The 144,179-nt window shown below is 34.2% G+C and overlaps 2 protein-coding genes across 18 annotated transcripts; both read right to left on the minus strand.

Moving 5' to 3' along the window:
- Window positions 1-8,786: 8,786 nt before the first annotated feature.
- LOC119079366 (potassium voltage-gated channel subfamily KQT member 4) lies at window positions 8,787-106,974 on the minus strand. Of its 17 annotated transcripts, XR_005088158.1 has the most exons (19): window positions 106,784-106,974; window positions 79,527-79,661; window positions 74,531-74,613; window positions 73,584-73,753; window positions 66,213-66,338; window positions 66,025-66,135; window positions 63,919-64,106; window positions 63,350-63,394; window positions 42,168-42,382; window positions 39,040-39,372; window positions 32,476-32,546; window positions 31,950-32,077; window positions 21,420-21,516; window positions 21,140-21,340; window positions 20,915-21,060; window positions 20,631-20,833; window positions 17,393-17,671; window positions 12,056-12,261; window positions 8,787-10,877 (listed from the first exon to the last, which is right to left on the minus strand). XR_005088158.1 is itself a non-coding variant. In XM_037187223.1 (18 exons), the coding sequence occupies exons 1-18, from the start codon at window positions 106,918-106,920 to the stop codon at window positions 10,752-10,754; spliced, it is 2,667 nt and encodes an 888-aa protein (XP_037043118.1). In that variant the 5' UTR covers window positions 106,921-106,974; the 3' UTR covers window positions 8,787-10,751. The 17 variants fall into 17 exon arrangements, 16 of the variants coding, with proteins under 16 accessions (XP_037043118.1, XP_037043116.1, XP_037043128.1 ...); XM_037187223.1 differs by lacking the exons at window positions 17,393-17,671; window positions 63,350-63,394 and adding an exon at window positions 47,293-47,340 and having other exon boundaries at window positions 42,168-42,325; XM_037187221.1 differs by lacking the exons at window positions 17,393-17,671; window positions 63,350-63,394 and adding an exon at window positions 47,293-47,340 and having other exon boundaries at window positions 42,168-42,340.
- Window positions 106,975-111,994: 5,020 nt separating this feature from the next.
- Window positions 111,995-112,765, minus strand: LOC119079688 (cytosolic non-specific dipeptidase-like). Its single transcript, XM_037187746.1, has one exon. It carries the CDS (start codon window positions 112,763-112,765, stop codon window positions 111,995-111,997), a length of 771 nt encoding a protein of 256 aa, XP_037043641.1.
- Window positions 112,766-144,179: the final 31,414 nt, after the last annotated feature.

Here is a 144,179-nt window from a genome sequence, read left to right on the forward strand (position 1 = left end):
TTTGCATTTTAATAATTTGTCCGAGACTAATTTCCTTTCTTTACAATTCTACATTTTATCTGAAAAATAATTGGTAAATTTTGTGGTTTTCTTTTTAAATTTCTTGCTAAAAGTGAAATGGTGTGAAAGGTCCATCATTCGTGTCTACTAATCGTACATCTATATGTCTAAAGAAGTTTTGGTCCTTCGAGTAGTATTTCTTTTATTATTATATCATTTTGAGGTAAAAGCTGTAGTTTAAACTTTAATTTCATTAAACGTTGCTACAGAAGCACATTAGTTGTTTGGTCTTTTATTTCTATTTTAATAAACGGATTTTTACTGATTCAGTTGTTCATTTATGAAATGAAGATTATTCAGAAATAGAATTTGTTTTTCAATATTGTGTGCATTTAGGAGTTGGTTACTTTTCATATGATCCATGGACAGAACAGAATTTTCACAGAAATGTACGAAATTAAATCTGAAATGAAAAATGTTGGTTCACGGATGGAACACGAACCCACAACCTTCAACCGGATGGGTCTGTGTTCCATCCGTGAGCCAAAATTTATCATTTCTGATTTAATTTCATAATGAAATTTTCATTCCTATACGATTTACGATTCCAATAATTAATGTACCAGTTCTAGTACTTTAACTAGCCATTCGTCTAAAAATGTCGAAATTTGATTAATAGGTACAAATAGAGGAACTCACAGAGAGCGTTATAATCAGTGTTCAGTAAAATCGTACTAGAAGCTTCCTCATCATATTTGTTTCGTAAAATTTCACAGCCCCAGGGACCTCTTCCATATGTTACTTCTACATGTATAACAAGTTGAAATGTTCTGCTAAATCTTCTCAATTCCACTTTATTATTAAGTTTAACAAACAGTAGTTATTTTGTAGATTGATGAGCAGTAGAAATAAATTTGAATAAATATCGGATTTGCTCAGTGTTTAGTTTATTTGCCAAATATTTCTCCCTTAAATCAAGGGCATCTTCAGTGGCTACAACAAACAATATTACTAAAATTAATAACGATTACACAACTAAATACAGTCGTACAATCCTACCTCAACAGAATTGTATTTTCACATCAAAGAATCTGACTAGAATATAGTCTTCGTCAATTCCATTTGGCCGTCTAAAATTACATTAAGAAATAATTAAAAAGATTCAGGCCAAAGAGACGGAGCAAATTAATTCAATTACATTTTTATAACATCGCCCAAAAATAGGATGAAAAAACAAAAATAAAAATATAAACCAAAAGCTCAGAGCTATTTACACTACAACGACTCAGAGTTACAATTGAAATGTCTTATCACAGGTACGACGTTATCAACGAAAAGTTCAATTAACGATTGTGTACGCGCGAACATTCAAAAAACGTTATTGTACGTCGTAGCTAAATAAATTGATTCTTTTTGTGTGTTTACACAATTCGCAGTCTTTTTTATATGAATAGTCTCTAACACTTCCCTTCTGTTCGTCACTTTTTCTTTCTGTAGAATTTTCACATCATCCCACAACGGTTTATGATTGGTTCGAAGAACATGTTGCACTAGCGAACTATACGCTTCATCTTTCTTTTTAATTCCACACTTGTGTTGTTTCAAACGACTCTGAAGCAACTGTAAGGTTTCACCGATGTACTTAACACCACATTCACAAGTCACTTGATATACCAAATTCGACTGTTGCAAAATCGGTGTCTTGTCTTTGATTCTGCTAAAAATCGATTTCTTGACGCAATTATCTGATTTTCCAACCAAAATAATTTCTTTCTTGCAGGCTGACTTTAGTTTCTCGAACAGTCCTTTTGTGTATGGTATCGCAACCATCGGTCTGACTTCAGTAGAAGGTGTCACTGGATTAACTGTTCCAAACTTCGCTTTCGCCTTTCCAATGATATCATCCACTAACTTTTTTGGATACAAATTTCGGTGGAGTGTCGTCTTCAACAGGTCAAAATTTTTATCGTGAAATTCGGGTTCGGATAACGATAATATTTTTCCAGTTAGTAATGACACTGTGTTTCGTTTGTATGTGATCGGCAGATTCGACAAAAAATTGAGATATCTCCCGGACCACGTTCCTTTATGATACCAATCGGTCTTAATTGACATTCCAACTCTAATGCACATTACTTCCAAGAAAGAAATACGGTGATTACTATCTTCTTCTTCTACAGTGAATTGAATATTTCTGTTGTATTTGTTGAAGGCCTGTACGGTCGATTGTATTTTGTCTACTGGAACTGCAGTCAAAATATCGTCAACAAAACGATAGAAGAACGGAAGTTTGTAGCCGAGCTTTCGAATGACTTCATCTTCCAAAATTTCCAGAATGAGATCTGCAAAAACTGGTGAAGCCGGTGAACCCATTGGTGATCCGAAGATTTGTTTGTAAAAAACGTCGTTGAATTGGAAACAACATTCTTCCAAAACAAGTTGGAGTCCAGCAATGAACTCTTGTTTCGGTAACGTCGTGAAGTTCTTTATCTTGAGCCACTTTTTATTTACAGCTGAGATCACTAATTCACTCGGGATGTTAGTGAAAAGGGACACTACGTCGAGCGAGATCAGTCTGTAGTTTTCCGGACGTCTCAATTTCTTCACTAACTCGGTCGAATTAAGAATCGTTCGGTTCGTCTTTCCAGTAACGTTTTTTAAAATGTTCGAGTACATTTTTGAAAGATTGTACGTAGCTGAATCAACACTCGCAACTATCGGTCTCATCGGGAATCCTTGTTTGTGGATTTTAACTAATCCGTACAATTTGGAACAAACGGCATTGTAACGTCTCAGAAACCAAGCTTGTCCATCACTAAAATCGTTGGTTTTGGCAGACGAATTGAAATCCAAGGTCACACCCAGCTGTTTTGATGATTTCAAAAACAACGTGAAGACAGCATACGAAGGAACATTCAACAAATTGTCCACTGATCAGTTCACTAGATTGGACAAAATTCTGCAACCACACATAGCTAAGCTCAACATTGACTGTGAAAATTGGATCAAGAATTTAAGTGACGTTACCATACCGACCAACGTGAAATACATTCTGGCTTTAGGTGATAAGTTCAATTTGCCTACTGTTAGTAAGTACGTCAACACGAATCAAATTATCGCCAATTTGGAGCCAACCATAAAGCAGTTTGGTGATTCTTCGAAATTTGAATTGAGGAACAAGATTTGTAACATCATCACAAATTTTAAGAAGTCCCCGTCGCGCTTTTCGACGATTGACGCATTGATCAACGCTTTTCACTATGCAACGCAAAAGTTTTTGAAAGACCATCCGAATCTGTTAGTGATTAATGCAGATAAAAGCAAGGTCACAGTACTGATGGAAAAACGTGATTACGTGTCGAAAATGAACGATTTGTTAAGAGATGAAAAGACGTATAAAGTACTGAATCGAGATCCGACTCTGTCCATACAAAGGAAATGCAACGCCATCATTTCACGTTGGCAAAATTGCCAATATATTAGTGATGGACAAGCTTGGTTTCTGAGACGTTACAATGCCGTTTGTTCCAAATTGTACGGATTAGTTAAAATCCACAAACAAGGATTCCCGATGAGACCGATAGTTGCGAGTGTTGATTCAGCTACGTACAATCTTTCAAAAATGTACTCGAACATTTTAAAAAACGTTACTGGAAAGACGAACCGAACGATTCTTAATTCGACCGAGTTAGTGAAGAAATTGAGACGTCCGGAAAACTACAGACTGATCTCGCTCGACGTAGTGTCCCTTTTCACTAACATCCCGAGTGAATTAGTGATCTCAGCTGTAAATAAAAAGTGGCTCAAGATAAAGAACTTCACGACGTTACCGAAACAAGAGTTCATTGCTGGACTCCAACTTGTTTTGGAAGAATGTTGTTTCCAATTCAACGACGTTTTTTACAAACAAATCTTCGGATCACCAATGGGTTCACCGGCTTCACCAGTTTTTGCAGATCTCATTCTGGAAATTTTGGAAGATGAAGTCATTCGAAAGCTCGGCTACAAACTTCCGTTCTTCTATCGTTTTGTTGACGATATTTTGACTGCAGTTCCAGTAGACAAAATACAATCGACCGTACAGGCCTTCAACAAATACAACAGAAATATTCAATTCACTGTAGAAGAAGAAGATAGTAATCACCGTATTTCTTTCTTGGAAGTAATGTGCATTAGAGTTGGAATGTCAATTAAGACCGATTGGTATCATAAAGGAACGTGGTCCGGGAGATATCTCAATTTTTTGTCGAATCTGCCGATCACATACAAACGAAACACAGTGTCATTACTAACTGGAAAAATATTATCGTTATCCGAACCCGAATTTCACGATAAAAATTTTGACCTGTTGAAGACGACACTCCACCGAAATTTGTATCCAAAAAAGTTAGTGGATGATATCATTGGAAAGGCGAAAGCGAAGTTTGGAACAGTTAATCCAGTGACACCTTCTACTGAAGTCAGACCGATGGTTGCGATACCATACACAAAAGGACTGTTCGAGAAACTAAAGTCAGCCTGCAAGAAAGAAATTATTTTGGTTGGAAAATCAGATAATTGCGTCAAGAAATCGATTTTTAGCAGAATCAAAGACAAGACACCGATTTTGCAACAGTCGAATTTGGTATATCAAGTGACTTGTGAATGTGGTGTTAAGTACATCGGTGAAACCTTACAGTTGCTTCAGAGTCGTTTGAAACAACACAAGTGTGGAATTAAAAAGAAAGATGAAGCGTATAGTTCGCTAGTGCAACATGTTCTTCGAACCAATCATAAACCGTTGTGGGATGATGTGAAAATTCTACAGAAAGAAAAAGTGACGAACAGAAGGGAAGTGTTAGAGACTATTCATATAAAAAAGACTGCGAATTGTGTAAACACACAAAAAGAATCAATTTATTTAGCTACGACGTACAATAACGTTTTTTGAATGTTCGCGCGTACACAATCGTTAATTGAACTTTTCGTTGATAACGTCGTACCTGTGATAAGACATTTCAATTGTAACTCTGAGTCGTTGTAGTGTAAATAGCTCTGAGCTTTTGGTTTATATTTTTATTTTTGTTTTTTCATCCTATTTTTGGGCGATGTTATAAAAATGTAATTGAATTAATTTGCTCCGTCTCTTTGGCCTGAATCTTTTTAATTATTTCTTAATGTAATTTTAGACGGCCAAATGGAATTGACGAAGACTATATTCTAGTCAGATTCTTTGATGTGAAAATACAATTCTGTTGAGGTAGGATTGTACGACTGTATTTAGTTGTGTAATCGTTATTAATTTTAGTAATATTGTTTGTTGTAGCCACTGAAGATGCCCTTGATTTAAGGGAGAAATATTTGGCAAATAAACTAAACACTGAGCAAATCCGATATTTATTCAAAAACAGTAGTTATAGTTCATTTTGCCTAAATATTTTTTTTGGCCATAACACTCTCTAGCATCACCATCAAATATGGTAATGTCAAATTTAAATCATCAAATCTCTTACTTCATTTGTGCAAAATATCTGGTGTGTCTTTTATGAAGCATCTCTCACTTCAATATTTTTACAACACAAAGGTTACAGGGCACCACTGTTGGCGTGTAGAGGCGCCTATGTTTTTTCAAACTTCATTCTTTACGCTTTATTTTCTGCTGATAAGACTTTACTCTGGTACATAATATCGATGAAGTGTCATAGGAGTGAAGTTGGTTTCTATAGGAGTCTTCAGCACTGGTGTGCTGAAGGCAGCACAATCTTTTTTAAATTATTTGAAGTTATTTACAGTTATTTAAATAACAAGAGATGAAAAGTTTTCGTGTGAATTTTTATCGATCCGAGGCGAACCCGAGGTCAATTAACACAGTAAAACGATTTTACATGCTTCTGAAACCTAAACCAATTTTCTTGTTTTCCCTAAGCCACTTTCGACCCCAGTAAACAAAATCTTGTAATGGAACTTATCAGGACGTAAGGTCAGGCTTACATTGCGATTTTCTGAAAGCATCTACCATGATTTAACTGAATACTGATTGCAACTCACAATTTGGTTACATTTCCGTAAAATTTTCTTTTCTGTTCTAGGAACCTGTGTTTTGTTTGTCGGTAATTTCTATTTCTCGGTAAAATCTTAATTGAAAACTTTAGAAATATTTTTTTTTATCTTTTCCAATATAATTTTAAAATACAATTTTATACTTCGCTTTCTTAGCTTTTTTTTCTTTATTTTTTAAATTTATTTTCTTCTGTAAAGCTCTTGTACCATTTTTATGATCCCATTGCGGTTATCTATATTCACTTAATCTTATTCTGAAATTTGTACAAAATACTGCCGTTTCTTTAAATACTTCGACCAAAATGATGTTCTATGTTTCATGTGAAGTTTTTCTTTAAATTGGTAGTTCGTTCTCGCATTATGATTTGAAATTTTTGGCATAGCCAGATTCTCTGGAAATATAAATGCATGTGCGGGTAGAGAAATCATAAACATTTGGACTTAACGTCGCCAAAGTGTCGTTTCTCTTAAAGCTAATAGACATCTACAAATTGTTTAAACTCGTGTAGTTGTTTCGAAGACGAGATGTCAAAATCTATATAAAGCTGCTCTAGGTGTAGGCGTCTGAAATAGGGCCGATCTATGGGTTACTTGTTAAAAAGAAATGTCTAACTGTAAATTATCTCTAACGCAGGAGCAATGAACAAGAAACTTTATTCTGATTGGGTCATCAAGATGCGTTTCATTTACTTTCAACGAGCAGACTGAGTATTAATATTACTCTAACAGCATCATTTACTACTGAGTTTCCTTTAAAAATTGTAATAAAATCAAAACGTATGATAACCGTAAAGATTTATGTTATGTTAACGTTAATTTTAATAATTTAATTCTACCTTTTTAGTGACACGATTCGACTACAATTAAAAAAAAAATGGATTTCAAACCAAGTTTAAATCATTGTTCTTGAATCACTTATTTGGGAGTGTTACTATAAAAGGTAAACCGAATCCATAAACCCTGGATTACAGCGAGCGAGTTTCTTAACACTGCAAGCACAAACATTCACTTCTTGTATGATAAACAATCAACGTACATACACTGTTCGTGTCAGTTTGAAATTATTTCCAATTGCAGAATAATCGTGTCGCAGAATAATCTTTGGCTTCTATTGTTCAAAGTACATATGTTTGAAACAAAATCATGTACTTCTCTGTTTAAACACTCATTTTACTATATAAGAACATATATTAACCGTAGATGGTTGCTTATTTATTTCGTAACTGTCGATAACAGATGATTACCTGTTTCAACGGAAAATTTGAATTTTTTTAGTGTGGCTTCTTAGCGATTGCATAGTGCATTTTGTGACAAATTTCTGAAAATTTGACCATCGGTAAACATGGACTTTCAAAGTCTCATGCGATGTGGAGCCCAAAATTTTAGCCCTTCCCCTTTTCCTCACACCTCTTTAAAGTTTATGAATTATTGTGAAGTCGCAATGATTCCATAGCTATGTATAGCTCAAAGTTTTTTATGACACAATTTGGTTTTCCGGATTTTCATGAGACTTTTCCGAGTTTTTCCGAAATGTCAGAGAAAAAGTTGAGTTTCAAAATGAGATAACTCGTGAAAATCAATTTTTACAAGAAAAAGATGTTCAGAAGATTTGTTCGCCATGACATTCTCTACAGAAGATGGTCAAATATTCAGACCTTTGTCAGAAAATACACTATGCAATTGTGTTTTGTATGAAGTGGAACCTCTACTGTTCATTTTTCGACTGTTTTTTAAACCTTCTGGTCCTTCACCCCTTCTACTCATATCGCTGCAACCGTTAAAAAGAGTCAAAAAAAGCTCCATAATTGTGCAAGGGTGTCTATTCACTTCAATGTCTATGTTTATTAGATAAAATCAAAAGCAATGATTGAGAGACGAAATCCACGCGTTTAGTGGTATGGTTTGTAGCGCTGCATAAAAAAGCGGTCGAATCCGATATTTTGAATTTTTGTATGAGAATTTACATTCAAACAATGATATCTCCGCTGTTTTTAAAGAATAAAAGCCAGATTTTGCTAGGTCTGGAGTCTGGAGTTTTATCGATTGGCATACTCATTTGTGTAAAATGTTAAATAAAAATTTTCTTCTAATTATTTTACACAAATGAGTATTCCAATCGATAAATCTCCATAAAAGATGCAAACCTAGCAAAATCTGGCTCTTGTTCTTTAAAAACAACGGAGATATCAACGTATCCCATACAAAAATTCAAAATATCGGATTCGACCGCTTTTTTATGCAGCGCCACAAACCATACCACTAAACGCGTGGATACTATACTTTGTGCTTATAGTTCTGATGTTCCGTTAAGTCCGGTCATGTTTTCCATTACTGATATGTAAATCTAAATTGTGCGCCATCTTGTGTGTGTTTGATGACGTTTAGTTAGGAAGGAGATCTCATTCAAATTTTTGAGCTACAACGTCCAAAACTCCGTTTCGTCGTCGTAAGATTGTACTATTGTGTGTACAGTGTACTACTCTACATTCTCTGCAAATCGATGATGAATAAATGATAGTAGTTGTCTGTGTGAGTGTGGTTGTGTGGGTGTGAATGTAACAAATAAAACGAAAATGGATTTTAAGAAATGATAAAATTTGTTTTTAATAAAATAAAAATGAAAAGAATTTTTTTAACAAACCTATCTAATTAATTGTCCTATTTAGCATTTATTTAGACATAATTTAACAAAAATAAGTTTACGATTAATAATACAATTTTTCGTCTAATTTTTTCCACTTTTTTTAAAATAATTTTTCTCCTTTAAATTTTTGTATCAACTTAATGTAAGATTATTGTCATAGAGCCCGAAACTATCCATTAACAATAAAAAAAATCACATAATTTCCTTTCGAAGTTTTATTTCGTTAAATTTAAAATTTCTTCTTTTGTTTCTTTTAATTAATTGAACAACAAAGAGTTTCTCCCCTCTCTTTTAACAACAAAAAATAATCGAAGAAAATAAATTCCAACAAATTAAACATAAATCTGAACCACATTGTTGTGCATAAAAAAATATTTATAAACGGAATCGAATTCATTCAACCACTTTGATCTAAGTTACTAGTTTATAGATTGAACTTTTGCTTGAGGTTTTAACTTTCCAGAGACTGCGAACATACCATCAGCGTAGTTATCCTAGTCTTTTACTTCTTTTCCTCGATGTCATTCTTAATCTACTATTTCAATACATTTAACAAAGATTTTTTTTTGTCATGTATGGCCGAATAGGGCGTCTCTCATTTTTTGTCATTGCTATCGATAACAGATGATATAGCCGTCTCGGAAAAGTAACTTTTATATTTTATAACATTGAGTTCGTGAATTATATACCTGAAAAATAATTCAAAATTCAGCACACAAGTTGAAAAATCCACAAAGATTATATGTTCCACGACAAAAAAAAATTGTATCGCAACGAAAGGTTGATCCATAAAACATTTATTTGAACGTTTGCGAAGTGAAGAAAATTAAATTTAGCCACAGTATTATAGAGGACACTCTATAAGTTAGTAGTTTCTATCTGTACGACTAAGAGCAGACCTTTCGTCATTCCGCTCATTTGGGCGTTAGGGCAATCTCAAAAACAAGTTCAGTTTGAATGAACGACTTTACGTGACTTCCGAACCAATTCTCGAACTATGCAAATGCTCCCTGAGGAGAGTTAGACAAATAGCTGATATTTCGCCTAAATGTAGGCTATACACGAATTCATCTTAGTTTGGTTACGTATAATACGAGTCTTTCAGTGTTTTAATGCCATCAAACAAGAATTGAGTGAGTTTTAGAATTTTGAAAAAAATGGACTTTCGTCTGACATAGACATCAAAACCCGGTCCTTTTCGGTGAAGGGTCATCCCGTAACATCTGAGCCATTAGGTGTGTATGTAATGTTTCGTTTCAAAAAGTAAAAGAAAAATATTTCTTTTTAAGTGGTTTAAGTGATGAGTCAATTTTTGAAACCCGATCTGAGTTTGGCCAAACACAAATCCTTTGAACTCGAACCGATGGTGTCTGCTTATCCATGTTTTCGAGTGGTAAGTACGTTCGACTTATGAGTTCAATAATTATCTATAAAATTCAGATAACGTACATCAACAGTACGATTTCAGTGGTATTTTTGTGGACCGATGGATTTCGAGCATTTTCAGGTATTATCACGAAATGTGTACTAGCCTTAAAATATGTTTTGTCGTGTTGTCGCTGTGTTTAGTATAATTAAAATTTACCATTTGCAGACTAGGTCGAAGTTAAAATGGTAAATATTGTAGGCAAGATAAAATTCTAAATATTTTCAGTTGTGTAATGTATGTGTCGGTTGTTTTATTACGTGAAACCTCAATCGAAGCGGAAAATTCTAAAAGTTTGTTCCAATAACAACTATAATGCATATAATAGCTTTTCATTTTTTAAATTAATTTTATTTTAATATCAGTCTGTATCTTAATGTGTGGTTTCTCTTTTTATATTTAAATCTTCTTTTTTTTACATTTTAAATATAATTTGTCGAGTTGAGAATTCTAATTTTGTTTAAATTTGTTGCTCTAATTTATGTCGATTTTTCTTTAGTTTCTTTTGTTTCTTTACTTCTTTCAATTCGCTTAAAAAGATTTCTAAGTTTTTATTTTCCGATAAGATTACTTTAATAATACGATTGGTTGAGTAATTGAAATATCGTCAAATATACATGGAATTGAATTATAAACCCAATCTCATATTCCTTCAGGCGTCATTTCAGGTGTTAGTAAATCCATCGATTTTTTGTTACCGTTGTTAGTGTTATTATTGCCACTTTTACCATCGCTATCCAATCGGGTTAGGTTCACCGATGAATTAACCTAAACGAATTCAAAATCAAAAATTTCAAAACCACTTGATTGGTGTTGATATTAAAAAACAAACAAACAAAAAATTGAACAACAAAAATTGGTTTCTGAATAAGCAGGAAAGCTTTTTGATTGACAATAACAGGTGCGCAGTGTGTAGGGAATTTCAATCTCACAGCTTGAAGTTTTTCAAAATTATTTTTCTCGGCTCCCTGTGGAATTTTTTGAGATAACGTTGTATGCAACTCAGTGATAAATGCTCAAATATTGGAGAACTAATTCCCATAATTTCCAAAACTTCCTCAAATCCCCAAAGCTCCCTGAAATTCCCAAAATGATTTCCTAATCTATGTTGTTTCCACCCACTCACAGAAGCACTTCTTGTATTAACAGAAGATCGAGAGAGTTTAGGGCTGCAGCCTTATGTAGGACAACGTTTGTGCCAATAAGGCTTCAAAAAAGGCATTTTTAGAAAAGGATTCCATTACTATGGGTAGTGGTATGTCTCGTTTTATAACAGATTTTTTAACATCTTCCTTCTTTTTGTCAATGAAAGTGTAAAAGAGGTATGGTCTATTGTCCGCCCGGAGGACATAAGAATTTGATTTTCGTCCTTAAACGCTCTCACTTTCATATTATTTTGACATAAAATGTGAGTGCGTTTAAGACGAATTCGCCGGTCGACCATACCTGTTCTAGACTTTCATTGCTTTTTGTATGGCCCATGGTTCGTACTATTTGTGAATATTATCAACTATGTTCTGGTTGGATTCCAGCTTCCCATTTATTTCGAGCCAAGTGTGGTTGAATTTCATTAAAATTAACTGTCGTCGAGATATCCTTTTAGAAACGGTACGTATCGCGATTTATTTCTCAAATCTATTACTCCATCCGTTTAAAACATCCTGTTGCGTTAGATAGGAAGTCTTTTACTTCATTTGTTAATACATAATTTTACTTATATAAGAGAACGTTATTCGGAGCTCATCACTTATTGTGGTCATCTTAGTTGATAACAGTTGTACACCCGTTTCTGAAAGGTTACTTGCATTGGATTTTTTGGATTAAAACTAAATGTCCTTAATCTCCAAGAAAACAATGTTTTTATACCTCTTATCTATAGCATATCCCCCACCAAACCCAAAATTATGACACAAAATCGAAACATTTGAATTTTATCATTAATTTACCGGACTCATCGGTGTAATGACGATTTCCGTTTTGGCAGCTGATGCTCGAAGTAATGCTGTATCTTCAGTCGTATCATCGATATCGCCATCCTCAATATCCTCATCACCGTAATCGTCCCATGGCGGCGATTCTGGATCCATTTCACCCTCACAATCCAAATCTTCTTCTTCAATATCTTCTTCCACTTCCTCATCCATTATTACAACTGAAAATTTAATGAAAACCAAATATTCAATTCATTTTGTTCCATCGAATTCGTTTCAATGTTAAACCAAATTTCGAATATGTCCGGTGATTAGTTGGGTGGTGGTAGCATTAATAAAGCATTAAAACAATGTGAGTCATATCGATATTAAAAGGTAGGATTATTCGAAATTTGTTTGCGGTTTTCATATTGAATTTTCACACAACACAGTTAAAACACAACAGATCGTTCGGTTAGGTAATATTTAATTATTGAAAATGCAAATATATATCCAGCACAATAATTGAGGTGTGTGAGACAAACATAAAATGAAATCTAAAAAAAAAATATTTTGCTCGGTTGTCCGTTTTATGAATGAAACACTTACACATCCCAAACCAAAATTAAAGTTAACAAAAAGACACAACGTTCAAAATAAATGAAAGAATAAGAAAACGGTGCCGTTGCGACGTTAGGAATCAATTTCACAATTTGATCTTTATTTTAAGCGGTGTTGTCAGTATAACATTTGAATCTGTTACTTCTGTTGTTCAAAATTACGCTTTGTGTCCGATACAAAATCTTGTAATTCAATAGATTCATCCTACATTTTACGATAAAAGATGATGTTTTAACCGAATGTCATTGTTTAATTTTTTCGTTACGGTCGATAACAGATGATGAGATGTTTCTGAAAGGTTTTAGGTACATCGACGGCTTCCCATTTTAGACAAATTCTGTCTTCGGTTTCCACTTTTCCGCTTACATCAATCTAAAACATTTGAATTCTCTAATGAGGCGGCAAGCAATGAATGTACAAACCAGGTATGGTCTGTTCATACAAACCGGAGGACAAAGCGATCTCATGAGAGGTGAGTTTGTTTATATGAAATCGCGATGTCCTCCGCTCCATACAAAGTTTGACATTCGACTATACCTTGTGTTGACGTTCATTGGCGGCAAGCCCTTATTGTCTCTATTACTTCTTTGATTTTGGTGTTTCAAACAGTGAGATTGAAAATATTTTACTGCAACTGTTCCCTTTCATTTGTCTCATTTGTTTCAGCTGCATGCGCAAGGTCAAGGACAAGTTCGCCGACTGTAAAGTCATATTGATTTTTTTTGGTTGAAGTCGAGGACAGTAGTGTATCAGATTGCGTCCAAGTTACTTGTGGCACTTGAAGCTTGTCTACGGATTGTCATTTCATCAATCCATTTGCATATCCCCTGCAGAGATGGATTATCTAGGTTGAACGTTAAACTAATATGTTGCGCCATTCATAAATATGTCGTCGGTAGCATCATTGTATAACATAGGTTCTGATTTACTCATATCTTTTTCGCACCTGCACATAACGATCCATAATTTATTCAAAAATCTCTACAATTAATAAACTAATTGCACTATCAACTGATTAACATTCTCTAGATCTGCCACATCGTCGACCCAATTACAATTGAATGGTTTATTTAATGATAATAATCAGTAAACCGCATTATAAACGTATACGACCCACAGTTACCATCACAGAAACAAGTACACCAAAAAAAATGAAATTACATTTAACTTCTATGTTATTGACATCGATAAAATACAATATTTGTTTCGAAATAATAAATAGAAAAACAACAACCAAAATTGAAATCACAAAAGGAAAACACAACAATGAATATTTTATGGTGTTTTAGTTAGACAGGGGTTCCGACGAGAGGGGTATCTTAGGAGCAAAAATGGTGCTGAACAGAATCGTATAACCATGCAAAAAACAAAGTGAGTTTCAGTTCAAGTATTAATTTCTTTATGGTTTAAGTTCTGAACGTGTGACGTGTAACGAAAAACACAAACAAAATATTTGAGATTAAAATGTTAGGTCAGGGTGGGATTACTTCCGCTATGTTTGCGGAGGCTAGGGATTAAAGAATGTATTTTAATCCCACAGACATTCGTAACAACGGTTCGAAATAAACTCCGAAAATTAGAACGCAACAACGGCAACAACTCAGTGACTGACTTGATATTTCCGAAGTCTTTTAATCAAAACATTCAAAAATCTTCGAAGTGTCCGGTCATTTCGATACACAATATTCGTCCGTTTTGTTAAACATTTGACGTCATGGTGGATTTCACAGTTGGCAACGGCGGTGACATAAACGAATCATTTCAAGTCGATCAGGATCAATATTAGTTACAAAAACTCGTAAATTTCATCTAACTTCTTTATATTTAATTGTAATAATTTACTTATCTCAGACCGTAAATCAAATCATCGTGTGGCTGGTCATCAGGGTACGACTTCGCCACCTCCTTCACGATCGTATACGAATCGCAGTCCCGCTTAAGCTGTCACAGACGGCAAGCAGCTTAAGCAGCTTTACTATCTGATCTATTACTTCATTTGATCGAAGATTTTCAGAGATTGATTTCAGAAATCTTCTACTTCATTTGTTTTGAACATGCTTTTTGCTGTATAAGACTTCCCTAGTCAGAGCTTGTCCTTTATTCTTGCTGTCGTTGTCGATAACAGATGACAGCCGTAGGACTATTTGATTGTTTAAGCTTGCCAAAATATTTCCACACACTGAAGGTCTTGTTTGAGTAGCTGACATCGACCGGCTGCACGATACTATATTTGGTAAACAATTCATCGCGTTCAAATATTTCGGTTGAGTAGAGAATGTTTAACTTTGTTGGATTGTGATCCTGGTCGACTTGCAATGTTTCTTTTCCGTGTTCAAATCTCGTCGTCTCATCTAAAAATATTTATTTTTACCAGTTCGAAACGTACTGTACTGTATCCTAAAGATTTAACTTTAGATCCATATATCTGGCTGTACAGATCCTTATGAACAAAGTATAGAAACACTGAGTATGACCTCATCTTAGCGAGTTAGACTACAGAGCTAAAGTTTGAAGACATCTTTACATTACCGCAATTTCAATTCAGTATTCTAAATTTGTTTGAAAAAAGGACACTATATGCGTCGCATCCATCGCTACAAATCGACAATTAGAAATTAGCTAAAGGAAAATGTATATGTGGCCGTTGCGACTATTATTAATAGAAAAATGAGAATTTTATAAATATTGCCAAGAATATTGCGAAAGTATTTCCAGTGCAGTGGAGAAATTGCGAAAATGCCAATGCACCTCGAACTTGGGTTCCACCAGACGCACCTCTTGTCTGAATTTTACTTTAACATTCATGCATCTTATCCCTTGTGAGTGGGTGATATCGGAATCTGGGAATTACCCATTTGATTGCCTATTCCGATTCCAGCTCAATTTCTTGTCGCATTGAAGCCATATAGTTATTTCAGTCGTCCGGAAATGGTACACAAATAAACGTCTTATATTATGTATGATAGGTATGTACTTCACCTCCATAACCACATGTATGTGTAGTATATATAATGGTCTGGATATCAATTTCTCAATATTTTCAGCCGAAACAAACAACACATTTAGAATTAATCGCCGAAAATATAACCAGTTCCTATCATAATCGATAGAAAGCAGACAAAATCTGAGAGATTTCCCAGTATAATGTTGTTCGTTAAACTAGCAGTATGACGCCACATTAATAAAAAAGAGTGACGTCATTCGAGTTCTTTCATTTTTTTCTCGTTGTTTATATGGACTTCATTCCATGCTGGTAATAATACGTGCATGAAATTTTTAATTTAACATTTTACTGCACATATGTGAGTACTTAAGGAGAAGAGTTTAATCGACGTGATTACAGAGCTGGGGCTAGAAAAATAGCAATTGAATGACGTCATTATTTCGGATATGAACGCTGTCTTTCCGAGTGTCTTCCTTATATGCTGTTATAATCAAATTAGTAAAGGATTGTAATTTTGCTCAGATTCCAAAAATTTACAAGACAACATGAGTGTTTCACAAATCATTTTCAAATCATTTTTCTTGATTGGAGAATTGTCAAAATGTAGACATGAAATTGTGGCTAGGGTTGTTGCCCAGATTCTTTCTTTTTCACATTGATTGAAGCTAAGTGTTCATCAACTTTGACTTCTAATGAAATTTTAAAAAAATTAACAAAATGTAAGCGTTGTTTGCCCCTTGGTGTCTGCTACTCTGACTTCCAATAAAACCACAAACAGAGGAAATGAAATTTAATAAATTTTAGATTCATGGTGGTCCACAGATGAGATGGGGGGATATCCAAAATGTAGAGTTAGGCCCTTGATCTTTAAACAATTGATCATTCCAGGTCTTGTTAACGCTCTCTTGACATCCTTTTGCTTCAATTTGAACCTTTTAGAAACAGAAACCTTATCACAACAAAATCATTAAATCTATTACTTCATTATAAAGTATCATTTGATACCAAAAGCTATCACTTCAATATTTCAGCGATACTTTTCGATATAAAAGAGTATTCCTGTCATAGCTCGTCGCATATTCGTATTGTCGATAGCAGATGGTTAACAAAACAATGATCCAGTTTTCCTTTTTTTTTATTTGAGTTTTGTTTTGTTTTGTTTGAGTTTTGTTGACTAAAGATTTTCAAACATCTACAAGTAGGTGTCATAGAATTACGAAATGATGTATTTGGGTCATGATGTAGTTACACGATTTTTTCTAATCTATTGATGCAGACAACAGTAAATTTACCTTGCATTTTAGCCTTTCACAGACAGCAGCATATCATCAGGGCAGTCATTGAATTTGTGACTTGATTTGATCGAAGTTTATTCGAAAGATTTAACACTTCATTTTATTTAACATGCATTTTGCTATAGAAGACGGTAGTTTCGAGTAGTTGTCGATAACAGATGATACAGCCGTCCGTAAAAGGCTAGTCATTCAGTTTATTGTTTCATTTTTAAAGTGAGATACCCCATGGTTTTATTAACAGCCAACATTCGATTTAATTAACCTTTCAAAGACGGTAAGCCTGTCTCCCAATATAATTATGTCGAGTCAGTTACTTCTTTCGATCCGAATTACTATTGTGATCAATGTCGATTAGAGAAGGCATAGCTGTCCGTGAAAGGATAACAATTAAAATAATTAAATGCAGACAGACACAAACACACACACCACATTTTTTTGATTGAAATTTAATCAAAATTAAAAAAGTAAAAAAAAATTGGAAAAAAGAAAATCCAACGTAAACAATGAACTCACTATGGAGGACGAATATTAGTGTGGTGTAAAAACATCAATGAGGCCATCAAAAAACTCAATTTGGGAACAAAGGATTTATCTCGATAACCTTTTTGCTGTTGCCTGTATTGTACGCATCTACGAACATTTATCTAAATCAAATCACCGCCGAAATGTACCGATTATTGTAAAAAGTAAACAGATTCTCATCGTCCCAAATTAAATTATTTGTTTGACTGCATTGATTATCTCTTTGATGTTATAGCGACGTTGAAGATGAGTAGCCATCATATGATGCTGCTGCAATATTACATTAGCATTGTGTTAAAAATAAATATTACGTGACACAATATTAATTCACATTAAATGGAGGGATTGGTTGGTTGGTTTTCACTAAATTTCGGATTTTACCACTATGTTGGGTGTACTGGGGGGTAGATATTGTTTTTCCGTTATGATGACTTTTATTTTCCATTTTTTTAATTATTTATTTTTGGATGCTTTTTTAATTAACCTTTCAATTTTAATCGAATATATTCAGAGGATTTGTGATTTTTGTTTAAATTAAATTGCGTTTCAATTAGTGTGATTACTAATTTTGTCGCTCGGAACCAATAAATCAGAGGTGGATTATACCAATGTCATATTGCTTACATAAGAAACTGTAGCAGAACGGATACAACTCTACATAATTAACGAAGAGGTTGGCGTCGTTGATGACTTCGCTGCATAATTAATTGTGTTTCAATGTCCTTTCCATCACATAAACTGGGTGAACCAAAGACGGTGAACATAGCCACAGTACAGTACCATTATTCTTTAGAGGGATTCTTTTGAAAAACAGCCTACCGAAATCGGACGCATTTTCTATTGGAATTTTTTATATGTGCCTAGAAAGGACTTCGACCCTACAAGCCAAAACCACTTTCAAAAAAATTCTTCGAAGTTTGTGTGGCTGGTCAAAGGTGAGCAAAAACCGAAAAATTGCAATTTTCTTACAAAAATTGCTCCAGTTACACGAGCCGTACAGGGTCGTGTGGGGTGTCATTAGAAAGGTAATCACATGTACTATTGAGCCGAATAGGGTCTTGTTGGGTTTAAAATTCATCCACACTGAAATATGTGCAGATAAAGTTTTTAACCGAAGACGTACACTGTTCTTACTGAAATTACTCGAGGTACACAAAATGTACATGGTCGTGTGGGGTATCATTTAAAAGGTAATTTTATGTGCTTTTGAGCCAAATAGAGACTGATGTGGTTTGGATGCATCTATGATGAAATATGGACACTTAAACATTTCAACTTCTTTTTCATCGCATATGTATCCAAACCACATAAAACTCTATTTGGCTCAAAAGCTCATAAAATTACCTTTCAAATGATACCCCACACGACCATGTACATTTTGTGTACCTCGAGAAATTTCAGTAAGAACAGTGTACGTCTTCGGTTAAAAACTTTATCTGCACATATTTCAGTGTGGATGAATTTTAAACCCAACAAGACCCTATTCGGCTCAATAGTACATGTGATTACCTTTCTAATGACACCCCACACGACCCTGTACGGCTCGTGTAACTGGAGCAATTTTTGTAAGAAAATTGCAACTTTTCGGTTTTTGCTCACCTTTGACCAGCCACACAAACTTCGAAGAATTTTTTTGAAAGTGGTTTTGGCTTCTAGGGTCGAAGTCCTTTCTAGGCACATATAAAAAATTCCAATAAAAAATGCGTCCGATTTCGGCAGGCTGTTTTTTAAAAGAATCCCTCTTAACAAGCAAGAGACTGCTGCGAAATCTTGTACTTCATTTGTTTTAACATGTATTTTACGATATAAGGGTCCATGCTTATCGTTTATTTTTGTCGAACGTTGTTGGTAACAGATGAATAGGAAATTCAGTAGATTTTGATCTTTTAGTGAACTCTAGTGCACAAAGGCTAAGCAGAAGGAATGAAGTAGAATAAAAATGGTTTAAGCATTGAGATTTTGCAAATATGTAAGAGGGCTCGTGAAAGTGATCAACACTACGAAAATCATCCACGCAACAATGGTTGCACAATTTATCTTGCTAATTAACTCTTTGTTGCTTGGAGTAAAGTAAATCAGTCAGTTTATGATTGAGCTGGATTAACAAATTATAACCTTTAGTCGATATGTCGCAAGGCCCCGATGGAGTTTTTTGTGGTTTTTGTTTTAAGACACCAAAAAAGGTCACCACAGTCAAAAGAAATCCTAACTTGAAGTCACATAACGTATGTGCAACAACTCCCAGTATTTAAAACTCGTTCAAGCGTACCAAACAAATATTTGCCAGCTTTAACAGCTATGGGTCTATACAATAATACATTACATAGAGGACTGATAGTAAGCATAATATTATCGCAACTCGACAATGACTCGAGTCATTCAATGTTTTTATTACGTCTCCATTGTAAGCAATAAGTACAAACGTATACCGTATCTGATTTACCCGTTCGAAAATTCCTTGAAGCCATGTAACATTGAGAATAGAATACTTTCGGAAAATCAAAAGTTCAACAAGCTTTGTAAGAAAAGCTTTAGCAGGATGATGATGATGGTGGCGGGAAAGGGGGGTGGGCCTGTGTAGATTTTATTTATTTGTATTCCGTTGTCGGCGAAGTTGTAAACTTAAATTGCTTATTGTACTGTCGAAAAGGGGTTTTCTCGTGCAAATGTTTTAGTTCATTTTGTTTTATGAATGGAATGGAATTTCGCTTTGCACAGAAATGTCAGCATTTAAAAAGAGATTTATGGTTTATATAGGTCTACCATTAATATGTGAAGCAAACCAGCAACAGAGGGTTGTGATAATGATTACGAAAGAAAAAGGAATACCGAAAATTGTAGCAAATTTAAAATAATTTGATTTTCGACTTTGATGTTGTGCGCCGGAAAATTACATCTCTTTGGCGCGCGCGTTTATATATAGAGAAATTGGTTGGGGTGTGCTTTAATCGCACAAGACAATGTTTGGTGTTTGATTCAATTAAGCCTTATGACAAACTTCCTCTTCTGTGGTGGAAATATGTTTTCATGGAAATAAAGGATTAAAGCGACGGATTGAGAGGAATTTATGTGTGTTGAATGAATGAGACTATTGAGGAGAAGCACAATTTTGATTAATGATTAAATGAAAACGGCACTTTTTGTTCACTCGGTGTAACCATTCTTGATGGAATTAGTGTGGAAATTTTCTAAGATTTTGTTTTTCTAAGGACCAAAATGTTGAACTTACTTGAACTTTCCGTCATAGTTTTCGGACTGGTTGGTTCAATATCGGCTTCCGTTTCGATGCATATTGAGTGCTCTGGCAAACTACTAACAATGATTTCTTCCATGTTCTGCGAACCGTCGATGGCTGGCACAACAATCACAACATCACCACTGCCATCGTGATGATACGTTTGATTGGAACCCACATATTGTGGTGGGATGGAGCTGTGAAACAATGGTTATTATTAGCAACTTACAGAATTTTGACTTGTACAAGTGATGTATAGCATGACCAGCCGTAATTACCTTAAAGTAACGCGTTTCTTTATCCTATTGCCTAAATCTGAAAATCCACGATGCATCGGTGGACGTCTTTGTACAGTTTGATCAAATGTTTTCGTGATCGGTGAATTGGGTTCCGAAAATTGTTTATCTACTAAAATTGGTTTCGGCTGCTCGATGGATGGGTTTGGATGATAGTGGAAAATGTAAATCAAATAATTATCGGTCGACTATTATTGACGAACAAACCTTTAACGTTCCACTGCCGGTTGTAAGTGAGGAAGTTAAAATGCCGCCGGTACCACTAGCACCACCTGGAGGTGGATTTGGCGGATTCTTAGGAGTTATGGAATGTTGGGTATCAGGAACTTGTGGAAGTGCTAGAAATCGCTCACGATCTTGCATATAAGCTTTAATTAAAATATCTAATTTTTCCTCTATATCAGCTACCTGAAGTTGAAAATAAAAGTTCCAAGAAATGTTAGTCTAACATTCGAACATAATCATCGTCATCTTCGTTAACACTTACAGAACGTTCAACTTTCACAACTCGCGATGCTAAACTAATTTTTGATGCGTACACGTCTTTTGCTTTCGAACCTTGTTTACCAAGAATCTGATCTAACCTGTAAGTGATTTCGTTTCGTTGAATTTTTAGGTTTCATTTTTCTTCTCTTTAATAAGTTGAAAAATGTAGAGCTATTATTGACATTCAAGACTGACGTGCTATTCATCAAATTCATTTCGCTATTGTAATTGTGTCAACATTTGTCGGTTTACATTTTCTGTACAGAAAGAGAGAGAGAGAATTAACAGAACCGTCAGTTTCAATCAGTTCAATTTTCCGGTATTCTCTTGATTTTTTTAACATCTACTTGAATTTCCCGACATTTACGTGGATTTTCCCATTTTTACCTTAATTTTCCATGAAAATATTTTTAAGAAAATTCTGTAAAACGATTTCCCAAAAGTAGTCACTGGTTTCCAATCTAATTCACTACGAACGTAATGTTAATAATACGTGTCGTACAAATATTATTCTCATTACACAACGTATGTGGATAGAATGGAATTATTTAGATTGAAGTTATTTGGTCTTCTAATTCTTTATAAGTTTAATTAACCCACAATTATTATCCACACTGGTCCTCAGACCAAAAATGTAATTTTACAAATATGCAAATTTTTTGAAGTTAGCCAGTAAACCAGTGCTGTGTTCATTGAAAAATTCAAACAAAAGGCACATACCACTTGGTAAATAATGAGATTTTGTAGAGCTGGTATTCGATTGGGAACCACTCAAGGTCATACCACTGGTATTCCAAAAAGTATGACAAAATCTAGTACTTCAATGTCTCATGAACATATGTGAAAGTGTGTGGAATTTGTTAAAAATGAAAAAGTTTCAAACGTAGTTTTGTCAGCTCTAATTTAAAATTTTCCAATAGATGTTGCCACAAGAAAAATAGCTGATGCTGTCACTATCCGCCATAGAAAAGCGGTAGCCTTTATTCTTTGCAATGTCGCTTAAATAACACACCAGCCTTGGTGACATGCATGCATTAAAAGTACTTTGTATTTATTTTGTATAAATATTCTCTCATGCTACTAATGGTACATTATTGTAATATCTGTGTAGAACTGAGCATAAATTGCAAAAGCTTGCAAAAGTTTTTAAATCTTTTTAATCCTTAAATCTATAAGCCTCATAAAAATTATTTATATTTAACTTGAAACTTGAATGGGGATGCTTTTATTTCTGCGTTTTTTTATGTTTGTATGCAAAACTTTATTGTTATTTATACATTTTTGGTTTTTTATTACACAAACAACAATTAATTAGTGAATAAGTAAACTTAATTTATGAAACCGTATACAAGCTGTGCAGCAATTATAAATATATACATACACACAGCGCCAACATAACTTAGAGAGTAACAAAACGAAAGCGAAAAAATACACCGGAAAAAAGAAACATAAAAGTTATACAGAAAAAGCCTTAATTCATTAATGTGAAAAACTATAAATTTCTTACATTTCTTAATTAAGAAAGCGGGGTACTGTAAAGCATTTTAATAACATTACATTGATATTAAGATCTAAGTTTTCTACGATAAGGAAATGGAGTGAACTTAAGAATAGAAAGTGCTCGGTGTGGAACAGAAAAACAAACGAATAATAGACCTGCTGCTGCTTGGAAAATACATTATGACAGAAAGAAAAGCGACACATTTTTGAACTACTGGTATAAGTGCGGTTTAAAACTTTCAATTATTTTTATTGCATTTCTTTTTCTATTACTGAAAGAGAAGGAAGAAAGAAAATTGCAGGAAAACAAATAAAGTTTCGATGAGTGGTGCTGGTGAATCCATGCCGCTGATGAAGATAGTTTCTTGCATTGTTGCGTATATTTCAATAAGAAGCAACTACGGTGATGAATCAAGTCATATTAAGTACATTTTTGCTGTGCATGATAAACGCGAGACAGTATACCTTGATCGATTGTAATTAAATTGATTGGAAGTTTGCAGACTTTGCTTGTTTTCCTTAGAGTTAATACACAAACTTTGTCACGAAGTCTTTTATATAGTCAGTCATTAATATGTTTTCAGCGTCTTCAACGTTTAGTTTGCTGGAGAAGAAGTTTGGAATGTTTCTATACGCTTTACTTAAATAAAGAAGAGAATTTAACGCTCTCGTTGAATGGAATTTAGAAGTCGTCATAGTCGTATGTTTAAGTCAAGTCTAACGTTCGTTCAAATGGTTTTCGAATTAATGGTAAATTAGCGGCTAAGCAGTCGACAATGACAGATCAATGAATATGACATGAATCAAGCCTAAGTCGAGTCACATATATTGGTGGATTTTAATTCTTCGCGTCTTCGTTCGGGCTTTGCACCATTTACGTTTGCATATTAATTGTCTTACGCCAGGCTCACGTAAAACTTAATGTTGCGAAAATACGTTGAGATTTAAACAAAACCGTTCTTTTTGCGTATTTTTGTGGGATAAGTGATTCGTTGATTCTGAATATGAAAAGTACCAGTTGATCTCGTACCGAATTTCGTCAACTAGAGAACAGGTTGTTTTTGATGCATTTATGAAAGCTGAGTACTGAGTATATCGAGATCTTGTGCTGAAAACATACACGAGGCTTTACAGACCATGTTTCGATCAATGTAACATTTTTTAGAACAACTGGTGCTGTCGAATCAATTTAGTAAAATTTGTACAGCGAAGCTCGATTGGTCAAGTATGCACACACGGCCGACCTTTCGGTTAGTTAACGAAAGATACTCCCAATAAACAAAACGTTTATGATTTTCCGATATTAACCTTTCACCCAAAGCCAATCGTCATTAACCTTTTTTGGTCAACTTGTCGCGACAACAACAGATTTTTCATGTATAGTATGTTTAGAATTGGGAAATTACCGTCCTAAATGGACCAATTGACATTAAAAAAAAATTCGACTGTGGTCTGGGAATATTTAGGCACTCAAACCAATCCATGTACACAAAAAAAGCTCGAAGAGAAAATACGTCCGACGTTGCTAATCTTAAAAAGAAAATCCTTGCGTAAAAGCAAAAAGATGCATGAAAAACGAAAGTTTTGTAATGAGCAAAGGTTAAATGTTGTAACAGAGAAAGGAACCTTGGTGATTAATACAAACGATCAGATAACAAAAGGATGGAATTTATGGCTTCCAATAAAAATTAATCTTAGAAAATGGAGTCTGAAGCATTGTCACAAGTAAAACAGATTTTCCATGACCTTGATTTGATTTGAATATCTAAATGTAGAAAGTAGACGTTTCCGATTAACGAATTATAGGAAAAAGCCATCGTCAACCTTCTGGGTATGAATTTAAATCCATGAAATTTCATTTTTCTTATGATTCGCTAGTTCTTTACGTCCCCTGTCAGCATTTAGATGAACAGTTAACGATCCGCTTTCAAATATTTTCAATAAAAGCAGACGAATATCGACTAACTAGGAACATTTGAAATAATTGTTGTGTTTGTGACTATATCTATGGCCGTCGTAATTGCTGACTAATCTTTGTGCCTAGCTCAATAAAGCCATTTTGATTGATATATAGTTAAAATATTAAAATCTATTAAGCGAAAAATGAATTCGCGTAAAGTATAATCTAGAATTATACCACAGCTGATTATGTGTTATCATTAATATTGAACAAAAATGAAGTGAATTGAAAGTAGAAGGAGCTCTAAAAAAAGACTCGATTGAATATTGTTTCGATTTATGAAATGAAAAATAAAATTAAAAAATTAGGTTGTCCAAAGTACATATCCAACGGATCACAAATTTAGTTTAAGTAAAATCGTTAGCGGTTTTTGTTTTCGTATGAAATTTTTTTCTTCTTCCTTTTTTTTTATCATATAAATATAAAATCGTAATCGGATACAAACAACAACATGTGGATGGACTTAAATCACAGTTTACACATTTACACAACAGTCAATATAAACACCAAAACATTTAATTTGCCATTAAAATAATACCATAGGACAACTCAATTAATATATTTATTGCGAAGGTATAATAGGAAAATTGAATTTAAAAATAACAAAAACAAAAACAAAATTTGATTAACGTAAAAAAGGAGTTTTTAGCCTTATGTAAATATCTATTAAACGAACGAACGAACGAACGAACAAAAAAACAAAAATAAATCAAATAATTGAATGAAGCAGCTGTTTTTATTTTAATATTTCCCCCGACCCATACAAAAAAAACTCGACACCAAATGGAAGTTAATTTTGTTTTTATAAAAAAAAGAAAGAAAATATTGAACTAAAACTAAAAACAAATTATAAAAAAAATTAAGTTAACTTCTCACCTAAACTGTAGGTTCCTGACGCGATTAAGAAGATCGGCATGACCGGAAGAATATTGTTCTATAACATCTTTAACATCGTACGGTTTGAGAGCTTCACGAAACTTTTTTCGTGCCAAAAAGTATTTGAGCTAATAATCAGACGTGAGAAAATGAGTCGAATATAAAAATGATTTTTGGTTTTTTTTGTAATTTTTTTTTTTTGATTCATGTGCAACTTGGTGATATTGTCAGTATTACTAAAATCTAACAAAATGATTTAATGATTCCATTTCAGACAAGGGTGACACTTTGTAAAATTGTTGTCGTATTGGTATCGATAGGTGTCACAATTTAGAGAAAAAGTCAGAAGGGCACAAGGAACCGTTCATAAATCAAGACGTAAAACTTTTTTTTATGTCATTTATGGACAATTCTATATTCTTTTTGAAACGAACGAGTACAACAATCAATACTTCCCGATGTTTCAAAACTGGCGCCTTTAATTTTACGTTCGTGAAGGGAACATTTTCACATATTTTTCCATGTCTGTGAAGTATCTCTGAAAAACCTCCGAATTTCAAATCTTCGAAAAAAGTTTCCTTGTACAAGCCTTCCTTTTACATTTTGTAAAAGTAAAATCTTCTTTTTTGAAAATACAACAACACGAAGACGAAGACATGAGAGTTTTTGTCATTTTTACAAAATGCAACGGAAGAACTTCTGTACAAGGAAACTTTTCTCGGAGGTTTGATATTCGTAGATTTCTTTCGGAGACACTTCACAGACATCAGTTTCCCTAATAATCCCAAAAATTATTTTTTTTAAACTTTGTTAGGATGTGGGAGAGTCTAGGAAAATTGGGGAAAGTTTGAGAAGCAGTTCCTGCGTTTATATACTTGACTCGAATCACACTGTTGAAGATCTTTGTTCATATATTAACAAAATAAAATCAACTAGCAAGTATTTCAGCTCTGTCTCATAAAGAACACAGTTTGTAACTTTTTACAACTGCCAGTATACTCCGGCCTTCAACGTTTTACTGTGAAATGAAGAGAGTTTATAGTCATTTCACCTTTCCTGTTTCACACAGTACAACTGCTATTTGATTGGTATGTGTACGGGTCGCTTACACAGCTTAAAACTGAGTAAATGAACGTTGGAGTATGATTCATTAACTCCCTATTAAATGGACCTCTAATATAATAATCGTCGTTAATAACCACCATTAAGAAATCAGATTTTTAATCCATTGACCTCAAAAATGATTTATGACATTTATATACGTGTCAGCATCTTCTTCCAGCAAAAACGCGTCATCACAATGATCGTTCAATGATTGAACACACAACGATGAAACGACGATAAATCAACATTTTATCCGAAATAATATTCCAAACAATGCAAACTTTTCCGTTCATCTTCTTATATTCGTCTATACTGAAAGAACATTATCACCGACTTCATTCAACAGTTTTTCATTTTTCGGATTTTTTTTTTATTGCCGGTGTGCAAAGCAATTTTTTATTTTTGCCGTGGAATCCCATAGTCAGAATGAAAATATAAATTTATGTAATCTGTCATTGTCGATATTAGTGCCAGGATTTACGGTTAAAAGGTAAATTGTTTATGCTGTGTAATATGTAATGCTGTGTTCGGTGTGTTCGCTTAATATTGCTAATAGTAGCATGATGGCTATCAATATTATCGAAAATTGAATTGTTTGTTTTAAGAATCTCGCTCGGTAGTAAATCATTATTGTAATGATTTGTGTGTCTCCTGCTATATTTAAGCAACTGTTGTGTGTATATTTTGGTTTGGAGATTTTGTTCGGTTGTTTTGTGAAGTTATTGATTGTGTAATGAACATGGTTAATAAAGTTGTACTACAAATTGTTCCGGGGGGTGATTTATGGATATTGAGAATTTTTGTTTTTTGGGTGATTTCGAACGAGTTAACACGGTCAAAGAAAGTTGTTTATTTACTTTAATGTGTTTATTTCATGCTAAACGCATATGGATTGTGTGCCATAAGTTATTTAGTCTGGAACATTTAAAAGAAAATTGAGTTGCGATTGTACCCACGCAATTATTTCGAAAGTGATACTGCTATATGAATCACATGCTGAATTGGAGCATTACCATTTTTTAGCAATTTGATTTCAGTAAGATTTACTATACACCACCGACTTATCGGTCATTGTGCCAATTGTAACTGGGCCTCATTAACCTCCTTCTCTTCTAACCGAATGATTTAAATCAACAATAAAATAAATTTCCTTTAAAAGAGAAGGATATGGAAACGCTACCATAAATAGAAATGAAGGTTGAAGGAACGGCAATTTTAAAACGGATTCTAGGTGTAGTTCATCCAAAAGTTCATTAGGATAAAGTTTGGAGATGTGAAAACGTTGGCAGTCGACTGTAGCAAAGAATTCTGTCAAATACGAATGAACACCAATTGAGATAGCAACGGCTAGTAATCTGTTGTCGAGATCGATCACCTCGGGCAAGTGGTCTAGTTTACAATTAAAAGAATGTTAAAACAAATGAAGTAAAAGATTTTTTTTATCAAACACTAGCCAAAAGAAGTAACAGATCTGATGACTATGTCGCGACACTTTTGTCGTTTGTAACAGGTTAATCAATCAGCTTTTCGAAATCCTAGTAATCTTTCGTAGTGTCTGGTGATGATCCATCAAAGACACTTCATTAATGAAAACTGTTATCGGGCAAAGTAACAAGTGCTTTTACATCTAAGGGATTTCACATATATCAATCGAGTTGAAAAGGTGTACGTGTCCCGTCCTCCGCAAAGAAGAATAGCTATGACTATCCTACTTTGAATATTGCATGAAAAAACCATGGAATTCCTTGCAGTAATAACGTTTCCATGAAAGAACAACGTCAAGTTATCAATCAGATCTAAATTGAAATTGATTAGCCAGACATGATTCGACCCGACTGAAAATCAAGTTAAAATCAAGTTCTACAATGGTTGAATTAATGATACTTCAAGAATCATCCCACTGTTCAAAACTGTTATGCTGATTGGGTTGATGTTAAAATGATTTTTTTTAGCAAGTGATGTGTTCTAAATAATTTGGTATAGTGTGCAGATATAAACAAACAACTCGCCTATAACGTCTGTTTAGTGTCAATTGAAAACAATTTTTTTTTTCTCTCTTGTCGGTAGGTTGAAGGTATACCAATAAAAATAATGTGCTTACCATACTAAAATAACATCATTACATTCAAAGAGGACATACGAAACAACATACTTGAGTAATGAAATCGAAGAATGGGAAATAGAGTAAATCACACACTCGCACACAAATTGTTGTGTTTTTTCGGTCAGTAGTTGGATGATATAGAAAATTGTGTGAAGTAACAATTCATAGAGGGCAAACAACTTTCATATTCGTTTGTTTAAAATGTTTCATAAAATTTATACTAAATTTAGAATTTCAAAGTTGACATCACAAAACAAATCTAATTTCAAGGTCCAACACAAGAGAAATTCTAACAAACCAAAAAAAAAATTATTCAAATGTGGCACACTAATCGTATTGTTGTCGCAAAACAAAGAGTTACATTTGGCTCAAAAGGAATAGGAAGATTTTGTTCTGAGCTCCACACATTTTACATTTGGAACTAATTTCCTAATTTTTCCAAAAAAAATTGAAAGACAACGTTGGCTTCAAGTATAAATCGAAGTTTTGTTTGTTACCATCTGTTTTTGTAACCCGCATGTTTAATGCGCCATCGGCTTACGTCAAAGTATATTGAATTTCATGACGTAATTCATGTTTTGTTAAGTAAAACTGATGCTCAGTAGCATATTCATAACATCAAGAAATTCGCTATAGTTTGACTTAAGCCGATGCCGCACTAATCGCGTGTATTCCTCAAAATTTTAGATACAAATTTTGCATGCTTAAAAACAGAGAGCTACCAGCTATTTTCATCTAAGTGTAAAAATAGCGGCAGCCGTGTGGAACGGAAAATCGGCAAGTCTTCCTATTCATTCTGAGGAGTATAAATAAAGAAAAACTAAAAAAATCTCATTCACTGTCAAATAAAACCTAGAACCAACAATGAAAGAACGCAACGAAAAAAAAATGTTTCTTTTTCGAAAACAAACAAAAACCAATCACCATGAAACAACAAGACTATTATTAAAACCAACAAAATCAAAACAAATAGAGATCTGGTTGTGGAATTAATGCAAAAAAAAAAACGAGAAAATTCCGACAAATTTACCAAATCGAATGAAATGAATTTTGATTTCAGAATATTCTTGTGACGCTCTTTCAACCAGGATAAATTCAAATCAACTCAATTCTAAACGGCAACAGGATTAACCCTTTCCCAGTCATTTTTGTTAGTATAGGCCGGCGGAGATTACATCACGTAGCGTCAAGTGATTGCGACGCTCTTTATACGATTTGAAATGGAAACAGCTTTTTTGAACGGATTTGCGATAGGATTTTTAGATAGAACTTAATAAGAAGCTAATGCACAGTTGTGTGAAAATCGAGATATTGTCCACTGTTGCCGTTATTGCTTTAAAATTCTCTCTACTGTTTCCAATATAATTTTCTTAAATTGAAACGGTTACAGCTTGTACGTTTGATATGTTTCCAATAATGGTAACAATTCCATTTACTGTTCATCCGAGCAATGCTGCAATACATTACATAAATATCAAAGAAAAGTTGTAATTATTTTCGAAATAACATCCGTAATTGTCTTTTAGAAGCGAAAAGCATTTCTGAATTTGTTCAGCGAAACTCTCTAGATATAGTCGTAGCGATTGCACAAAGAAACTGCGAAAATAAATTTTGAACTTTTGTATCAAGTTAACTCTTATCGTCAATTGAAGATACAATATAGTGCTGTGTAAAGTTTTGACATTATGTCTGTTCGTCGTGGATTAATGAAATTTATTTAGCACATAACGTATCCAACTATTGTCTATCTCTAGCAGTTCCCTATAAATGGAGACTTTTTTCAGTGAGATTTCAACTGTTTTCATAATTGTTATAGAGGTTAGCAGAGTGAAGTTTATTTCAAACACCGGCCCGACAAGTTTTTTGAACCAGAAAATTAAAAGTCTGTGAGGCAATCATTTAGGTAGCCCAAGGACTTTTTTGGGAACTATTTTTTCTGTATTTTCCCTAAAAAGATTTTTTGTGAAAATTATGAAAAATATGGAAAATTTAAAAGCGTGATGGTGAAGAAAGCCTGATCATCGTAGCTATTTTTTACATATACTGACAGGGCTTAGGTTGGGATGGAGATTGTTTTAGGATTTTGAGAATTGTGAATCCAGACAATGCATAGCCTTAGTCCTGCCATTAAGAAATTCACAAATGATTGTCGACAGCGACTAAAGCTCGAAACAGGTGACCACGGTCGACCGCTGTCAAATTTAGCCTGACCTTGAAATTCAGAATTTCAGGTTCAGGTCAGGTTTAATGTAGCCTGATCAGGCTCCAGGTCAGGTTTGACGTAACGACTGAATTAAGATTTCAGGTCAAGCCAAAGCTTGTTACATCAGATTAAGGTCAAATCAGATTCAGGTTTTTTCAGGTAATTTCATGTTGATCTAATCTCTTCCGAACTTTAACAACGACGACAAAAAAAATCGTGAACGGTCTCTTATCTGGTCGCGGTCTTGTATACCAAAATTTATGTTAAAACTAACGAAGTAAAAGATTTTGTATCAAATACTATCGATTACTTTAAACAAAAGAAGTAGCAGATTTAATCGTAATTTGGAGATAATCAAACCTAAAATTCGTCGGGTCGATTTGAAATCGGGTCGGAACTGCACTTCTCTATGAAATGGTGAAACTGGAAAACTTTCGAAATTCCTGGTGTCAGAAGCAATCACAAAAAATATTTCTGATGTTGAAAGCAAGCTTTACATTGTTCCACACGATAAAACTTAAAACGAAAAATCTTATCTTACAAAATTATTTCAAACTAAAAGAAAACAAAAAAATTAATTGTTGTGTTAAAAACTCAGTCTTGATTTTAGTCGCACACATCAAAAGGTTTAAATAAAACAAAAACAAAAAAAAAATTCAATCAAAAAGAGTATAAAACTAAAAAAACATTTTTGTTTTTAGAAATTATTATGCTTGTTATAAATAATAAATGGTTTCTTTTAATACTTGTTTGTCTTGTATAACACATTCAATAGATCGAGTACCTAGTTTGAACATTTTTAACTCGGCCCAGTAGGTCAACGTGACCAGCCGCATATTGTTCCATCACATCTTTAACATCGTAGGGTTTTAAGGCCTCCTTAAATTTACGCCTTGCTACAAAATACTTCATCTGTTTGATAACACACAAAGAAAAAGAAATAAAATAAAATTGAGAAATAAAATAAATTTTGCAAATTTCATCGTTCAATTTTAAATTTAAGAGCACAAACAATGTTGTTTTTATATAATTAGTATCAGTATATAAAATATACAAAGGATAACAACACACGATGGGCGTTTTGAAAATTAATGATCGCTAGAATCGTCGGATGTTTTTAGTCAAAATGGATTTTTTTTTCTTCTTCGTCTTCGGATAAAATATGTATGAGTGTAATGAAAGTATAAATATTTTGGTTTGTATAAATTTTGAATCAAAACAAATGGTTGGTTTTGTTTGGTTTTCCAGGTTTTTTTTTTCTTCTTCTGTATCGAAAAACAAAGTGGGTACACAGTACATAAATGAATTACCTTTCTAATGAAACGAATGGCTGTTTTATGTTGATTGGTTAATTGAACACATCGTGGCTCGTCGTCTTCATCTAAAGCGAGATTATGGGTCAAAAAGAGAGAAAGAAAAAAATATTTATTTTAGAATTATATTTTGCACAATTAAATTTAAATATTTAAACTAAAAACTAGTTTTAAAAATAAAAAAAATTAAAAAAAAGATCAACTAAAATGCGGCTTAGGTGACTAAAATTAACATTAACATAATAACAAGCAAACGACTTCCACAAACGACATTCATTTTTAACTTCAACGTTTTGCAAAATTACAATTAACAATTTTACGACTTGGTAAAACGGACAATGAATTCACAATGCACTTGTCGCATTGTTTCCTCTTTTCTTTTTTTTGTGTTAAAACAAAAAGGATTAATTTCAGTTAAGCTCTCAGCTATTTACAATAGCAACAGCTGCAATTCAAAATTTTGCTTTCTACCATTTTAAGTTTACATAATTAGCAGAGAACCTAGTCAGCGATGTGTCATGGAATCTAAAGAGTTGCTAGAGTTGGGTTAATTGAAGTAACATTCAGGGCCAGTGAATTCTGGTAAAATTTGGTTGCAAACGATTGTCTCTCTCAGACATCCAAATCCTTATTATTCTTAAATAATCGACTCAAGAAAACATGTTCCTCAGGCAGTCATGACTGACAATGGAACCACAACTGACGTCAGTGAAATTTAAACTGGAAGTAGTATCAGCTGATTTTCAGCTGGTCCACTCAACCAAACACGTACACGCTGGTCCACACGTATAAACAGTTTTGTTCGTATGTGTGGATCAGCTGAAAACCAGATGGAGCAAATTCCTATCCAAATTTTGCTGACGCCCACTGTAGAGTAAAATTTGAAGATTTGACTGTTTCACGTTCAAGCTTTTCGGCTCAAAATTTTAATAGGAAAAAACTGAAGATCTGAGTAACAACTTTGCATTCGGATGTTGCAGTCAACTACGCGACCAACCCATTTCTCTTCCGAACCCAACTATATTTGTAAATTTCCCCGGTACTCTAGTCTCTTAACTATTTGTTAATCTACTTACGAATTGCGTTACTCAATTGAAAAACTAGCTGCAGCTCTGTGGCATTAAATTTTCTATGAAAATTTATTTGAATGTTAAATTTGAAATGATGAAAGAGTTGCCTAATTGACCGTGTGAAGTGCATCTACAAAGTGTACATTGAACGTATAACTGCAGTTGGTTGACTTTAGTATATTAAACCAAAGCTTGGAGTTCAGGCGGTGATGGCGGAAGGATAGATTCAAACATTTTTCATGTTCTCCAACAATTTGTTTGGTTGACGGAAATGTGGTGTGTTGTGTGTTGGATAACTCAAATTTATTTTCGTCATAATATTAAGCATTTTGAATGGGAGAACCATTTTTTATTTATTTATCTGACATCACTCAGCGTACCAGCAATAAAAATAGCGGCAATTGACATGTTAACGTTCTTACATTAACTTTATCTAACGGTCCCTTTAATTCATTTCCCTATAATCAACTCATCGCGTGGATTCGCACAGTAATTTAAATGGAGAGACCACACAAACATTATCCATTAAAACCTCATAAATTCGACATAATCGTAAATGATTTCTGACAAATTTTATCCAATTATACACTCGAGATTAGTGAAAGACAAACTATTTAATTATACCGTTCGCACAGCGTTATTATAACATCAAAATGGACAGTGAAGTGTCCAGATATAACTCGACAGACATTTGACACATGAATAAACATAGACAGATGGATGTTCCACATTGTGTATTCTGTATGCGATTTTGATGGCGTTTTGGTTTTTGGGAGATCAACTACTCGGTTATTATGGATGTGTATTGTATAGAGATATGTATCTCCGACCGAGATATAAATGTTAGGTTTCAGAGAGACAGAGAGAAGGAACATTTTTTTATGTTTATTCAGACAAATGAAAATTATTTGGCAATGTTTCAAGTCGTTCGCAATTATGAGTCGGTTAATAGTGTCTAAAGTGTTTACACATGTAATTGATTTGGTTTGTAGTTTATTTATTTATTCTTTTCGTTCGTTCGTTCGTTCGTTCTTTCCTTTTCTTTTATTATGTTCATGATTAGTGTTGTGGGAAGTGATTTGACAAAAAAATATTTCAATGTTAGATTTCATTAAGACTTTATCATAAATTTATTTTAGGATTTTTTTCGTCGTTCATTGTACGGAATATTGGTGGACACACAATAAGACACATAAAACCTTTATACTCTTAGCATATAGAAACAAGAGAAAATTTTCTTTCTACAGTGAGCATTTAGATCTGGCATGTGGTTGGAAACATTGCGAATTAGAAACTTGGAAAATGAGAGCTCATGATATGATCATGATATGATAGGATTCACCTCACTCAAATCTGTAATGGGAAGGGAGTACTATTGAGAAGAATTTATCAGTTAGAACTGGAAAAGCCTCGTTAGAACTCGCGTTAGAAACTTTTCTCCTTTCTTTTCAGACTCCATAAGTTCCACTCACATTAATTTTTTTAGTTCCTAAACTTATGACACCAGATTTACTTGGTAACGCGTAAATTGTACACAATATTCATCTGAATCTAGTACTTCGAGACATGAACAATTTATAGTAAAACATTTTCGGAAATTTTCTTACATTTTCCCGAATTTTCCGACATTAATCGATATTCTACCAAAAGGAAAATGTTTTCTCACCAGATCTAACTTCGAGGTCAAATCATCATAACTAGATTATATTTATGGGTAAAAGAGACACTCCTGAAAAGCCTTTACACTCTTTTCTGAAAATATGGCAGGGTAAGGAGTGGTGTTTCAAACGGAACATTGAGACACAGAAGATCAAAATTATTGTTTGAAAAATGATTTGAACTTAAAACTAGTGAAATAATAGTACATAACGCATCTGTTGGAAAATTTGGTTATCTACGAGTGGAAAGCTTGTTTATCGAGCAGAAATCGATTAAGATTAATATGTCGTTTGAAGAGTCATAGAGCAATTTCGATTCATAAAAGGAATGTTCGCAGCGCCATCTACGATACAGAAAAGCTACTTGGTAAACTTAGCACACAAATGGAAAGATTTCCAATTTTACGATCCACAATATGACTAAATTGATTTGAAGGATTTTTTTTTATCTAACTCAGTCCTGGTAAATCAAAATGACATGGTAAAAATTGAGAGATTTTGAAATTTCTTTGAAATTTCTTTGAAATTTCCATAGAAACCTCTGAGACCTTTAAACAAGTTCACGCCGTAACATAACATCGTTAGAGTTTCGCGTAGCCGGATTGGTGATATTTTTCTTGAATTCTGAATGGGTTAATATACATAAAATGTATGATACAATTATGTAAAATACGTTTTTCTTTGCGCATATCTGTCATAATATTGAGTACTTTATTTTCACATATAACACCAACCGAACGAGTTTGTGTTGTGTTACATTTTGCTGTGTAATTTTCATAATTCCTACAGGAGATAAATTACCATGAACAAAATTATTTATGCGGATGTCTACCATAAATATGTAAAATCAACATACAGAACCTACCCCCGAAAAAAAAAACGAACAAATGGTTGGGTGCGGAAATGTTTTTATATATAAATACAGAGAAGAATTACAATAAAAAAGTGGTCTAGCGCACTTGATTGTTGATGAATTGAATAGATACTACAGTGTGTGTGCATGAGTAATGGATTAATTACAAACAATTTTTTTGTTTTGTTCTGTTACCCCGAGCATACCGCATACACAAAACATATTGGTGAGTCATATAAATTAATTCAATTGAATCGGATTCGAATGTTTTATAATTCAGTCGGTGGTGTATGAGAACAAAGCTCATACCTATATGGATGGGTAAAATATTAAGTGCTTTTGAGTGGTGTGGTTGTTACAATATTCAACAATTTGACATTTATATGGAACGATTACATTACGAAACAGAACACAAATTTATCAAAACAAATTTTTTACATTTAACATTTATACCACATAAAAATCAATATAACAAAAAATATGAACAAATGAAAAGAGTTACAATTACATGAGATGGGCATCGGATACAATATATAATGGAGAGGACCACAAAATTTAATTCAAATTCAAATAAAACACCACAGTTTTATAAAACAAAAGAAAAAAATTAAATTGAAAAATTATGAAGCGATTGAAGTCCATCGATTACAGGTGTCTATTTCGAGTCGTACATCTGTATTTATATGGGGTGGGGTTGATTTCCAAAATGACACCAATCAAATTGACTATTAATTGAATGAACTTAATTGAATGAAACGAAATTTTTATTTACATTTTCCGGTAATAATTAACGTATGAGCGACATTCAATTGATTTTTAATTGGAAGGGAAAAAAGGATGGATAATTATGGAAATTTGATTAGTGAATTTAATGGGACAATGGTAATTCATTGAAAAGCCATTCTCGGTAATCGTTTCGCATGAAGATTTTCGGTCATTTCTTTTATCCTGCTACGACGCATGGGTTCAAGTAATTAAATAAAATCGTTAATTGACTGTACTATTCCTGAATGAAAAAAATCATTCCAGGAAAAGTACACAAAGGGCTTATTGAGCTAAAGAATCGTCGACAAATTTCTTTAAAGAAAAGTGAAAGTCGCGATTTTTATCGAATAGCTACTAAACATTTGGATTCTTTCACAGAAAAAAGTTTATTTCAAAAAAAATGTTAAATTGTTATCGAGATTGTGATAATGAATTGCTTTCGACGTGGTAGTTTCGTTTATTTTTCCATCAAAGGCGGTTTAAGAATGAGTGTTTCTCAAAGAGAGTGATCGAAAAGTTCTACATATTCAACAAAAAGCGCAACAGCTGTAAGCCTTTGCAGTATAATAAAATGTTGCCTTTAGTCCAGTGTTCGTTTCAATATTTCTTCTGACTCTAACTAATTATCAATTTTAGAATTTTAGAACGGTCAACTCTACTATTATCTCATTACAAGGGTCTAATCACCAGCTGGGAATCCTCTGCCTTCAAAAAACATTGGCAAAAAATCAATCACGCGCACCACGCAAAAAGCTGTATCAATCTCAATAAAAGAAATACAAAATATATCCTATCACTCAGTCGGAAGAATATCAGTAGAATCACGCTGCTCTCACAGGGCACTGCTTTTTAAATAAACACATGGTCACTCTGGGTCTTGCAAACGATCCTCACTGTCAGCAGTGTGGAGATATAGAATCAATGGAACATTTTCTATGTAAATGTCCAGCTTACGTCTCGGCCAGAGCAAAAACACTCGGCGCATATATTCTGCCGCATAATATTATCTGGAGCATACCGCCCCGTAGCATCCTGGACTTCCTCAATCGCACTTCTAGATTGTAGATAGTCCGTTGTGAGTAAGCACAACAGGCCCGCCAGAGGCTTAGGTGCAAGGATTTGCAATCCGACTCACTGAAACTAACTAACTAACTACTATTATCGGATCGGCTAGTCATCTGCTATCGACAACGACGAGAATAATAACAGACGAGCTTCATCAAGTGTCTTCTTATATGACAAAATATTGAAAAAATATTGAAGTAATAGATTTCGATATCGACACCAGAAGATAATTTGTCAAAAAAGTAACAGATTTACTGTTTCTGTTCCGATCGTTTGCTACAAGAAACTAAAAGAACTAAACTAAACTCAATTACGAGATAAATGAGAGGTCATCCCATATTCATTAATTATCACTGATGAACATATTGTCACTGAGTGTGTCCTGTGGCAAGTTGTCGGTTTTTGTTTTTCTTTTGAAATTCGATAAATTATCGAATCGCATCAGTTGTAATTCCTTCTATACTGTTTCTCAGAGAACAATGTCTCTATTGTAACCATGTTTCTTATCATTTCACTTCCTCACTTCCCATGTTCCGTAATTATCCAATAAATTCATTAATCAAAGCCCGAACGATGATAAAATTACGCAATTAGGTTGACGGTTGATTTCTTCTGAGACTGGAGTGAGTCACTTCAAATGACTAATTAAACATCAATTTATGGTGGCAGTCTCCGTGGCAGCTGCTTTTTTCTTGGTTGAAATTTATTCTGTGGAAAAGCCAGACAACAATTCCTTAAAAGGTAATAGTGGGATGTGGGGGGAGCATAGAGAAGCCAGACAGCATTTACAGCATTTTCTTTAAAGATAATAATTATTAGGGACGTGAAGGTGGACGTGTTGCCTACGCATCGACTAAATTTCTAAATTTAAAGCCTACGGTACACTTACTATAATATCGCGTTCGCTAATTTACAAAAGCCCATATTGCAGACTACAACTCTGTCATAAACACCTTCCAACTAGACATATACAATCAATTTTCATAAAAATTTCGGAAATAAAAATGGAAATCAAATTAAACGGTGGAATATTTTGATTAAAACTACAAGACAAAAACTTGATTGTAAAAACAAAAAACCAAATGAAACAGAAAAAAATTAACTTTTTTTTTGTATTTTTATAAAAATGAAAAGATAATTTTGTACGCACTGCAGAAACTATTTCGATGATTTTTAAAATAATCAGAATTATTTTGCGACAGTGCCATGTATTCTTTCTGCTGATTGATTTGTGTTTGCTGATAGAATAGTTCTTTTTGCAGCAGGCCACATAACATAACGGGCAATGCGGTAGCTTCCCCAATTTTAATTAAAGCTAAATTGTTATGTGCACTTCCGGATTGCGGTTGTGGCTGTTGAAGTTGTTTATTTGACTGATTTTCTGATGCTTCACTGCCATAGATGTGATTGTTGAGATCGGTTGCTGCCGACGCATAATTGTTCGGTATATCATTTACACTTTGTGTACTAAATTCGAAGCCATCTAATTGTAGGTTGTTAAGTATTTGGTCAGTAAAATTTTGGTTTTTTTTTGGTTTTCTTAAGATTTTTTTGGTTTAAATGGAAAGTGGGGATATATTGTCTAAGATCTAGATAATCTAATAAATTGTTTGTCATTAAAATGCTACTGTCTAGAGCTAAATATACATTTTTCATCTGTCTAAATTAAAGTCGTTTGTTCTTATCGCCGAGAGAAAGACACTAACAATGAAAATAGAAAATGAAAATAGTCGAAAAGAATAAAAAAATGAATTGAATTGGATCATGCAAGTTTCACGTAACGAATATATATATATATATATAGTTTGAACAAAAAAACCAGCTCCAAAAATATCGATAAAAAATTTGTCATGCGTTCATTTAAGTTAACGACATTTCGGTTTTAAAATCCAGACATTAATAATAAAACGATGAAAATGCGGACAATAAACAGAGTTATTTTAACTGCCACTCTATCAATGAGAATTTTTTTAATTTTTATTTTTCAATTTCAATTTGTTTTTAAATATTTAGTAAACAAAAAATTAGGTTGCGAACAATAAAATGCGGTTTATAGGAGGAGGAGACACCATAGTTTATTTTTATACTCATTTTATAGTCATGCATTTTGAAATAAATTAGGTTTTTCATCAAATCGAACGTTTATGGCTGTTTATTGCCATCGTGTGTGCATTCACGCGATTTTTTTCCGGTAAAAATAAAAAGCTGAAGTTTCGGTCAGAATTTCTTCAACGATCTGTTCAGATTGAAATAAATTTGTCAATTCTGCTTCTAATCACCTGCTATCGACAGAAACGACAAAAATAAGCAATGATTAAAATGCGATCTCATATAGCAAAATGAATGTTTAAACGATTGAAGTAATAGATTTTTAAGATATTTTTGAAATACTAGAATCGAATTGGAGTTGAAATATAAATCTGTGTAGATCCACGGGTGAGATAGACTTTCAGGGCGGATGCTCTACCATTGAGCTGCCGACATGGCTTATTTTTAGGAATTTTAATTCTGAAAAAATCCAAAAAGTTCCGGAAAATTAAAAAAAAATCAGAATTTTTTCCGAATTTTTCAAAAATAAAATTCCCAAAAATAAGCCATGGCTACTTCCAGTCAATTTTCAGCTGTTTTTCAGCTGATCCACACATACAATCAAAACGGTTTATACTTGTTTTTACGGTTGAAGCTGCTACACGCAAGGGCATGATAGTGGTAAAACCGTATAAAGACGTATAAACGGTGCTGATTGTTTGTATGGATCAGCTGAAAAACAGCTGAAGCTAATTTATGCTGAAAATTGACTGCCTTCGACTGTAAACACTTTCATTTTAAATTCAGAATTCTTCGCGAAATATGGTGTTTCTACTTATAGATTTTTCGTCAGAGATCAAGTAATACTTTAAACATACGAAGTAATAGATTTAATGAGTATATTGCGTTACGCGTCTACTGGAGTAAGGTGTGACAGTTTGACTTTCTATAGAAGAACACCAAGTTGCTGGGCCTGCACTTTATCGCAGAATGAGGTATCGTTTTTCGTCATAGATTTGTTTGAGCAATTCTGACAATTTGTCACGGTCAAACAGCATTCAGACATATCAATACGACTGTTTATGATGTAAAATAAGTACTAGTTATTGGCCACATACTGTCTGCATAGAATATCGTAATTCCATATATCACAGCTCAGTGTAAACCATTTGTAAAATGCACATGAAGTACGAGACAGAGTTAACATTGTGCTGACTAAAGTGTCTCTGATCGCCCATTATATTAGCACTTTATCGAAAGCTCAATGTTAATGTTACAGTCTCATTTTATCCAGTCCTATTCGATGTTACGGTCAGTTGTAAAAAGTAATTGTTTAATCGTATAGTCATTGAAGATACTTGTTTTCATGAAATGGTTTACCATTCACAGAGTGGATATTGCATGAAGTGACGGTAGGGCTATGTCGTCTACAGCTTTTTAATACACCAAAAACAGTGTTCATCGTTACAGCGTACATATAACGGTCCAACATGTTCGTTGAATTTCATTTAAATGTTTTATGTTGACTGCGAAATTGAATTTCCATTCAACATTTTGAATATTGAAAAACCGAATTTATTTCAAAGAACACTTTTAAATTTCTATTAAACAGAAAGGAAAATAAAATTTAAAAAAAAAACGAAAAAAAGAAACTGAAATTGCGTTTATGTAATACAATTTTGAACAGAAAACGTTTCCATACCGTCAGAATTTTTTTTAGAGAGCGCTGTTTCTGCTACAGAATCCTCACTTAAACTAGCATTCATTGGTCTTCCGTTATTTGCTACTTCTGAAATTTCATTTTTTTTATATTCTTTTAATGTGAAAAACGTTTTCCTCATATTTTTCATCGAATCGTAATGTTTTATAAAGATAAAATAATAGTGAAGTGTAGTACAGCACGGAAATAAATTGCATGACATGATCTGTTTGATCAGTGAGAAAGGAAAAAGAAACATTTTTTAGTGGTATTACTATCCGAATGTGTAGCAGATAAACAACACAATGTTTTGGGAATAGCAGTTTGGAGTATGAAATGAAAATTAAATTTCCCCGATCTATTTAGTAATTGAACAAAAGTATCTGCAACCTTGAAGACAATTTCGCAATTATCGAAGAAAGGTATCAAAATTTCACCAGAAAAACAAAATTTTAGAAGAGTCTGGAAAAGTCAGAAGCTATCCGAGATAGTTACGAAAAGAAATTTGAAAAAAAATAGAAGAAAAAATAAACGAAAACGAAAAGACTCACCCAAATTCTCTGCCGATGTGTTCATGTCATTTATTCGATGCACTCGTCCTCGAGCCGATCCAGCCGGTGGTTTCGGATTGCCGGGCGAATGCAGTGATTGGCTCTTGTGCCGTCGTATTGTTGGTAATCGGGCCACGAACGATGCGTTGTGTTTGAAACTAGAAGATGCCCGCCTGGTGAGTGATTTTATGACATGGTTTGAGTAGTTAATGATTCTTTTGTTTTTATTCGATTTTGGATTATTGAAATGATTTAATTTTGTGTTTGATATTGTTTTTTATGGATACAATAAAGAGGTAAACAAAAAGAAAGATAAAAATGAATTAATAAATCAAATTAAACATCAAAAAAAAACGACAGAAATAAAAAAGAAAATACAATGCGTGGATGGGTGGGCAATATATTTAAACAATAAATTGTTAAATCAGGTCAATATCTGCGATGGATGGGGGTTACGAATATGAAAGAAAAGTCGGAAAAACAAAACATAAAAAATTATATGGTTAAATCACAATAACAACTGAAAGAACTGAAACATGACGACAAAAGGGAATAGTAATTCGTATAACGAGTTTAATATGAAGGTACTTTATCACACAAGATTGCATTTCAGAGGCGAAGAATACTCATTGTGCGATGAAATACCATCATATTAAACGTTTTGCATGTGAGTATTATGCAATTCAAGGAAGAAAAAGAATCTTCACTGTGCGTGCACCTTTTCGTTGTCGTATGAGGGTGAAGTAACGTAAGTCGATTATGTTTCTTACAGTTAATCTCATCCGAATTTGAATTAAAGTTTGCCTCAACTGTTTCACCAGCTGGTCCACTGTCCTCGCACACTGCTTATGCATGCTTACACAATGTTACCTCTTTCACATCGCGTTAGTGTGACGATAAAAGCGATATAAAGCTGTATACGCAATATTTTTGGATTGGACCAGCTGGTACAAAAATTTTATTCCTAAAATGGACAATGGGTTAATCAGCTGTGATCGCAATGCATGTCTTACCGACATTAGTATTTAGATTGGAATTTAGGGAGGTTATCCAAAATGTGAAAGTAGAAACCTAGCTCCTTATACCCCCAAAACCTTCACTCCTCCTTCTGTCACTGGATTTTTCCAGTTGTTAAGGCGCCTTCCATCCTGGGATGGTAAATCCTCATCATGGAGGTGCAAAACCCAAGGTCGGTGCTAAAACTCATTAAAGAAGAGTGGAAGTGGCAAATTTCTTTCTTTTCCAAAAAAAACTCCTAGTAGCCATCTTGGATGCTATATGTTACTTTTCGCAATTCCGGTCCATAATCATCACCTTTCCATGCATCAGGGCCTACTTTTTGGAAACTAATTTCTTGAATTTCTCGAAATTTCTCGAATTTTCTGGAATTTCTTAAAATTTCTCGAATTTGAGAAATTCGAGAAACTTCAAGAAACTCGAGAAATTAGTTTCTTGAATTTTCTTGAATTTCTCGAAGTTTCTCGAACTTCTTGAATTTTCTGGAATTTCTTGAAATTTCTCTAATTCGAGAAAATCAAGAAACTTTGAGAAATTCAAGATATTCAAGATATAAGTTTCTTGAATTTCTCAAAGTTTCTTGATTTTCTCGATTTTCTCTAAAAGATTCTAAAAAGTAGGCCCTGCCATGCATCCATTTAATGTCGTTTTGAAGGTATTTATTTCACTGTATTCACGGCATCGCCTCGGGTCGACAATCGACATCTAGTGCGAAAAAATACCTTCTTACCTACCTTGGTAGATAAATAACTAGAACTTGAGTTCGACTTGAAAGAAAGTGTGTGAGAAAGAGACTCTATATTCTTTAGCAGCGGTGGTATCTTATAGATCGAATACTTGTATTTAATGATTACACAGCTCATGACCAACATCACAACAATGTTAGTGTGATTCCAGTGGACCGGAATACAGGATTAATTAGTAAGAAAATATTGACTGAATAAATATGTTCAGTTCAATCGATAAACTGGACTCTAGTCATGGAAACGTTATTTCTGCAATCACCAATTCCTCTTTATACGACATCGAAAGGAAGATAACAAATGGAGAACTTTCTCTTGTCGTTGAATTGCATAAAAGAGCTTATCATCGAGCTCCACCGATTCTGGGACAAATAAAAAAAAAAAAATATTTCTGTTTGTTCATGTAAATTTTTGGAATAAAATAATTTTTTGTTGTTAAAAGTAAGGTGTTCGCTATAATAACAATACTGTCGACAGCAACTAAAATTCTCTACAAAAATACAGCATCTCTAGTTATCTAGTCATACAAAATTGGCATAAACAATATTTCACGTAATTGACTAATTTAAAGCGCTTTCTACAAACTAGAAATTAAAATTTGCTAATAAAATTTCTTGCTATTTTAAATATTTAAAATAGAATGTAACAATGAGTGTCTTGTGATGGTATGTAGTTAAAAAAAAGTAATTATGTTCGTAAAGAGAGTGTAGGTCTAATTAATTACAAATCTTTGAAAAGTATGCACAATCGACGTGTTCACACGAACGCAACGGTTAAGATACTTAAACGATTTTATCGTACACGCTAGTATTTTTCGTACATCAAACGGAAACTTTTTTTCAGGATAATAAAAATGGAACGTTAATTCTCTCACCATTATTAAGGCGTTGATGAGGCAAGTTATTAAAGGCAAGGGCTTATAAGAACCATTTTCGTGTACACGATATAAAGTAGTGAGCCTTGTCGAGTGTAGACACGAATTAATGTTTGTCTTACTATCCGCGAGCATTAATCTACTATTAGACGAACAGATCTGAGTCAAACGAATAAATATAGCCAAGAAATGTCCATCGAGGGTAATCCCAACATTTTTTTTTTACTTCTTCTTTTCATCTCACCCAAATCACTGCTTCACCGTGAAAACTTTATAATGAAGTTTAGAGAAAATTACTAAAACAAAAACATTTGTTGCGAACCATAAAGAATTGATGTGCTTTTCTGTATAATAAAATCGGGTCCATAAATTAAAACAATTTCCAACGTAATCATCGTTGTTGTTATTTCAAAGAGTAAAATACTTTGTCTGTTCGAGTAGTCGGCTTCGAAATTCCTCGAATTTTTTTTTGGAAAACATAAAAACACACGAAAAAAAAATCTAATATTCTCGTCTCTGAACTGAAAAATAAAATTGTTTCAAAAATCGTAAAATAACTTTTTCTCTCAATTCTCGATACTAAGTGAAAAAAAGTACTTAAATGTCTCGTATGGAAGTAGGTGTATGAATGCATAAAGTTTCAGCGTTCACATATTTGAATCGGTACAACCAATATACTGATGTTATTATGCAGGTAAAGTTGTGTAAAATCGTCATACTTTACTGGAAAATAGATTCTTGAGACACTGCTTAAGTATAATGGTGGAATAATAATTTTTTTCTTTCGTTGAAAAGGTATTTCGATTCGACGTTCGGATAAAAAAGGGTTTTGAACCGACAATCTACTTGAATAGGAAATTATAATAATTTTCCAATTTGTCGGTATAACAACGTTGAGAAGGCTTTTCACAACTTGAAAAGTAAACAGACGTAGGGAGTTCCTGAAATGCAGCCAAGAGAATGAGTAATGTTCCCAACATTGGTCGGTTTGAAAGTGAAAATATTGTTTAGATTGCCTTAGCAATGCTGAAACGGGAGATGTAGACTGGTGAAAACCAATTGCAACGACATGTCGAAAATTACTGAAGAACAAAATGAAATCAGATAACTTGGTGTGAAAAGGAGACCCATACGATACATTTTCGCATGTTACCTTGAGATTTGTTTTAAAAGTTCTCTAGCATTTCTTATGACGGTAAAAGATCATTTGGTAAACTCCGCTCAACCTACAAGCTTATGATCAACACATGTGTTCATCCAGAAAAATTAGAAGCCTTTTGCTATTTTACAACTTCAACCCGAATTCACTTATGTTCTTTAGACTTTAAAGTACTAGATTTGTCATTAGTGTTGTGTACGATTTTCATTGAAATCTAGTACTTCTAGACAAATAATTTTTACCGATATGTGCAACCATTTTCCAGCTATTCAACTACTTAACCGGTTCTTTTCATCTTTGAACTAAAAGTAACGGATAAAGATTTGAAAATATTCGGATTTGACATTTTAGGCATTAATATACGAATTCCTGATGTCTATCAAGAGTTAAAGAAAGGAAAAACTAATGAGACCACTACCCCGCGCCCGTCTAAGAATTCAAGACGACGACCCCATCATCACGTACATCAAAAACATTCCGTTTAATAGGCAACAAATATGCTTAGCACGACTTAAAGCTAAAACATAATCTCATGGAAGTTAGCAAAATTATCCCTCTCACTCTCTCAACAGTCAATTAAAACAACAAGTTATGAAAGCTAATCATCGCTAAATTGATGAAATCTTTCATAAATAAAAACTTATCGAAAACAAAATCAATTTCCGATGTTATAATATTGTGCCACACAGATCCCACAGATACGGTTTTCTATTACACTCATTTCGTTATTTTCCCTGACGATCAGTTACGCAGTGTTGAATTATTGATTCGATGTTATGATTAAATTGCTATTTATTGTTTATAGATCCGCTATAGATACGATTAATTAATGCTATTATCATCGTCGGATATCTAATCTATATATTTAGAAAACAGAAAAATTAAGATGTTACAACAGCATCCGACGTCACGACGACAAATAAAATGAAAATGTGATGAATTTATGAACTAATGAACTGAAAATGTGTTCATTGTAAACAGGCGAAATAAATTTTTGTTGAAATTCTAACAGTGCGTTGCCAAACTTTTCGGTTTTTTTTTATTATTTAGCGCTAACTTAGTGCATAAAATCGATTATTTTTCAATATAACCTGAAAAGCTTGGATGAGAATCACTATTGATAAACAAACGCATCCTACAAAAAACTAAAATTTGCCGCTAAAATTCGATAATTTGTCTAAATTTCACTACATCAAAATGATTAATCCAAAAAAGCTTTGCATTAAGCTCAATCTAAAGAGTAACTTCAACAGATGTTAAATTCGTTAAACAAATTAAATTTTCTTTCTATTCGATGATGGTAAATTGCGTTTAACTTGGGGAGACACTTACATTGCACTTGAAGTTGATGGCATTTCTTTTGGTGTTTCCAATTTTGAGCTGTGGCGTTAGCATTCAATCATAACACGTGCGTAATAAGAATTTATTTTTCAAATAATTTCGTTTTTGGATAATTATGGTTCATTAGCAAAGTTTACAGTAAAATAAATCAAATTGGCCAAAAAAATTGATTTGATTTTCAAAATGAACGAAAAAAAATTGATTATACGAAAATCATTCCAATTTATGTCTACTTAAAGATGCTTTTGCAAGTGGAAAAACATTATCCGGAATTTGTATTGGTGATATTTGATTATAATAAAAAAGGTCATTAAAAAGAAACGTTCTTGTGCTAATTAAGTTTATTTAGTTTTATCTCTATATCCAAAACAGCATTCGCTTCCAAATTGATCTAAATAAATTGCTCTACGAAACTACTAATTTTTGTCGACTCATTCATACATTCAATGGTTTACAGAAAATACAATCAATTATAATGGGCATATGATGGGGCATCAGCAGTGATCGCATTCTTTATTATAGAGTACATATTTTTTAGATAAAAGGAAGTCCAGGTCCAGTATTATGTTTGTTTTTATTTTTATGAAAAGCTCACTATGATAGAGAAGTACATCTAAAATAATCACCATGTCCGTAGAAGTATTATGTTTCAGACAATGTTTGATTTTCCGTTGCGTGATATTATTGTGTTGTATGTTGTGTCTTTGTCATTTAATTTATTTCCTAATCAGTGAATTACTCCGCAATTTGAATGAAATAGTAAACTTTCAGTTGAGTCATTGAAATGAGAGAACAAAATCGATTTGGTTACTCAATCGGTGGAACAAGACGAACAAGACTACAGTAGGAAAACTTAATTAGCCACCTTTACAGTCTTTAATAAACCCAGACAAGCCTTTGATCAAGTTTTTTATGTTTCTATTTGTTACAGACAAGGTTCTAGTTATTACACATCCGAGGTAGTGCGAGCTGATATGTTTCGATTTTTGTTTTTAATTTGAATAAGTTTTATATTAAGGCGACCAGAATTATCGCCCAGGGAATTATCGCCCAGACAGATTTTTTCAAAAATTAATTGGTATTATCACCCGGGGAATTATCACCCAGGAATTATCACCCAGCTCGATGGGAATTATCACCCGGGGGATTTTCGCCCAGGAATTATCACCCAGACTAACTGGGAATTATCACCCAGGGAATTATCGCCCAGGAATTATCACCCAGACTAACTGTGAACTTTCACCCAGGGAATTATCGCCCAGGAATTATCACCCAGCTATCTGGTAATTATTCCCCAGCTGAGGAATTACAGCCCAGTAAATTAAGAATTATCACCCAGCTTTTTGAAATTGAGGAATTATCGCCCAGTGAATTTGGAATTATCACCCAGCTATTTGAAATTGGAGAATTATCATCCAGTGAACTTGGAATTATCACCCAGCTAACTGAAATTGAGGAATTATCGCCCAGTGACCTTGGAATTATCACACAGCTAACTGAAATTGAGGAATTATCGCCCAGAGAACTTGAAATTATTACCAAGCTTCCTGAAATTGACGAATTATCGCCCAGAGAACTTGGAATTATCACCCAGCTAATTGAAATTGAGGAATTATCGCCCAAAGAACTTGGAATTATCACCCAGCTAACTGAAATTGAGGAATTATCGCCCAGAGAACTTGGAATTATCACCCAGCTAACTGAAATTGAGAAATTATCGCCCAGAGAACTTGGAATTATCACCCAGCTAACTGAAATTGACGAATTATCGCCCAGTGAACTTGGAATTATCACCCAGCTAACTGAAATTGAGGAATTATCGCCCAGTGAACTTGGAATTATCACCCAGCTAACTGAAATTGGCATCCACAATTTATCTAGCAAATTGTGCATCATCGTAAATGAATGCACATTTAGTCAAACTTATTGTGCATCAACTGAGAGGCATTTACAATTAGTCTAGCAAATTGTACATCATCTTAAATGGATGCACATTTAGTCTGGCTAATTGTGCATCAACTTAGAGGCATCTACAATTTGTCTAACCAATTGTGCATCATCTCAAGTGGATGCACATTTAGTCTAACTAATTGTGCATCAACTGATAGGCATCTACAAATAGTCTAGCAAATTGTGCATCATCTCAAGTGGATGCACATTTAGTCTAACTATGATTTGCTAGACTACTTATAGATGCCTCTAAGTTGATGCACAATTAGTTTGACTAAAAGTGCATCGATTTAAGATCGATTAGGTCCAATGAGATTAACATAAGACGGTCCACAATTGATTGGATCAAACGTAAATTCGCAATAAAGTTTACACACTGAGCAAATTAATAGGAGTAATAGGAGTAAAAGATGTGTATATCGAAAATGTGATCAATCTTTTAACATAATTGAAAAGTTACTGCTGACTCAGTAATACTTTAAACACAAATTTCTGGGCGATAATTCCTCAATTTCAGTTAGCTGGGTGATAATTCCAAGTTCTCTGGGCGATAATTCCTCAATTTCAGTTAGCTGGGTGATAATTCCAAGTTCTCTGGGCGATAATTCCTCAATTTTAAATAGCTGGGTGATAATTCCAAATTTACTCGGCGATAATTCCTCAATTTCAAAAAGCTGGGTGATAATTCTAAATTTACTGGGCTGTAATTCCTCAGCTTTGAATAGCTGGGGAATAATTACCATATAGCTGGGTGATAATTCCTGGGCGATAATTCCCTGGGTGAAAGTTCCCAGTTAGTCTGGGTGATAATTCCTGGGTGATAATTCCCTGGGTGATAATTCCCATCGAGCTGGGTGATAATACCTGGGCGAAAATTCCCCGGGTGATAATTACCATCGAGCTGGGTGATAATTCCTGGGTGATAATTCCCCGGGTGATAATACCAATTAATTTTTGAAAAAATCTGTCTGGGCGATAATTCCCTGGGCGATAATTCCCTGGGCGATAATACCCGTCACCGTCACGCTCCTTACGAAATTGATATCACAAGTTCAAATGCGATACTCACTCGGAGACATTCTAGCTACATAATACGGGCCCTGATTTGTTCACCAAATCGTCAATGTGTCGGTCACAACACAGAAACTGTCAAGTACGTGTTGGTTTATTTCAGATAGAGATAAAACTTTGCAGCTTTGAATAAAATAAATTTTCCAAACTTAAATTATTTATTTCAATGGCATGCACATTGTAACATCCAGCAGGTGTTGAGAAAATTCACTGGAATATTTCTCACAAATTTTCGGAACGAATGACAATCTGAAATTATCTTTGTACCACATTTTGAACAGTTTGTCTTGCCAGAACAGTACGAATACTACGAACGAATTGTACGTACCGTTTGCAACGAATATTTTATTACATTGAGCAATAAATTTCATTTTTGTTTTTCGTCGATTTCGACGTGCAGACATTATTTTTTAGCAGTCAACAAACTGTTTGACCACTTTCTTTAAATTATGTACCAACAACATTTTTATGGCTGGTATGTGTAGTATATATCGTGCATGTGTATACACAGATATCAAGACTCAACAAGGACAAAGAGTATAAAGTGATTCTCGTAAGACAGTCTCAAAAATAAGATGGTAAAACAGTATAGTCAAGTTAAAACAACAAATCGAACTAAATGGCTCCCTTCGTTGTGGAGTGTTTTCACTTTCGTTACACACAATAAATTTGGCGATGAAAATCTTTTTTATATTTTCACAAGAGAATTTCCATTGGATATTTTATGGTCATGATTTTCGTTTAAGATAATTTTAATTTATTGGCAATAAATTAATTTCTACTCGAAGCACACCACAGATCGAAAGTGAAAGCTTGTCCACACTTTCACTCGATGGTCTTTGGTTCAAAAGTTGCGTTTCAATCTGTTGACTCGTCTAAGATTTGTGGTTGCAGTAATTGAAGTCCGAGTCGTTATTGGTTCTCCAATCAAGAATCTGTATCTAAAACATTCGTTGATTGGGAATAGATACGTAATTCTATCGATCTAACGCCAAAAGAGATAAAACTTCAACAAAACGATGACATCTCGAACTTCTGATTAGCACGATAATTCTTTTGGGGTGGCAGCGTTACATACAAAATTAAATTGGCGCCGCACCACTCTACTCATTCCCATTGAATCAATATCAAAATTTGAAATAAAATGGAACTTTCGTTGTTTTCGTCTTCATCGGTTTTTTTTGCTATTCGTTTTTCAACAATTTTACTTAAGAACAAACAAACCGATAGCTGTCTCTATACCCTATTCCAGTTATGTGGCTACTGGCTACCCGTCATACAGTTTTCAATTCTTATACATTTTGTCACATGTTGTGCTCCAAACCACTTTCGAACAAAAACGGAAATGTATTGTAAAACTTTATAATCTCCATCTAACCTATTCCCATTCGCCAGTTTTAGTTTTCTGGAGTTGTTTTCCATTCCGTTCTTGTAACTTGGTTTCATTTCTCTCTTTTTGCGGTGCGGACTTTTCATTATTATAACTGGTTGGACTGTAATTTATTCACTTGTTATTTACAATGTCATTTACATGATAGCTGTGTGTACAGCGGCTACTAAAGTAAATTAGATATTCTATGTTATGGCTACGTTCTATCGTTTGCCGTTTTTACAATGCGCAAAAAAAAACTGAGGTATATCTGGGACTGATGTTTAAGGTAAATACAGCAAAGCAATTCAATTCTCCTTCGAAAATTGGTACAAATAGATTCGAACGTTTCTGATCTGATAATTTTTTAACGAAAGCTCGTCAGAAAATGGTACCTTGAACCAGTACTTACTCGGTTTAAAAAAAACTATAAAAATCTATTACTTCATATATTTTCCACGCAATCTTTTACTTCATTTAATTAAACTTGTGTTTGCTATAAGACCCCAAGTCAGAAATCATCGCATATTTTGGTCTTTATTGTCCCTAACAGATGAGTTACTATTTATGCAAAATATTGGTAATCATTCGCTTCCATCGCTATAAGAAAATCTAATAAATTTTATCAATAAGCTTGAAAATCCGACTATAATTCCGAACAGTTTCCAACCCTTCACCGTCTTTCAAACCACCTTAATGTACATTGTTCTATGCGCGTCAGACATTTAGATTCACTTTCGTAAAGTACGCCAGCACACACATAATTTACCTATCATCCCAAAATTAGATTCGCCGCTAAAAAGTCTATAATGTGTGCAGTATTAAACGTGAATTTATTATCCTGGTAACCTCATTCGAAATTTTCTTAACGCAAACTGTTCGAGTTACCTTTAAATACGAGTGGTAATAAAAGGCATTAAGATACCCATCTAATACCAATTTATACCCAGCGAAATTATGCTTATTGCTGAAGAACATGACATTTAAGGCCAATTAGGCCTGATTAAGTCAAACCTTTTTCTTCTACATAGAGCCCACAACTCGTATTAATGTATCAAATACACATAAATTCTTGACAAACTCTACAGCCAAATTAATTCGATTCGATGTCCATCAGCTCAAAATTTACACTAACTGACTATCTCACCGTCAATCTCTGGTGCGTACAGCCTATAGTTAGCCCGTGATGAAATTTTTGTTGGATATGTACAATAAAATGTGATGAATGAATAATGGAGCTAAAATTACTGTTACCGTTTAACACGACAAATATAATCGTGATTTTATTTAAAGGAAAACAAAAATGTAATTATTCATTGAATGAATACCCTATATAACCGAATCATGTTCTTGGTGTTCGGTTAACCATACAAAATGGTTTTTATTTTTTTGTAATAGCCCTACTACTAAATGGGACGTTCATACCATTATGAACGATTGTGTTTTGTTGAAATAGTGTAATACGATGGACGAAAGGCCGGTAATTTCGGTTGCGTGCCTGTACACTTATAAATATAACGATCATGTTCCCTCTGATTTTGATGGGCAGCGTTTATGGTCAAAGTTTAAGATGGACTGTTAATAATAATCGCGCGTATTGAAAAGCGTGTTCCGTTCTTGTACGTATGTAATAAACGAGAGTATAATAAATTGGATGAATTTGTTACAACTGATGATTGGACTGATTAACTTCTAAATTTTATTGTTTTTATTTTCTGTTGTTTTTTTACGATGGAATAAATTAAAGTGAAATTACTGTAATAAAATCCATTTTATGGTTCGACATTAATTCCACCAAAACACCAAAATTTATCGATTTTAGTATTAATAATAACATAAACATCGAGTGTGCAATAAACGTATGAGGCGATTCAATTATGCAAATTGAAATGTCGGCGTAATTAAATGCAATTTAATTAAAAAGACATTTAAGATATACACACTCTCATTCCGAAAATCGATTATCATGTGTAACGATTCGACTTCAATTAACTGTAATGGCATTGCATTTAGCAACGGGATACCTAAAAAATATTATTACGAAAATAAATGCACACACCGATTCCTTGGTGGTACGTTACGTGCTTTAATGTTTGGATAATAGTTGTTTAAGTTCATTCCATAAGTTGTGGAAAGCAATGGAAGTGGTTTCAAAATTGCAATGTCCCAGCGGTTATATCATAAATAGGAAATAAGAGATTTATTGCATGTCCCCTGCGAAAGTTGACCATTACATGACAGTGAGAATATGATCCATTACATTTGCGGTTCATTTAATTCCTGATTGATAATAAACTTTCGCATGGGACAGGCAGTAAACCAGAATATATTGGATGCTGCTAACAGTTTCTACTTTTGGAAAATTGATTTGCCTTTGCTAAGATTTTCCAAAATTTGCAGAAGTCACTATAAAATTCAGAAATGGCTAATCATCTGTTGTCGACAGCAACGACAAAAATAAACGATGATCTTCTGCTAGCGTGCTCTTATATAGCAAAACCTAAACAAAAGAAGTACAAGATTTGGTATCAAACACTAGGTCTTTAAACAAAAGAAGTAACAGATTTAATCATGAAATGGCGTTTCTAAAAGGTTAATAAACTTTTTTCACTAGGTGTAATTTTGGATTTTTGAACATTGGATCTATGGTTGAAAGGGCATCCAGAGATGCTACGTTCAAAATTCCCTGCTGTTCCTATTTTTCGGAAATTATATTTTTCGCATAAGGATTTCCTATTAGGAGTTTCTACCTGGTCTTTGGAAATATGATTTTTAGTGAATCCAAGGGGCAGACCTTTGTAAATTTAGTTTACAGAGGATTTTCCAAAAGAAAATCCTCTGAGGATTTACAAGAATTTTCTGCGGATTCTTGAATGATTTTCAAATGATTTTCTGAAATTTTAAATGATTTTCTCAGTTTGTAACTTTCTAAATTGATTTTCTTCAGGATTTCCTTGATTTTGAGGATTTTCAATTTCGAGGGAATGTCTAAGGATTTTCTATAAATATCCTCCCCTCTAGTGAATCGCGCCTGATCGATTTATTTCCACAAAAAAGGTTTGAGTCAAAATTGTGTACGCCAATATTAACATTTTAAAGAGTTATTTCTAAACCTCGCAGATAAAGACAGAAATGGTCAAAATGAAATAAAAATCGTACCATCGTACAATACTTTTGATTAAATCCGATATCCCTTTTCATTTTTAATAATTCAAAATGATAAAGGCTTCAACGAGTGAAAATAATAGGCTCGCTGTTGATTACTTCATTTCGTTGAATAAAAACTGAAAAGTGAGTAATGGGACATAGAGAACCATATACCGAAAACAAATCCTCCCTTATTTTGTTTGTTATACCAGCCGTGTTGTACACAACACCCATATCTTTTCGTTATTTTATAAATAATTCAGTTGAGAATTTTCTTCGATTTTTCCGTTAAATATTTGATTAACTTTGCTTGTAATTTAATTGATTGAGTGTAACAAATTACTGAAACATTTATTGCCCTTCAGTTTGTGTAATGTGTTTATAGATATTTGGGAAAATCGGAACATTCGTTACTGAGGGTGACGAGGGTGATAGATTTATAATGCTTTGAATATTGCAAACAAGAAAATAAACCAAACGTCGAAACTACAAAGGAAATCGTTTATTCACACCATGAATTGTTTATGCAATTGTTCTGTGATTGGGTATTGCCAACATTCGAAGAAATAAATGAAGAAGAAAAAAACGAAATAAATAAAACAAACACGAAAATAACGAAAATTAACTTTTTATCCGTTCAGTGTTCGATGTTGCATGATTCTGTAAGTATACATTCAACATTGGGGATATAAATGTTCAAATAGTGTTACTACCTCACACTACTATAGTGGACAATTTTCGTTTAGACATAGCGAAACACCAACCAAACAATTATATTTTAAGAATAAAACACTAAAATTCAAAACGAATTTGCAAATCGAAATGCAAGTCCTCAGTGATAAATTAAATAGAATTTTTACAGTGAGTTGTGTATCATTGTTAATGTTTTAAAATGTCTTAGGATTTTGTTTGCTTTTTTCTTTTCTTTTTTTTAAACAAAAATAGTGTACGATCATGCGACAGGTTATCAATCAATTTAGAATTTTTTAATATTTAAAGTTAAATTTAATCAAAAAATACTTTCCTTCGAACTGAAAAAATCAAATCAAACTACATGTACGATATACGATCAAAATGAATTTAAACCCAAAAAAAAGGAAGAAATTATTTCAATAAAATTAAAGTTGATTTCATATCGGTTTTTATACTCATTGACAGACAAATTGATTTTTTTTTAAATACAATTCAATTTGGATTTTGACTAACCTCTCGCTACTTCCTTTCGGATAACGTCTGGCCAATAAATATATCTTTTGCCCGTGAAAGCTTATTGAATAATTAAACATAATACTTGTGATAATCACTGTTCTTGACACATTGGATTTTTTGGTTAAAATACAATCGTTACGTTTACAAATTACAGTATTAAAGTGACGGAGTAAATTTGTCATTGGGTATGTTACACGTTATCCAGTTGCAATTCCTCGAAAAATTGCGACATGCAACAATTAATAGTTATTTACATGCTACACGCGTCGAAAATCGTACTTTTAATGTTTCAAGCACTACATTCGACGCCCTCAGCATGTAAAATTCATGACATAACTCGGTATAAAAATTAAAAGTCTCATTTTCTGTGTTTATTGACCTCGCCCACGCAACCTCAACAAAATTCACTTTTCAACTTTTTATCCCTCGTTATGTAATAAAAGTAGAAAAATAGTTTTCGTGAGAACTTTGTTGATCCGAGGCGTAGTCGAGTTATGTAATGCATCTTACATGCTGAGGAAGCCGAAAGTAGTGCTTCAAAAATTAAAAGTACGATTTTCGACGCATGTAGCATGTAAAAAATATTTCCTTTTCAAAGTGGGGGCAGTAAGGAAAATAGAATATTTTAACTCTCTTAATCTGCTTCATATTAATTTATCAGAACATTTTAAATTTTGTTTGTACAAATTTAAGCCTTTGAACTGATTCAGCATATCTGCCCTGATCTGCTCTGAATTTATCTAATTAAGGTACAGGTAGAATTGCGTCAGATCGATCAGATTTTATATTTATGGTGAGCACCGGTCTTACAAAGTGCCCAGTTGGAACGCATTATGTACCAAGCACTTGAGGGTTTATTGATTGGTTTTACTGAAAATCTACTGGATTTACGTTAGGGGCAATTCACGAATTGCGCCCGTCAAAATTTATGGATAAAATTTCGAACATGTGTGAAGCGCACGCTTTTGTCCTACCCCCTTCCTCCCAAAGAGTGGCCTCTTAATTTACAGTATCTTTACTGACAAAGCTTTGCCCAATAATAGGTCCTGAAGTGGTTGGTACTGGTTCTTAGGGCCGTAAGCAGATGAATTTTTTTTATTTATTTTCCTATTTAGGGAAGGCTGGTTATGGAGCTGCTCCTTCTTCGGCACTAAAAATCAAGACTAGCTCTTTGTTTTTTTAGTTTCCTAAGTTTCCAGTCAGGAAAAAGCCTGGAGTTAAGGTGCAAAATATTGTATTGAAGAATGTCCTCTTACGCCCACTTTGTCATGAAAACGTTTTTGACGACGGGCTCGCTTCTGCATTAGAGTAATATACCCAAATAACATCAAATTGTTAAGTTTGAAAATTTTAAATCAAACAATTTTCTAATGAAAGTTACCTATATAAGTGAAAGTGTAACAAAATTATTTAACTAATAAACGTCTCAGTTCTCAGTCATATACAATTTCACAACTCTCAGTTCCTTTGTCTCGTTTATAGTTATACCAAAATAAAAATAAAATTGTATCGAGAAACCCGAGAAATCCGAGAAACCGAAATTTTTCATTTCGAATGAACGAACGGATTAGTGGACTCTCTGTCTAGCCTATATTCACTACGTTGTCTTTAAAGCACATAAATTTATTATTTATCATTAATAATACCAGCTCTTCAGTGTATGGGCCTGATGGTTTGTTTGATAGAATGAAATTTATTTTTATTCCATATGTCACATGCCGCGATATTCATTTATTCCGTCGATTTATTTTTTATGTGCCCCATCTTAAGTGCCAAGAAAATTACATGTAAAATTGGTCTGTCGAATACGGTATGTGCGGTGAATATTGTATATTTACGATCTTTTCATGGATCATTTTCATTTTCACCCGAAATAAAACCCAAAATTTTGTTAGAATTTTACAGTTTATGTTTACATACGCACACAAAAAGTACCGTAAAGCGAACATTTTATTTGAAAGTACTGTGGCGAAGATATGTGGAAAAATTGAAAGTTTGATTGCGCCGAAAATTGAAAATTCTCAGAATATATTCAAACGAACCATTGAAACGAATTAAGCAAATTTGCTCTCAATTGCTTTAAAAATTGTCGAAAATCTATACAAAAAGTTTGCTACGATGGAACTGCGAAATGAACTTTTCCATCACTCTCCATACATTCACGTGTCTCGCTATAGTATTAACCCAATGTTATACCTTTATTTACTAATCCAGCCTACACTTGAGTGTAATTTCGTTCAACGAAAAATGAAAATATTTCTAAAAAAAATTCAAGTTCAAAATATTCAAGTCATTAACCTCGAGGGGTGACGCACCTTTGGGAAACATTTGATGACATGAAATAAACGCAAGATATATGTATTCACGTACAGTCACTCCTCGCATTGCCTATTAACAGGCTAATAGTCAGGAATTAATTTAGCTAAATTCTCACGTTCTATTTGCTGAGTTTAGGGGATTTAAAAAAAACTTAGTGGGCAAGACTGTCCCACAACTAATCAAAAACTTAGTTCAAAACAGATGCACGATTTTATAAAAGTCTTTCATCTCTAATGAACTAAGTTTTTTATTAGTTGTAGGGCAGAAGAAAGGACTGGGGGCCAGAAAAAAATGTTTAAAAAGAATTTAAGGTCTGACGTTTCTTTGCCGTTTCGTAGCACCGACGTGTCTGTGCTCATGGAATACAATGCTATTTAGATAAACAGTTAACCGCAGAAACGGATCATGTCACACTATCGAATCATAAGATAAATAAAACTTAATTAACGTAGCTCAGTTTCGAATAGGCTTACGATGTTTAGTTTCAAACTATCAGTCTATTCGAATAGAAGCTAAACCAATAAAATTTGATTTTTCTTATAATTCACTAACCCGACACGTGATTTAACTGTTCATATATCTATAGGTTTGTTCCAAATAACTGTAAACGCGAACTTCGACAACCTGAACCACGACGATTTCATCCATAGACGGCATAACCTTTGCTTTTTGCTGAAATTTTGAGGTGCCGTAAACTTATAGTGACACCTTTCAAAAAAATTTACGTATTGAAGCTGCTTCGCGCTAATTTCGGCAGCTCGTTTTTCATGAGCAATTGTTTAGGTTATGTTGCCAATGTATGAAATTTGACAATTCGTATGGCCTTGGAACAGACCTATATGTCCCTTATGTTGCCTGTAGGTGTTCAATTTGAATATAAAATTTGTCTAGCACGGCCGCCCTTTCAATAAATTTTTTATTTTTTTTACATTTCATTCGTCATTTACAATTTTGACGATGACTGATACGATACATACACTCGTCGGGGTCATCCTAGGCTTTAAACCGTGGCCTTATGAGGCATTTTACACACACAGACTCTAAGTCTACTACTTAACTTGTTCAGAAACTGTCCAGATAAATCATAAAAAATGTATGAGCCACTAATATTGTCACCAACGTTTCAATCCTACCTTCAAATGATACTCAGAAAATACTTGACAAAATATACTTTTAGATGAATACATAAAGTTTACAGTGTGCTGTATAAATATATAGTTCGGAAAACAGAAAGCTTTTTCGATTAATTTTACAAAAGCAAAAGTTTGTTTTTTGAGTCAGAACAAAATGTCCAAAAAAATCTAAAGTTAATGTTAGTGATTTTAAAATGGTACTCAACTCACAATTTTACATATAAAAAAGAGTGTTCGGGTAGAATACATTTTGGTCATTCAATAAATCAAATTAAAAAGAAAAGAAAAGAAAAATCCGTTCCAATAAATACAATAGAGCGTTTCAACTCAGTACAAAAGTTATACAGTCAAATGTAGTTCACGAAATGATAGAAGTTTTTTTAATCGTAATGTGATCAATCTGATTGAGGTATATATACATCGAATGAATTCGCAAGTTTTCTTTACAGTTAAACAAAATTGCACCCAATTATTGTAAATGAGCTAACGTTCGAAATTAATGTCCACAGTCAATAATCATTACATCCTCATCAACGAACGTAATCATTCTAATTCGCATGAAAAAGAGTCGGGGTTTCACAATCATAATCCAAATACAGTGATTATCATTAGGCGACCTATTTATACAACATTATTATGCGTATTGAATTACAAAGACTTTCACCGACATAATGATTCGTCGAACAATGAAGATTTCTTCGGCTGTTAAATGAGTCAAACGAATCGTAATTGATTGTTTGAAAGAACATGGGGTAAAAACCGAGCAAAGGAAAGTGAAATTTTATGGAGAGAAGAAGAAAAACATTTTTTTTCTCGTGTTTTTTATTGTTGTCGAAATTGTTATTGTGATTTTGTTACACACCAAAATCGTAAAAAAATAGCAGAGGCTAACGGCTTTTCATGATGGGCGACTTGTGTCTAGTTGCTATACGGTGCGGTATGTACACGACTTATGATTCAGATGATTTTATTGATTTTTGTTATTGGCCATAATAACAATAAAGGACGTGATGAGAACTGTCGCAATTGCAGAGGAATGTTTTGTTAAGGAACATGTAAGAAATATGACGGACGATGGTAGTTGAAGATTTGATGACCATGAATTTGAATATTTTGCATCATTAGGGTGCATTCGAGAATGAAACAAGGTCAATTTCTCGAGAGGGAATATGGCATCAGTTCTCTACGATTCACTATTTCAATGAAAGATGTCACTGCAACAAAGCCAATGTCAACAGAAAAATAATTAATTTTTTATTCGACCAATACTCTCCCTAGCAAAAACAAACTCTCTTGAGAAACTCTGCTTCTTCAAAGGACTTAAAGTGAACCGAATCACGAATCGTAAGCAAGTAGCAGAGTTTCACAAACGTCTTTACGTACTCGTCCCATGGAATGAAATGAAACTTCGATCACATTCAGTGCGAACATTTTACCTTCAAAAATGTTTTCTTATTGTCACAGAGACTTCTTTGGTTGAAAGCTAAATTTAGAAAGTGCCTAAAACCATTTAGAAACTACTAACCATCTGCAATCGACAGCAACGACAAAACAAGCGATGACCTCCGGTTAATGTGGACTTATATAATGAAAAAGATGTTAAGAGTGATATCGCCAAATCTTCAGGTGATTGGGAAACAAGCGGTCTCCGATTTTAATGACTGATAGCTCGTTGGATTCGTCTTTCAATTCTAGGAAACACGTGTCTTTCACTTTTTCTTAAAAAAATTTGTTTTCTGTGAATAGCGCTCAAAAGTGAAGACATGCCAGAGGGTACCGAAAACAGTTTTTCGGCAATAACTCAAGAAAAAAATATTTTAAATGGTTGTAATGTTGTACGATTGTCGGCCTTGAAAAGACCTACAGGTAGAGTATACGCACCGCTTGGTGCTAGTTGATCCACTAGAGTTATGACTAGAAATATAGTGAATGTTCGGAGAGTCCGCCTTCTCTGCAGCTTCGATGTACCACGGAACTGAGTATGGGGTGTTTTAGCTGGCCTCACCCACTATCGTTGCACATATAAATGAACCCAGTACTTTTGGGCTGCAAGCCTACAGAAGTCTTGAAAAAAAAGTTGGTGCCAAAATGTAGATTTTTTTCTTCTTTCTGAGGGCCCAACTGCCAGAAGAGCATCTGGAACGGTACTACGGCAATCATTTTTTATTGTCTACTATTCTTTCACCTTATCAATAGAAAAACGCTTCGCTATGTCGCGAATATATCAGATCCACTATTAGTAATATCAAGAGAAAAATCATTAAAGTTTTCTCCGAGGATTTTAGTCAAATAAAGTGTTAGCGTATAGCAAATGGCCTCAGGACTACGGAACAGTAATTAGTTTTTCAATTAGACCAATATTTGCTACGTGACAGGAGTTTGCAAAACCGTTTGCTCCCACTTGATCGTATCGTTTTTCCAAACTCCTGTCGCGTAGCAAATATTGGTCCAATTGAAAAACTAATTACTGTTCCGGACTCCTGAGGTCATTTGCTATACGCTAACACTTTATTTGACTAAAATCCTCCGAGAAAAATTTAATAATTTTTCACAAGAATTACTAACACTGGATATGTTGTAACGACCTATATTCGAGTCAAAGTGAAGCGTATACGGTAAGGGAATAGTAGACGATACAAAATTACTCACGTAGAACCGTTCCAGATGCTGTTCTGGCAGTTGGGCCCTCAGACAGAAGGAAAAAATCTACTTTTTGGCACCAACTTTTTTTTCAAGACTTCTGTAGGCTTGCAGCTTAAAAGTACTGGATTCATTTATATGTGCAACGATAGTGGGTGAGGCCAGCTACAACACCCCATACTCAGTTCCGTGGTACATCGAAGCTGCAGAAAAGGCGGACTCTCCGAACATTCACTATATTTCTAGTCATAACTCTAGTGGATCAACTAGCACCAAGCGGTGCGTATACTCCACCTGTAGGTCTTTTAAAGGCCGACAATCGTACAACATTACAACAATTTAAAATAATTTTGTCTTGAGTTATTGCCGAAAAACTGTTTTCGGTACCCTCTGACATGTGATCACTTTTGAACACTTTTCACAGAAAACAAATTTTTTTTAGAAAAAGTGAAAGATACGTGTTTGCTAGAATTGAAAGACGAATCCAACGAGCTATCACTCATTAAAATCGGAGACCGCTTGTTTCCAAAGTTAAAAAAATCACCTGAAGATTTGGCGATATCACTCTTAAAGTGAACGAAGTAAAAGATTTTTTTAATCAAATATTTGGGTATTTCGAAAAGAAGTAATAGATTTCATGATTATTGTATGGCGATATATTTTGCTGTTTCTTTAGTGATTGTTGTGTATAACACATGACCTAATATTCAGATTTAACTAAATTTCACCAAATTTCACTAAAAAATCACTTTTGGTGAGTTCTTTGGTGTAATTTGGTGAAATTTAAATGAAATATTTCTCAATATTAGTCCCTGGCTATGACATGTAGATTTCATCATCTGAAAGAGTTCCGGTTTCTTACTGTCGATCTAGGACTTCGTAATAAACATGACATTGGGAGTGCTAAACAAACCTGATGCTCATTCACAATAATATTAGAATAATTCAAAGATCTGTACAAGACAAAATTTCACACACGATTCATAGCATTTGATTGGTTGCAATTAGTCATCTCAATAAAAATGATCAGTGAAGAGCTTCGGAATAAGCTCGGTGGATAGATATATAGCACGTTCAAAGTATCACCATATAGTTTGCAAGTATATTTTAATTGGTGATCGATTTTGCTGGTAAATTAAGTACAAAATACAAAAAAAAAGTTTGGAAAAATAAAACTGAAATCTCATTCACTAAATTTACCCACAATTACCTATATTCACATAAATTCTTAACCAATCTATCCCAGTACTCTGAACTATAAAAAGACACAAACACCAAATATAAATGAAAAAGAAATAAAAAAAATTCGTTTTTTGATCAAAAAAAAAAATTAAAATTTTTTTGGGTTTTTCTTTCGGTTTTTTTTCGTTTAGCAAAAAATTATAAATTTTTGAAGCGCTTTCCTTCTTCATATCTTTTATTTTAGACTTTGTGAATAAAATAAAAAATATTTTAACTTGCGCCACCCCACGGAAATGATTCATTACCTGCTGACATTTACGGTAAGTTTCATTTCCGGCGAGCTTCGCGAGTGAAATAACTTACGTAATTGTTTGGACATTGATAATATTGACTAATGGGATGTAGAAAGCTCTTGGGCTACACACCTCACACTGATCAAATTAAAAATATTGTCCGAACAACGACGTAATCTACTATTTCTTCAACATTTTTTTTCCTCGTCATTGGATTCAAAACGCAAGTCGATTTCGATTTATGTGTAAGATAAAATTTCTCAATAAAGAAAAAAAAAGAGAAAATCATGAAATTACTACTTACGATGGCGGTGGACTGGGTAACGGAACTTGATGTATTTTCCACGTAGCTACCGACACCGAATGCTCGTCGGCTGCATAGCATCTCCACAGGGACTGAATTAATGTTGCAGCTGGCTGTCTTCTTCGTATCATATGCTTTTGGCGTTGTTGTTGTTGTACTTTCAAGGCAAAACCACTGCCTAGTATTCCCTAAATGTATAAACAACAAAATTAATGGTTGGCTTAACATGCCGTACGATTTTCGTATAAATGTTTTGGTTGAATGTGATTTATTAGATTTTGTGCTGTTCGAATGACTGAAATTTGATTGAAATCTGCATTTTCCAGTGATATGTTGTGTGCGGGGTTAAATATGTTCCATTTCATATGTTATATATGAGACGAGAGCGAACTGTACGGCGGGATGTAGTCAGGATTTTATCATTTGTTTGCGATGGAATATAACATCAAAATGAACTGAGATACGTTGACGAATCGCTTCTATGCCTTCTACTTGTGTGTATGATTCCGCAGAAAGATTTACATGGGAAACATGTTGATGGCAAGAAAATTTATAGGAACCACAACCAAGTAACTGTTCGGTTCAACAGTGTTTCATTTGTTACCTATATTTTATTACGAACAGTTTTGCAGCTGTGAAATTAAATTGTGTATGATATGAGAAAGCGCTTTAATATTAATTACAACGTTGTTGTCTCGGTTTAAAACAACTATCGTCGACTGCATAATCGCTTTTGTTACTTAATATTTTATGCGCTATAACAATTTGCAATGTATGAGAGGCTTGTTTCCGGGTAACATTGTTTCGAATAACGCAATCGTCTAGCAGAAAATTCCAATTAAAAGCCACAAATTGCTCATTTTTCTTTTGAAGTCTGAAGTCAAAGCTGGATTTAATCATCTTATTTTTACATGAGAGCATTAATTGTACAACATCATGCACTGGAAGTGGGTTTTTCCAAGCTTTGTGTAGAAAATCCTCTTAAATTTTATAGAACATTGTTCGCAGAATAACGTCTTCGGAGTGTTCAATATCACGGACATGAACTTTACGTACGTATTCGTTTCTTTCTGTAAAGGCAATTGAACCACGAATGACAAATACCTTTGTGCCTAGATCTTTCTTTTGAGTGTGGGAGATTGTTTCTTCGTATTTGTATTAGTTGTCTGATTTTAGTTCGGATGGTTGATGTACCATTACAGATTACAACAGGGAATACCGTAAGACGCTCTTTTTATTAAGAAGATGTTTGTCTTGTGGCAGATTCAAACTTACGGATCTCCCGACTTTGAACCTGCTTTCTTATCCGTGTTGTTATTCTGTCGTATAAGTACAGAAGGGCTACTTTTGGGGGAACGTGTCTTGGAAAAGAGCTACAGCAGTTGAACCCAAAGAAAAAGTTAGCTAATTAGTGCTCGGATTATACGTAACGAACTTAAATTATCGGTGTAGTCGGCTCAGCAGACTCTGCTGTGACAAGCAATGCAAACATAGAGACAATCAGTGTGCTGAATTTATAGCTGAATTTCAATGTGGTCTTACAGTGTAAAACTATTGTTAAAACAATTGAAGTAACAGATTTTCGGTAAATTTCAAAGATTCGATAACCACATTGGTGATATAGTTCCTGTGTGTGAACGGTTAAAGCTCATTAGAAATCGTCTTTCGTTGTTTTACGTTAAGAGAATCGTAGCCTGACCCAAGTGTACAATAATGAATAGGCCACAACAATAACTCACTGTCACCAGAATCAAATATTGAAGCAACGTTAAATTACAGCCTCCGGGTTATCATGACTAAATTAGTTTGTGTTCTGTTTATCTGGAATAGAATAACTGCGACCGGAAAAAAAACAGATGCATTTTATGATAGTTGACGCGTTTGTTACTAATTAATGACTTTATTCATGTTTCATGGTATTGTTCAATTTATCAGTGCGATTGTTCAACATTGAATGTGTGTATTGTTCAAACTGTGAACTACATTGTCAATATAATGTTCAATTGCTGAACAATTCATTCGACAATTTCATAATTAAAATCAACAAATAATAGCCGACGGAAATGCAGCCTCAAGCATATCGGTTGCTCGCAATTATAAACTTACCGCTGGCAGCGCAAAAAACGATATTCCTAATAAAGCACAAAATGATGCTATAATTTTTCCTTGCCACGTTTCAGGCACCATATCGCCGTAACCCACTGTGCATAATGTAATCTGTAAAGACATTAATATGGATTTTAGCTGGTGTGCTGGTTGGCGGAGAAAATGTCAATTAAATAAGTTTCACTTACCACACCCCACCATAAGGCTTGAGCAAAATTATTAAACTTCTTGTTTACATCTTTCTCCATTAGATAAACTAGAAAAGACGCAAATATAAGGCCAAGGAATCCAATGTACAGTGTTGTTATTAATTCCTGTAAGATAAACGAAATGAAATCGTTAACAAAATTATGCATTTGGTGCAGATGAGAAGATTTAGCTTTAGTTCCGTCTTTTTATAAATAGTAACAGTTGTTTATTGCTTCAAAATCATCAAATCTGTTACTTCTTTCTAAGTTTCGTCTAGTGTTTAATACCAAATCTAGTACTTCGTCAGATGTATTATACATTTTGGTTAAATAAGAAGCCGCTATACTGAGCTCATCCGTCTATGGTTTTCATCATTATCGATAGCAGATGACCTGCCACTTGTAAAATGTATCTCATCTTACTATTTGCTATTTCCTATTTCCTTACTATTTCCTATTACTGTATGTACAAGCGAGCAGCTTGGGAAAATTTTCTTGTTCTTATCAATTCTGTAGTTAGATTTATAGTTAAAGGTTTGGGAAACAAAAGTTCAAGCCGCAGAAGGATAGAGTTTTTTCTCTTCCTTTTATCTAAATGTTTCTAAATGCCGAGGCTTTCGCTTCAAAAAACGAAGGAGGAAAAACCAGATCTCCATGCTCACACGAAAACTTTTCACTCAAATTAGTGGACCACAGAACAAAATACTTTTTTAATACAAAAAGCGAAATAGGTCCAGGTCCACAGCCTTTTAAAACTTTCATTGACCTTATATCTTATATCTATTGTATTTTTTGCGTATTTACAATTGCTAAAAGTTTCTTATGTGCAGAATGAGAACCAGCTGAATATCACCAGCTGGTGTACAAACAAAACACTTTGTATTGTATACAATTCACAGACACAGTGCATTTATACGTTAACGTCATCTGCGTGCACATTACACGTATGAATGAAGTAAACACATTGTTAAGAATGTGTTTTGATTTTGTTTATCATACAATAAGTGTGTGTTAGTAGATCCAGCTGGTGATATTCAGCTGGTGCTCATTCTGCATATATGAAACTTTTAACAATTGTATCTATAAATAATCAAATTGCTGATTAAAGAAAGTCACAGGACCCTGAGACCACTCCAATTATTGAACTAGAACTTGATGACATAACTTTATAATTGTACTGACTTTCGGCAACAAAAGTGCTATGGACTGGACATGGACAATTAAGGGGATTGATTTTACCAACTCAAAAATCCACACCCAAGATTGTAGGGAGAGTTATATTCCGTTTGGGTGCGTTCATAATAACCCCAAATTTCGAACTAATAGCTAAGCGCTGTGTGGTACTCAAAGATAGTCGGATCGAAAAAGTAGTGATGCAGCTAGATTAGTCTCGACAAGCTGTGAATGGGGCTGGCTGTAGATTTGCACATTGGTCGAATTCATTTTGATTCCTTTGAAATGTATAAATTCGGCATTGACTCATTCTGCACAATAATTAAGTACTGTATGGTCCCCTATATGTGCCCAGTCTCTCAACAGTTCTGCTGAGTTGTATTGTTCTGTGATTCAAAAGTTCTCAGCGGTAAAATTTTTGGGCCGTCAGTGTTTAGTTATCAATAAAGCAGCTGCCTCATAGCGACACCTAGCAACTAACCAAATTAAACCCTCTAACTTTTTCACACCTGCTAAGCAGAAGGATCACATCAATATGAGCTCCAAAAGTTTTTAATTTCGGCTGGACATTGTGGTTGACATGCAACGAATTTGTAAGGCATCTAGAAGCACACAACGTTTTATTCCTTTGGCTTCATGGTCCATATTTCCGAATAAAGCATGACCCAAAAAGTATGTTTTTCAAAACCATAAAAGTTGAGTTGCACATTCGGTATAGGTATCGTGAATGGCCAGTCCAAGTTAATACTCTCTATTAACGATTGGCAATATAAAACATTTTTTCACCATACCACACCACATGTTTCTATACATATCCATAACACCATTGCTAAAGCACATTTTCATCCCCCATATTAAAAATGTTGAAACAGAAAAAGAGAACTGCCGTTACATTTATGACAAAGGCATGTTGGTTGGAGAAAAAAAAACCACATGACCGATAAAAATAATAACGACAGCGAAGTTACTTTAACTCTCTGTGTGCACTGCGGACGTTTTATACTCCGAAAGCCTTTGATTTTGTTTTTTTGTTGTTATTTTTCATCCAATAATTTATGACTCATAATACTTCTGTCCCGGATGGATGTCCGAATATGACATCCATGTAGTTTTGATTGTAAGGTAAATGACTGTAATTTGCAGTACGGTGATTTTTCTTGGTCTTATCCGTCTTTCTTAGAACCTTTTGATATCAAAGAGCAATGGTCATCTTTATTGCGAAGATTGAACGTTTTGCTTCGTAATGAATCAATAATTAATTGATGAGTTTTTGCATTTAAATTTAATATTTTAATTAGAACGAGGGAGTATTCGAGACGTCATATCAGAAATCACGATATAACACAAGCAAATCACGATCAATCACCTGAATAAAAAAATAAGTTGAACATCAAACAAATTTTCGGGGCCAAAAGAATGCACTATTAAACTACGTAAAAGGTGAACTCGCACACACAAGTTTATTGCTGCAAATGCTTTTTAGCCATGTCATCGACTTGATGACTACTTTTACAAAATTTTGGTATCGAAAAATCGTGTGCGAGTTCACCTTTTACGTAGTCAAATTACCCTACGCCTTAGAAACTGCAAAACTGTAAGTTAATTTGAACGATTCCAATGGCTTCAATCCAAACATTTTAAACAATCAAATGTTTGAAAAGTGCATATAGACAAATCCAAATTTGAATGTATCCATTCGATCAACACCATTAATGGTATTTCCTCACACGTATGCCTACGTAAACACTTTGTCTTTGTTCAGCTAATATTGGCAATGGTAATGGTTTAAAGTTTCTGCCGAATCATCACGCAAAAACTTTCAATTAACTTTGTAACTTAAATTAGTAGGTGTAGGAGAATGGAAACAGCAAATAAACACTTTCAAGACATTCGTTGTAGCGCAGCACGGCATCAGAGTAAAGTAACCCAGGCAAGAGCAGTCGACTTTGACAAGGGACCTAAACCATGCCTGGCTTACTTTAATCTTCAAGTTGACATTTCAAACAATCTGCAACGAGTTTGTTCAACAAAATGTGTCTATTTGTCGAAATGTGTGTGTCACCCAAGGCTGTAAACTTTGGGAAGGTCACGCAGAGCCATTTTATTAGATACGCGGGAACACACCACTTCTGAAGATTTTACATGTAAAAAAATTCACCACATCGCATCGTCACGGCCACGAGAATCGTCACAGAAGGTGAATTTTTGTATAAAATCCGCCATTTTATCTTCAACTGTGGTGTGTCACCCGCGTATCTGTATCTGCGTGACCTCACCAAAGTTTACAGCCTTGAGTGTCACCCGCCTTCGTGGGTGTTTTAACCTGTTCTTTCAGAACCTTGTAGAATTGTTCTCCAACCGAATTGTCATCAGACAAAACATCAACAAAATGGCATTTTGTCGAGGCATTCTGAGTGGAGAAAACAAGGTTAATCACACATGAAAAATAACATGAACTGGTTAAGTTACACAAAATCTTCTACTTCATTTGTTTTGTGCTATATAAGAAAGTCATATCCAAAGGTCGTTGCTTAATAGCAGATGAGATCCAGTGATCAATATTTTTCTGTTATTTGGTAAGTCTGTTGAATTTTTCCTTACACAAAGCTCGTACAATTGATAATCCATTTGCGGAAGTAATAGTTCCATTGGCAATTCAATTGATTTGCCTCAACGCCATGATTTTCTTAAGTAAAATGGATGGAATATTTTTGAATCTAACGAGTAAGCGCCTCCCAACATTGATCTATGCTGTCAACTCATTCCCACCGAAGTTCAAAGCCTTCAAAAGTTACGCATCAATAAGCACAATTTATAGAGCTCAGATACAATTTTCCACAATTTCCGTCTGTGTGGTTTCGGTACTTAAATTATCATACAATTTCTGTGTAACATAAATCGTTCACTGTGTAAGTAATTTGAGAAATTAGAAAACATTGACGCTTTTCATAATCATTTTCTGTTTTATTATCATGTGAGCGTGTGTGAGTGGATGGGTAACCTGGTAACAATGTTTCACATAGTTAAATTCACATTAACGATGAAAAAAGGGGGTGTGCACGGCCGACCGAATGGGTATGAGAGATCTTTAGCTATGTTTATTTATGGTATCCACCTAATACCATAAACATTAAGTCGAGAGTATACGATAGAATGAACGATAAAGATAATAATATTCCAGTTATAATGACATTGGTGACACACACGTTTAAAGAGTGTGATGATGGGTGATGTGATGATGATATAGCATCCGCACGAGATAAAACGGCTAGACTTTGTATGAGTGAAAATTGTTGTAATTATGCTAGTGATATGTTTATACGATTTTATACGATCTGATGGCACATCAAGCAATATGTTGTGCTGTGCTATGAACTATTTATTAGTAATTTATTTCGGTATAAAGTCAAGAGGGTTACAAACTCAAATAAATATTACGTTCCAAGTTGACACCACTTTACATTGTTGTGGAAGAAGTTATGCGAACATAAATTAAGTTTTCTGTTTACATAACATAATTTTATTAAGCTTGTTTAGGTTCTTACTGGAGTAATATCGTCAACAGCATACACATACACGAACATATTATATCCAGTGAATGGTGGTGTTGTGTTAAGTGAATGTGTTGCCTGAACAAATAGATTTTATAAAACGCAGTGCTTTCATTATCTCTCTCTGTAATGTTTTAGTTGCATTGTGGGTCGTTGACAAATTTCCAATCTTAGGGATATGATATCCCAGTATACAGAATGTATTACGAAGGGATTCTGTGGGTTATCTGTTTTTATTTATGCAAGTTATAGTTTGTGGAAGTGCTTTGGTAAGCTGAAATAGTTAAATTTGCTTCATCAACGTTACACATTATACGAGTTTCAGTTCATTGACGGGATGGATATTTACGTTATTTACGACAGACATAACGGTGAAAAACTACAACCAAAAGAATCGATGGGCTAGAGTGTTGTTCTTTAAGGCTCAGTAAACGTAAGACAACTGATAAAAAGTTAGAAAAGCAACAGATTTGTTTATGTGAGCTTGTCGTTTGTAAATATGTTAAAAACTCGTTTATTGTTGGTGAAAAGAATCTCGGGCCATAACCTGAATTAACGAACAAAGAACGTCCAAATGTGTTACGCGAATTTTCATGTACAATTGGAGAAACATACAAAACAAGTAGAAAATAAAGTACGGAAGGAATGTCATCATATGTTTCGTGTTTTTTTACATCTTATGATAACGGAGAGATGATTCTCAACTGCCATATCACTTCACTGACCGTCCCGAACAGCTTTAGTGATACGAATATTGAAATGTTAAGATAAATCAAGACTTAAGAGCGCTCACCCCTTTGCAAATTTGTAGCGTACATTTGTGCGCAAGAATATTCGTTTTTTGATGATTTCTCTGAACCAAAATCTTTTTTTGAGAAATGAAAAACCATTAAAGCATGCGAAAATGTGTTACCTTTAAAGGAAAAACTGGTTTGTAAGTCATAATCAAAGGTTTCTCCAAGTGGGATAAGTTATCAACCACAAACCAATTTTTCCTTTAACACATTTTTGCGTGCTTTAATGGTTTTACTTTCTCAAAAAAAGATTTTGGTTCAGAGAAATTATCAAAAAACAAATATTTTTGCGCACAAATGTAGGCTACAAATTTGCCAAGTGATGAGCGCTCTTAAAATTATCGAAGCAATTTGTTGTGATTTTTCTTTTAGAAACGGCAATCATGTCGCTTCAAAGATTATAAATCTGTTACTTCATTTGTGAGAAGTATCTCCTAGTTACCAGTATCTTTGATACAGAAACTATTATCACGTCAATATTTTCATCACGCAATACGCTATATAAGAGTATCCGGCGCACATAGCTATTTGTGTTGTCGTTGTCGATAGCGAATGAGTCTGACTATGAATAGCCGTAGGCTGGAATGTTGAAAATACCCCAGAAGTATTTTAAAAAAATATGAAACGGCATAATCTACCTTTTTTAGCCAGCTTGATTCTTTGTTTTACATTTTCCATTTAACAAATGTTAAATGCAGAAAGCGGACGTATAATGTTAGCGAATTATAAGGATAATGAAATTTCATTTCAGCTTTCCAAAATAGAAGCTTTCCGATAGTTTAGAAGAAGAAACAATGTCGGCCTGTTCTGAACGAAGCCAAAATAAATGAAATTTTATTTTCTTTATAATTCACTAATGTAACATTCCTTTCTTACATTTAACTATTCATATACTATGCAAAACACTGCTCTACCAACGTACCAACACTCATCTCTCACTCACTTGGGTAGAATGACTGTGTGTCATGAAAACCTAAAGTTCATTAGGCGATTAACAATTTTTTTTTAAATCTTTGTGACAATTCATTGCTTAGAATAACAGCATTACAAACTTGAATAGGCTCATTTAAAACATGTGTGGCTTTTTACCGCAAATATTTTGGTAAAAGCTCTTCATCACAGACAACTGGGTCATTTGAAAATTAAATTGTACAATGAAAATCATCCCAAAAACTCTGCCTCACACGATCGGTAAAGTAAGTGCTTATACATCTGTTATGCCGTAAACATTTAAAAAGCACTTTGTAAGTATGTCATAAGGATTAAATATTATCAAAATAAAATCCCTTCAGAACATACGCTCAAACTGAAAAATATTTCCAGCTTTGCCATGTAGCAGTAGCATCACACACAGAACCACCGCAATGCCAGGTAAAACATACAGAACATAACCGCAATTTAAATCATAAAAACCTGGGAAAATAAATTGTTACACACATTCATGATAAGGAATAAATAAGGTTGAAATTTCCACTTGATAGAGCAATTGTATTTTCCACAAGAAAACATTGCCAAAATCTGGAAAATCTACCTTTTTACGAGACACATATCAGTTCTCGCAAGAATTTAATTGCAGGTTTCTGGTACCGCAATTAAATTAATTCAATTAATAAAGGATGGGAACGTATACATGTTCCGTTCCTGTGACACTTCATGTAATTTTGAATTATACGCATCATGTTGTCTTTTTGGCTTAATCTCCTCTTTCGAATAAATATAATTTTGCAAAAACTCTGTTTACACAACATGTGAAGCGTTCGTAAGTGTGCGGTGAAGCAGCAATTAAACGGATTGGAAGAGTTTTCGGTGCAAATTTAATTTAAAATTTGATTGGGTTGCTGGGTAACGCTTACCTGTCTGTGAGCGTAGACGACACTCCCTAACAGTTTCCAGGTGCCGCCTCGTCGATCCATTCGTACCATACGTAAAATTTGGAAAAATCGAAGACCACGTAGTGCTGTAAAAACTTGACCGGATGTTCCCATAGCTATTACTATTAACGAAGCTGCGATTGTTATGACGTCTGAGGGGAGGAAAATTTATTTAATTAATTTTTATTTCCAATTTTCGAAGATCGGAGTAATAAGGAACGGATAAAGGCTTAAAGCTGGCGCCAGATATACAGAAAAATTGCGAGCAAACGATAGATGAATTAAGTCGCATCATTTTAAGTTTTCAAAGTATTGCACCGGACACATTTGACGAAAGTATTTGAAGCGGGTGCTAGAAAGTTTGAAATAGTAGAGTGAATGGAAGAAACGTACACAAAAAATTGTGTAAGCGATAGGGTGAGAGCGGGCTTTTTAACAAAGAGCTTTTGGCTATGACCCGCTAATTATGTATCAGGGAACATTCACAAATTAAGTACGCTCTTCACACCGTCAACAGATTTTTGGCGTAAATCTTGATTTCCACTTACGAATAAACCACTCCGCGTGAGAGACAAAATTGAGTTTTTTCCATTTTTGCTTCGTTTACTTGACAGCTCGCTCTCTCACGGCTCTCACACTGTGGTACAAAAACCATCGGTACATCGGTACAAAACCCAAGACCTAATAACAGATTCAATCAGATGTCATTATTATGGACAACAACCTGGTAAAACGAATTATTTGTGTTGTGGTCGAGTTTCGAACCCACAACTGGTCATCCAATAATTCAATATGAAGTCTCGACTTCATGGTTTTCTCTATACACTTCAGAGTACGCAGATGGGAAGGGGAAATTAGTATTTTTTGCGTATGTATTTTGTGAATGGTCCCTATCCAATTGAACTTTATCATCCAAAAATTATACGTACCTATAATACAGAAAGGCCGCCTTAGGAATTTTAATCTTCCTACACCTCCTTGGTATCGGGATCGACATCCTGATGACCATAATCTGTAAATGAACGTTCAATCATTAGGAACAAAATGTTAATCAATTGATTTTTGTTTGCTTAAAATTCTAAATTTAAAAGAGCAAAAAAAATGGTTTCTTCATTGAATTTACCGTTGGTCAAATAAGTCATCCCATCTCATCATCTCATTATAACTTTTTTTCTTCTTCTAATTAATACGCAAAACAGTAAAACCAAAAGGGGGACATTTGAATTTGTTATAACGAAACTTTTAATTTTTTATCGTTAGATCTACCTTCAAAGAAATTCATTACCAACGGGTAAGTTCCGACCCTCCAAAACAATTACCAACCAAAACTCTAGGGTACCGATTTACTCTGTTTTTAAACTTTTCCGAATGTCTAAATCTATATGGAAATTCACCGCAAAATTGGAACTTTAACGGCGAAAGTTTTCACAATTTTATGTAAGAAAATTTGACCCTCATTTCTTATCGACTGGCAAAGTCCAACTAAAACCAAAACAATGTTCACATAATGTTCGGCAGCGGGTAAAATTGCCACAATCCCAAGTATACTAAATGAAAACATTGAAAGAATAATAATTACGATTGTAATCTCAGGGGACACTGATTGGTGTGCTGTTTTGTGTGGCATTATCACATAACGTGTGTGCGGTTTGATACTGATAAAATGCAAAATGTAATATCTGTAATTACGGAGAATAAAAAGAACCGAAGTTTTGTTGGTGAACTATAAAATACACATTTAATTGACATGCCATGTACAGTTCTTTTTTGAGCATTTTTTTTAGACACATTAGACGGATTTGTGTTTAAAAACATTAAATAAACTAATTTGCACGCAACTTGTTTTGAAATGTATATAATAAACATCATAGAAATGTGATTAATTTCTCAAAAACGAATTTATATCTAAGTAGGTCAGGGCAGTCATGGAATGTCCTTGACTAGAAGATTTGAAGTTTTTGGTTATTTGAATTGTAAAATTGGATTTGTCGCTTGATCAGTGCCACCAACAATTCTAGTTCCGCTATTTTTGCATCATCGTATCAGCTACTTCAAAGATAGCGAGAACCGCGAGAATTGGTAGTCCAAAAAAAATCGAACTTGCCTCGACGAGACGAAAAATGACGAATTATGACCCTCCGGGACAAAAAACGTATATTTTGCACTAAGTGATAAAAGAATATCTTAGGACTAATCGTAATCGTGTCCTAACGAGGCGACGCTGAAAAAATAATTTTATATTAAAAATTAGGTTGTACAAATGACTTGCTCCCCATGCCTAAACTATTTTTTAAAATTCTAAAAAAAGATATGGGTCCAATATTTAAGCCTTCTAGACCAGAAAAACACCTCATTAGCCCAATATCCCACACTCTCCGGAGTCAGAGCAGCCCTAAGAGGGCCAAGTTATTTGTAAATTTCGTTGACAAACGATTTTCAAAAAGAAAATCCTCTGAGTATTTTTGATGATCTTCAAGGATTTTTCTGTTGTTTCCCAAGGAGAAGATTTTTCCTGATTCAAAGGATTTTTTTAATTTTCAAGAATTTTCTTGCTTTTATTTGATTTCATTGATCCTTTCAAATGATTTTTGTAAAGTTTTGAAGGATTTTCTTTCGGCTGACAAAGGATTTCCTTTTGACTGACAAATGATTTTCTATGAATTTTTGCCCATCGTGTGAAGCAAGCAAGCAACTTATCTAAGAAGGAAACACGCTTCGTTTGTTCAAATAAAGATTTTTTTTGTCAAGCATTCTATCACTCTATCTTTCTCTTTGGACATTTAAAATGGAATCCCCTTAGGAAAAATCTATTTATCGATAACAACTGTGGACAATATGGAGATTGCGATTTTCATTTACAATAATAACTTGACTGAAACCCCTAATTTGGGGTGAATAGAAACTAATATACAAATTTCAAACTGTTTCTACTTGCCCGCTAGTTCTGTTCAACCCAAATTACTTGACAAAATTATATAAGTATCTTCGCAAGACAAAGTATATGAAGAGTCAAGTATTACCTAAACTTATAAATGAAAGTCTCCCTATTTGAGGGGAGGGGTAAAAATTACAGACCACTTGAGAAGAATCAAGTTTATTCCAATGTAATGAGTAAATCTGCTACTTCTTTTCATTAGAGTAAAAAATCTTTCCTATCAAATCTTTTACTTCGTTAGTTACAATAAACAATTTGCTACTTAAACAGACGCAAACTAAAGCTATTCGATTATTTTCTGTCATTCTTGTCGAGAACAGATGCCTAACAATTCTAAAACGCATACACTTGACTGACTGACTAATTTTCTCAAGAAGATTTTTGTAATCCGAGCAAAAAAAATCACTCTAAAAGTTATATAAAAGTACAAGGGTATGCGTCCAGTAGCAAAGTTTAGCTTAGAGATTCTTATTCCCTTTACTTAAATACCACAGATTCTCAATCCACATAAAAAACTTCGTTCATATCACGTACTTCAAAATGGCTCATACGTATTTTCAGTACTTAAGAGGCATCGATGCTTTGCTGAAAAGTATACTTGGGTGATTTTAAAATACTGTCTTTTGATGATATCTTTCCACCAGAATCATTTTTCAAGTATGTACGACTGCAATAACGACCACGAATTGTTAGCTTTCAACATAAAACAGATTAGGTTGTAGCAATACTCTCTCTAGCAACCAAACTCTCAATTCACACCTTATTTCTTTGTATTTTACAAACACTATTCTACATTTTGACTAACTACGCTGTAATTTACATGTAAAGGTTACTTGATTCTTTTACCACCTTAATAAAAGTAGTTTGTTTGCTAGAGAGGGTATTGGTTGTAGCAGTTTGACCAACCATGAGAAAACTAAGCGTTTATGAAAATTTCGTTACACTGCTCACTTTTTTTAGAGCTGGTAAAGTTTTTTTTTTATAAAAACATGGAAGAATGAGACCATGTTTTGACACCTTTTATTGGTATGCTATAGTACAATGGTAACTTATATGTTAATTTATTACTATTGATGACAATTTTTCCAACTGTCTCTCTGTGAGAGACACCCAGCCGAACGTGTGCGAGTTTTTCCATTATATTGATTAATACTACAATTTTAGCTAACCACCGATGCCTCTTAAGTTTTATTGTCTGCTGCCAGACCCGGGAAAGGGGCGAATTTCTCGCTTCGCTCTGGCCGTAAAGTTCACACTCGTCCAAACTTTAATTTTTTTCTTATCATCGATACCAAGATATTACACAAAAAATTTTTTGGAATAAATCTTAGAATATTATTCCAGTATATTCGAACTTAACCCAAAAATTTCTTTTTTTGTATTTATACAGTTTGTTCATGTCATTTTTACACAGTTTTAGATATGTCAGAGTTTTAAATGTACCCAGTCAATTAAGTTCTTCCCAAATTATGATGAAATGAACAAACTGTAATTTTCTTTTGTGGAAAACATTAAGAATTACTCAACTTAAACACGATAATATCACGTTACGATACAAAAATTCTTTTGGGAATATCTCTCAGATCCCCCGACCGTTATGTTATAGCCCATCTTTGAACTTATCCTCGGGAATGGAATTCCCCGTCTAATAAAAAAAGTTTTTAAAATCCGTTAAGGATTACGTGAAGTTATCGTGTTATCTAGGAACGAGACAAAAATTCTTTTGTGAATATCTCTAAGATCACCCGTCCGTGACGATCTATCTTCGAACTAAACCTCAGCAATTATATTCGCTGTCGATTAAAAAAAAACATTTTGGAAATCCATCGAAAACTACTCGAGTTATCGTGGAATCAAGCAACAAGACAAAAATTCCTTTGGGAATATCTCTAAGATCATCCATCCGTTACGACCCATCTTCGAACTTAACCTGAGGAATTTAATTCTTCGTGAAATAAAAAAAAGTTTTTGGAAATCCGTTGAAAACTACTCGAGTTATCGTGTTATCAAGGGACGAGACAAGAATTCTTTTGGGAATATCTCTAAGATCACCCGACCGTCATAGCCCATCTTCGAACTTAACCTCAGGAATTCAATTCCACGTCGATAAAAAAAAAGATTTTGGAAATCCGTTGAGAATTAGTCAAGTTATCGTGTTATCAAGGAATGAACAAAGTGTGACAAACATTTTCTATATTTAAGGTTTTTGGTCATACATTCATGCATTTTCAATCATAGTAGTAAACATTGTGTGACAAACATTTTAGGGTGTTTATCATCCATAAGACCCATGACTTTCAGTCAAGGGAATAAACAGAGTAAGTAGCGCGGATCAGACGACGCACAGTTTCTGTGGTGAAATTCATACCTTTTTGCAATTTTTCGCTGTGGCCCAGACATTCTTTATATCGATTTTTCAGCATGAAGCCATGATGGCTCATTTATGATGACCAAATGACGAAAAATGTAGATCTGGTTGTGGTCTGCATTTTTCTCCATTTGACCAAAAGTGAGCCATCATGGCTTCATGGTGAAAAATCGATTTATATAGAATGTCTTGGCCAGAAATATGTCAGTAAGTTTTATGATTAAAGATTTCTCCAAGTGGGTTAAGTTATCACCCACAAACCAATTTTTTCTTTGAAAGTAACACATTTTTTGGGTGTTTTAATGGTTTTACTTTTTCAAAAAAAGATTTTGATTCCGATAAATCATCAGAAAACGAATATTGTAAATCAGAATTAATATTTTCCGCCTAAATGTAGGCTATAAATTTTCAAATGGTCCATTACTCTTAAAGTAAAGCTCTTTAGAGTTGAAGAGTTGACTTATATGGACTATCGCTTTTATTTGTAGAATCTTCTCGAAAGCGTTTTGCGTTGTTCTTGACGAAAGTTTTTGAAAATTCGCACAAACGTTTTCACGATTACAGGTTCTGTTAAATATCAACTTTTCGTCTCTCACTTTCAGCTTAAAATAATTCCACTCACCTTAATGCGAATTCTATAGTAAACCAAATTACGACTAAAATCTCCATTCTGATTAATATTATTATCGCTTCTTTTTCATATCCTTCTATTGTGGAAAATACACTTAAGGCCAAGCATGTGAACACCATGAAAAATCTGGAAAAACAAGAAAAGAAATTCAAATTACAGGATGGAAGTATAATATAGGCGATCACTATAACATGGTGTTAAGAAGTCGATAGAAAATTAACTTTCTCGCATACAAAAAAAGTGTCCATGGTTCCGTTCGAACTTTGCCCTTATCAATGATTAATTTTCCCGCCACCAAAATAGATATACTTATCCCCCAAATGTAAAACATAAATTATGTTCCAAATCTAATTTATTTATCTTTGTCACCACACACACCATATATACCATTCCATATCGACGAACTAGCACTTAAACTAACTTAATATTATCGAACAACAATAAAAGTGAACCATCGAAGTCCATTAATCAATATTATTGTAGAAACTCTCCCATGTTCGTGGTAGAAAGAAGAAAAAAAAAGAAGGGAAAAAAATATTCAAAATAACTTCCTATATTATGGCCACAATGAACATCCGATTCTTAAGCTAATCTGTAAACATGAAAACCTGCAATGCGAACGGAAATTGACCCGGAAAAAAGTTTACCCACTCGAAAATATGCAATGTCATAGCTAGAGTTTATATGCTATACTCGAAATAGACAGCAAACTTTTATTTCATTTTATATTTTTCTTTTTTTCGGTGTTATACTACTTGTACTTCTCTTGGATGTAGCATATGTAGCACATGTCGTTCAGTATGCATTATGGCTGTGTGAAAGAATCGTGTTTAAGAAATGGTGTGAAGGAAGTTTTTTTTTGTTGTTACACAGAGCTTGTCTCGCCGTGATTCATGAGCGTACACATGTAATACGGTAAGGTGTACATCATAATATTCAATCACAGTGAAATATTTCCACTCTGAAAATATTTTCTCTTTACAAAGTTTTTGCGAATTGAATTTAGAACAATTTTTCCTTGTCTTCTTTTGGTGTAAAAATAGGAAGTTGAATATTCCGCCAGAAATATCTTTAAGCGAAATGAACGCTTCGACTCAATGGAGAAAATGTTTTTGTTTGATCTTTATCCGAAAGAGAACACTGGTTCAGTGTACAATAAATATTTCCTATTTATGCACAAGTGATGTGCATGAAGCTCTTCTTATTTATCATCCAACCATTTGTGTCATACCGTGTGTGTGTGCACATATAATACAGGAGACTACTATACCTGGGAACGTTAAGCGAATAGGAAAAGTTTTTCATCTTTTTCATTCGTTTTATAGCCGGTAAAAGTCATAAAACTTTCCTCATATATGCATTGTGACATAAAAGTAAACTTTGCCCTTTAAACTTTTGTCAAAGTCGAAACAACCATAGCAGGAAAAAAAACAAACAAACATTCCAACCACTTTTTTCTTCCGCCGTGCAAAATATATGTATCCTCTGCCTTCTTCACCATATAACCAGGTTTTATATTTTTTAAACATTTATGTCAGTAATATCAAGTGGAATAATGAGTAAACCTAACCGATTCGGAAGGTTTTTATTGGGAAATGTGATTATTTTGTTGAAGGGCAGTACGGATTTTTGTGTAAACTGTTTGTGTATACTCTCATTAGACATTCATTTTATAGCAGTCGGACGAGAATTTTGAATTTCACATTCATCCATTCGTCCTAATTGGGATCGCTATAATTGGGAATGGTCGTTCAGCAACGGTTGGTTCAGGTTAAATGAGTCACTGTCGTGATATCAGTATATAGTAGTTGCACCTGTTCTATGTTGTTTCACACGCCTGATGAAGTGAATACACTCGGCGCTGTCGATTTTCCTTTTTATATGAAACGAATGGAATATTATATGATAATATTTGACACTACGGTTGAGAAGTGACCGGAGCGATACATCTAAGTAATAAAATTGTATCGCTCACTTCTTTTCAAGACTAATAAGCACAGCCATTTTCCATGTAATTCAATTTTTCTGAAAAAATTTACATCCACAAATGGAACATCTCGAGAATATAAAACTGTGAACTGACTTCTTAAAAAGAAACTACAGTCTGGAGTCAATCATTATCCATTTTAATTGGTATACCAACTCTTCCTATGATCTTCTTCCACTCAAGAAGAAGAAAAACTCTGAAAACAGTTTAAGTGGTTTGTATGTTTAATAGGTGCAGTATGCTTATGAAGCGGTTTTCATTTTTCCAGTAGAGAGTAGCGAGAATGTTATGTGCAGTTCTTCATTGGCAGAAACATTTTTTTTTGGTGCATTCAATCGAACGAAAAATATAATGAGACACGAATGAAGGACTACAGACTTTTCACCACGACATATAAATATAATTGTCCACGGGATGCGTCTTACGTTTTGTAAAGCATCGTGGTGAAATAGCCACACATTGACGTCGCTGATGAGTTCCCCCAATGTGTCTGTTTTCATTCTATAATTCGCGGGAATTATAGAAATGAACTGTGACGTTCTTGAAGCTAGCGGGACGAAACGGTGTCTCTAGGTACTCTAGGGATAGACGAGACTCTGACGACTTTTTGTTTTTGTTTAATTCGCTCTTACATTTTTGCGCGGATTAAACTTTATTACAGTATTTGTTACTCTGTTTAGCTCGGCTGAAGTCTTGAATGTGATGAAAATATGATGAATTTTTGAGTTGAAGCTTTAAGCGAAATGAAACTGACGCTGAGACTCTGAGTGAACGGTTGGTCGATGGACAAAATTTCATTTATTACACAGATAATCCGTAGACCCTCTAAGCCCCTGTGCGTCTTTCATAAGATGACAGGTAAAAAAGTCCATTCTCATGAGAGATGCGAGATGTATCAGAGATTGTTTTAACTGTATTTCTATATACAGATACGGTATTGGGTACATGAGTGAATGTGTAAAGAGGTAGAAAAGACGATTGCTTTGTGGATTGGTAGAAAAGACGATTGCTTCATGGATCGGTGAATTATGATTTACTTCAGGTTATACTCTTCAATGAGTATATAGAAGAGAAACGGGCAAGGCTAGTCCCAAATACAGCGAGATAACATATTAAGATATGTTACGTACCGGAAAATGTGCTTGCTAACGAGGGGGAAGTGAGTAAATAAATGTTTCCGCAGGTATGTATTACACATATTCAAACACTTGAGGTAAAGTTAACTTTACTGCACGAATCTAAAACTTTACCTCAAATTTTTGAATAAAATACCTTTCTTATCAATGTGGCAAATGATGGAAATGGTACTTCATGTGTGAAATTTATCATTCGAGGCGTAGCCGACTTGCACCATTATTCCATTCTATTTAAAAACGTAGTGACTATTCGCAGGCGCCTGCCAATAGCCAAATTATTACTAAAGATGCTATTGGCAGGGGCCTGCCAATAGTATCTCCGTTATACAAAATGCTATTGACAGGCGAACTTGCCTGCGAATAGTGTTTTCCATTTTACGGAGGCTATTGGCAAGCGCCTGCCAATAGCATTTTCTCCTTTACACACGCTATTGGCAGGCGTTTTTCCTTTTACAAAGACTATTTGCAGGTGAAATGGCCTGCCAATAGCATCTACGATTTAAAAACTTGGATTATTCATGGAGCCAAAACTTTAGTTCAAGTTTTTGAATAAATGTGTTTTACCGCGCGCTGGCATGTACACAATTTTAGAATCTACGTGGCAAATGACATGTGCCGCATTTTTGACTTGATTTCTTTCTTTTTTAACTTGCCATCGGCGTTCCTAAATGGTCGGGAATAAATTAATTCCGTTTTTCCTGTCGTTCATTTCCACACATTACCCAATTTACGAAATCAATTTCCAGCAAACGGCAGAAAAAAAGGCTGCGAAAAATTTTAATATTCCATTTGCAAATCCGAAATACTTATGCCGCATAATAATATTGATAGGCTCAAACGTATCACAGCCGCATGTTGATTATTATAATGGGGTACATGAGAATTGTGTAAGCTTGAAGCTAGACATGAGCCGTGAAAACATTGCCAAAGATAAATTGATATACTGGAGCAATTTGCATTACAAAACCAAACTTATTCAATTCATCACAATGGTTTGAATGTAAAGTGAAAATCAGTTTACATAATATTATGCTATATATGTACTCTATCCCCGTTCGGTGTTCGGTGTTCCGTTGATACGGTATCAATGTTTATCTGCCAGCAGTTATATCTATATACATACGTAAGAGACACATTATGTGTATAGTAATGTTGCCCGGTATCATGGAAATTTGTATGGAGAATTGGTTTTTGAAAGGGATATGCCATGCGGATATGGGGATATGTTTGACAAAATACGGCACAGAAAACCGGATGTTTTGCATAAAAAGTGAAAAGTTTGGAATTTTGCTACAGGACATTTTCGACCGAAAATGGAATTATCTCCCTCTTTTCGGACGAAATTAAAATGTGGCTGATTTTTCGTTCGGAAACACTGACTGTGGGGTAAAAGTGTCGAACATTAAATGGAATAAGTGCTGGAGAAGTATTATCGGTGAGATGAAATCATTTTGAAAGCATTATATTGCGCGATGTGAATGCTATACACAGACAGAATTTTAAATTAGGATCTATTATTATAAAAGGGAAAATTCCATTTCCTTTTAAATCCGAACCACTCTTAGAACACGGCTAGGATTAAGCGGATTTAACGTAGAGTCTCACAAAAGGACAGTTTGAAAACGAAAACTAAATATCGAAGATTTACTTCCACAGAAAAAAAGAGAAATGAAACAGACAATAGAACTCTCATGCTTCGCTCGTTTCGTGTATTATAGCTGCTCAATTCAATAGAAACTTCTACTATTTCTTCTAATTAGTGAGAGTTTTCTTCAATTGGAATTCCGTTCTATCCGATTTTATATCCGTGATTTTAGTATTTTTTTAATATCATTTGGAATTCACAATGTAAGGTGATTGCTTGTTCCATACGACACACGTTCCACATCATTTGTACCAAAGTTTTTTTTTGGTAAAATATTTTCCCATATTTTCTTGAATTTCCCACATTTTCCCACATTTCTGCCAGAAATATTTCCCTACGCGGCTGATAGCACATATTATTAACACTTGATAAGTTCTAAAAAAAACACATTTGCACAGCCCTGCTCCTAGCATGAACACTGAATTGACAAGTGTCAAATCTGTAGGCCTTAGTGGTACGAGCTACCGCTAAGGATTGCTTGTGTTGTATATCTGTATATTTTGACAATAAGTCATCTTTCTTTACAAAAGAAATACAGTGCAGGGCAGTGTGGTTTCATCAGCCTCCGAATATTTTCTATGTTTGTGCTAGGAGCAGTGCTGTGACATTTGACATTTTTTTGTAATTTTAAAAGTTATGAAAGTCATTGATGTTCCCTGTTAATTAAGTATTTCCAATCAGTGATATTTTGGCGTAAAATTTGAATACGCCTTACGCCTTAGCGAATTCAAATTTTCCGCCAAAATGTCCTACAGTGGGAAGCTTTTAATAGATTGTGGATTTGAGCACTATTTGACAGGACTCTCAATGATTGACGCTGTCGGCAAGTCGGTCACTTCTGTCACTTCACCGAAGAATGTTTTCATGGACAATATGATCGAAAATTTAATTTCCTAACAAATCATTTTGATTTTTAAATTTCGTATCTCAAAAGACCGACTTGAAGGCAGTGCCATCGCCGATTTTTGCGGTAGTGACGATAACAATTTACACAATCTACTGGAAATTTTTTAAAGTGTGATTAATCTAAAATTGTGTTCACTTCTTCATAACGCTTCAAATTTACATGGTTGTTGGTATACAAAAAAATAATTTCATTTTTTGAGCAGGATCCACACCTGTGTATTGACGGGGTCAATTGAATGAGACAGGTTTTTTTTAGCTCTAGTCTCTATTATTCTAAAATTAAAATTTTCCTTTCAATTTACGGCCCTTGTGGCACTTAAACACTACTCCGGAAAGTAATAATTTTTTTAATTTCTAGAATTAAACGACTCCATTATACGTGTCTTTCCTATGTTACATGCTTAATGTTTGAAAACGACAAGATAAACCAATTCTCGCAAGGTTCTTATGTTTATAGTGCACTACCGCAGTACTTAATACGTGCAGTTATTCGATTATGAACTGAAACATTAGATGCTGTTTTTATGGACTTTTTAACTGAAATGCTGAAAGCTCTGTAAAAATAGCAGGTATGTCAGTGCTGCAACGTGCATTACAATTACATTGTTTTGAATCAAATAAAATCAACTTCCGTGATATCGCATTATTCGGTACTATTTATAGACTACTCGAACATAAAACATTGACGAATCTCAAGTGCCACACCGCCATAAGTTATAAGATATTAAGAGATCGGTTGAAGAATGCTAATTTTATCACTTCAAAACCAATATACCAAAATAATGTATTTCTGGTGTAGAAATATCGAAAGACATTTCATTATTCATAAATGAGCTGGTCGTAGCGAAAGAGACCTCCTTTCCCCCAATCACCGTCCGTTGTTACCTATAAAACTATACCAATTCCGATAAAATGGTGTATTTTCCATCAATAGCAAATCGAAAATGGACTCGACAGAATGGGTTTCGTTCTTAAATGGAATTGTATGCAAAATGGTTTACCGTACGCAATATTTTATGGCTCTGTTGGCTCGTTATGCAAAATATGAGGTTAAATTTACATTAGCCTTTAGCCTCTATCCATTTTTGCCCCACATTTATACATATTTATAAAACATAAAACGTTACCACTTTAACTGGGCTTTATAGCACACACAGAGAATGAAGTATACTGGAAATATAACCACATGTTGCAAAATATGGTTTAGGATGTAAAGTTTGTTTAGTAATCGTTAGCAGTGTTCCCCTATTCACAAAACTTACATTACGTTTATATAATGGATGGTCGAAATAAGTGGTCGACGCTGTTATTAGTTATAACAACTAGTAGTTACACATAACGATTGTAGATAGATAAATGGATAAAGTGCTTGCTTGACGCCCACTGTACCGCTGTGAATTCAATTAAATATTTTGAAATATCGTAACCGAGCAACATTGCATGCATCCGAACTTATAACTTTGATTTTTGCTTTGGAAATAAGCTCAGATGGGTAGTGAGACCCGTACGTAGTTCATTCATCTGCTTAGTCCTACACGTCTATGTCGTAATTTTTTACGTTGAGGTTGAGAGTCGGTCGATCGCGGGTAAAAAATGAATCAACCTGAAAATTCAGGTCAGGTCAGGTAATTTCACATAGACAAAACTGATCTGAACACGTTTCATAAAAATTTTCAGTAATACCTGAAATCTGTCAGAATGTACATTATCTTCAGATTTAAGGTTCAGATCGAAGTTGATTACACCAGGTTCAGGTAAAAATAGGTTTCAGGTAACTGAGGTCACGTTCAGGTTAAACCTGACCTGTTTCTAGCGTTACTTTAAATTATTTTCCAGAAAAGTTGAACTATTCTAAAACACCAGCGGTTCTGTTGCATTTTTTGTGCATGGCCATTCGGAACTTCTGAGAAAACAGTCACAAACTACGCACTCAATGGAGTGATGGAGCTCTCGTAAAGCGAACGTTTCATATATTTTTTGCGTACACAGAGATAATGATGTTGTGTTATTTAGGGGTTGGAGCAAGGGTTGGAGGAACAAGAAAAAACCATTTCGTTAGCTGATCAAGACTCGACGTTGATTACGTTGTTTTATCATATTGATTTTGCCAATGTTACACGCTGGAGCTGGATGGAAAATTGATCCCACTAGTACTTATTATAAGGTAAAAAGTTTAGTTGCATGCCCGGGTGAGATGCGAGTCCCATATCGATTTTTGTTTTATTCATCCGCATCCGAAAAGACAAAAATGCGTCTAAGCCGAGGAGGGACCCAACTGTCCTTTTTTTATCATTATACAGACAGACTCGAAAATCTGTCACATCGTAAAAATCATGAAGCTTGAATTGAACATTGCTCTGTGAAAGCATCACTCAAACCATGCAACAAGTAGATGGAACCTGCAACTTTTTGTGAAATATTTTTGTGACAATATTGTTGAAGGATAACCATTAAAATATTAAAATCGCAAGACCGTTCGCCATGTAACAGAAATTCGCTCAGAATAATTTCCATTGAAGGAACATTTATTGAACCATTAAGTGGTTTGCAAATATCATATTCGAAATGGATCAGAGGATACTAAATTCCGAATACGGACATAAAATTGTCGGAAGTCAGTAAAATATTTGCTCTACTACAAGTTTAAATATCCATGACAACCTACTGCCCGTGTGTAGGGAATACTTGAAATATAAGAACGAATTAAACGAAATTGAATACACAAAGTCGATCGGTGTGTAATCCCATCACAATATAATACACCGAACCAATACCATCGCATTTGATTGATTTCGATATTAAGGGCATCTTTGGAATGTTATACCGGTCCCCAATACAACATAACACGCCGATTATTCTCTGGCTGTTTCAATATGGATACGAATGTTTTGTGCCACCAGGAATGTAACCCTCGTTCCGATGAATATTTGTTCCGGCATTCGGAAAGAATTTACGTTTACATTGGAAGTTATTTTACGCAAATATTGAAATTTATAGCTGAAGACGTGCCCTTTAAAGCTGAAGACGAGTGTAAGGATTTAGAATTAATGTAAAAGTTTTATAAGCAGGGCTGGACTGACAACTCCAATTAATTCGTAGAACGAACTTCCTTCACAAAAAAAAATTAAAAAGCCGTTCGGGCATCCCCTGGCTACAGGACCAAAGACCATCTGCAATTGACAACAACACAAATCAACATTGCGACCTGGTCCATTGTCTTCTTATATGCCCAATCATTTGTTAAACGTGTGAAGTAAAAGATTTTGTATAATAAACAAAGGAAGTACCAGACTTAATAATATCGATTGCAATTTCTAAAATGTTAAACTCCAAGAAGTGTGGCTCCTCCCTCATATATCTTGATCCTTCCTTATCAATTTACAGCTTCATTTGCCCATTTTTAAGCATGTCGAGTAAGGCTTACGCTTGCAAACTTGCAAAATAGTCCACTTTTAAAGTCTAATTTTCAGAACACAGCTTGTTTCCAATCGCTACCGCTGCAGGCGCGATGACGTTACTCGTTTGAAAAATACTACACAAATCACGTTATTTCTCATGAATTGCATGAATGAATAAATCGAATAACCATGTAACACCAATTTCGATTTCATTTTTGATGTAAATCTATTGGGAGTATAGCATGCGTGCCAGAGTATCCCACCAAACATCATGAATTGTGGATTATGTTGTTATAAGCCACAAAATGTAATTTCCAACGATAACATTGTGGTGTAGCACAATATATAATCTCAATCTCTGTTTACGGTGCGGAGTAAATACAAATATTTACGACAAGAATCCACTGGACATCACAAATTAATACGACAAGAAGCACACAGATTAGATTAGATATATAAATAGATGAGGCAAACAACAAACCAAGACATTTATTGCATTTCCTTTCCTTAAAACGTGTGGATAACGAATACACTTTAACCGAATCAATCTGAAGTACACAACAGGTGCATGTCATAATTCCCCCTTGTTCTTCTCTTTTTTTTGCTAAGGATTATCTGACTCTACTTGAAAAAAAAACGAATGCCACCGCATTTATTGGCATTAAACATTCCATGCAGCACATTCCATGAGAAGAGGCACATAAAAACTTAATTAGTTTTTCATGGATTAAATTCTGTCACGTCAGGCATGGAAGAGATCGCCATAAGTACCTTTAGATGGTGCAATTTGCTTACATAGCTACGCTCTAGCAGCATGTAAATACAATTTGTTTGCTGTTTGCTTGCACTACTACTAGATGTGGGTATTGTGTAAATGACGACAGACCAGTTTCGAACGAGGATTTTGTTGCATAAACAACTTGCTAAATAAATTAATTATATTAGTAGGTACATACAGTACCAGTCGCATATTTTATAGCGTTGTGGGTCTCGTTTGACATTACAATGAAAGCCATGTCATCAGTCCATTTGAAGCTCAACAGAAAAAATGGAATTTTTTCTACGAAAAATTTCTAGATTTGTTTAATGGTACTGAAATCTAGGTTAGATTTGCATAATTTATTTTTAAGCAGGTTAATTTGTTGAAACGAGGGAGAAAATTTTGTAAATATTTGAAGAGGTGAAATATTACGAGGAGCAAGACAAAAAAAGAACTGCTGACTGCTGAAAGAGAATTCTTTTTTCTATTTTTCAATGAAATGATGAAGGGAAAAAACCCCGTAAAGAAAAACAAGTGAACTAAAGGTGAACTTTCTTTACAATCTTTTTTCGTGTACAACAGCCGTTCGAATTAAGCTGACTTTGTACATATTACATACTAATAATGTCTGTCAGTCTTGGACAAAAGTAGGTACGTTGGACTTGTATTCCATTCAACAAACTTTACCCCTCGTTTAAATATAAAAAAAAGTTTTTTTTCCCTCGTAAAAGATTAGGTCGACGTAAAGAAGAGAAATCGTTATGTTCAAAATGTTACGGAAAAACCAATCTTGCGTGTAGAATGCTAATTAATTTGTCTCCTTACGACAGTACAATTTAATCAGCAAGTACTAATCGCCTGTCAGCTGCAATTCTTGTCGAATTAAAAATGCGAAATTCATTCGAGTTCGATCATTTCTGTGGCATTTCTCAAAAGCTAATCGACCCATTACTTTGAAGTATTCCATTCAAGAGGCGATAAGATGAAATCTGCGACAAGCTTTACTGTTTCACTTCCATTTCTACTACATCATCTTAAGTGCAATCAGTTACAAATTTTTAAGTGGTTTTACGACCTAAAATAAAACCGAATCGGCTGTTCCAGTTAGTAGCAGAAGGATTGTTATTATTTTAGAAACAGATAATCATATGTTATCGACACCAATAACAACATTAAGAGATGACCTATGGTTAATATGCAGTCTTATATAGTGAACTAAACGGTGTGATAAGACGAATGAAGTAAAAGATTTTGCATGAAACGCTTGGTGATTACGTTAAACAAATGAAGTAGCAGATTCAGTCGTTATTATGGCGATACGATCTTCTAGGAGTTTTAGTTAAGACCGTATAGACGAGATCCCTGTCACATACGGCTATTCATACGTTATCGATAATGACGACAAAAGTAATGACAAGCTGTGAGTAATATGATCATTTAAGGGGCGAATCTGGCACCGTCATGACTTTTCGTTACATGTAGTAAAAGGACGCATACTTTGATCGCGTTTCCCAGATTCCCTGATGCCGATTTGAAATCAACAGGTTAAAAATACTTTGATCGATAGAAGTAATAGACCTGATAATAATACTGGTCATATGCTTGCCATGTCATCCTTATATTACAGTTTAAAGAAAGCAAAATTCTGAAGTTTTAACCTGTTACATACGGCAAGCATTTGACCAGTATTATTATCAATGAAAGTGTAAAACAGGTATGGTCTATTGTCCGCCCGGAGGACATAAAAATTTGATTTTCGTACTTAAACGCATTCATTTTCATATTATTTTGACATAAATTGTGAGTGTGTTTAAGACGAATTCGCCAATCGACCATACCTGTTCTAGACTTTCATTGATTATTATCTGGTCTACTACTTCTATCGATCAAAGTATCTTTAACGAGGGAAAAACCACTCTTTTTTATTGATGTGATTATGATTGACATGAATAACCAATGATTAACATGATGACGAATTGGTGAATAACCAGCATTTGACCGTGGGAATCGTCGCAAAACTACATATAAACGTGAAATATAGCGGTTAATCAATGTTAATCACCGATTAACCGTTTGGATTCACAAAACTTATGCTTCTGATTAACAGATTAACTGATTAGCAACAAAATAGTGGTTTACCCCTCGATTTTTAATTGGTTGATTTCAAATCTTGTACTTCAATTTTTTAAACATGCATTTTACAATATAAAGAACAACATTACCCAGAGCTTGTCATTATCTTCGTCGTCGTTATCGATAACAGATACTTTAAGTAAAAAAATTGTTTTGAAATATGACAGAACTTCTGTCACAGAAGGCTATGCAAGTGTTGGAGAATGTATAGACAAAAGTGAGTCGACATCGAAACCGAATCAATTTTTTAGGGCAATCGGATTTTAGAAAATTTAGTGTTGTCTGATCCTGAGATAGAGCCAGTTGTGGGTTTGATTTTTTTTTTAAGAAAATGAACCGTATAAATCAATGGATTAATTATTAGCCTATTGAAGATGGTGGAAAACGCTTTTTGCTGCGACCTGATCTTGAATCGTGTTCCGAATTCGGTGGATTTTTAGAAAATTTAATTTGATCAAATTTGCAGTATTTTGAGACAACCTCTGTGACATGGAGCGAATAAAATCATTTATTTTGCTGATGCTACCCCATTCCCCCATGCGCCATGAGTATACAAATTGGAATCATGCCAAATTGTATAGACTAACAATGACGCGAAAAAGATTTATTTTAATCTTCGTGTGCAAATCTGTAGGTGCTTCGTAAATGGAACATTATTTCGATTTATTTTCTCCGAAATCCCTTACAGGTTAGTATAAAATTGTAACACATACGGGGGGAGCAGTTAATAGAAGCATATTCCAACAATTGAGGACACCCAAACATAGCTTGAATAATTTTAAATACATTTATGTTCGTAGATGAATGTGTGTGTGGTGTATATGTTGTGTGAATTTATTTGCCAGTAAAATTAAGCTCCCGAACAAAACGATGGGGAGTAATATGTGAAATTTTATTCGATTCCCTGTGCACGCAAAACCAATAAATTTCACTTTTACTAGTTACATTCGGAAGTTTCACAGGGAACATGTTTTTGTTATTATTTGGGTTAACATTTACATATCAATGGCATCAGTATATATTGTTACAATACAATTGGAATGAACCTGCTGTTGATTCAGATTATATACTTTTAAATACCCAGGATCATAATAGACCGTTTTCACTGTTGATTTTTTTCTCTCTCTTTAACATTGAATTTTAACAGAAATTAGATGAAATTTAAATAAAATCGATGGAAAATAAACAAAACGTTGGTAGGTAGCAGAGGTAATTTATGCACCAGGAATTAAATATATATATTTTGTCGTCACGAAACGAGGGCTCTCTTTCATTTCAAAAGACACCTTACTTCCATTTTAAATGTGTAATATAAAAAGCATCACGGTATATCATTTTATTTCAGCCATTTGTTTAATGGTAAAAATAAATTGAAATATTTTTTATTGAGTAATAACACGAAAATTGCTATACTTCAGCGAATGATAAAAGTTTTGGGCTTTAATTTCTGTTATTGTTATTGTGGAATTAATTCGATATTTTGTGGGCGGCTGAATCTTGTTTTTTTTTTTTAGTTTGGACTGGACGGCAGTCATCTGTAATGGATAAATACCTTCTTAACGACGATTCACCTGTTATCGACAAAGACGACAAATAAAAATGATGAGATCTGGCTGGTGTTCTCTTATATAGCAAAGATTTTGTTAAAAACAAATGAAGTAAAAGATTTTGTTGCAACCACTACAAGCGTTACTAAATACAAAAGAAATTATAGATTTATAGCAGTATATTTGCTGTTTCTTAAACTTCTGAAAGATTCAGATCGGGCGTTTTTCCATGTTTTAGATTCGAAAGAACAATCCATCATATTAACTGAATCTATAATTGAATGATACAACTGAACTTGGTTTTTGAGTATTCTTAACTAGACTTCCTCTATGTGACGGTGATCTGCAGCTACCGTTGATTAGATGTCAATATAACATCACAATGTTACTATTTCCGAAACATTACGTATAAGTGTTCTGCGAGGTGTTCTGCTGATATGTGATTTTACATTTTGTTCTTTTTAATTATTTTAATAATTTTTTAAATTTGATTCAGCTGTAGAGGCTTTTATAGTAAATTAAAGTGGGGTCTTTATGGCCCGACCCGAAGGGAAGGGCGTTATTCCCACACGTCAAAATAAAAATTACGTACGTACAGTGCTTCACGTGAGGTCGGTAAATGCCAAAAATGTACTCACAAAATTGTATTTAAAAGAACATTCACGTACTCTAAGTAGAGCGAATCACTGGAGTCGTTTACAGATTACAGATTAAAAATAAAATGGCAACAAATCAGCGAATTGAGCAATGAAAACAGTTTATCGAACAATATATTCGCACAGCTTAACCGTATCCGAACAATAGAACGAATTCAAACTTTTGCTAATAAATCGATGTAATTAGACATTTTGTACAATCAACGTGTTCGACTTGTTGCAATCTTGGAAAGGCGCCCAGTGAAAGTGTAAAGTTTGGCAATTCGATTCTAACATATGGACCGACGAATCCCCAGTATACAACATTTTCGGTGTGTTTATCTAATTGTATATGGGAGCAACAGTAAAAGTAAATTGCTATGAGAATAGTAGGTTACAGTGCATGCTGCGAAAATGATTCATTACATGCGGGAACAATTTTGAGATACGAGCAACTCACAAGTGTGTGTTTAAGCGCCAAGGTTTGAAAACTGTTATTTTGACAAGGGTAGAGTTTGCATATCCGAGCCGAAGGCGAGGTATGTAACTACCCGCGTCAAAATAACAGTTTTCAAACCGAGGCGCTTAAACACACACGCGTGAGTTGCGAGTTTAAAAATTGTTTCCCCAAGTAACGAATCATGGCAGCAGCTTGCACTGTATTCTATTTTATTGCTTGTCCAAGCGAAAATTGATTCTTACATATCAATTCCTTAACGCAGTAACAACGAATCTAGTATACCGCCGAACCCTCCGAAATTGGCTCACACGTCTACGAAGAAAAAAATCCCGAAAACAACACTAATGTTATGTTGGTATTGTTACAGCAGTAATCTCAATACACGTCACAACGGTCACAACAGTCGGCTTGTCACTGAATTGTTTTTCCGTTTCAGGATAATGCATTAATTTTGTTGTTTTCGTTATTTAGAATAAAAATTTTGCAGTGAAGTGAAGTGAATAATGTCTAACATAAGCAAAGTGTTTAGTGTTCTCGAATATAAGTGAAAAATACGCAACTAAAAGTGTTTGCCATGTGTTCATTATGATTTTCTTTTCGAAATAATTCAAATGCTTTTGCGACATTCAACTCACGCCACTGGAAAATTTGTGTTCAAAAACACAAAACATCAATAATTATTTTCTTTTTTTCTGTTGGAAGGCATTAAATATTTCAGATGATGCATTCTCCTTCATCTGGCTGCACCCCGCGAAAACTCGTTTTACGTGAATGACTGTGCACCCCGCGAAAATAGAGATTCCTTGACGATAGTGTCCCACAAATATCCCTCATGTAATCGACCATTTTCGCAGGGGCCAAATTGATATGTAAGAATCAATTTTCGCTTGGGGCAAGCAATAAAAATATAAAAAATATTTCGATTTCCGAGGTCCGAGCTTTGTTCATGCTAAGAATTGTTTTCATATTTCCATGTGATGTAAAATAAAAGTAATTTAAGAGCCACCGATTCTTCAATGAAACCGTTTCTGTTTTATATTTTACGATAGATTTTTGTAAAAATATATCATCAAAAATACAATGAAAAATGCACAAAGCATGTAACTGTAGGCTCCTAAATGAAGGTTACTAAATGTAAGCTACTAAATGTAGGCCACTAAATGTAGACTACTGCATGTGGGCCACTAAATGCAGGCTACTAAATGTAGGGTAGTACAAAGGGTCCGTACGTGACCTGTGTGCATTGATCAGAAATGATCAGCCCAAAGCCCAAACTGACGAAATCTATATAAATGTAGGCCACTAAATGTAGGCTACTAAATGTAGGCTACTAAGGATGGTGTGAGTTCGAAAGAGGCTATGCTTCTAAATATAGTTGACTGTACATAGCTCTGTAACAAAAAAGACTTTATCTCCTGTAATGTCATAATATTCACAATTTGAGTGTCACTTTTAGAATCAAAATGGGCCAGATTTAAACACGTCATTCACAGGACGTTACGTTTATTAACTGAAAATTTCGACAATTGGTCATTTGCGCACCGCTATCTTCGATATTTTCTCATTTATTCACGGCGAACTTCGATAATTTCACATTTATTCACTGAAAATTGACAAATTCTTGACAGTGTACTAGATGTGTGTTTTATTTGTGGGGAATATGAATGAGTGACGGTGTCATGGCGTGTTGATGTTTCAGTTTGATTTTTTTAAATTGGTTTTTATGGTGATTATGACATTACAGGAGATAAAACCTTGTTCCTAACACGGTAGTAAATGGGGGTTTTGCACACACGATGTGTTGCCGAACTCGCTTCGCTCGTATCGACAATCTCACATCTAGTGCGCAAAACAATCCCATTTACTACCTTATTATGAAAATAGCTATTGTACAATACTAGTATAAAGATAGAAAAGTCAAATAGTTAAGTTACGACTTGAGTCACTTGATGTTATTGTAAAATCATTTTCTTTAAATCTCGTTATTTCTTTATCGAAAAAAAGCTTCCACTTTCAAGGAACTGTAGTTTCAAGCGATATAGTTTTTACTTTTTGACGTTGCTATGTCTCCACCATGCCAGGGAAAAATTGAATAATTCAAATCATATTTTGCCTCAATGATTCTTGAATAGAATGCCGTTTGAATTATTTCGCATTCAAAAATGTATGTATTTGACGATAACGAGTAATAAAAACTATTCCTTACTGTAAAGACAAAATTTGCGACTCTTTTTACCGAATCAGCATTTGAAACCAACCAACGCAAGTCTTCCGAATATTTTTATTTGTATTTTGTTTTAGAAACGTGTATCCGAAGGTTGATTGTATTAAACTTTTTTTTCCTTATTTACATTTTCTCAAAAGTAAAATGGAAAAAGAACTTTCTTAAGTACCTTTCTTCGGAGTGGAATGTATTTATTTTCATTTGGGCTAACTCAAGTGTAATTGAAGAATATTGCTCCACTTTTCTTGTTAATAATAATGCGGAAATGGAAAATGCAAATAAGAATTTTCAGAAAGCTTTGATTAAATCCAACAAACAAATTAGTTCTGTACTTTGTAAATATCTCGTCTCTGTGATGTAAAGCCACCACATCTCTCTCGTGGTACATCGAGAAAAAAAATATCACATTTGCCAATCCCATGCTATAAGCAGGCAAAATCGGTACATACATACGTCTCTATACAGACACGTTTTGGTTTTAAGTTTGGCCTGGGAAAAGCGAAAAACGAAAATGTCAAATGAAAATTTGATTTTGATCAAACAAAAACGTAAAACATAAAGACATTGGGTGGAAATCGTTTGTTTTTTCTGTTTTTCTCTTATTCTGTCAGTCAAAGAGAAAAGCACTTGTAGCCATACAAGTTTCCTTTTCTTATGCAGACTTTGTGTGTACGCTTTAGCTTTGTTTTTTTATTATGTTCCGTCGATATCTGTTTGTGTTCGCAGAATTTTTTCTTCACATTTTTATTGTGTGCCGAATTTTGTTGTTATTCTTTATGGAAATTGATGAGTGCGTAGCACATACAACACATTAGAAGGTATAACCAAAAAAAACGATTTTTTTTTGTGTTATTGACGAATGAATACGAAAACATAATAATATTTATTCAATTTATTGATGGAAAATGTTTATACGAATTCGAATAACAAATTCATTACTTTTAATGATTTATTGTGTTATTCTTCGTCGTGTTAGCATCAGTCTATACGATACGAAATATATTTATTCGCAAAATGAATAACAACAACTTTGCCATTTTATTAGCTTTACGTGAAATGATGAAAAGAATTTAGATGCAAAATAGCTTATACCGAGATGAGACGAATTACCGTGGATTGTGAATACCTTCTATTTGTACATAACTAAAAAACAATGAGTTAACGTATCTACCGTTCGAAACTTTAACAAAAAAGAAGTATCTAGCGCCTACGGTAACAAACAGTAGTATCTACTTTACTATTCCATGCTATGCGTCGACGATGTTACATCGCATAGGAAACTGAAAAATTCGAACGGCCTTTATTGTCTTAACATTTGATATTCTAGATTTCAATTCTAACAAATTTCCGTCATATTTTGCGAACAAATCTAGTATGGGCCACAATGTATAGAATACTTTTGTGACTAATAGAAAGTGAGCTCTATTTCATAAAATCTATATTTTTACATATCATTAAATTAGATAGTTCTGTTCCTGACGGCATCTCATGTTTTTATCAATAAAAATAAACCAAAATAAATTAAAATCATGCGCTTCATCGAAAGAAGTAGTAGATTCTATCAAAATGTTGCTGGTATGTTTGTTGTCTCTAAAAGTTTAACTAACTTTTTCGTAATGACTGAGGTAATAAAATTATTCAACGGAAATTTTCCTCGAAAAAATCTCAAAAACTATTGAAGCGCATTGTGATAAAGGATTGGGTATTAAAAAACTAAGGAAGTCATTTTGGACTACTCATATCATATACAGTTCTGTGATTGATTGGTCTGAAGCACCTGATATTTATATAGGGTGTGAGCTTGAACTAGATAGAATACAATGGTCCCGCAAAAGAAAATATTATTAGGAAGCTGTCACACACATTATGTTAGCAGCGTCTGTAGTTTATCACTCAAACTGTTAGATACTTGCGTAATAATACATTAGTGAAGCATTATATGAATGCATGAATACTATGGACGGACATTACGATATAATTATAACGGAAATATTCTAATTTGTCGTATAGTAAAAGATGAAATTCGGTCCAAATTTAAAGTTAGAGACAGGGATGAATTAGTTACAGGGACCGTTCTTGCCGAAAATGATGTCGATGGATCGCAAATTTATGTTGTATGGTATCAAACTCCCTCCCACGTCTATTGGCGTCTATTGACGTACTATTTCCTTCTTTTGGCATACAATTTCCTTATATTTGCTTGCTAATGCGTTACCAAATAGCACCTGTCCCATTATTTGCTAGCGTAGTTTCCCTCCTCGGACTTCCACTTGCTTTACTCGCTTAACCTTTTCTTCTCATTCATTGTCTTCGTTTAGAAGTTTATGTTCCATTCGCAACATATTTAATTTCGGGAAATGTTGTTGTTGTTGTACGAACGGCAGGATAGAATTTCATTGCTCGTATGGTATACCATACAATCTGTAGATGATGGGAGTCCCCTGTTTTTGATCAAAGATAAGTTGGAAAACGAACCAAAGACAAATGAAGTAGTTCCATCAAATGCTATGGTTGACGGCAGAAACGAACATAATATGGCCACATTGATGTTCGTAACAGATGCCTGTTGATTCCGTATGGGGGCGTCAAGATTGTAATAAAGTAATACCATGTTCTTGTGAAGTAGACCTAGAGTAGAGGCCTATATTTCCAAATGTATTTCCTTTGATTAAAGTACAATTAACCAAACTTCTATTAATGAAATCGGAGATACTTGTCTTTAGTTTAACAAAATATTTGCCTAAGCTTGGAAGAAATCACGGCAGAGTAAAGTTAACCAGGCAGGAGTGGACGTTTGACAAGAGACCTGAACAATCTAGTAGCCCTATATTTTTTGCGAACAAAATTTTTCAATTTATGTCAGTGTTCATTTGAGTTCATTTTCATCCAGTGTATTAGGTCCCTTATTTGACGTTTCGAAAATGAACCGCTCCTTCCTGGTTTATTTTACTCTGCCGTGAAGAAATTCAAGTGAGTTCTAATGACTGTCGAAAGCAAGGCAAAAATTAAAAAAAAACTTTTATTCAAGTAACTTTTTAGAAACGTATAGGCATCTGTTACGGACAATAATGATAAAATAAGAGATGAATTCCCGATAATGTTGTCTTATATGAATGAAAATGGACGTTCAAACCAATGAAGTAATAGATTTTGTGTCAAGCACAAGGCATTCTTCAAACACCAAACAATATCGGAGGTTTTAATCTCATTCATACGTACTCAGAATAATAATAATATCCACGAGTCCGTATCTTCTAATTTAGTCAAGATATTCAAGACATACAACGATAAAGAATTGCAACCTCAAGTAGATTTTACTTGAGGTTGCAATTCTTTATCGTTGTATGTACGTACACAAGATTATTCAGTCTTTGGCTGTATAATGTCTCATATGTAGGCAGACAGCAAAAAATAATAATTTTTTGTCTAAGAGGAGATCTTGAAATGTGCGCAACTCTATACTAACAAGGTTTTCCAACTTTGAGAGATTGCATTATGAATTGAATTTGAATTTTCCTTTTTTAACAGAAAAAATATTTATTTACATTGCCAGACTGCATTATTCTAGTCATGTAAATCAATATGTTTTTGTGTAAGGTACACTCTTTCTTACAATTTAATCAAATTTTATTCGAGTCTCCGTTGCACGGTTCTATGCTGGGCCTATTATTGGGAAATTGGTTTGGTCAATTTCTTGTAAATTGTGAGAAAATGTTTTGTAAAATTTGAGTAAACTTTTGGAAATTTTGAGCAAATTCTTTGGAAAATTTTAGCAAATTTTGGAAAATCTTATAGTCAGAGACAGTGAAATCTCAGCTGTTTCAACTGTTTTTTCAGCTGATCCACACATACAATCAAAACTGTTTAGCACATTTAGTATATCAATTTTCCAAAAGTAGGCCCTGCTGCTATGTCGTTTACATTATGTAAAATTGTTGCTATACTTGACTGTAGCTTTCAAAAATGCTCCCAATCTTGAACAGTAAATCCAAATATTTAACGAACAACATAATCGCTGCACAGTTTCGTTGGAACATTAATCATTACAATTTGACCGGCTATTTCATAAGCGAGCATAACATCCCCTGTATAACAATTTCGGTTATGTTCATCTGACACGTGTGTGGTCAATCATTTTGATCCGGCACTAGGAATCTTTTTGTTACAAAAATTATGTTAATAATTCAACGCGTGCAGAGCAAACAACACAGTCATTTTACTACAAGCCATAATAATGGGAAGCAGATACCATATTCACCGGATTAATTCAGTCTATTAGATGGATTGTTTGAGTTCTTCGAATGATATTAACCGAGGATGGAACAACATTACATTCAATGGATATCGGGCTTTCATCATAGCTCTAATTTTCCTACCGAAACAACAGGGCACGTTTTGTAGAGAATTCCTATAATGGAATTATTGGGGAACGTTGCGTAACACTCGAAAAGATAACAATTTGTGGATAAAATCGATACGTATAACAATGCAACTCAATTGGGCAATGATTTGCGTTCTCGATATCATATGGTATGCGCCATAAATTGTTACATCCGACTGTACAGCAATGATGTACTACAACATGATAATTATAATGACCGAATCGATTTGTTGGTAAAATATACACATCATCCACTCTGATAGCAGTGGAAAGTTAATAGCGGATGGATTACCCAATTTATTGTTTGATTTTCGATATTTCAATAATGTACGAGGCCATCAATTTCTTGCCTTCAAAAAACAATGTTTCGGGTATGCGTTCATTGGAATACTTTTCATCCATTCGATTATCGCCCAACGGCATAACAACAATGCTTTTCCGAACAATCTGTGAAAGTTTCGAAATGATTGGAATGTTTGACGAATGTTTGATTAAGTTCATTGGATATTTGAAAACGTTCTTTGTTGCCCGTTTGGCTGCTAAGAAGTGTGCACTGTCCGTATCTTCTTGCCAGGTTTGATTTTGCACTAGGCTTTTGATGATGATTGTTGCGACAGGCGACTTTTTATCGCTTATCGAGCATTTTAGAGACTTCGAAGTTACTTTACAGTCAACTGCGAAGCGTCGGTCCGCAAACATACTCTGAACAACGACCGGTATGAAATCAAAAAAATCCGAAGTGCAACGTTCGTGTGTTTGCCCGTGGACAATTTTAAAGGTCAATTTCTTGCTAATTCCATTCGGTGAATCTCCTGATTTGCCACAAGTACAGCTAACGTCGGTGAAATCGTCGTCAACTTTCAACGACGGAAATTGCCAGAGGTGCAGGAGAATTTTTTGTTTGTTCCAACCGTGCATGTACTGCGGTATTTTCGCTTTGATTAAATTTAAATCCAATTCAACCGAGTCAATGACCTGCTCGATTTCTGGAGTGATTCTCAAAACATCGTCATCGAATTTCGGAATCGAAATGTTGCCTTTGTCATCCGAAATTGACTTGATAACTGAATCGATCATGACAAAGGGATCAATATCCTTCCTAGTCTCCGTACAAATAAGCTCAAACTGACTAATGCCACAACAACCGAATCCAATGCAGGGATTTGTGCTATTCAACCATTCCATATCGTTAACGCATATAAAATCGATGTCTCTAAAGAAACGAGTCCGCTCCGTCCACAACAAGTCCTCCAAACCGATTGAATTCATTTGGGACATGCCTTCGATTAGAAATTTGAAATTGACTGGTAGTACAAGGTCTTGCTTCCGAAACGCCTCCAAAATGTGCAACCAACTGATAAATTGAGTTTTCCCTTTGTACACGCCACGACCCACCAGGTCTCGATTACTTTTAACAAGAGACCATGGGTCTGTCGTCCAACCACTGAGATCACTGTCTTTCACATCAACTCCACAATGGATCAGAACGGTCGTTTTCTTCGGATCATTGCCGAAAGTAGCGAAAATTACGTACGGCAACTTGAATGTTCTTCCATTGAATGTATGACTTCCGATATCAAACCGTTCACAGTAGCTAGGTTTTAGTGACTTGAGACGAGCCTCTGTCCATCGAATCATTTCTTGCATTTCATTTTGGTGTTCGTATGAACCGGATATTGATTTGAATGAAATTATTTTCCGAAGATCATCCAGCATATGCTCCTGATATTTGTCAATGTATTTGAAGATCTTAATTAAATTTGAATCCATTTTCCCCAAATTGGCTGGTATAATTCTGGTAGATGTGTAGAGAACAAAACTAAAATTAAATAGAACGTACGCACACCACCCGCCTTCTATTCAATTTTGAACGTCACGTGTCTAACGAATACAGCGAGCGATTTTCACAGCCACATAAATTTACATTGGATTCCCTTATGTACAAATTATCCCATAAACCATGTATACCATTGACTTATTGTCTGTACGTTCAGTACATCATTAATATGTTATGTCTTGCAAATTATCTGTAATTTATGTAATATAATAATCAGCAAAAATGAAATGACGATAATTCGATTATGTCTATTGCGTTGCGTGTGCCATAAAGTGGGATGTTTCATGGCATTTTTTTTTCGTTCTTTTGTTGTCCTTGGCCTATTGAAGATTTATTACTCGCCGTTGCGTATCAAGTCAGATTATTTTAGGGGAACGATATAATCATCGAAATTTGAGTTGGTTTCAATTGATTAGTCAAACAAATGATCCGTAAAATGAAGTAAAAGATTGTGTAACTCTAAACAGAAGAAGTACTAGATTTAGAAGCAGTGAAAACTCTTTTCGAGAATGTATGCAACGATTTCAAGGACTCTGTTATTGGTTCTGTACGTCAGGTCACAGTTTTTGCAGTGATAGGACAAGATGAGACGGTTTATGAAAGTTGCATATATCGTAGAAAATCCAAATTGCGATCTCAAAATGATGTTACTGGTCCCAAATGACGAAAAAAAATTTGAAAATTAAATTTTTGTTGAAAGTCTATCATGCCAGACAACGCCAATTTTTCAAATTAGCGACATCATCTAGGATTTTCTACGATGTATGACGGCCGGGATATACACTAGGACCTCTTTAGGGCTTAAACATAAAAGTCGTAGAACAAGTGCAATGTAACCTATTGACATAGCAAACACGCAACCTTATGAGGGACTGATATACATATAAGCTCTCGTTCTGTAACGAGAGTTACTCGAACGGACATTTCAATTCAATTCTCTCTATTCATGACACGTGTATTACCAATATCGCGGCATATGAATAACATGGATAGGGAAATGAAAAGAATAACATAAAGCGAAGGGATGCGCCTTTCATTTCTTTCCCAAGTTAAGTAATATTTGACGAGTCGGAAATGTGTTATAGGTCATCGAGACGTAAGTGTTTTTACTCGTAATCCTCAGTGGAAATGAAAATACCAGAAAATGTTATCAATTGAAAAGTTGGTGTGGGTGATTTTTCACATGCTGATCAACGAAACGATTTTTTCCCCTGAAGCATGTACTGTACACTCAACTCTCATATAACTTTTCCATGTTCTTTCGCTGAGCAAATATGTTTTATAGGTCGCAAAAAATACGATCCACTTTTGAGGCAGTTCATCAAGCAATATCAGTCAATTTTGGCCAACATCTCTCTATACCATACGCTTAATACAAAATGTAACCAGTCGGTATTCATAAAATCCCATAGTGAATTATGTGAATTTCTTGCTTTATATTTCTTTTCAAAACTTTGGAAACAAGGTCAACGTACATCGGTTTACAATTTGAAAAGAATTATTCCGAGTGCTTTTAGGCATAATAAATCCGGTTGTGACGGGAAGTGTAATGATCATAAAAATACATTTTTTTTTCTTCCTCGTAGCAGTTAAAGTTCACCATAGAAGTAACTTCTGATTAAAAAACTTTCTTCTCTTTTTACCGTATACAGATTTATGTTCCTTTTTATGCTTGAAAGTTGGTTACGTGTTGTTATTTGTACATTAAATGGAGCGATTGTTTTGGGTACAAGAAAGGACACTCAAATATTAGAGGTGAACGTAACAATGTGACGCAGAAAATCAAATCAAAACAAGTCGACAACCCGATAATTGTTTACGTAACATTTAGCACTAAGTGAAAACTCTTTTAATTCCATTCACTTACGTTATTCCGGAGTGCTCTTCATTTTGCCAAACCATTTTCTTCACAAAAAAAATCTCTCTTCGTCGGTTCATTTTTAATTTAAGTTCAAAAGCACCCTTCTGACGCGCCCATATATACTTACACAGCACCCGATCACTTAAATGTGCCGTAGCCCGTATATATATACTATGTACGCGAATGTACTGCAGTCTTACAAACCTAACATTAAAGCAATTGTTCTGCCTGTTAAATTCAAGTGTATAATTACATGAAAAAGGATATGATATAAAGGTGTCAACGATAAAAGACTGATACGCGCTTGGCGAGAATGTGTTGAGTGAACAATTTTTAATGTAAAATGAAATGGAAATAATTCTGTCTGAGATGCGATATCGTATTTATAAGAAAATATATTTTCGAGTGAATGGAAAACTGTGTCAATATTAAATTCGAATTTTTTTGTTTTCAAAAATTGAGTTCACGTTCGGTATGAAATTCGAAACGAGACTGTGTGTTTAAATAAAATTCACCGTGCTGCCTGTTGCTAAACGTTTCAATTGAAACGGTTTGCACGTTTATTTTTGGGAATGGTTTCAAACGTAATTCGGGTTGGTTTTCGTGTGAGGGCTGGGTAAGCAGTGCGTAACTATATTGGTTGTTTCGAGATGTTTTCTCCCTACGGATATTTAATTTAAAGAAATAATTATTTAACAGGCCATCAGTAACAACTGCTACAATGGGGAAACGGATGTTTGTTTTTTTAAATAATATTTTCTTTGATGTTTTCCCCAAAATATTGTAAGATTTATAACTTCGTTCAAATATTCCAGGATTTCCACAAAACCTTACAAAAATACATACTGAAGTTGTACGAAAGTTTTGAGCATACCAAGGTATGCCTTGAAAGTGTTGTCCTATTTGGAATTCCTTAATTACGTTTATTTTAGCAAAATTCATTGAAATATTCTGGGAACAAAATAAAAGTTTTTACAGAAATCAATGAAAGAGGAAAGGATTAAATTCAGAAACAGTTTTTATTAGACCCGAACTAAATTTCGGCTTCAGTGCGTGTATTGTTAAATCATTTTGAATTGGGATCCGGTACCATTGATGGATTCAGTTGAACTGAATCGGTTCAATAATCAAAATGTGTTAAATTTGATTATAAACTAGATTATGTACGTGGGATGGCACCGAGGGAAATTTTTGCATCGATTTGTATGAAAATTTTGAATTGAGCCGATGAACAAAAATTGACTGGCGGAGGTTTTTTCGAGCAAACAATTGAAGTTGGGGTCGATATCACATCGATCTTTTTGAACCTGATTTGTTTGTTTGTTTGTTTGTTTAGATACCTAGAGAGGCCTTTAATGGCCAATAACAAGTGCAGTCTGGACTGCTGATTTAATGTGAATTCCGAGCCACGCCCCAAAGTATGCAAATATTGTCTGAGGAAAGTTAGGTGCTAATTTTCACCTAAATGTAGGCTAGACATATGAACACAAATTCATTGGTTTACGACATACGACTAAACACACTGCAACTACCCAAATCCCAGATTATGACGTTTGAGTGAACTTTAGGACCAATGCGATATAATCGCTAGAAAAATTCCAGGTGGAATTGTTAGACTCGGGAATCGAACCAGGATTTGGTGGACGGCAAAAGAATTATTTTTTTTGCGTTGCGTCTCTTCTAGCGCCGCACTTGAAAAGTGGAAAATTTGTTGTGTTGTATAGTGGGTGAATTCATCGCCTTCGACTCGAACTACAACCTTCACACATGTCAAAACTACAAAAAATGAAACGAAGACAGTAATGCACTTTTTCCACCGATTCAACGAATTCCATGGACAAGTAGAAGTAGAATACCGGTACCTCCCGTCAATATGTTCTGCTAAACCGTAATGAAAGCAAATCTTTAATTGAGTTCAATCGATTCACTTAAATATTTGCGATTGAGTATTGAACCTACGAGGTGGCAAGTCTACGAGGTGGCAAGTCATCTTTCAGCGGGAAGTAGACAATTAGCTATTGAGTTTCACATAGTTGAATTTCTAAAACAATTTAAGAATCAAAACTTCAAGAGCAGTGGGAGGTCTGCATCTAGAAAAATAAAATCGCAGTTTTCTCGTAATAGTATTCCTTTGAGTCGTATATAACCGTTGTCCTGTTAGCTGTTTATTAATTGACCTAATGGCAGTGAAAAGTTAAAAAAACAACATTTGAATACCACGAAAAAAACAATTTCCAATATTTTCTTTCTCCACACAATAAAATGTGTGACCGTGTGATGATGGGCATACGAAAAAAAAATAATTAAATATTTAATTAAAATGGTAAACCGTACTTACACTATAACGTGATATAAAATGGCCGGAATTCCTCTGGGACGTTCCAAAAAATTATATATGCGACTCTGTAGCCTCCTATAACGGGCATCACGTCGTGCGCCACGATTATAGTTCAGTGGTTTACCCAATAGAGACATTCGTGGTCGTGAAAGCCTGTCGGCCCAGTTCTGGTCGGAAAGCTTGCACGCACTGAAATTAGAAATGATAAACAAAAATAAATTTATTTGAAATTTGTAATGTTGTTTCGACCAGTAAATGAATGAAAATATTTTTCGGAACCGAGTTGATTTCATTTGGACAGATGCCTTCGATTAGAAATGGAAATTTGACTGGTAGTGAACAAGGTCTTGCTTCCGAAAACGCCTCCAAAATGTCAACAACTGATAAATTGAGTTTCCCTTTGTACATCGCCACGACCCCACCCGGTCTCGATACTTTTAAACAAGAGACCATGGTCTGTCGTCAACCAACTTGAGATCACTGTCTTTCACATCAACTCCACAATGGATCAGAACGTCCGTGTTTCTTACGGATCAATTGCCGAAAGTAGCGAAAATTACGTACGCAAACTTGAATGTTCTCCATTGAATGATATGACTTCCGATATCCAAACGTTCACAGATCAGAGGTTGGTAGAGTAGCTAGGTTTTTAGGAAGCATTTGACGACGGAGCCTCTTCCATCTGAATGTCAATTTCTTGCATTTCATTTTGGTGTTCGTAACTGACCGGAATATTGATTTGAATGAAATTATGTTCCGAAGATACAGCATATTGGCTCCCTGATATTTTGTCAAATGTATTGAAGAATCTTAAGTAAATTTGAAATCCATTTTCCCCAAATTGTTGGTTAATTGGTATTCTGGGTAGATGTGTAGAGAACAACAACTAAAATTAAATAGAACGTACGCACAGGCCACCCCGCCTTCTATGTCATTTTGAACGTCACGTGTCTAACTACATAAAGCGAGCGATGTTCAGCAGCCAACAATAAATTTTACTATTGATTCCCATAATGTACAAATTATACCGCATAAACCATGTATATAACCATGACTTATTGTCTGTACGTATCAGTACATCAATTAATATTATGTTCTTTCGCAAATTATCTAGTAATTTATGTAATATAATAATCAGCAAAAATGAAATGACGATAAAGTCGATTTATGTAACTATTGCGTTGGCGTTGCCATAAAGTGGGATGTTCATGGCATTTTTTTTCGTTCTTTTGTTGTCCTTGGCTATTGAAAGATTTATTACTCGCGTTGCGTATCAAGTCAGATTATTTACGGGAACGGATATAAGTCATCGAAATTTGAGTTGGTTTCAATTGGATTAGTCACAAATGATGCCGTAAAATAAAGTAAAGATGTGTGTACTCTAACAGAAGAAGTACTAGATTAGAAGCAGTGAAAACTCTTTTCGAGAATGATGCAACGATTTCAAGGAGAGCTCTGTTATTGGTTCTGGACGTCAGTCACAGTTTTGGCAGTGATAGGACAAGATTAGGACGGCTTTATGAAAGTCATATACGTACAAAAATACCAAATGCGATCTCAAAAGATGTTACTAGGGCGCCAAATGAGCGAGAAAAAATTAAATTAAGATTTTTGGTTGAAAGGTCTATCAATGGCCAGACAAGCCAATGCTTTCAAATTAGCGGCACATCATCTAGGATTAATTCTTACGATGTATGACGGAGCCGGGGATATACATGCAGGACCCTTTTAGGGCTTAAACATAATAAGTCGTAAGAACAAAGTGCAATGTAACCTCATTACATAGCAAACCGCAACCTTATGAGGACTGATATACATAGTACAGCTCTCGTTCTGTATACGAGAGTTTACTCGAACGGAACATTTCAATTCATTCTCTCTACTCAATGACACGTGTTTACCCAATATCGCGGCATATGAAATAAAATGGATAGGGAAATGCAAAAGATAACATAAAGCGAAGTGCGCCTTTCATTTCTTCCCAATTTAAGTAATATTTTGACGAGTGGATAATGGTTATAGTCATCGAGACGTAAGTGTTTTACTCGTAATCCTCAGTGGAATGAAAATACCCAAGAACAATGTACCAATTGAAAAGTTGGTGTGGGTGATTTTTCACATGCTGATCAACGATAAACGAGTTTTTCTCGAGGGCCTGAAGCATGTACTGTACACTTCAAACTCATCCTAATAACTTTTCCATGTTCTTTCGCGAGCACAAAGTATGTTTATAGTCGCAAAAAATAACGATTACTTTTGAGGCAGTTCATCAAGCAATATCAGTTCAATTTTGCCACATCTCTCTATACCATACGCTTAATAAAAAGTACACCAGTCGGTATTCATAAAATCCCATAAGTGAATTATTGAATTTCTTGCTTTAGATTTCTTTTCAAATACTTTGAAACAAGGCAGACGTTACATCGGTTGTAACAATATTGATAAAGGATTTATTGGCCGAGTTGCCCTTTTAGCATAAATAAACCGGTTGTGACGAATTATTGATCATAAGAATACATTTTTTATCTTCCTCTAGCAGTTAAAGTTCACATGTAGAAAGTAAACGTTCTGATTAAAAAAAGACTTCTTCTCTTTTTACCAGTATACAGATTTATGTTCCCTTTTTACTTGAAAGTTGTTAAACTGTGTTGTTATTTGTACATTAAATGGAGGCGACTTAGTTTTGGGTACAAGAAAGACACTCAAATATTAAGAGGGTGATATCGTAAAACAATTTGAGACTGCAGAAAAAATCAAATCAAACAAAGTCGACGATAGAGCGCCGATAATTGGTGTTTACTGTAAACATTTAAGCACATCAAGGTGAAACTCTTTTAATTTCATCACGATTCGTTATGTCCCGGCAGTGCTTTCTATTTTGCGAATACCATTTTCTTCACAAAAAAATGTCTCTCTTCGTCGTTACATTTTAATTTAACGCTTCAAAAGCACCGCTTCTGACGCGCCCAATATATTAGATTTGTGTCAAGCACAAGGCATTCTTCAAACACCAAACAATATCGGAGGTTTTAATCTCATTCATACGTACTCAGAATAATAATAATATCACGAGTCCGTATCTTCTAATTTAGTCAAGATATTCAAGACATACAACGATAAAGAATTGCAACCTCAAGTAGATTTTACTTGAGGTTGCAATTCTTTATCGTTGTATGTACGTACACAAGATTATTCAGTCTTTGGCTGTATAATGTCTCATATGTAGGCAGACAGCAAAAAATAATAATTTTTTGTCTAAGAGGAGATCTTGAAATGTGCGCAACTCTATACTAACAAGGTTTTCCAACTTTGAGAGATTGCATTATGAATTGAATTTGAATTTTCCTTTTTTAACAGAAAAAATATTTATTTACATTGCCAGACTGCATTATTCTAGTCATGTAAATCAATATGTTTTTGTGTAAGGTACACTCTTTCTTACAATTTAATCAAATTTTATTCGAGTCTCCGTTGCACGGTTCTATGCTGGGCCTATTATTGGGAAATTGGTTTGGTCAATTTCTTGTAAATTGTGAGAAAATGTTTTGTAAAATTTGAGTAAACTTTTGGAAATTTTGAGCAAATTCTTTGGAAAATTTTAGCAAATTTTGGAAAATCTTATAGTCAGAGACAGTGAAATCTCAGCTGTTTCAACTGTTTTTTCAGCTGATCCACACATACAATCAAAACTGTTTAGCACATTTAGTATATCAATTTTCCAAAAGTAGGCCCTGCTGCTATGTCGTTTACATTATGTAAAATTGTTGCTATACTTGACTGTAGCTTTCAAAAATGCTCCCAATCTTGAACAGTAAATCCAAATATTTAACGAACAACATAATCGCTGCACAGTTTCGTTGGAACATTAATCATTACAATTTGACCGGCTATTTCATAAGCGAGCATAACATCCTCCTGTATAACAATTTCGGTTATGTTCATCTGACACGTGTGTGGTCAATCATTTTGATCCGGCACTAGGAATCTTTTGTTACAAAAATTATGTTAATAATTCAACGCGTGCAGAGCAAACAACACAGTCATTTTACTACAAGCCATAATAATGGGAAGCAGATACCATATTCACCGGATTAATTCAGTCTATTAGATGGATTGTTTGAGTTCTTCGAATGATATTAACCGAGGATGGAACAACATTACATTCAATGGATATCGGGCTTTCATCATAGCTCTAATTTTCCTACCGAAACAACAGGGCACGTTTTGTAGAGAATTCCTATAATGGAATTATTGGGGAACGTTGCGTAACACTCGAAAAGATAACAATTTGTGGATAAAATCGATACGTATAACAATGCAACTCAATTGGGCAATGATTTGCGTTCTCGATATCATATGGTATGCGCCATAAATTGTTACATCCGACTGTACAGCAATGATGTACTACAACATGATAATTATAATGACCGAATCGATTTGTTGGTAAAATATACACATCATCCACTCTGATAGCAGTGGAAAGTTAATAGCGGATGGATTACCCAATTTATTGTTTGATTTTCGATATTTCAATAATGTACGAGGCCATCAATTTCTTGCCTTCAAAAAACAATGTTTCGGGTATGCGTTCATTGGAATACTTTTTCATCCATTCGATTATCGCCCAACGGCATAACAACAATGCTTTTCCCGAACAATCTGTGAAAGTTTCGAAATGATTGGAATGTTTGACGAATGTTTGATTAAGTTCATTGGATATTTGAAAACGTTCTTTGTTGCCCGTTTGGCTGCTAAGAAGTGTGCACTGTCCGTATCTTCTTGCCAGGTTTGATTTTGCACTAGGCTTTTGATGATGATTGTTGCGACAGGCGACTTTTTATCGCTTATCGAGCATTTTAGAGACTTCGAAGTTACTTTACAGTCAACTGCGAAGCGTCGGTCCGCAAACATACTCTGAACAACGACCGGTATGAATCAAAAAAAATCCGAAGTGCAACGTTCGTGTGTTTGCCCGTGGACAATTTTAAAGGTCAATTTCTTGCTAATTCCATTCGGTGAATCTCCTGATTTGCCACAAGTACAGCTAAACGTCGGTGAAATCGTCGTCAACTTTCAACGACGGAAATTGCCAGAGGTGCAGGAGAATTTTTTGTTTGTTCCAACCGTGCATGTACTGCGGTATTTTCGCTTTGATTAAATTTAAATCCAATTCAACCGAGTCAATGACCTGCTCGATTTCTGGAGTGATTCTCAAACATCGTCATCGAATTTCGGAATCGAAATGTTGCCTTTGTCATCCGAAATTGACTTGATAACTGAATCGATCATGACAAAGGGATCAATATCCTTCCTAGTCTCCGTACAAATAAGCTCAAACTGACTAATGCCACAACAACCGAATCCAATGCAGGGATTTGTGCTATTCAACCATTCCATATCGTTAACGCATATAAAATCGATGTCTCTAAAGAAACGAGTCCGCTCCGTCCACAACAAGTCCTCCAAACCGATTGAATTCATTTGGGACATGCCTTCGATTAGAAATTTGAAATTGACTGGTAGTACAAGGTCTTGCTTCCGAAACGCCTCCAAAATGTGCAACCAACTGATAAATTGAGTTTTCCCTTTGTACACGCCACGACCCACCAGGTCTCGATTACTTTTAACAAGAGACCATGGGTCTGTCGTCCAACCACTGAGATCACTGTCTTTCACATCAACTCCACAATGGATCAGAACGGTCGTTTTCTTCGGATCATTGCCGAAAGTAGCGAAAATTACGTACGGCAACTTGAATGTTCTTCCATTGAATGTATGACTTCCGATATCAAACCGTTCACAGTAGCTAGGTTTTAGTGACTTGAGACGAGCCTCTGTCCATCGAATCATTTCTTGCATTTCATTTTGGTGTTCGTATGAACCGGATATTGATTTGAATGAAATTATTTTCCGAAGATCATCCAGCATATGCTCCTGATATTTGTCAATGTATTTGAAGATCTTAATTAAATTTGAATCCATTTTCCCCAAATTGGCTGGTATAATTCTGGTAGATGTGTAGAGAACAAAACTAAAATTAAATAGAACGTACGCACACCACCCGCCTTCTATTCAATTTTGAACGTCACGTGTCTAACGAATACAGCGAGCGATTTTCACAGCCACATAAATTTACATTGGATTCCCTTATGTACAAATTATCCCATAAACCATGTATACCATTGACTTATTGTCTGTACGTTCAGTACATCATTAATATGTTATGTCTTGCAAATTATCTGTAATTTATGTAATATAATAATCAGCAAAAATGAAATGACGATAATTCGATTATGTCTATTGCGTTGCGTGTGCCATAAAGTGGGATGTTTCATGGCATTTTTTTTTCGTTCTTTTGTTGTCCTTGGCCTATTGAAGATTTATTACTCGCCGTTGCGTATCAAGTCAGATTATTTTAGGGGAACGATATAATCATCGAAATTTGAGTTGGTTTCAATTGATTAGTCAAACAAATGATCCGTAAAATGAAGTAAAAGATTGTGTAACTCTAAACAGAAGAAGTACTAGATTTAGAAGCAGTGAAAACTCTTTTCGAGAATGTATGCAACGATTTCAAGGACTCTGTTATTGGTTCTGTACGTCAGGTCACAGTTTTTGCAGTGATAGGACAAGATGAGACGGTTTATGAAAGTTGCATATATCGTAGAAAATCCAAATTGCGATCTCAAAATGATGTTACTGGTCCCAAATGACGAAAAAAATTTGAAAATTAAATTTTTGTTGAAAGTCTATCATGCCAGACAACGCCAATTTTCAAATTAGCGACATCATCTAGGATTTTCTACGATGTATGACGGCCGGGATATACACTAGGACCTCTTTAGGGCTTAAACATAAAAGTCGTAGAACAAGTGCAATGTAACCTATTGACATAGCAAACCGCAACCTTATGAGGGACTGATATACATATAAGCTCTCGTTCTGTAACGAGAGTTACTCGAACGGACATTTCAATTCAATTCTCTCTATTCATGACACGTGTATTACCAATATCGCGGCATATGAATAACATGGATAGGGAAATGAAAAGAATAACATAAAGCGAAGGGATGCGCCTTTCATTTCTTTCCCAAGTTAAGTAATATTTTGACGAGTCGGAAATGTGTTATAGTCATCGAGACGTAAGTGTTTTTACTCGTAATCCTCAGTGGAAATGAAAATACCAGAAAATGTTATCAATTGAAAAGTTGGTGTGGGTGATTTTTCACATGCTGATCAACGAAACGATTTTTTCCCCTGAAGCATGTACTGTACACTCAACTCTCATATAACTTTTCCATGTTCTTTCGCTGAGCAAATATGTTTATAGGTCGCAAAAAATACGATCCACTTTTGAGGCAGTTCATCAAGCAATATCAGTCAATTTTGGCCAACATCTCTCTATACCATACGCTTAATACAAAATGTAACCAGTCGGTATTCATAAAATCCCATAGTGAATTATGTGAATTTCTTGCTTTATATTTCTTTTCAAAACTTTGGAAACAAGGTCAACGTACATCGGTTTACAATTTGAAAAGAATTATTCCGAGTGCTTTTAGGCATAATAAATCCGGTTGTGACGGGAAGTGTATGATCATAAAATACATTTTTTTTTCTTCCTCGTAGCAGTTAAAGTTCACCATAGAAGTAACTTCTGATTAAAAAACTTTCTTCTCTTTTTACCGTATACAGATTTATGTTCCTTTTTATGCTTGAAAGTTGGTTACGTGTTGTTATTTGTACATTAAATGGAGCGATTGTTTTGGGTACAAGAAAGGACACTCAAATATTAGAGGTGAACGTAACAATGTGACGCAGAAAATCAAATCAAACAAGTCGACAACCCGATAATTGTTTACGTAACATTTAGCACTAAGTGAAAACTCTTTTAATTCCATTCACTTACGTTATTCCGGAGTGCTCTTCATTTTGCCAAACCATTTTCTTCACAAAAAAAATCTCTCTTCGTCGGTTCATTTTAATTTAAGTTCAAAAGCACCCTTCTGACGCGCCCATATATACTTACACAGCACCCGATCACTTAAATGTGCCGTAGCCGTATATATATACTATGTACGCGAATGTACTGCAGTCTTACAAACCTAACATTAAAGCAATTGTTCTGCCTGTTAAATTCAAGTGTATAATTACATGAAAAAGGATATGATATAAAGGTGTCAACGATAAAAGACTGATACGCGCTTGGCGAGAATGTGTTGAGTGAACAATTTTTAATGTAAAATGGAAATGGAAATTCTGTCTGAGATGCGATATCGTATTTATAAGAAAATATATTTTCGGTGAATGGAAAACTGTGTCAATATTAAATTCGAATTTTTTTGTTTTCAAAAATTGAGTTCACGTTCGGTATGAAATTCGAAACGAGACTGTGTGTTTAAATAAAAATTCACGTGCTGCCTGTTGCTAAACGTTTCAATTGAAACGGTTTGCACGTTTATTTTTGGGAATGGTTTCAAACGTAATTCGGTTGGTTTTCGTGTGAGGGCTGGGTAAGCAGTGCGTAACTATATTGGTTGTTCGAGATGTTTTCTCCCTACGGATATTTAATTTAAAGAAATAATTATTTAACAGGCCATCAGTAACAACTGCTACAATGGGGAAACGGATGTTTGTTTTTTTAAATAATTTTCTTTGATGTTTTCCCAAAATATTGTAAGATTTATAACTTCGTTCAAATATTCAGGATTTCCACAAAACCTTACAAAAATACATACTGAAGTTGTACGAAAGTTTTGAGCATACCAAGGTATGCCTTGAAAGTGTTGTCCTATTTGGAATTCCTTAATTACGTTTATTTTAGCAAAATTCATTGAAATATTCTGGGAACAAAATAAAAGTTTTTACAGAAATCAATGAAAGAGGAAAGGATTAAATTCAGAAACAGTTTTTATTAGACCCGAACTAAATTTCGGCTTCAGTGCGTGTATTGTTAAATCATTTTGAATTGGGATCCGGTACCATTGATGGATTCAGTTGAACTGAATCGGTTCAATAATCAAAATGTGTTAAATTTGATTATAAACTAGATTATGTACGTGGGATGGCACCGAGGGAAATTTTTGCATCGATTTGTATGAAAATTTTGAATTGAGCCGATGAACAAAAATTGACTGGCGGAGGTTTTTTCGAGGCAAACAATTGAAGTTGGGGTCGATATCACATCGATCTTTTTGAACCTGATTTGTTTGTTTGTTTGTTTGTTTAGATACCTAGAGAGGCCTTTAATGGCCAATAACAAGTGCAGTCTGGACTGCTGATTTAATGTGAATTCCGAGCCACGCCCCAAAGTATGCAAATATTGTCTGAGGAAAGTTAGGTGCTAATTTTCACCTAAATGTAGGCTAGACATATGAACACAAATTCATTGGTTTACGACATACGACTAAACACACTGCAACTACCCAAATCCCAGATTATGACGTTTGAGTGAACTTTAGGACCAATGCGATATAATCGCTAGAAAAATTCCAGGTGGAATTGTTAGACTCGGGAATCGAACCAGGATTTGGTGGACGGCAAAAGAATTATTTTTTTTGCGTTGCGTCTCTTCTAGCGCCGCACTTGAAAAGTGGAAAATTTGTTGTGTTGTATAGTGGGTGAATTCATCGCCTTCGACTCGAACTACAACCTTCACACATGTCAAAACTACAAAAAATGAAACGAAGACAGTAATGCACTTTTTCCACCGATTCAACGAATTCCATGGACAAGTAGAAGTAGAATACCGGTACCTCCCGTCAATATGTTCTGCTAAACCGTAATGAAAGCAAATCTTTAATTGAGTTCAATCGATTCACTTAAATATTTGCGATTGAGTATTGAACCTACGAGGTGGCAAGTCTACGAGGTGGCAAGTCATCTTTCAGCGGGAAGTAGACAATTAGCTATTGAGTTTCACATAGTTGAATTTCTAAAACAATTTAAGAATCAAAACTTCAAGAGCAGTGGGAGGTCTGCATCTAGAAAAATAAAATCCGCAGTTTTCTCGTAATAGTATTCCTTTGAGTCGTATATAACCGTTGTCCTGTTAGCTGTTTATTAATTGACCTAATGGCAGTGAAAAGTTAAAAAAACAACATTTGAATACCACGAAAAAAACAATTTCCAATATTTTCTTTCTCCACACAATAAAATGTGTGACCGTGTGATGATGGGCATACGAAAAAAATAATTAAATATTTAATTAAAATGGTAAACCGTACTTACACTATAACGTGATATAAAATGGCCGGAATTCCTCTGGGACGTTCCAAAAAATTATATATGCGACTCTGTAGCCTCCTATAACGGGCATCACGTCGTGCGCCACGATTATAGTTCAGTGGTTTACCCAATAGAGACATTCGTGGTCGTGAAAGCCTGTCGGCCCAGTTCTGGTCGGAAAGCTTGCACGCACTGAAATTAGAAATGATAAACAAAAATAAATTTATTTGAAATTTGTAATGTTGTTTCGACCAGTAAATGAATGAAATATTTTTCGGAACCGAAATGAATTAAATTGAATCGTGAACCACCTGTTTGTAGCATAGCAACAACAACAGCAAAAGTAGAAGATGAATCGTCCGAATAAATACAACGTTTCAATACATAGAATCCGGAGAAATTCGTTCAAACAAATTGCAACAAATCGTCAAACGGAACATTTTCATTCTTCGATTTCTTTCGAAAACATTTATTATCCAATTTACACCCACACCTTTGGATTCTTGAAAATGTTATTAATCATTCAAGTCGTATTCATTTTCCGACAAATAATTCGAATCTAAGACTAATTTCCCTGACTTAATGTTTGCTGTATGGGTAAATCCGCATCTGTTCACCGAAAGGCATTATTATACGAAAATACAAGCGGGCTGTTTCCTGCTTCGACCGAAATAGAGAGAGAGAGAGAGAGAAAAAGAACTTTGAACATAAAATTGAATAGCCGTTAATTTGCACGGTTCGTTTGACTTGTTTACATTTGAAACAAGGGAAAAATAATCCAGACACTAAACTCGTGCTAATGTGCTAATGTAAATAGAAAGCGATAAAATGTTGCCACGTATGCGATTCTATAGTGAAACCGTATGATTTGGGGCGGTGGGCGAGACCCGTACGATACATAAGATATACGCTTTTCCCCATAGTGGATTAATTAATTCAGAGAAAGGTCAATGTACCTCACTTAAATATAGTTCTAAGAATTGAAAGGATCACCAGAGACGCAGAATCTCTCATTTTATTAGTCACGAATATATGGATTATGGAACCATACCTTACCACGGGATAAAATTTTGTCAAGTTAGAATGCCGATATAAAGAAATATAAAATTAATACTTCGTACTGGCAGGGCCGGACTGACCATACTGTCAATTCGGGCAATTCCCGAAGGGCCTTCAGGATTTTTTTCAATTTTGGAGATTTTTACAAATGATTTGTATGTATCCTCCCCCGAGGGCTTTTTCAAGCCATTGCGGCCCTGACTGGTCTGAAAATATATTCACCTGCAGTTTATTGCACAATAATTTTCTATTAGACAAGGTAGGATTCAATGGAAACGGACGATTTCTTGTTGTTATTATGCAATCTTGCTGTAAACACATAATATGCGCTGCATCGAAACGTGAGTAGTGAAGACGTGAGGATAAGTTGTCAGAGATTAAGCTTTGCAATCGTAAATCGAGTTCTAAAATTAAACAAAACCAAAAGCTATAAACTACTCCAAGCAGATTAAAAGATTTTTTTTGCACGTCTTAAGTATAAAACTCAATTACGATCCGCACTAAGCTTAGTCATGTCGAACAGTTCGATATGCCTTGAACAGTTCTGCGCTTATAAACATAGTTTGAGCATAACGTTCGCAATAATGCGGAAAGTTAGATTTGGAAAGGATATCTTTCTGTAAAAATTTGTATAAATGTGCCATATAGCAAGCAAATACAACCACTACATACCATCTCTTAATAGATTATTAAAATTTAGTTTCTAAGAGTGATATCGCCAAGACTTCAGGTAATTGGGGAACAAGCGGTCTCCGATTTTAATGAGTGATAGCTCATTCGATTCGTCGTTTAATTCTAGCGAACACGTATCTGCCATTTTTTTTGAAAAAAAATTTACTTTCTGTGAAAAAGATTCAAAAGTGAGGACATGTCAGAGGGTAACGAAAACAGTTTTTTGGCAATAACTCAAGAAACAATTATTTTAAATTATTGTAATGATGTACGAATGTCGGCCTTGGAAAGACCTACAGGTAGAGTATACGCACAGCTTGGTGCGAGTATATCCGCGAGAGTTATTACTAATAATATAGTGAATGTTCGGAGAGTCCGCCTTCTCTGCAGCTTCGATGTTCCGCGGAACTGAGTATGGGGTGTTGTAGCTGGCCTCACCCACTATCGTCCCACATATAAATGAACCCAGTACGGGTGCGGATCTACTCACACCAAGCCGTGCGTATACTCTCCCTGTAGGTCTTTCCAATGCCGACATTCGTACAACATTACAGTAATCTAAAATAATTTTTTCTTGAGTTATTGTCGAAAAACCGTTTTCGGTACCCTCTGACATGTGTTCACTTTTGAACACTTTTCACAGAAAGTAAATTTTTTATCGAAAAACTGAAAGATAAGTGTTTCCTAGAATTAAAAGGCGAATCCAACGAGCTATCACTCATTAAAATCGGAGACCGCTTGTTCCCAAAGTTACAAAAATCACCTGAAGTTTTGGCGATATCACTCCTAAATACTTACAAATTCTCAAAAAATGCTAAAAAAAAGTTCAAAAAATCCTAAAACTTTCAAAAAGTCCTAAGAATATTTTTAAAAGATCCTAAAGATTCTTTAATTTTTTTCTTTCATACAAATGTTGTTGTGTTTTTACAATATTTTTACTTTTCTATCGAACAACTACACTCTAATCTGTACATGAAATTAAAGTTGAGTGAATTAATGTTTTCTGTTATTGATAACCATAAGTAATTTAGATACATAACCCTTCATGCTTTTTTTTAAAACCGAATTGTAAATCAATTAGTGCGACTATCAATTTAGTATATCTGTAACAAATTAGAACTCATTTTTCTTCTTTCGTAGATTGCCGAGTAACAAGTGTATATCTGTGTGAGCGCACACAGAAATATCTAAAGCAAATAGCTCTGGTAAAATTGTGGTTTAACAAACGGCTCTAAATCAAATAAGATATAAACCGCGTATTATATACAAAACACTTAATTTTACATCTGTTTTTTTAAATTTATACTCGTGTAACATTTCATGTCATGTAGAGGAATCGGTAGCAATTAATACATTTCGGAACAGATTGACTAATTTATTCATTTTTTTTTGTTTCACATAAATGTTTCGTTTAGAATTGAATAAAAATAAATGTTGACGCCCCTCACTTTTTCAAATGCCCTTCAGACTATGACGTAATACCGTTGGAGACTTGTCGGCTTGAGGCTTAAATGTTTGATTAACGAACTTTAAGCTGAGAAATTTCAGCTAATACTCAAATAACAAATTCATAAAATCCAAAAGGAAGTCTGAAAAAGAAGTCTCGACTAAATGGTCACGATCGTACTAACCTACTGTCTTGTCTCAGTGGTACGAATTAGCACAACGATTTAATTTTAGGATTATAGTCAACCAATTTAACACAGAAGACTCAGCATCCAAAGTCGATTAGTTAGTTAGTTCGTTCGGCGATTACTTATATAGCAGATAAACTAAGAAATTTACTGAGTTCCCGGGAGAAAAATGAAAGCCTACAGGCTCAGGAGAGGTCTTCGACATTCTTTTTTCTGGGTGCTGCGGGAATTGGTCCACTTCGGAAATTTTGTATCTTTTGTATCTGACTATAATATGCTTGTCATTGAAAAATCTGCTCACAAAATGAAACGTAAATATTTCCAGACAACGTTCCTTTGTGTGGTCCCTTTACTTAAAATGGCTGTTAGCTAAAAATTTCGAATTTACAACACAATACTGAAATGGAAATTTCAAATTTTCAATCAAAATTATTTCCATCGCAACATTTTTTGATTGCATCGCTGCTGGTTACGTCTCAATTCAACATTTCTAAATTTCCAAATCGTTTGCGACCATAACGTATCCAGTCGAGACTACCACTTTATCACATAAACTCTATACAAACAAATTCATTCAAAATCAATCTAGTTACACATCAAATATCGCATTATACACGCGCACAAAGTATGCGCGTATGTTTTCATTGTAGTGTATTCGTGGACAGTTTTGTGGGCATTTTTATGATTTGCTGTTCATGCCCACAAATTTCAAAATTGAATACGAGCTAAAGTATTTACCGTAGTACAACCGAACTGGGGAAGATCGATAGAGCTCAAGAGTCTTCCCCGATCTTCCCCATAATAACATTAATAATTATTGGTTTTGATTGCGAACGAACTCAGTAAAAGGTATCGTTCCCGTGATATATATCACGGGAACGACTATGTTTAGATAGTGCAAATATGTATAAAACCAATAATTATGAATGTTATTATGGGGAAGATCGGGGAAGACTCTTGAGCTCTATCGATTTTCCCCAGTTCGGTTGTACTACGATAAATACTTTAGCTCGTATTCAATTTTGAAATTTGTGGGCATGAACAGCAAATCATAAAAATGCCCACAAAACTGTCCACGAATACACTACAATGAAAACATACGCGCATACTTTGTGCGCGTGTATAATGCGATATTTGATGTGTAACTAGATTGATTTTGAATGAATTTGTTTGTATAGAGTTTATGTGATAAAGTGGTAGTCTCGACTGGATACGTTATGGTCGCAAACGATTTGGAAATTTAGAAATGTTGAATTGAGACGTAACCAGCAGCGATGCAATCAAAAAATGTTGCGATGGAAATAATTTTGATTGAAAATTTGAAATTTCCATTTCAGTATTGTGTTGTAAATTCGAAATTTTTAGCTAACAGCCATTTTAAGTAAAGGGACCACACAAAGGAACGTTGTCTGGAAATATTTACGTTTCATTTTGTGAGCAGATTTTTCAATGACTCAGACAGACAAGCATATTATAGTCGGATACAAAAGATACAAAATTTCCGAAGTGGACCAATTCCCGCAGCACCCTGAACATAGAAATAGAGATAACATGAAGTAATGCCTCGACTTAGGTTGAGTTTGAAACTTTTGTTGAATTCGTTGTAACTGATTGATTGAAAAACCAAATATGATGATACTTATCGATCAATTTGTTTCTTGTGAGGAACAAGGACCGAGTATGGTTCACTATTTTTAAATGTGTGTGTAGATGCAAGCGTCGAGAGTGCCCTATCCATACACAGTAGTAGAACATGCCCCCTTTGCAACCCCGGTAGAAAGAGAATAATTTTATGCAATCACCTTAGTTTGCATGTAACGCATCACCACTCCAATAGGTCTTGCCAGCAGTGTTGAACATAATAGTATTAAAATATGTTCGTTCAATTTGGAAATTTCAGAATTTCAGACTTTTAATAATCGAAAAATGCAATCGGAATCCTATGTTGGAAATTGTTGGAAAAACTTTTACCAAAATGAAACTGTTGAACGGACCATAAATTGAACAAAGCACACAAGAACTTACGAATATATAAAAAACATATTTCCCACAAAAGCAAATTATTACAAACCGAAATTCTTTGGTTCATAAATTGGAAAATGTTGGCCAAATATCGATATTTTATAGTCAGAAGAGAAAGAGCATCGAACATAAGTTACATGTACAATAATCTCGTATCTATAGCCAATAAATTTTCTGTTCAATTAAATTCGTTTTCACCAAAATACACGCCAAGTCAAACTGAAAATATGATCGTACCGATATGAATGAACCAAACAGCGGAAAAAAAACAGTCCGGCAAAATTGAATTCGTTTTTGTGCACGAAAATCGTTTCTTTTTTTGGATTTTCATTCGGTTTCGTTTTTATTACAATCCTCTATCTCTTTGTACATCTATGCAATTTGTAAATGATGATTATATGTACCTTTTGATCCCCACAATTGAATACAGTCCTATATGCTATCTGGCAAATTGCCATCGAATGAACAACTAATTTGCAACTAAATTGAATTAATTGCATTGTTAGTTACAGACAGATACACAATTGCTTGAAAATTTATTTTTCCAATACATAAAAAACGGATGGCAATTGGAATCGGTTGGAAAATATGGCCTAGTTTTCCGATTTATATCTTTTGGCGTAAAGCGCTGTAAATGGATATATGGGCAAATTATACTGGTGAATCCAATTAGACTTTAAATATGTTTGAAAATGAACGTGTGAAACGGGGTCTGAAATACATTTTTTGGCAACGAATGAAAGGAAAACGATTTGAATAAAAAGGAAAATAATTATAAGCCGTGCTTTGTATGGCAGATAAAGTTTTTAAATTGCCGAATTTTATACTCATGCTTGAAATATTCGCTGGAGACAGTTGGGACTGTTCAAAAATTACGTAACGACAAACCAAGACTTTCACCCCTGGCCTTTAATGATAATAAATTTATGAAATACTTTCAAGAAAATGACAACATCAAAATGGGACGACATGGTAGAAACTACGAATATCAGACACCAACTGACACCAATCATCTGTTATCGACAACGATAAAATAAGAAAAAAACGTAAGGTTAATATGATCTTATATAGTAAATTGTTTGTTAATGTAAATGAAGTAGAAGATTTTGTTTCAAAAACTCTGGCCGGTCTTTTAAAAAAGATGTCACAGATTCAATCACATATCCAGTGATATGCTTCCCGAAATGTTAAAAATGATCCGGCTATTAAGTAAGTTATATTAGGAAGGATGTAGCAGAATATATTTTAAAAAATCTAGATAAAAATGGAACTCGACGTGTTTTCCCAATTTTGGAGTTGTTATAGTTTGAACAAGAGTTTAGTTGAACAAATTGAAATCTAGATTTTCATTTTCTGAATTCGCTAGGAATGTGCTAGCAATATAAATTTTTAAAAAAAATCTAGATTTTCATTTGTTCAAAAATTTTGTGTAGAATCATTTACAAATCACAACAACTCCCAAAACAGAAAACATGTCGAATTTCTCTCCTTGTATTAATATCTTAGTTACAGTTTGTTCAAAAATGAAATGCACAGTTTTTAGTATTTCGAGACATTTCAAAATTGCAATCTGTCAGATAGTAAAGGATGCGTTTAATTACCCGGCGCATTAAAAGATTTGAAATTTGAATGATTTTTTCCACAGCTACATATTTTTGCATGTTAAGTTTCTTACATTTTTTGCAGATAGCATTTTAATAGTAGGAAACTTAGATTTCGTAGGAAGAATTCGCGGACGGAAAAATGTAAATTTATTTTGAGTCTGAGTATTGTTCTACATCTATGATTTCTCTTAGATCGTGTTTCTATTCAAACAAATTGATGGTCTTTGAATACTCAAATCTGTAGAAAGACCGTCTGCTTCATACATTTAGCAAATCTTTTACAAGAAGTTTTATCAGCACTTGAAGTGACGATATTGGAAACACGAATAAGCATCAGTGAAAAAAAAATTGTCAACAATTATTTTCTACAAATATATAAATATTTGGCACAAATATGTAAATATTTGTAACAAATAAATTCGCAATTTATTTGTGACAAATATATAAAATAATTTAAAATTATTTGTTATAAATATTTTAAATATTTGTGTCAAATAAATTCCAAATTTATTGTGACAAATATTTAAATTATTTATTAGAAATAAATTCAAAATTATTTGTCATAAATATTTAAAAAAAAATTTGACAAATAATTTAAAATATTTGTCACAAATAATTTTGAATTTATTTCTCATAAATATTTGAAATATTTGTGACAAATATTTAAATATTCGAACCAAATTTTCAACATTAAATTTACTTCGAATAATTGAATTTTTTTCCGTGATGATTTTTTGCTGCTAATTGAAGTTGAACAGTTAGCCGCTGTACAACACCATCGATTTCTTTAAATAAAGACACGATCTAATAGAAATTATAGATGTAGAACAATACTCAGACTAAAAATAAATTTACATTTTTCCGTTCGCAAATTCTTCTGACGAAATCTAAAGTTTCTAACTATTAAAATGCTATTTGCAAAAAATGTAAGAAACTTAACATGCAAAAATCTGTAGCTGTGGAAAAAACCATTCAAATTTCAAATCTGTTAATGCGCCGGTTAATTAAACGCATCCTTTACTATCTGACAGATTGAAATTTTCAACTGTCTCGAAATACTAAAAACTGTGCATTTCATTTTTGAACAAACTGTAAATTTCTCTCTCACGTTATCCCATCGAGCAAAATAAAAAAAAATGTGCAAAACGTCGTTCGACTTTGTTAAGAAAAACTACATCTTGCTGCAATAAATTTCAACTGACGCATAGATTGACTGACATTATACTTAACACGGGACGAGACATAAATAAAATTTATCAAATTCAACCAGAAACAAATTTCTATTTCGACTTTTACAACCTAGGTTTCATACAAAATGCAAAACGATTTTCATGTTTTCGAAATGTCCTTTCTAGTGACTAGCTGGATTCCGTCAACACTTTGCAGGCATTGCATTGATAAAACTTTTCACGAATGACAGTGATCACATCTCGGTCGCTCAACTCTTTAGTGAATGGTAATCAAAATTTAAGTTAAATTTGTAAAAACATTTGGCGATGGATGGGGACAGTCTCCAAACCCATCTTCGGCTTCTGACGTTGCAACCTTTTTTTTTATAATCAACAAAACTTCCTGGGATTTCACCTATCACAAACCACCCAACTGTATACTTTCAAAATTGTGTTTTACTATAAAACGGCATGTTCTTAGTCGCACTGAGAGACCCGTTTTCATTATGACCTTATTATTTGCTCAATTAAATTCTATAAAATCGATTGAACTTCGTCGATATTATTATTCCATCTACATTTCTGCACGCACTCTAAATAATAAATAAGTTTAAGTTCTATTTACTACGATTAGTATGTTAGGAAAACAAACAAACAGAAACGAACTGCACACATCGCTGTTTTTTATAAACGAAAGCAACGTTCGATATAGACAGACAAAATAATATTTTTTTTTTGTAAATATCCAACCTATGACTATCGTCAAAATATTCATCTATTTCCAATTCATAACCGTATTCACCATCGTCATCATCATCGTTATCCCAATCTCGCCCGTTGCCATTAAAATTGTTAATGGGAAAACTGTCGTTGCCACCACGACTGGTATCATCAATTACGATTTGAATTTGTGGCACCATCAACCTGTTTCTGTTTTCAACCACTAATTTTGCCATGGTATTTCCAAGATTACTGTGGGTTAAAATTTGTATAGTGTACACGACAATGACGTGTGTGAATTTGAACCAAAAAAAAATAAAGTGCAAGTGTCAGGGTGCATGTGCTATCATTAATTCAAAAGTTTTTCATTTTCCGATTTTCTGATATATTTTTCACATTCATTTATTATGAGCAAAGAGCAGAGAGCACAACTGTTTTTAAGCGGTCCGGTAGCAAATGTATGCGGCGTTAAATTATAATAAATAAAAAGGAGAACACATAGAGCTAAGAAAAATTTAATTTACGATGGCAAGCGGCCAGTGATATACGCGATACGTCATTAAGACAGAGCAGATAATAGAGCTGAAAAAACACACACACAAAGTCAGATGTACACACCATGACCTTTTAGTATACCATACATACATACATCATACGTTTCTATTTATTATTCAAATCAGTTTTGGGCTAGCATTTAACTTTTATTTATTCTAAACCAACCAAAAGCTCTAAGTAGTTTTGCAAGTACACCTCTTACGGATAAACTTTATTTGTTGACACAAAAAGGCGGTGAGATGAATGTGTGTAAAGTAAAGTAGGTATACATTATGCAAGATTCTTACAAAATAATAATAAATAATTAGTGGCGTACATGATTTTCCAGTTATATTAATTTTGGAGCACAAGCGATGTACCATTTTTGAGAGGGCTTGTTAGTATATTAAAGTTGAACAGTTATTTGTAACTCCCATTGCAATTACGCTTGAAAGCTCTGGAGAATCTACAAATGATAGTTGTCTGTGTGAATGTAAATGTTTAACTAAGTGGAAAACTTCTAGTGGAATTAGAGGGACGCTTTAGGGGATTTAGAATTTAATTTGGAATCTAATGATTACGACGAAAAAAATGGAATTCAATGAAAGTAGACGGAGTGCATTACGCTGTAATAAGATGGAAATTTGATCTGATTTTAATGAAATTGTAGAAAAACTTGAATTTTTAGAATAAAACAAACGTCCTGTAACTTCCTACTGACTTTGTAATGCACGTTGTAGTAAACGTAAGGCTTTTTTCATAAATTTCGATTTTGAAAATTCAACATTTATTTCTATGCAACCTTGCCATCTGCTAGCAACATCAGTGACAAAAATAAACGAAAATCTCTTTACAACCTCTGGTGAAAAGTTTGTTAAAATTAATGAAGTACAAGATTGGGTATCTAGTACTAATCGATAGATAGTTTGAACAAAAGAATTGACAGATATAATGATTATATGACAACACAATGTTTTAAAGGAAAACGAGCCGTCAGAACAGTCGGAGCGTTTGCTGCGACTGAGCCCCGTACAAACCCGTACATCTATTGCGTACGTGACCCTAGTTCGTCCGTCGCCCTACTCTTACCGTAAGCCTACTGCGCCCGTAAACGTCGGTAAAGTAAAATTCTTATGAAATGTGTACGTCTTAAAAATTGCGCATAGCGCAATTACGAAGCCCCGTAAGACGTTCCTTTCAAATGTAACACAAATTTCGAATTGACCTAAAATTAAGTAAGTATCATTTTCACCGATTTATATTGATTTTACAAAAATCCAAAATGGCGGCCGACCGCCATTTTGTTAGGAGGTGGAAAGTAGTACGGCTGCTTTACATTTCTAGTACCTTTCAAACAAACAAAAAAATTGAAATTCGGTCAAAGTTTACTCGAGATATTAACAAAAAACACCACCTTCACTGTACGGCTGAGTAGCCACATATTAGCTCACTCCAAGAGACCTAGCTCACGCTCCGGTGAATCGAATTTCATAAACTTTTTTTTCCCTGATTGGTACGGTCAATACCTATCCAAATACGTTCAAATTTGGCCAACCTACAAGCAAAAACGGCTTGCCGCCCTGTACCTAGTTCACACCAAGGGGTCTAACTCATGAGTCAGTCATCCAATTTTCATAAAAAAATTTTTGTCGATCGGTATTGTAAATACCTTTCATTTGACGTATGACTTACAAGTGTAGTGCTTAAATGTCTGGAGATATCGTCGAAAAACAGTTAGGCACTTATTGGGCCCCAGCTCCGGAAGGGTCGACCCAAAATCGCCCATCTTCGAACTTAGCCTCACTATTTTGACTATCTTTCAGGGAAAAAAAAAATTGAAATCGGATTTGATTTACTCAAGATATCGACGTGACAGACGGACGGACAGACGGACAGGCGGACGGACGGACGAACGGACAAAATTTTTATTGCGGATTCGTTATCTATGAACATAGGCAAACACTTTGCCCTTACCGTCTGCTTCGAATTCCATCAATTACACACGGCATCGTAATCCTATAAGCCCCTTCGTACTTCGTACGGGGCTAAAAATGTTCTAGCATTATCTCACCAATTTTTACAAAATTAGGAGGCCAAAAATCATACAGTGTCCGCTTGTAAATTTCCTTATTTTAGAAGTGTAATGAAATTTAAAAGCGGACACTGTGCGATTTTTGACCTCCTAATTTTGTAAACAATTGGTGTGATATTGCTAGAGAGCTGCCTTGGTTCGACTAACGGTACATATTCATTGAGTTTGCAGTGCTTGGGCGATTAGGTCGTTTTTAGAATAAAGTTGATGTGTGAATGAAAGATTGGTTCATTTCAGAAACATTCCCGTTCGAGGAGTGGATAAACAGAAAAAAAACAGTTTAAAAAAAAAACGAAGAAAAACTGAGAAAACTTAAAAAAACTGAAGGAGTTGACATCATATTGTACACACACGGAATTTTGAAAACCGACACATTTTCTGTTTCTGTGTTTTACTTGAATTTCTGATTTATTCATATAAAAATACATGCAAAATGCACAAAAAACCAGTAAACCACGAAACAGAAAATGTGTCGGTTTTCGAAATTCCGCGAGTGTAAGAGTTTTCTTTAGTTTTTAAATTACAGTCGGCGAAATGAGTCACACATTTTGCTCTAGCTGTTTTTCACCTCTTCACCCATACAATCAAATATGCTAATACTTAAACACGTATGGTAGTTTAAATACTTAATTTATTTGTATGAGTCGACCAGGTGAAAAACAGCTCAAACGAAATGCTTTACTTATTTTAAAGGCGCCGACTGTAAAAAACCAAAAAAATATTGAGAGAACGGAATTCATGTTTATCTAACCCTCGTACCCGTTGAATAATATTTTTTCCAGAGTTAGACTTAGCGTCGAACTTGCCAAAAGTATAACAAAGAACTGATCGTATCATTGAAAATTCATTCTCCCTCCACATTAGTCACCAAAAACGTTACGACTAAATTACTAATTAATTTTTCTCGGTACTCGATTCAAAGTGGTATCGAATCATTACGAATGTGTAATAAAACGCGAGTTATATTTACCCAAAATCTATTCTCATAATACATTCATCCTACATCGACTGTCCGATAGACGAATATATTCTAATTTCTGATTGCTTCAAACGTACAAAGCATATCAGATAGCACCCAACCGAATCATAATTATTTTGATTAATTTATTACGTATAGAAATGTGTCTGAAAATAGATTTTTGGTGCTCATCCTACCAATTTGATGCGTGATTTTTGTTTTATTATTTTCTTTTCTTTTCAACAAAACATCGAAGAATTGAAGAATTGTTTTAAAAATACATTGCAGAGAGGTAACAACATTATTCTGACCTAAAATTTTCGGTGAGAGTTTGTACTAAAAATAAGTCGTTAAACTTAACTAAAACATTTTTCGTTTGTAGCATTCGTGTTCAACCTCCTTTATTTTCATTAACTAATTGCATTGATGCGTCTTGTGAGCGCAAATGGATTGTTTATTTTTTCTGAAATGCGTCCGCTGTCGTCGTCAGTCGTTGACCTAGTGAGTGGCGAGTTGAGTATACTCTCCTATAGCAGAAAACGTAAATAGGACATTAATTGTTTAATTTATTGTATTGGATTTTTGTTTGATGTTCGTTTTGATTTGTTGGGATTGAAATGAATTTTGCAGTGATTTACTCGCATTACTGGGCGCATTATTCTTAATGGAAATGATAAATATTTCGTTTGCTTTTAAGGTAACTGCACTAAGAGCACGATTTATATACAGAGCATCAGATAATCGTCACACCAAAATTATAATTTTACTTAATTATAATTTAGTGCTGGAAAGGATCAATCGTACTTATCTAGTGATTTCAGTTACCACTGACCAGAGAAATCATAACAGATGGCGTTGTTTCCACCTCATATCGCAACGACATCGGTTATCATTTTTTTCCGTTGAGGGCCTCACTAACTTTCTTCTTGTTTGAGTCTTTCTTGTTCGATTTTTGGTATCAACTATCATCGAATTTGGAAGCCTTGCGTTTCTTGACGATAGTTATGAATATTCTTAGTCATTAATTCTTTCACGCTTAGTTTGAACACGGCAGAGTAAATTAAACCTTGATTTGACTTCGGACCTGAATTATCTTATTATCGCCTTACTTTTTGCGAATAAAATCATTCAATTTATGTCAGTGTTCGCTTGAGTTCATTTTCGTACAGTGTAGCCTAGCAACCTTCTGTAAGAGGGCAGCACACTTTGTTTGTATTTTTAAAGTCAAATAAAGATCTTTCTTCTGACGTTTGAAAAATTATCGTATCCCGCCTGGTTTAGGTTACTGTGCCGTGGTTTAAAGAACTGAAATTTTATATCTCGCGAGTTTCCTTTCTTCGAAAATTGCAATAGAAAATCTGTGAACAAGTAATACATTCTAACAATACAGAAGAAGAACTCAGTATCCCAGGCATGTCACACAGTTCCATCATCATTACGGAAATGATAAAACCGTCAGAATAATTCTCCTCACCAAATTGAAACGTGAGATACCGATGACAGTTAATCAAAAATTTGAAAGTTCGGTTTCTGTCTGTTCTTTTTATCGTGTTCGTCGAGTTGACGAATTCTTTAAAGTGCTGAGTGATGGCCGGATGTAACAAAGAAAACATTTATCTTTCGTTGTGTGTTTGAAAAGCTTGATGAGTTTGTTTTTTTTTTTCTCTCTTGTATCAGTGACCCAGCCAGCGTCTCAGTGTATTTATTGCTCAAACAAAAATATTTGTAACATATACACTAAGTCAACGCAATTCGTTTAAGTTGAACATAAAAAATGAGCTAAACGTTTTTATGGGACCAGTTATGAATCAGGTCATTATCATCAATGTTTCACATGTTGTGAGGATTGCTGTGCATGGCATTTAATACTACTTTAAACTTTTCTGAATCGGTTACTGTTTTCGTTGAATAATAAATATATCCCGGCTTAAATCTACACAGCGACAGCAATTCATATACAGTGTACATACAGAGAGTACCATCTGTAAGCCATAACAATATCGAATAACTAACATTAACAGTAAGTATATTTTTCTAGCTTGTCATATAAAACATGATTGATTGATAGCCATGAACGGAGTAATTATTTTCATACACCCAACATGGTCGTTTATAATAAAAGTTGATGAACTTTTAATACTTTGTATATTTGTGAAGAAGGAATAACTGATCAAGTGGATTGGATGTACTATAGCGAATTATATTACGAAGGCGACCTTGACAATTTTTTTATTTATTTATCGTAAATGTATAAACAGGTAAGGTGAGGCAAGGTAAGCCTCACCATGATTTAGTTGCTTATTTGATTAAAATGTTTGAATTGGAAAATGTGGACCGATTGAACAGTTAGCATGTTCATAGCTTTGGTTACAGCTGCAGCTTAATTAGAAGAAAGGGTTTTCATCGTTCAATTGTAAACTTTATTTAATACAGCTTCTGGCTGGAGCCTGTAGATCTTGTTTACTGTAAATTGTTTTTAGTTAATAAGTGCAATAAGGTTAGGACAATGCAAGTTCAGGATCCAAAGTAGCAAGTACTACTTGGGCTTAAAACACTTTACGAAGCTAGCATAGGTCTTAGGCGGTAGCATATGAACGCAAATCACTATTTCTGCTAGTAAATGACTTTTTACTCCGTTTAAACTCTAAGTGATTTTTGACAAAAATGATTAAACCCACCAGAACTAGAGAATCTGTTGAACTGTATTCAGATAACATGCAGATACAGTTTTTTGTAAACTTCTAGACCATCTGTTATCGACATCGATGACACAAATAAGCTCTGAACTCTGTAGAATTCGTTCTTTTATAGCAAAATTTATGTTCCAACCAATCTCATATCATTTTTTTTAATACTTTCATCAAAGGAAGTAGTAGATTTGGTAGTGATATAATATCTGTCTGCATAACGCAAGGAGAGTTAATTAAAAGATTTCAACATTGACATAGGAGAATTCGTTTTGAGAGATGTGTACCCAGTTCGTTCACTATTAATTTGTTTATTGAATCAGAACACGTTCACTCTGCATTTGATTTTTGCTTAGGTGAACCGTGTGCTCAGTACATTTACCAACTGACTGAGTACACTGCACTACACATTCTCATTTTTCCAGCCGAGTTAATTTTAAATGTTTCAAAGCGTATCAAGTGTGAATAAAGTTTTGTTTTCGTTTTTTTATGTAGTGTTCCACATTCGGTTAATTCTCTCTATTTTTAGTAATCCATTTCATTTTCTTCTTAAAATAGATTTTGAATATCCAATTTTAAAACTTTCTTCACCAAAACATTGAATTCTGCTTTACATCAACAATCAACGTAAATTAATTCTCGAAAAGTGAAGGATGTATTATGGATAAATAGACCGCAGGAAATCAAATGCAAATTTTCCTTTTCGAATTGCTTACAATAAAACGCTTCTGAAGTTAATTTCGTAAATAAATTATTTATAATGAATTCTCTCTGTGATGTTATGAATATTATCGTATAAGCAATATCAATTACGTGTACGACGACAGAAAGTGGAAGAGCTGCCATTTTTTTACAGGAAACTTCAGTGAAATTTAGACATTATTTTGCTTCAGTTGTTTTTCAGCTGGTCTGGTCCACTCACGCAAACAAAGCTGCTCATAAGTTTGTATACAGTTTTCCAACTACAACGTGTTAACCAGAGAAAAAAAGTTCTCACAAAGCCTAAATCGATCGTAGTCAGACTTCTGAGACAGTAGTGAGGAAAATCGTTCGATTTAGACTTTTAAGAAATCTCACTAGGTGTGTTTGGGACTAAACCTACCTTACCCGTTTCTCTTCTATATACTCATTGAAGAGTATAACCTCAAGTGAATCATAACTCGCTGATCCATGATGCAATCGTCTCCTCCTCGTCTTTTCTACCTCTTAACACATTCATTCATGAACCAAATACCACATTTGTCGTTTTAAGAGAAAGACGCACAGGGGTTTAGAGGGTCTACGGATTATCTGTGCAAGAAAAGAAATTTTGTCCATTGATCCATCGTTCACTCAGAGTCTCAGCGTCTGTTTCTCACCATATTCAAGACTTCAACCGAGCTAAAACAGAACAATGAAGACCACGAAAGAAGGGCCATATTCTAAGTCCAAGTACAGTCAAATCCGCGTAAAAACGCAAGAGTGAATTTAACAAAAAAACAAAAAATTTGTCCGAGTCTCGTTTATTCCTAGAGCGCCTAGAGACACCGTTTCGTTCCGCTAAATTCAAAAACTTCGGAGTTCATCTTTACAATTCCCGTGAAATGTAAAGTGAAGACTGTGGTTCATATACCTATATCATCCATATAAAGACATATTAAGCACTTTTATTTGTATGAGTGGACCAGCTGAAAAACAGCTGAAGCAAATTAACGAGCTGAAACCTTTTCAAAAGCTTTACAGTCATCTGTTATCGGCAACTACGACAAAAATAAGCGGTGAGTTGTGGCAAATGTTCCCTGAAGTAGGAAAATGTATGTCAAAACTAAAGAAGTAAAAGATTTTGTATCATGCACTAGACAAAAGAAGTGACAGATTTGATGATTACTTGACTTTCCTTTCAAAATATTTTCACTCACAATAAAACTAACATTATCCCAGCTAACTAACAGCCAGTTTGGGTTAATGTTTTGACTATAACAAAAAAAACATTAGTCTATGAGGTCTGACCCTACCATAAAAATATCTTGCCGCAGTATTCACCGCCAAAAACACAAATCTTCTTCGCTCAACATTAACTTTATTTATTGTTTGTTAGCCTGACTATATCATATCATTAAAATATGAGTTTCCCTTTATAAGTAAAGGCTTTTATGATGGTATAGCCGATTCGACATTCTGTTTTAGGAGCTGTTGTGATTTGTAAATGATTCCACACGAAATTTGTTTAACAAATGAAAATCTAGATTTTTTCTATTTTAGTATTTCATTACTGCTACAAGCGTGTGACTGACCAAAAAAAAACAAAAATCTAGAATTTCATTTGTTCAACTTAATTTTTATGCGGAATCAATTACAAACCACATCAACCCCAAAATCAGACAACATGCAGAATTTCACTTTTCTCTCTCTTTTAACTTTCTTACAGATAAAACTTGGTCGGGCTCGTCGTATGCTTACATAAATATCTTAGAAAAACAGCATTTGTCTTTCAATTGCAGCCTAAGCTTTGTAAGCTTTACATGGGGGTTTCGCAACCATATACCAAATTATCACCACAGTGTAGTTAAATGATGTCTCAATTTACAAATTCAAAGGTTCGTTTATGGCTCAGTTAAAAATTGATTTTAATTTGCGATCATGGACAATCTATGGGTGGGATAGTGTCTAGACGGTGAAACTATATAATTCATCAAAATATTAAATCTAGAAAATCGTTAATAAATCTCGGTGTGTGCATTTACGCTTTGTATAGGTAAAAATTACTTTAATTTTAGACATGAACCATCAATTTATGATAAACTGATTTTACAAAAGCTACACAGGCAATTTAATGTTCATGTAGACTTAATTATTAATTTAACGGTAAATATATTCCATTCCTATATAGTGTGCGTATTCGTATCGTCAAAATTATCCCACACATAAAGTAGCCATAAATCTGTTTCATGGAAGCGTGTTTTTAATTAATTTAAACAACTACAGCTTGGCCAAACATTTACACACAAATATACACGAGATAGAGATACACCGAAAACTTTTAGTGTAAACATTGAGAAACACTATTGGGTGTTCCAGTGGAGAAACTATTCCGGCCCATAAAGCAAAATTAATCGAAATGAAACACATTAAGCAAACATTTGGATAACAAACCAAGAATTAATATACCAGAAAATCCCAATATAATTTTAGACACATACCTGATCGACTTACTTTTTTTGCTTAAAAATATTTTTTACATTAAAAGAAATTCGTTTTAGCCTAGTTCTACAAGCGTTCAGACATGACTGGTACAGCCATAATTTCATCGAATCTGATTCGGAACGAATGTTAAACGAAATGACCCTGAATGAGCACCGAGTAAATAACTCTTTCGGCGCGTTGATTTATGCTTTGTTTTTATCGAAAAAAAAAGTCTATTTTCGAATGCAATCAATAACCGATCCACTGATTGATTTGGATTTTTCTTAATTTTTTTCCTTCTATTTGTTAAACAATCACAATTTCACTAAACGCACTCCACTATCCACTTGTATAATGAAGTACAATATTGTCGAGGTGTTTGGTAGTGCACGGTATTGGTTAAATGATTCCAACGTTTGTCCGGAATTTCATTTAATAAAGTCACTGAACCACAAAATATCTACTCAAATAACGGGCTCGGGCAAAACATAATATTTTTTTGAAATTGCTTTTCGCACAACCATATTAAAAACTACATAACGCTTCACCGGCATTAAATTTGAAAATTAATTCACACAACAAAATCATGAAAATTCCATCAATTTTTCAACCGTAATAAAAAACCCGAAAAAAAATTATTTTCTCGTTTCATAACATAGTTAAATAACGCTGCACAGAATGTGTCCGTCACGTTGAATCGCAAACAACTATTTTGATAGAAAAATCTATCTCCTCATCCCATTCCAAAAGCCGACCAATTTATATAAAAAAAAAAATTTCCTCAGATTTTGTTGTGTCTATAATGACGTCATCAACATTGTGGTAGTGACGTCTTCGACGAAAATCGTTTATACATGTACTACACATGGCTGTAGGTAAGCAAAATTTTCTTCTATATATTATGTAGGATTTGGTGCACATGCCGCGCGACTTTAAAGCAGCACATGTAAAATATATATATCCGTAGCCGTATCCACTCCTCTACTTTTGTGATACAAAAAAGAAAAAAAAAAGTTTTCATATTCGACATGATTAGAATTTTCGTTCGTTATGTTTATGGATTATATGGAGCTTGTCGAGATGGAAGAGACACGGTGTATGGAAATGTCATATCTATCGGTTTTTCCATGTTTTTTGGTTTGTTATATACGAGAATATAAACGACACCGTAATGCAGAACGATGGAATTGAAATGTGAGAACTTTTGTGAAGTAAGACGTACATTCGGATACGATGTTTATTGGAAAATGCTTGAAATGGTAAGATTGATATAAAAATGATAAGTTTCATGATTTCAATATTATATTTCCTGTTACACAGCAGGTGCATAACTCGATATATAGTTTTTACGATCTTCCCATTCGGTTTTTTCTGTTTTGGAATGAGGAGAAAGTTTACGTTTTTTTTTCAATGTTTTCGTTTTCCAATATCGTGCACACGACATACTTTACTTCGTTATTGAAATATCTCCTTCTTCTGCTGAAATGAATCGAATTTTGATTGTTATGCTCGAAATAGGAAAAACGAACGATGAAACATTCATAGTTTTCAATTTTATTTATATTGCACATATAAGTGCTTTTCAGATCAGGAGGTATGTTGAGCAGTTTTAATTTAAATTTTATTTTATGCTCAAACTACCGGAGAAATAGTTCAGAAGTTCTGCTGTTCGATAGAAAATATTGTGCAAAAGAAATGGTCGAAAATGTAAAATGTGAGTTCTCTTCAATACGAGCCGGTTATCGGGTAAGCCTTTCCTATATAATAAGGGAATTCATTTAGTTATTTTACCATTAAACGTGGAATAGGGTATATTTCCTTATTAAATCTATTACTTCGTTTGTTCAATCGTTCAGTGTTTGATACAAAATCTTTTACTTCAGTCGTTTAATTTCACATATATTTTGCTACATAATGCAATGTTAGTCAGAGCTTATAGTTTACTAACGTCGTTGATGTCGATAGCAGATGGTTTAGTAGATGGTATAGTTCATGTTTATTCCATTGTTTGCACTTGACCTGTGGGTGACTCATCATGCTTCACTTCTTCAATAAACTGGTAATTGTGACGTTTGTTGTTAAATTTATTGGTTAGCGGTACTGGTATTGACTTATGAGCAATGTCTGAACGTTTCAGTGTTATTCGAATATATCAAAATTAAACACTGTTTTTCGACCAAAAATTTTCTGAATTTATTAATCAATCAAATCTAATTATTATTTCATCGTGAAATAAAGTTTCAACAGAGAATGTTACATTATCCATTGTACGTGAGAATTGTTATTACGGACTTGTTCTTAAAACTCCGACATTTTTGTGAAACTTTAAAGTTTTTGTTTTATGTGAAAGTTGTAAAAGTACAGTGTATCAACAGGTAAAAGTTTTCAGTTTACTCTTTACTGTGCTAACAACGACATAATGTAACTGCATACAATTTGTTATGAACAATTTTCATAAGAACTTCCGACGAAATGCTCAGACAAAGTGCATAACATTAATAATGTGTGTAAACTAACTGGCTATACGATCAGCATGGTACGTAGATGCACAAAGGATCATCATAACAAAAAAGCGTGATTTATCTACACTTTCCGGTTAGCTCGTTTGTTTTCAATTTTAGTGGTAGTTTGATTGTTCTCTTTGAAGCGAAGCGTCTGGCTTTATGCAATTCTTTTCCCTCTCAAATAAATTTGCAAATGAAAAAGTCCGTGCAATATTTCTATCAAATTTTTAATGTGTTTCATATTTTCTTGTCAGCCAGCAACAATGTTTTAAGATTTTTTTTCTTCTTATTTTCAACGTCCGGACTCCGTGCATTTTAATACGAAGAATGCAGAAAAAATGAGGTTGAACGGATTATTTCTGTTGTAGGAAAGAAGCTCACTTCCCATTAGGACTATCTTTTTATTCTTTATGTCATCATCAACTGCACTTTCATGCAGAAAATATTTATGCCGCAAAGATATTTGGGTTGAAAAAAATTAAGTAAAAAAGAAACTCATTCCTCAGTCTCTGGAGTGGTTTATCATTTCTAGTTTAGTTTTTTTTATTCAAAGTTGGATGGTTTTGCAGTTTTTATTAAGCAGATAATTTGTTGGCTGTATGAAGCGATCAATAAATTTCGGTAAAACTTTCACTGGCATCTACTTCATAATCTCTTAACGACATTCGTCGAGAAAAAATAGCGAAATTTAGGTTACAGCTAACGTCAGTAAAATTTAGATAGGAATTTCCTTCAGCTGGTTCACTCACACAAACATAACTGCTTTACGACTTTACACAATTTAACCCTATGCTAGCTACTATACAACCCGTATAATTGTTTATAAGCAGTTTTGTTTCTACGAGTGGACCAGCTGAAAAACAACTAAAGGAAATTCCTTTCTTAATTTCATTGACGTCTACTGTAAAACAAATGAAGTAAAAGACTTGGAAGGTCATAGATCAAAAATGGAAACAGACTAGAACTACACGATATGATGGCTTTCAGTGGAAGGTTAAGGAACACTACGGGTTTAAAAAAAATCTCTTACTTCGAAACATACAAAAAGAAAATGAGATTCAAAATTGTGAAATCTCAGATCTCGCTGAAAGCTCTTTGAAGCTGCAAAACAGTTCTCATAAAACTTCATTCGATGAAACCCGCCGCATTCTCTAATGAAAATTAAAACCTTGAAGCAAAAGAGAAATCGTTTAATTGATCTTGATACGCTTCAGATCAGTTCTACAAATTTTGATTGAGATTTGTACCCGTTGTCCTCCAATTGAAACTCACATGACTTTTAGTTGCAAAGTCTTACAGATGCAGCTTGAAACATAGAAAACCATTTCAGAATTTTTCACCTAATGCCTCATTAGAGAAAAGTATTACTTTGGGTATGCTTCATTTTACACTAATAGTTCAACCAGCATGAATATATTTAAATGACCTTCATCCAGCAGATGTGACTCGGTAGCTCGATAAAATAGTGTCTCAATTATCATAACTTCAAACAAATAGACTGAAAAATAAACAAAATTCACAACAAAAGAAGTGTTCAGTTCACTCTCTGTGCATAATGAAATTTCCTCAACTTGATATGCATCATTATGATAAGTAGAAAATACGAGAATATAAAATGGAAAACTATAAAATCCGCAAATACCACCATGCTATTTAGTTAGTGGGTGAAGAGTATATGTATATATACTGGTGTAGCAACAGTATATAAAACAGATATAACACTCAGCAGATTTGCGTCTCTGTTCTGCATAATGTGAAAATTGAAATATTATTACTCTAAGTGACTCTACTACCTCAGAATGAGTGTATGTTTATCATGATGTCATAGCATTTTATCGGTTAGAAGGGGCAGTTAGGAATTGAATAGACATCATATGTGCATTCGTTTAACCAAATTATTGTTGTTTTTTTCGTGCGGATTGTTTTTATTGTCTGTTACGGTCATTTTATCGGTCTGTTGCAGAGTTAATGTTAGGGAACACATTTCCGATTTGAATTGCAATTTAGGAATTTTACATTTACATTCATCTGTTGCCGACAACGATTACAATGAAAAGCATAGTACTCTATCTAGTGTCTTCTTATATAGTAGAATTTATGTTAAATCGAACGAAGTAATAGATTTTGTATCGAACACTAGGAGCCACTTTAAACAATTAAAGTAACAGATTCAATCATTTAATTTTTCACAATAAACTTCCCAACTTTGAAAGGTTAAATACACTTTGTTATGTCTTTGCTTTGTTTAACGACGATTTCATTTCAATTATTTCACGTCTATTGGATAAGAAATACCATTACACCATTATGCCATTATCTTTTTCGTATATAATGTGTGGCAAAACGTTTCAAAAACGGGATTATGGCAGGATTACATTAGCTTCGGCTACAGACGACTGTGAAATAGTCCAACAGAGCTTATGGATAGCTATTTTAATCAATTTTTCTATTGGATTCGGTAAAGACATTTAGATTTTTCGTCTTATATGTCTTTAACGATTGAGTGATTGTTAAGCCATCCATAACCTTCTTAGACTTTGTTGAAATGAATGAAATAGATTTTTGTTATTTTATCGAAATTACAGAAGGAAAAAAGAGGAAATTTTTTATATGAACAAGCAGTGGTTAATGTAGTGAAACGGTGTGTTGATCGAAGCATCATTCGTCCTATTTCGGTTCATCTGGTAATCATTACCAAATTTTATTTATTTCTCCGAGCGTATCATGCATGACCTGACATGTGGGAAAGAATTGACTAACATTAACTGCCGCGGCTTAAACCAATGAAAACAAACAACTGAAGGTAATGCAGTCAGCGGATCACGTAAATTTAGTATCCCACTTTTGGGTGAATGGAAGACCAGTACAAGAAATTTTCTCTTCAGCGTAAAACATCCCCTGAAATTCTGGTTAAAAATGACCATATGGGTACTTTTGAGCTCCAACTCACAGGTCAGTTTATTTTTCTAAACATCAAACTCGATCAAACTATACTGAAGTGAAATGTCGATTAAAATGACTGCGAAGTTTATTTCTGGGCGAGCTTCCGGAAGCAAGACATGGACAAAGGATAGAATAGTTATTTACAAAATTCTGAAGCAAGGATTCCATCGATACCTCTCTCTTCTTTAATTTCAATATTGTCGAGTAATCACAGAAGCACCGTATTGTATGACTACAGTAAATCCGTCACTCACTGTAAGAGTGTCTTTTAGATCAGATATCATCTCGTCGTTGCCATTGTTATCTTTAGATTAAGAAAATTGTAAAATGAAAAGCTGAATTGAATAATACAGCACATCAAATGTCCAATTGTCCTGTAAAACCGTCCTCAAATATTTTCTTCTACACCATCTCAACAACCTACTTAATAACACAAAATCTCAATTTGAAACGTTCCCTGCTCCCACAAAAAAAAAACCATTTCAAACACCATTATTATAGCAATTTTCCCACAGAAAAAATATGATGAGTGTTTTGCTTATGTATTTTTCTTCGGTTTATTTTTTCTTTCTAGCATTATTGAGTAAACACAATAAGGTTTGATGTAACCATAAGGAAAAATAAAACACATTTTCCGAAGAGTTTCTTTTTTCTCTTTCAATATTTTTGTTGTTTATTATTCGGTTGGGTTATCCCAAACTTACTGCGATTGTGTGTACAGAGAAATACGGAAAAAATTTAAATATCAAGATTTATGCGTAAAAATTCACGAATACATTAGAAGTTATTTTAGAAAAAAAAGAGAGAAAAACTCCGTGTAAAACGCAGAGGATACGCAATGGCGATTTATTTGTTCTTTCTTGTTTACCAAATTTAATAAAAAATCTGTTTTGAATGACAATAGAAAATCCTTCTTGTTTTTCTTCGACGAACGATATTCTCCAAACGAACCAAATATTTTGGTTTTTCATAAGAGAAAAATTGAAATTATTCCACACTGTAGCCACAGCATAGATTTTTGTTATTTTGCTAAACAGTCAGTTAATCCAAAATTAAAAGGACTGGAGTTACTGTGTTTTGGGGGGTTCGGAAAATTATTCAAATTTCTCAGTTCTGAGAACACGACGTAGGGCGATTTAATTGTTTTACGTAACTCAGTACGAACCAAACAGTGTCATAGCGGATCGCACTAATATGCGATGACGTAAATGATGAAATCGCTTTTACGTAACGTTGTATGAAACACCGTGCACAATTGAAATATTTCATCACTAGGTGTGAAATTGTGAACCCGAGGCGAAGCATGCATGTTGTTTATGCAAGAAGTACCTACTTTTTGTAACTAGTGAACGTCATCTAAATCTAAAAAATGAAAAGTTCACTTTTTGCAGCTCAGTTGCAGAAACAACTATAATGAAACGCGTCACGAAAAGTGGTCAGCTTTTGTCACCAGATGTCGTATTATCATCTGTGTGACCCGATTTCGCAACTTGTTTCATATATTACTATTATAGCAGCTGCAGCAAGCATATCATATTCTAACCTAAGCTGTACCCACTACATAAACAAAATCTTAGGGGTCTCCGATTTCGATAAACGAGTGTCGACCAGTCCCATAATGGGCAATCTGATAAATTTTGAGTGGAATTGATGTATAATTGTTGTATTTTTGATGTAAAAGTGTTGTACAAGAGAGGTGTTGGGTTGTATTGGAGTGGTGTTAGTGTTGTCTTACTGATGTAAAATCGAGGGAAAACTAATGTGTGGGTGGTAAGGTTGTTGCATAAATTTTAAAATATTCGACCATCGTTTTTACATCACTTATACCACTATTCTCCACCTTAATACCACTTTTCCACTTTGTTACCACACTTGTTGGTGTATTAGTGTGTTTTAGTGTTGGGTTGGTGTTGTCTAACTGATGTAAAGTAGATGGATTATTGTTGTAAGAATGGTGTGGTTGTTGCATAAAATGTTGCGTTTTAGTCCATCATTATACATTCCCCATACCACATTTTTCCACCTCAATACCACACTTTTCCACTAAAATATCACACTTTTCCACATTAATCTCATTACAAGGTGTTGTATCAATGTTGTGTCCATGTGGTGTAAGTGATGTAAAAGCGTGGATTATTGTTGAGTTCGTGGTGTAAAAAAGTGTTTGTCTGATCTGAATCTACTTGTCCTCAATGTCGTCAGTTCTCTTTTCTTCTTCTCTTTCGATTTAACTTTAACAACAAATACACCACGAACTCAACAATAATCCACGCTTTTACATCACTTACACCACATGGACACAACATTGATACAACACCTTGTAATGAGATTAATGTGGAAAAGTGTGATATTTTAGTGGAAAAGTGTGGTATTGAGGTGGAAAAATGTGGTATGGGGAATGTATAATGATGGACTAAAACGCAACATTTTATGCAACAACCACACCATTCTTACAACAATAATCCATCTACTTTACATCAGTTAGACAACACCAACCCAACACTAAAACACACTAATACACCAACAAGTGTGGTAACAAAGTGGAAAAGTGTGGTATTAAGGTGGAGAATAGTGGTATAAGTGATGTAAAAACGATGGTCGGATATTTTAAAATTTATGCAACAACTTTACCACCCACACATCAGTTTTCCCTCGATTTTGCATTAGTAAGACAACACTGACACCACTCCAATACAACCTAACACCTCTCTTGTACAACACTTGTACATCAAAAATACAACAATTATACATCAATTCCACTCAAAATTTATCAGATTGCCCATTATGTGACTGCTCGACACTCCGATAAACTACAGAAATTAAAATCACAACACCCTATTCAACTTCGGGAAACGGCAAGCGTAACGGGATATAATCATCAAATCTATTAATTCTTTTGTTTAAAATGTGACAAATTGTCTTTTCATTTAGTTGGTCCAACATGACTATTTCTAAAAAAAACACTAATCAGACCTCATGACTTGTGTGTTGTGTCTGTTCACGTTGCTTTGTCGATATCAGTTAATTAGCTCTTTGTAAGTACAATACAAAGAGTACTTTACATGGACGATCTGCTCATTTATCTTCAATTAACCTCAATTATCCCCAATTATATAACGAAAGCTGTCGCATATGTCTGTCGATTCCTCTTCTTTCTTCCGCTACATACCTGAGATGCATCGTTTCCGATGCTTCTACGTCTGTAATGCTTTTGGTATTACAGTTAGCTTAAGATAAATCTCATACACAAACATCATGCACATCATTACGAACAATTGAAAATCAAGATCCAATTTATTTCGAAAGAAGACAAAGGAAATTTCTATTGCTTACTCCCCATTACCACAAGTTCATTTGAAACTAAAATGCAATACGTCATGTCATGTAGTTCATATATATTGATTTTATC

Source organism: Bradysia coprophila, unplaced genomic scaffold, assembly GCF_014529535.1.
Source record: "Bradysia coprophila strain Holo2 unplaced genomic scaffold, BU_Bcop_v1 contig_324, whole genome shotgun sequence".
NCBI lineage: Eukaryota > Metazoa > Arthropoda > Insecta > Diptera > Sciaridae > Bradysia > Bradysia coprophila.

Coding starts and splice junctions, on each gene's coding strand:
- LOC119079366 (XM_037187220.1), bottom strand. CDS start 106,920: ATGTCTCTATTGGGTAAACCACTGAACTATAATCGTGGCGCACGACGT. Junction 63,395..63,918: donor TTACCCAGTCCACCGCCATC/GTAAGTAGTAAT, acceptor GTCTTTTTATAG/TTCAGAGTACTGGGATAGAT. Junction 39,373..42,167: donor CACATCGGCAGAGAATTTGG/GTGAGTCTTTTC, acceptor ACCTACAATTAG/ATGGCTTCGAATTTAGTACA.
- LOC119079688 (XM_037187746.1), bottom strand. CDS start 112,765: ATGGATTCAAATTTAATTAAGATCTTCAAATACATTGACAAATATCAG.